The sequence below is a fragment of the Dermacentor silvarum genome, chromosome 1 (assembly GCF_013339745.2).
Source record: "Dermacentor silvarum isolate Dsil-2018 chromosome 1, BIME_Dsil_1.4, whole genome shotgun sequence".
NCBI lineage: Eukaryota > Metazoa > Arthropoda > Arachnida > Ixodida > Ixodidae > Dermacentor > Dermacentor silvarum.
This window is the reverse complement of record NC_051154.1, coordinates 291,481,133-291,625,311: the sequence shown is the minus strand read 5'-3', so window position 1 is coordinate 291,625,311 and position 144,179 is coordinate 291,481,133. Positions and strand designations below refer to the sequence as shown.

Genomic DNA, 144,179 nt, shown 5'->3' with positions numbered 1-144,179 from the left:
CCATATATCCGGAACAGCACGGCGACGGCGATTGCAAAAAATGTGCCTAGAGTGTCCCTGTAATTGCTGTAGCAATAAAACGCTGGTGCAGCGTACTTTGAGTGCAACTTTATCAACTCCTCCAAGGGGGTGCCAATCATTCTGGAGGTCCCAACTATGGCGTCTTCCATTATCCCGAGTAATTCCGGCCTTCTTCTTCTTTCTGGGGTTTTACGTGCCAAAACCAGTTCTCATTATGAGGCACGCCGTAGTGGAGGGCTCCGGAATAATTTTGACCACCTGGGGTTCTTTAACGTGAACTACAACGCAAGCACACCGACGTTTCTGCATTTCGCCTCCATCTAAACGCCGCCGCCGCGGCCGGGATTCGATCCCGCAATCTCGTGCTCAGCAGTGCAGCGCCTTAGCTTACTGAGCCACCGCGGCGGTGTATAATGCATAGCTCAATGTTAAGGAAATGCCAAAACCGTGGTATTGCTGCTTCTGCATTTTTGCAACGTCGTTCTTTTATTGATAGATTATTGTGGTTTATTGGCGCAAGGGCCAGATGTGGCCAAAGAGCGCCAAGACGATGGTAATGACTTGTTAGTGGTAAGTGAATAGTGAATTACATGAACATTAGATGTGGCATGGCTGTAAAGGGGCCTAAAAACAGTCGCTTAAAGTGCGTAAAATCTATACGTAATAAGAATATGGCAATGACTAATTATGTGTACTATGGGCATGAACAATGCATTGCGAAGGATCGAATGATACGACTTGCAAAATATTAAAGATGCAAGAATTGGCCAGAAGCACAAGTGCCTAAACAGAGCCCTTGAAACACAAGGGCCTGGAGGCATGTGCTATAAAAAACTATCACAGCAACATCCTCTGGAGAGAGGATGCGCTACGAACTTATTGGGCTAATAACATGTAGCACAACGTCTTTCAAGAAAGCGAGGACTGCGTTGGTGCTAAAAAGCAGTTCTTTACCGAGAAACATAGCGGGATAGAGATGGACACAATATCGATATGCTAGCGGAAAATGTTTCTTTCTCTTTCGGCTTCCCAACACTCCAAGAGGACGTGGAGGACGGTGAGCCTGCTCGCCACATCTACCACAGGTTGGAGGATCATTACCATTCAATAGAAAATTGTGAGTACCGTATGTGTGTCCTATTCTCAGACGACAGAATAGGACATCAGTTCGTCGTGTTTTATTTGTATAGGGCCAGAAACCTAACTGTGGCTTAATCAAGTGGAGATTATTATTTGTTTCAGCCTCCCACAGGCGCTGCCAGTGGCCCCGCAGTTTCCTTCGCAAAAAAGGCTTCAGATCTGAGGAGGGAATAGCAGCAGCAGGATTAATAGCTTGAGATGTAGTTAATGTGGCCAACTGCTCTGCTAGCACATTGCCCTCGATGCCTCTATGGCCAGGCACCCAGCATATTATTACATGTCTATGAGATCGGTAAATGTTACACAAGAGTGAGTAAAGCTCAATAAAAACAGGATTCTTATGCTTTTGTAAAGTTTTTAGCGCTTTTACAAGACTCAACGAGTCTGTGAATATTATTGCCTTTTGCAGTTTCAATTTCTCTATGTTTCACCACAGACAGTACTGCGTAGGCTTCTGCAGTGAAGATGCTTGTTAGGGGGTTCAATACGTCAGATTTAGAAAAAGAGGGGCCAACAGCGGCGTAAGATACGCCAGCACGGGACTTGGATGCATCGGTATAGAATTCCAAGCACGAGTACTTCGATTGAAGTTCGTGGAAATGCATTGCAATTTCGAGCTCGGGAGCGTGCTTTGCGACCTCTACAAAGGATAGATCACATTCTATCACCTGCCACTCCCAGGGCGGTGACAGCTTAGCTGGAGGCATTAGGCGATGTTCTAGAAGTGGGACATCCATCTCTTCGCTAAGTTCTCTTACACGCAGTGAGAAAGGCCGCCTCATAGAGGGTCGATTATAGAAAAGCGTTGCATACTCCAAATCATTAAGGGTTATAGAACAAGGATGTTCCCAATCAGAGTGCACTTTGAGAAAAGAGGTGAAGCTGATGTATGTTCTCTGGAGATGGAGTGACCACTCATTTCATTCTATGTATAAACTTTCGACGGGGCTTGTTCCGAATGCGCCAGTGGCCAGGCAGATACCTAGATGGTGAACAGGATCTAGCATATTTAGCGCGCTCGGGGCGGCAGAGTGATATACTACAGCACCATAGTCCAATCGTGACCAAATGAGGCTCTTGTGAAGATTTATTAAACACTGCCCGTCGGTGCCCCAGGATGTGTCAGATAAAATTTTCAGTAAGTTCATTGTTTTTAGGCATTTCGCCTTGAGATGTTTTATGTGGCTAATAAAAGTAAGCTTAGAGTTAAGTATGATGCCTAAAATTTGTGTTCGTTGTTCATAGGTATATACATAGGTATACTATGGTGCCGTAGTATATCACTCTTCTGCCCCAAGCACGCTAAATATGCTAGATCCTGTCCACCATATAGGTATCCGCCTGGCCACTGGCGCATTCGGAACAAACCTCGTCGAAAGTTTATACGTAGAATCAAATGAGTGTTCATACATTTTGATAGTGGGATCTGCAACGAGACCTCTCTTCCTGGTGAAAAGAACACAAGAACTTTTGTGGGGATTTACTTTGAACCCGTTTTCCTCTGCCCACTTAGACACTTTGTTCAGCCCCTGCTGTACCTGTCTCTCGCACACTGAGGTTACACGACTTGAAGCCTATCTGTACATCGTCCACATAGATGGAATAAAAAATAGCTGGTGGTAACGAAGCACGAAGCGTGTTCATTTTAACGATAAAGAGTGTGCAACTGAGCACGCCTCCTTGGGGTACACCAGTTTCCTGCACAAAAGGTCATGATAAAACATTGCCAACTCAAACACGGAATGTGTGATTCCGCGGATAACTATCAATCACATTTAACATATTACCACGTATACCAAAGTGGGAGAGGTCTCTCAGTATTGCCAACCGCCATGTGGTGTCATAGGCCTTTTCCATGTCTAAGAATACAGACAGGAAGAACTGTTTGTGAACAAAAGCTTCGCGTATCTGCGCCTCAATACGTATCAAATGGGCAGTGGTGGATCGACCCTCGCGAAAACCGCACTGGTATGGGTCAAGCAGTTTGTTTGATTTTAGGAAATGTAGTAGGCGATGGTTTATCATTTTTTTGAAGACTTTGCAGAGACAGCTTCTTAGCGCTATGGGCCGATAACTCGATGCAGACGATGGATCCTTCCCCTGCTTCAGGATAGGGATCACTATGGCCTCTTTCCAGGCAGAGGGTATCTCGCCGGAGGTCCATATGGAGGTATACAGACAAGGATCTTCTTCGTTTCAGAGGGCAGGTTCTTCAACATTTCATATAATATGCGGTCAGAGCCTGGGGCAGACTGGTCGCAACAGGCGAGTGATGCATGAAGCTCTGCTAGAGAGAAAGGTAAGATATGGCTCGTTCCCAGTGCTCTTTCGGTCTAGTTTTTGTTTTTCTATTGCTGCTTTGTATTTTGTAAATTCTGGAGAATAGTGCGATGAACTGGACACATGTTCAAAATGTGCACCCAGGTGGTTCGCTTGGTCTTTCAAGCTGTCGCCCTGTGTGTTTACCAAAGGAAGTGAATATGTTTGTCGTCCTCGCACCTTGTTAACCCTGTTCCATACTTTGGCCTCATCTGTATACAAGTGTATACCTGATAAAAACTTCTGCCAACTCTCTCTTCTGGCCTGTCGGCGCGTTCTCCTGCCTTGTGACTTTATCTTTTCAAAATTTATAAGATTCTCTGCAGTAGGAGAATCGCGTAGCAACCCCCATGCTTTGTTCTGTTTCCTACGAACGTTCCTACATTCGTTGTTACACCATTGGACACGACGTTTGCATGCCACACCACTTCGGATATGCATTTAGAAGCCGCATCAATTATAATGGTTGTAAAATACTCCACAGCAGCATCAATTCCTAACGAAGACATGTCAGCCCAGGAGATACTACTAGTAAGAGTTCGAAATTTCTCCCAATCGGCTGTATCAATCTTCCATCAAGGGGCTTGTGGTGAAGACTCATTTTCTTTGGTTGTTCTCAGTAGATTTGGGAAGTGATCGCTCCCGTAAGGATTTTTGGTAACTTTCCTTTTGAGTTCAGATAACAGAGACAGGGAAGCTATACTAAGATCAATAGAAGAAAAGGTTCTGTTTGCGAGACAGTAAAATGTAGGTTCCTTCTTGTTCAGGAGACACGCACCAGAGGAGAAAAGAAATTGCTCAACAAGACGACCTTGCGCATCGATACGAGACTCACCCCACAGACTGCTGTGTGCATTGAAATCGCCAAGAACAAGAAAAGGTTCAGGCAATTCGTCTATAAAGGACTGAAATTCATGTTTGTGTAAGTGATAATGTGGGGGTATGTAAAGTGAGCAATTGGTGATGAGTTTGTTTAGAAGAACAAGTCGAACTGCCACTGCTTCAAGGGGCATTTGTAGCTGCAAACGTTGACATGCTATGCTTTTGTGGATTACAATGGCAGCACTGCCTGATGATGCGAGAGCACCATCGCGATCTTTACGAAACGTAACATACTGTCGGAGAAAGTTTGTTTGTTTCGATTTTAAGTGCGTTTCCTGTACACACAGCACTTTTGGATTGTGTTGGTAAAGAAGTTCTTGGACATCGTCGAGGTTCCTAAGAAGGCCTCTCACGTTCCATTGTATGATTTGTGTATCCATAATGAAAGTAAATTGGTGCTGTGTGTACTAAAGAAGGAAGTATTGCTTTAGATTACGGAGCCCTTTCCAGGCCCCATAACTCGGGATTTGTCCTTTCTGAAGCGGTCGAGGGAGCCTCGCCGCTCCTTAGGCGCTTGGTGTGCCGTCAGGATGGGTGTAGTGGCCATTGCCTCTTGTGAGGCGCCGGACACGCACTCTTGCGAGCGAGAAGTTTAGCGAGAAAGTCTCGCCGCGAAGGACAAGACATTTGCGCCCACCAGCCCGGAGGTCAATGAAATTCTTGCCTTTGGGCCTGAGCTGCGCCGGCTGTTGCCAGCGTTAGCAGGGGCCGGTGAGGGTGAGGCAGCCTTGACTGCACCCACGGTGAGAGCTGCTGGCAGGCCTGCGGGCTCGCTACGTGTAGTGCAGGCTACCACCGAGGACTGTTGTGATGCCGGCAACTCTAGGGTAACCGGGCCTGTTTGCTGGTTGGGTGGAGTAGACTTAGCTCCTTCCACCCAGGGGGCAGGAGCCACAAGCGACAGCTTGCTGCGCGCGAGCTGGGCAGGTGGCAGTAGCCGCTGCGATGCTGCCCCTTGACGCGTTGCATCAGCATAAGTGGTTGTGTGGAATGGTGAGCATCTTTTGTGTGCTTCCCTGAATGATATGTTTTCATGGACTTTCAGTGTTATAATTTCTTTTTCTTTTTTCCAGCTTGGACAGGACTGGGAGTATGCTGGATGGTCACCATCGCAATTAACGCAGTGAGGTGTGGCCTCACAATTGTCTGAGACATGACCTTGTATTCCACACTTAGCACAGGTGAGTCGACCACGGCAGCTCTGCGAGCCATCGCCTGGGATTTGGGATTTATGGTCTTATGGCTATCTTTGTGTAGCCTGTTTCAATGCTTTGTGGCAAAACGCTCAGTTCAAAGGTAAGTATCAGGTGTTTCATGGGAATTTCTTTGTTGTCCCATCTCATAACAATGCGCTGCACATTTGTGACATTTTGGTCCTTCCATCCTTCCAACAGTTCGGTTTCAGATAGGTCTATGAGGTCCGCTTCAGATATTACCCCCCGTACTGTGTTCATAGACCGATGCGGTGAAACGGTAACTGGGACATCACCAAAAGTTACAAGTTTGCCGAGTCTATTGTATTGCTCTTTATCACGTAGCTCAAGGAGAAGGTCCCCGCTTGGCATTTTGGTGACCTTGTAGCCAAGGTCTAGCGTGTTCGTCAAGCTTTTTGCAACTACAAATGGGGATATGGTTCTTGCTAGTTTTTCGGTTCTTTCACTGTGGACTACTTGAAAACGTGGGAAAATGTCTTTGGGTCGGGTGAACAAGTTCAAAATCTCATCGGTGCGTCCCCTCTTCTGAGGGAGACGATCAAGAAGCCGGGGAAAAGCGGGTGTTCCCATAGCAGTTTGGTGTACTTCGGCAGCAATGGCAGCCACCCACCACAGAGTCCAACAAGGGGACGCTGCAGCACTTAACGTGTAAGGCTGCAGGTGCCAGCCGTACATTGCCGCTATAACCTTATATATAAACTCAAGAGAGGGCACCTACACAAGGTTAACCCAAGCCGCCTATGAAAAGTGAGGAAGTAACAGAAGAGAAGAGATGACAGGACAGTGAAGACAGAAAAATAGAGCAGAGAAAAATCGGAGAGGGGGACAGGAAAAGGTGACCACCGATTTCTCCTGGGTGTGTCAGTCCGGGGGTGCCGTCTATGTGAAGCAGAGGCCAAAGAGGTGTGTTGCCTCTGCCGGGGGCCTTAAGTGTCCAAACACCCAGAATTAGCTCAACCTGCAGAATCCCCCTTTCCCCAGACACGGCTAAGCCACGCACGTCTACGCGTGGAAGGGTCCAACCCCCATGTGCTCGGGTCCGTGGTGTCGCAACACACCAAACGCCTGCTGACGCAGACGCCCCTGCGGGAGTCGCTCTTTTATAACCTCAAGCAGATTTCAATTCGGCTGTATTACCAGTTGGAATCATATCAATCGTAGCATACACACATTTGCTGCCTTAGCGACAGGCGTTGTCGCTTTCTATTGGTAACATGGTGGCACACCAAATGAACTGATAGAAAAGTGGCTCTCCCAGATACATGGGACGCCATCGAAGCTTGCAAGAGCCATGGCGAGCACCGCGCATCTGCGACGCCATCTAGGCTGCCCTCTTGGTGTGTAAATATTGATTACTGTTTTAAAACCAAGCTTTATATGTCTAGGCAAAATGGTATATGGATAGGAGAAATCGCCTGTGTAAAGAAAGCTAGCATCATCAGCATTGGCTCGAGCGTCGTCGTCTTCTTCCGCAGCTAGCTCCTTGGCGCCCCTCGGGTTACGCTCGTGCTCGGCACGCGCTCGTGCCGCTCCCGCGTTCGTCGTCGTCTTCTTCCACAGCTGGCTGCGTTGCCGCTCATCATTCAAGCGTAGATGGATGGATGGAGAAAACTTTATTTCGTCAAAAAGCATGTGCGGACGATTCCGTGTTAGATGGCCATCAACCCATGGTTGACGGCGACCTGGGTGGCCCACTCCACGACGCTGGTCTGTACGACCGGGTCTGAGCTGGCCAACACGGCCTCCCACTGCTCGAGAGAAGGATCAGGCATAATATCCACCCGTGGCGACAATATGCTACATTCCCATATGATGTGGTCATAGGTTGCCAGTTCCTGGCACCATCTGCATTCCGGCTTAATCTCCTCCGGGTATATTTTGCTCAACACGTATGGATTGGGAAAAGACCTAGTCTGCAACCTTCTCCATATGCATTCCTGCGCCTTAGTCATCTTCTTGTCTGGGGGTGGGTAAATCCTCCGCTCCAGCTAATAGTGGTTTGTAATGTCGTGAAAGGACACCAGCCCATCTCTCGTGGACCTCCCTGGAACGACCAGCCCACCTGCTCGGCTGACGAAACCTCGAGCATTTATGTGAGCCGCCTCGTTCCCAGGATTCCCAGAGTGTGCTGGCACCCAGACAATTTCCACCTCCCTAGTCTCTCGTCTCGTGGCCCTATTCAGCAATTGTGCCGCCGTGACAGATATTCTGCCCCTTGCCAAATTTCGGATGGCTGTTTTTGAATCGCTGAGAATCAGGTCAGATTCAGTATTAGCTATAGCTAGCGCTATTGCCGCTTCCTCTGCAGTTTCTGAGGAGCGGGTTTTGACCGATCCAGAGGCGATCGAGCGTCCCCGTCCGTCCACCACCGCAATCACAAATGCGTCCTTGTCCTTGTACTCCGCAACGTCTACATAGACTGCCCCGTTGTACTTCCCGTACTTAGCATGTAAAGCTCTAGCTCTTGCCTTCCTGCGTTCCTCATGATGTATCGGATGCATATTCTTGGGCAAAGGCTTTATGTATAAGGTCTTGTGGAGTTCCCGCCGCACCTGAGTTTTCATGTCCCCGACAGGAGCCTTAACCCCAATACCGATCCTCTCCAATATGTCCCTGCCCGATTTAGTTTTCGAAAGCCTAGCGAGCTGCATCACCAAGTGTGCCTCCCGTAGTTCTTCCAGGGTGTTAAGCACCCCTAATCTCAGCAGCCTTTCGGTAGGCGCATTGTTAGACAGCCCAAGGGCCGCCTTATACGCCTGCCTAATCATAGCATCCACCTTGCCTTTTTCCGTCGCGTCCAACTTCATATAAGGCGTCGCATAAACTATCCTACTGAGCACAAACGCCTGTACTAGCCTACACAATTCCTTTTCCTTCACCCCTCTTTTGCGATTGGCGATTCTCCTGATTAGTCTCACGGTGGCGTTGACCGTATTTTTAAGCCTTGCCAAAGCCTCCCTATTCTTCCTGTTAGTCTGCAGATACAGACCTAGAATCCTAATCGTTTGGGCCTCAGCGACCGGCATACCCCCCACCTTCACCTCTAGCGGGGGTGGCGGAACACAGTGCCTCGCATGTAGTCCTCGTGGTTTGTTCCTAACCACAAAAAGCTCGGACTTGGGCTGAGAGCACGTGAGTCCCGCCTCCCCCGCTAGCTTTTCCACAATATCCACTGCTCGTTGCAGTGTATCCTCCAGTTGTCCGTCACTGCCCCTGGTAACCCATAGAGTAATATCGTCCGCATAGAATGTGTGTTTTAGTCCCGATATCTCTTCCAGCTTCGGCGGTATCTTAATTAAGGCGAGGTTAAACAGGAACGGCGAAAGAACTGACCCCTGCGGTGTCCCTCTGGCCCCCAACGTGAAGGAATCCGATTTCACTTCTCCGACCACAATCTCTGCAGTCCTGCCCTCCAAAAATGATCTGATGTAGCGGAAGGTTCTACCCCCTGGTCCTATGTCTGATAGGTTCCTCAATAATGCCTCATGGGCAACATTGTCAAAAGCTTTATTTAGGTCGAGCCCCAAGATAGCCTTGGTGCCCGTACCGTACCCAGGATCAATCACGTCCGTTTTCAGCTGTATCATGACGTCCTGCGTAGACAAATTGGCCCTGAAGCCAAGCATCGTTGCAGGCAGAAACTCCTTGTCCTCAGCATACCCCTGAAGCCTGTTGAGGACCACGTGCTCCATCAATTTGCCCACGCAGGATGTGAGCGAGATGGGGCGCATATTCTCAATACAGAGCTTCTTCCCTGGCTTAGGAATAAATATAATCCTAGCATGCTTCCACTGTGCCGGGATCTCCCCGGCCACCCAATACTTGTTCATCAAGTCGGTGAGCGCTCCCACCGACTTGAAATCCAGGTTTCTTAGCATTTTATTAGTAACCCCGTCCGGACCCGCGGCCGACGTAGTACGGAGCTGCCCCAGGGCAAACTCCACCTCCGCCACCGTAAAGTCCTCATCTAGTACCGAATTTTCCTCTCCCGAATAGTGCGGCAAGCAACCGCCTGCCCCACCGTTTATGTAACGATCCCGGAGTTCCTGCATAAATTCTGCAATCGTGCCTTGATATTGATGCACTAATCTAGCTATTTGTCCCCTTTGCGCCGACTTAGTTACCGCCGGATCTAAAAGGTGCCTCAACAACTGCCATGTCTTTTTGCATCCGAATTGACCATTCATCCGATCACAAATCTGTCCCCACTGCTTGCACTGCAAGTCCAACGTGTAAGTTTCGATTTCTCGTTCTAGCTTGGCCATCCTCCTACGGAGGACTCCATTATGTTTTTGTTTCCTCCACCTCCTCAAGAGACTCGCGTGCGCTTCCCACATGTGTAACAATCTAGAGTCCGCCGTATAGCCCTCCTCCTCCATCGGAACCTCTTCCGTGGTACCCTTTACATCCTGCTTGAGCGCCTCAACCCATGCTTCCAGTTTCTCGATTTCCGCAATCGCGGTGTCTGCCCTGGTTTTCCGAAATCTGTCCCAATCCGTCACTCTAGGCCCATTTACCTTGTCTTTATGCTTCGCAGCACTAAACACCGTGGACAGGATATAGTGATCACTCCCCAGTGCCTGTCCCGTGTTTACCCACTTTGCAGCCCGGATACCCTTCAGAAATGTGAGGTCTGGAGAGGTATCAATGCTCACGCTATTGCCTATCCTCGTATGATCTTGCGGGTTGTTCAAGAGCGTCCACCGCAGGTCCTGGGCCACCTGCCAAAGCCGATTGCCCTTTGGGCTGGCTCGGATGTAACCCCACTCCGGATGCGGCGCATTGAAATCCCCCACCACTATAAGCTGAGCTCTAGCCGCTAGCCGTTGGGTCTTCATTAGGAGCTGTGGCAAGCCGAATCCCTTATCTTTTGGAGAACTATAAACATTAAGTATAAAGAGACTCTTATCATCCTTTCGTTTGGGCACAATCTCTAGCAGGACGTAGTCCTCCCTGCTGCAATCTATGGTATGCTGAATTGCCGTGGTGTTGCGATGGACTAGCACGGCTGTGAATACGCTCGATACACCCCCTGGATCCATCCCTGGCGGTGTATATTGCCACCTGGTGTTTTGAGCCAGCCAACAATCATCATTGGGTGCCCAGCAAGAACGGAGAAGACGACGAAGTCGAAGATCCCGCGCCAGCTGGAGAACCGTCTTCCTTCGTGTCTGGCATTCTTCGTGTCTGGCTGCTGGTACTGTTGCTTGCGCTTGCCTTAGCGCGTGACAAACTGGTGGAGGTGCTGGGTAATCTAATCTATGCACCAAACCCCTCCGAGCAGCAGGAGCTCCAGTCCCGTACCGGTGGTTACGCCTGTACACCGCGCCAGCAGAAGGATCCGTGGACAAGCCCCTGAGTTTGGACTCCTCCCAGAGACAATGGCAGCTCCGACCACCCCAACCGGTATGGAAGGTACTACGCCGATTCATTGTACGCTACTCAATCCGCGAACACCGAATCCCTTCCACGGTGCCATGCATGAGGATGTTGAAGATTGGCTGGTGCACTATGAACGTGTTGCCGCGTTCAACAAGTGGGACGATGTAGACAAACTGAAAAACGGATATTTCAGCCTTAACGATGGCGCACGTGTTTGGTATGAGAACCGTGCAGATACCCTAACTTCATGGGAAGAATTCAAACGCCGTCTTTTTGAGACATACGCGAGCCCTGATCGCCGAGAACGAGCTGAGCGTGATCTCCAGTCCCGTATACAAATGCCGAATGAAGGTGTCGCAATGTACGTCGAGGACATGACACGTCTCTTTCGACGAGCCGACCCCAGCATGTCGGAAGAAAAGAAGGTGCGGTACCTGATGCGCGGAGTGAAAGAGCAGCTGTTCGGTGGTCTCGTACGCAGTCCTCCCAAGACTGTGTCAGAATTTCTTTCCGAGGCCGTCACCATGGAACAGACTCTTCGGCAGCGGGCAACATCATACGAACGCCAAGTGAACGCTGCCTCACCTACGGACTTCTTCGGAGCTCTCGGGGGCCACGTCGATTTCTTCCGAGAGCTCATCCGTTCCGTCATCCGCGAAGAACTCCAGAAACTGTCGGTACCTTCACAGCCGACGCTCAGCTCTTTGTCCAGCGTTGTCCGTGACGAAGTCCAGCATGCGCTAAGAGAACCACCCTTCAACACGGAAGCTCAACCGGTAAGAACTAACAGCCCCCGTATGTCATATTCGCAAGCTTTGCGGCAACCTGCACCACCTTCCTCCCCGTTTCGCACCGCGTCCCCGGCCATACTACAGCCCGACCAAGCGGCCTCGTATTACCACGACAACCGACAGGAGGCCCCAAGAAAATCAGACGTGTGGCGGGCACCTGATCGCCGTCCCCTTTGCTTTCACTGTGGCGAAGCTGGGCATGTCTACCGACAGTGCTCATATCGAGAGCTCGGACTACGCGGATTCCCAGCAAACTCGCCGCGACCTAGGTTCGGCCAGCGTCCTCCTGCAATTGAAGAATACGTTGCCCAGCAGCGCGGATCCTCATCAGCTCGACACCAGTCACGCTCCCCTTCGCCGCGGCGGTTTTCTCCGACTCGCCGTACATATTCGAGCGTGGTGCAGGGTCGGTCGCCCAGCCCGCGCCGGGAAAACTAACCACAGCGGCCTTCGGGGGCGAGGCCGCTCAGTCTGGACGTGCTCAAGGACCCCTGCTGACGCGTACGCGGATCGACGATACATCGACGACGACAGTACCTGCTGATTACGGAAGAAAAATTTCCTTGGACATTCCTGTATTGCTCGACGGTCGTGAATTGACTGCTTTAGTGGACACTGGAGCGGATTATTCAATAATCAGCGAAAACCTGGCCACCCTTCTAAAGAAAGTGACGACGCCTTGGAATCGAACGCCAGTTCGTACAGCTGGCGGGCACATTGTCACACCACTCGGCATGTGCACGGCACGAATAGAGATTCGCGGCTCTACATTTGTTGCCAGTTGGAGCATTCGTGCTCAGTGTTCTCGAGACCTAATCATCGGCATGGACTTTCTCAGGGAGCACGGAGCTATCATCGACATTCGCCAACGCCTCGTCACTTTCTCGACAAAGAGCGCCGCAGCGACGACCAACACCATCCACCCTCGAGCACCTCTTCGTGTTACCGACGACGCTGTCACGTTACCACCGCGTGCAAGTGTCGTGGTTCAAGTGGCATGTGACAGGCTCTTACACGGTGAAGCGGTCGCAGAAAGCAATCACTCGCTCCTGCTTTCTCAAGGTGTTTGCGTAGCAAGAAGCCTTATTTATCTTCATGATGGCCACTCTGACGTTCTTGTCACAAACTTCAGCTACGAACACCGCCACCTTTTCCCCGGTACTGTCATCGCCTACGCCGACCCAATCGCCGATGTCACTGAATGTTTTGTTTCCGAGGCAATTGACACTGCTGAAGCACCTTTACGCAACGTCGACATTAGTCCAACGCTTCCTGAAGACAACAAACAACCCTTGCGCGAGCTGTTACTCGAGTTTCACTCTTGCTTTGCACGGTCGTCGAAGATACGTCAAACGGCGATTACGAAACACCGTATCATCACCTATGACGACGCGCACCCCATACGGCAACAGCCTTATCGTGTCTCCCAAACCGAACGACATGCCATTCAAACGCAGGTGAAGGAAATGCTTCAAGACGGCGTAATACAGCCTTCATGCAGCCCCTGGTCATCGCCAGTCGTGCTTGTTAAAAAGAAAGATGGCACGCTTCGGTTTTGTGTTGACTACCGGAAGCTAAACAACGTCACAAAGAAAGACGTGTACCCGTTGCCTCGTGTCGACGATTCTCTGGACAGGCTGAGGCGTGCAAAGTATTTCTCCTCTATCGATCTGAAAAGTGGCTACTGGCAAATTGAAGTAGATGAGCGGGACCGCGAAAAAACTGCCTTTGTTACTCCGGACGGCCTTTACGAATTTAGAGTACTCCCTTTCGGCCTCTGTTCCGCTCCAGCCACATTCCAGCGAATGGTGGATACCGTTCTCGCTGACCTCAAATGGAAAAGCTGCCTCGTCTATCTCGATGATGTCGTTGTCTTTTCGGAATCTTTTGACGAGCACCTTCGACGCCTTCGGAATGTACTCGAAGCCATTCGATCGGCTGACCTTACCCTCAAGCCAGAGAAATGCCATTCTGGTTACGAGGAACTGAAGTTTCTCGGACACGTCGTGAGCGCGGCAGGTGTTCGGCCTGATCCCGAGAAGACTGCTGCCGTAGCTGCTTTTCCAGCTCCAACAGACAAGAAAAGTGTCAGACGATTTTTGGGCTTGTGCGCATATTATCGACGCTTCATTGAAAATTTTTCGAAGATTGCAGAGCCGCTATTTCGCCTTACGCGTGACGACGTGCCATTCCTCTGGACTGATGAACAACAGACCGCCTTTGCGGAGCTACAACGTCGATTGTCTTCTCCTCCCGTGCTTGGTCATTTCGATGAGGACGCCGACACAGAAGTACGCACTGACGCCAGCAATATCGGTCTCGGAGCTATCCTGGTGCAAAGGCAGGACGGGACTGAACGAGTTATAGCCTACGCGAGCCGCACTCTGTCACGCGCCGAGTCCAATTATTCCACCACAGAGAAGGAGTGCCTCGCGGTCATTTGGGCTACTACAAAGTTTAGGCCGTATCTCTACGGGCGGCCATTTAAAGTTGTGACTGATCATCACGCTTTATGCTGGTTGGCCAACCTTCGAGACCCTTCTGGACGATTAGCGCGTTGGAGTCTACGACTCCAGGAATTTTACATCACCATCGTATACAAGTCAGGCAGAAAACATGAAGATGCTGACACGCTATCACGAGCACCTGTTGAATCTGAGAATCCTGACGAGGAAGATGACAGCGCCTTCCTGGGAGCCCTCAGCGGGCCGGATCTGCTCGCTAAACAGCGATCGGACACTGAGTTAAGGCCCATCATCTATCACTTAGAAGGCGGCATCGCGTCCATTCCTCGCTCGATTTCGCGACGGTTGTCGTCGTTTTGCCTACGAGAGGGCATCTTATACAAAAGAAACACAGGTGCCGGCGACAAACCACATCTTCTAGTAGTGCCTCAAGCCCTTCGCGACGACATTCTATTAGCCTGCCACGACGAGCCGACATCTGGTCACTTGGGCTACTCAAGGACTCTGGACAGGGTACGAAAGCTGTACTACTGGCCTAGACTGACTGCTTGCGTCAAACGCTACGTGAAAGGATGTCGTGAATGCCAGCGCCGCAAGTCACCCCCCTTCAAGCCTGCAGGCCTTCTACAACCGATCGACCCTCCGCGTACGCCGTTTGATCAAGTTGGAATGGACCTTCTTGGCCCTTTTCCCTTGTCTTCCTCCGGCAATAAGTGGATCATTGTCGCAACTGATTACTTGACGCGTTACGCTGAGACGAAGGCACTACCACGCGGGACAGCATCTGAGGTTGCCCAGTTTTTTTATGCATCACATTGTGCTTCGGCATGGCGCACCGTCATTCATCATCACTGACCGAGGGACCGCATTTACGGCGAAGCTCCTGGACGACATCTTCAAGTTGAGTTATACGAGTCATCGAAAGGCCACTGCATACCACCCTCAGACTAACGGCTTGACAGAAAGACTAAACAAAACACTGGCAGACATGATATCTATGTACGTGGATGTGTAACACAAAACGTGGGACGAAATCCTGCCGTACGTAACGTTTGCGTACAACACTGCTACGCAGGAAACTACACGATTCACGCCGTTTCGTCTCGTTTATGGTCGAGATGTCCAAACTATGCTCGACGCCATGATTCCGTATGACGACATCGATGAGCTCGACCAGTTAGCTCCTCACGTCGAGGAGTACATTCAGCGCGCCGAGGAAGCACGTCAACTGGCCCGTGTGCACATAAGACAGCAGCAGTCTACAGATGCAATAAGGTACAATCTCCACCATCGACAAGTTACCTATGAGCCCGGCGACCAAGTTTGGGTTTGGACCCCCATTAGACGGCGAGGCCTCAGCGAGAAACTCCTGAGCAAGTACTTCGGACCGTACACAGTGCTAAGGCGTGTTAGCGACGTGAACTATGAAGTGATTCCTGACGGAGACCTGCCATCGTCCAAGCGCCGATTACCCCGTGCAGAGATTGTACATGTCGTCCGCCTCAAGCCGTATTTTACACGGTGATGTTCACATAGCGTACTGTTGAACAAACTTTTTGCTGTAGTCGCATCGTCCTCCGAAGAACTCCGAAGCGAATTGTTTTTCCCGACCACAGAACGCATTTTTTGCCTAGTGTGCATGTCCGTATCTGGGCTAGCACGTTTACATTTTTTTTGTGCGTCTTACCTCATTTGTGTACTTTTCATGTACGTCTTCTGTTTGAGCATCGAGTCGATGCTTCATTGGGAGGGGGAATAATGCCACCTGGTGTTTTGAGCCAGCCAACAATCATCATTGGGTGCCCAGCAAGAACGGAGAAGACGACGAAGTCGAAGATCCCGCGCCAGCTGGAGAACCGTCTTCCTTCGTGTCTGGCATTCTTCGTGTCTGGCTGCTGGTACTGTTGCTTGCGCTTGCCTTAGCGCGTGACAATATGCCTTAAATCCCGGTAATTTCACCGAGCCACTAGCCTCTTGTAAAGCTATAATGTCCGGTTTACTATCCAGATTTTGTATGTGCAACTGCAGGTTCCCCCGCTTGCGACGGAAGCCCCTGCAGTTCCACTGCCAAACCTCAATTTGTTGGCGAGGGGCCATGATGAGGCACTAAGTTGACTAACATCGGCGCTTGGCCGACTACGGCAGGAAGTCGTGCCTCCAATAAAGTATGGAGCTGCCGAAACATGTCCATAACCTGGGTTTGGAAAGTCCGAGATTCGTTGGTGAAGGCGTCGAAACGCTCCTCAATTTTGTCTAGTCTGGCTTCGATCTTCCTGACCCGAGCCTCCAACCTATCCTGTCTGTCCTCCAGTTTCCCTACTCTATCGACAAGAGCACTCACATCCGCCTTAAGACTAGTCACTTTAAACGCCGGCTGTGGCGTGTCCGCCGTCGACGTCTCTGCCACCCTCTTTGCATTAGTTCCCTCATCCGCCGGCGGCGGCCTCTTGACCGGCCCTCGATTCTCCACTTCCATAGCTGAGCTCTCCTGCACGCGAGAACCCGCGGCCTGCGCCACTTTTTGTGGGGCCTGCATCACCGGTGCCAGTACCCCTTGTCCTTTGCCGCCTTTAAGCGCGCGTTCCATGTCTGCCATTCTGGCTTCCATCTTTTTAATAGTATCGCCCTGCTGCTGCACCTGCCTTTTCAGCTCCCTCTCTCGAGCAGTCTCATTCGGGGCGCCCGTGTTTGGCCAGCTCACCTTTTTTGTCGTGTCGTTTGCACTGTTTGCACTCCTTTCATGACTGGAACCTTGTCCTCCTGCTTTGCCAGCCCCGGCTCCTGGCAGTGGCGGGAAGGAACCCGACCGGTCCCTGCTCTTCTTTCCGTCTCTCGCACCGCTCGATGACCGCTCCGTGGGCCTCGATCGCTGCTCCTCCTTGCCATCTTGGCTCTTGTCTTCACTGCTCTGCTGCCGACCCGGTGGCTGCTTGCGGGCTAGACGAAACTTGCAGTTCCGACTCCCCGTGTTGTGCGCCCCATGGCACACAATGCAGTCCGGTGTGCACGTCAGCGACTCTCCTTCAGGCGGTGCAGGATGGTCCTTCCCGCAACGGCGACATAGATTAGTCTGCGGACGATAGCAAACGTCCGCTCGATGTCCCACTCGTCTGCAGTTGTAGCAGGTCTCAACTAATTCTCTATACGGAATCACAGCGTACAGACAGTTCCAGTAAGTGACTTGCCAGGGAACACGTTTCCCCCCAAACGTGATCTGAATCGCCTTCGACTTGCCGAAAGGTCTTGCATCCAGAATTTCCATGCCTTCATTCTTCTTCAGGAATCCTGCCCGAATTTCTTCCACCGGGCATCCGTCGTAAGCATTGTATATGACTCCCCGCACGGAGTTCTCCATCGCCGCCACGTACGCCGAAACCGGAAGGTCGCGACCGCCCAGCTTAAGCGTTTTTACACTCGCATATGCCCCACTGCGATGTATACACGGCGTGCTCACCGTCATCGTGTTGTTCGTCTCGTTGACCCGAACCAGGTCCTCTTCCGCTGCAGTCGCACTCGTCAGCTTCGCTGCCGCTCTCATTGCAGATCCGAGTTCCCTCGGTGTCACCACACTCAAGTCCCAATTCTTGGGTCTGCACACAACCTTGAAATCCTTGGCCGGCATCTTCAGAAACGGTCGTCGTTTCTGCCGCACCGGCGCTCTCCCCCGCTTGACTTGCTCCGCTCCGAGCGCCTTGCGTCCGTCGCTGCCCGCCTGCGTCTCGCGAGGCGTACTCTCGGCGTTGTCGCCGTATAGAGACTTCTTGAATCGGTCTTGTGCCTTCAAAACCGAGGTCCATTCTCCCGCCTCGAACTCTTCGGGCGTTATAGACTCTCCCTCAACCGAGTACTCCAACATCTTCAGCCTCACACAGGCCCACAACCCCCAAGCACGGCCCCGAAGCCCGGCGTCGCCGGCGTCGGCTCGGCCTAGAGATAGCGTCGGCTCGGCCTATCTTGGAGCCGCGGGGTTGAGTGGAAAAACCGTGGTAAGACGCCTAAAAAGGGGGTAAACTTGCCGACCTTTGGTGTCCGCAGGTGCAGGGCAACTTCCTGAAGATGAGTGCACCAAAAGCAAGTCCAAAGTAGAGCACGTTCCGCCGAAAAACGGTCGCAAGGCCGGAGCCCATGCGAAGCACGTCCGCACAGCGTCTCCAACGCTTCGCTCCACCATTCAAGCGTAGAGTTTCACTTGCGTCGTCGCAAGGGGGAGGCCGCCTTTACGGGGATATGAGCCATTCATTGTCTTACAGAACAGACAGATTTAATTTTGAAGCAATTTAATTTCGAAGAATCGCAAGCAGCAATTGCGGGCGAATGCTGCTAACCATGCCACCAAGCAAATTCGAGACAACGAACGCAAGCGACAACGGCAGACTGCGGGCGCATACCTTCAGTGATGTTCTCTCCATCTCACCCGAACGTGCGTGTAACCTCATAACTGAGAAGCACTTTAATGAACCGTCGGGATTAAACCATTGGTAAACACCGGGGACGCACGTTTCAGCTTCGCTGGTCAACCATCTTCCCGGAGTGGAAGGTCGATTAATTTTTTTGATTCAATGTAAAAGACGGCAGAGCCGTGGGACAAGCACGGCTGCTGCCACTGCCGTTGATGCTGCCGCCTCCACCTGTGGCCGCTAGGGCCACGCTTCTTATTGCCTTCATCGTGGTTGCTCCCCGAGTTAAAGCTTTCTTTACGCCGAGTATTTGATTTTGTTTCGGTGCCGAGCACGAAAAAAGTCCCAGTTTCGCCCGAAAGGCAAAGCATCAATTGCGATAGCAAATTAGCAGAGAGCTATACGGAGTAAGGATATTAGTTTTATCGGCTGTATAAATTTGGACACACTCGCTTACTAACTGTATTAACAAGCATGGTGTGAGCGCGCACAACCAAACATGAATAGAGCCCACTCGATGACTGCAGACAGCCTCACCCCGTCCCTCCAGTGCTGCCTTCCCGCTTTCCCCCTTTCGCGTGCTAGATTGGGTTGCCAATTCCACTGACGCCCCGTCGCAAGATACGCAGTTGGTGCCGCAGCACAACGTCGCCCCTCCTCCCTCCCATCCCACTACAGCCTTTCGCGCAATGTGAGACGTCGCGTTTGGTCGCCTCCGTGCCTTCGCTCTCCGTGAAAGCGCACGTCCCTCGCGAGCTTTCACTTGCACATACAGCATACAGCGCCCGGCGACTATTTTATCACCCTTGGACTTTATACAGAACCTCACGGCGACGGCAGAAATCCTCTTAGAGTGTCTATATAATTGCTATCGCAATAACACGATAGCACTGGAGCGAGCTACGCGGCCATGCACATGCCGTATTCTCACGTGGCCAATACTGAAATAACAAAGGTTGCTTAATTCATTTGAGTGAGTGAAATAACTTTTATTGCAGGTCCGGCGAGGACACGAACTCATCGCACACCTGGCTAGTCCCACGTCAGGACCCGCAGGTCTAGCCAACCGGCGCGGTCGCGGGCACGCCGGACAGCCAGGATTTGCTTGTCTCGAGTGGGGCTACGTAGAAGCGAGTCCCACTCCTTGCTGAACTTAGGGTATCTCGCACTCCCAGAGCACGTGTGCTAGAGTGGACGTCTGCCCGCAGGACGGGCAGGCGTCGTCACGATATACGTCAGGGTAAACTTCGTGTAGAACAGCCAGACACGGATATGTGCCGGTCTGTAAAAGTCTAAGAGAAACGGCTTGCAGCCTATTCAATTTGGGGTGAGGGGGTGGAAAGACCTTTCTAGACATGTACAAGAATTTCATAGCCTCGTTGTGATTAGCGGGAGCATCCCTTATCAATGCGATTAGCATCCTTAGCCTTCTGTAGACACCTCGAATATATCTATCTATCTATCCTCTTATGTCAACATTCTCATCTTCCTGTCGGGGACAAGACATCATTGTCACACCATTGTCATCGTCCTATTGCCTACATGCCATCGTCGTCACGCGTTCGTCGTTATACCATCTCGATCAATTCAGAATTGTCATTGTCGTCATGCTGTCTTGATACCACTGTTGTCGTTTCATCGATGTCATTCCATCAACGTCTACGTGTCGTCGTCATACAGCCGCAATCATGCCGTCATGCTCATGGCTGACCTTGGCAAGCGAATGTCACAACAAAGTGCGCCGAAGCAACGGCAGTCTCGGAATGACCACCACAGACCCTATCTTTCTTCAGTAATATAGTTTCGCTACATTGCTTCAATACTAATCGCATTGGCTTCGACAGCCATCGCGAGACGGGTTCGGCCAGATTTGTTAATATATGGTTCCATTACGCCGTTATTAATGCAATTAGCATTCTTTGCCTACTTAACACACTTTGAGCCTTTCTATTTATCCAACTGCTTACTGCGACGTAGTGGCTTAAATTCTCTGCCAACTTGGGCCACTATGCTTGGGCTCATGGTTATGAAGCCGTCATGGTCCTTGCATCGTTGTCATTCCAGCTTCATCATCTGACTCTCGTCATGCCATCGTTGTCTTACATTTGTCATGCATTCACTGTAATACCGTCCTCGTGATGCCATCCTGGTCGTTTGATCATCATCAATCCGGCTTCGTCCTGCGATACTCCTCATGCCGTCATCCTCAAGCCATTGCCCTCATCCCGTCTTCCTCAGACTGTCGTCGTCATAGCATATTTCTCATGTTGTTGTCATGCCATCGCCGTCACTGCATCGTCGTCGTGAATTTGTTGTCGTTATGTCATCGTGATGTCATCGTGGTCGTTGCATTGTTGTCATGCCGTCGTTGTCATACCGCCTAAGTAGCTCCATCGACGTTATTCCTTCAGTGTGTGAGACAACGGTTTGGTTGCAAGTCTCTTCTTTATTGTCCGGAGCCAAAGCCCCACAACGATGGTCTCAAGTCGTGATGATGAGTATGTACATATGAGAAAATTAAGTGGAAATAGAACGAATAGTTCCAGAAGATCACCGAGGTCCGTCAACTTGGTCGCGGTGGTATTCTGTGCTGCTCATCAGACTAGGAATGTGTTCGAGAACTTCTCAACTGTTCCGAATTTGCATCAAATCTGGTGAGCCCGTTTATTCCAGCATACCTTGCTTGCTCGAAAGGCTTAGTTCACGGTGTCGACGCCAGCCTGGATACATCAGAGGTATTACACTTGTTTTTAGTTGCTGGTGCTGTTTCTGTATACCGATGCAGCCGAATTATTGAGAAGAAGAAGTCACCTACGGAATCGGTGATTGTTACATTCGCTGGAACAGCCCGTCCATCTGAAATCAAGGCATGGCCCCTAATATACAAAGTAGAGCCACCCTCTCCACGACCACTACAGTGCCTGAAACGTTGGCATTACGGGCACAGCATAAAAGGCTGCAGGTCGGTCGCTCAATGCCGACTATGTGGAAAAAATCACGACAGCACAGACTGTAAATCTCAGGAAGAAAAATGTTGTCTGTGTCATGAAGCTCACGCTGCAGACTATTCGAATTGCACTGCGAAGGAACAAGAATTAAGATTACTTGAAGTGGTGGAACGCAGGCGATGCTCACGTAGAGAAGCAGTTACTGAGGTTCAAGGAAGAGCCCAGGGCTATGCAGGTGTAACAGCTCGTCAACCTGCTGGCTTAGATATTTCTGTATCCAAGGCCATAGCAGAGGCAGTAGAGAAGGCTACAGAAAAGGCCATGGAACGTCTTGCGACAACTATTTTTGAGTCCTTGGCACAAATGCTGTCTAGTCAGCTGGCACAGTTCATTGACACAACCACTACCCATGCTCACGATCCCAAGTTTCGAATATTCTAGATGTAGCTCAAAAACAAACATCGTCACCTAATCCGGTAACTGACTCTCCTTACGCAGGACCGTCTACTCATATAGAGACGGAACCAGAACCCCTAACAGACGATTATGAAGAATTTCAGGATGTAGACATGGAACTTAAGAGTCTGAAACGCACCAGACCTCCCCCCAAAATTTATCTCAAGTCAAAACCTAAAAAATTTGTAAAAGAGAATCTTTCCAAGAAAGACTTCTTGAAAGAGAGTATTTTAGATTTTATTTTATTTTTATTTTATTATACCTCAAGGGTCTCGTTAGGGACATCTGTACATCACGTACACGTTAGGGACATCTGTACATTACATTACAGATCAGGCAGTTTCCGCTACCATTGTCTTCACTATAGGCTCTCTAAAAATCTTACAGTGGAATTGCCGTTCGATTGCTTCTGCTACTACAGATTTATCATATTGCTATGGAATGAGCCGGGCAAGGAGAAGAGGAGAAAGAGGTTAGCTGGCACAGCCTCTGGACGCCATCTTTACTTCACCATCAACCTCGTCCTTTAAATAAAGCCGGTTCAACATTAACCGTAACAGTTTTGTGGTGGAGGTGCTGGGTATTTCGACCAAGACGATGGAGCTGCTGCAGCAAGTGCCATGCCAAAGTCGATGCCTTGCTCGACTGCCTCCGACACCAGTTGAGATCCCGATGTCCCACAGCGGCGACCAACAGCCTTCTCTGGCTGCTCCAGTGTGAACAACCGGGAACTGAATGCATCAGATGGAACACCGTCCTTTCTCAGGAAAATTCAGCGAGGACGTGGAGGAATGGCTCACCCACTACAAGTGTGTGAGTAAGTACAAGGGCTAAAACTCCACGGCTTAGCTCAACACTGTCGTTCTGTTCGTCACAGACACTGCGCTAGTGTGGTTCGAGAACCATGAAGATTCCTTCACAACGTGGGACAGCTTCGTTACTGACCTCACAGGGTGCTTTGGCGATTCCACGACGAAAAGGAAGCGGGCTGAGCAGACATTGCTTCAGCGCGCTCAAGTCCCAGGTGAGACCTGTACTACGTACATAGAGGCGATCCTGAAGCTTTGCAAAACGGTCAATCCTCGAATGTCCGAAGAGGACAAAGTTGGACACCTTCTCAAAGGCATAGCCGAGGATGTTTATATTTATTTAATCGGAAAGGAGAGTCTCGCCTCGGTCACCGACCTCATCAAGCATTGCCGCACATTTGAGGCCTTGAAGCTGCGTCGTATCATGCCAAAGTTCGGCAGGTTAGCGAATGTCACAACAGTGGCAAGCATTGAAGATAACGACAACTAAAGTTTTCAATTTGACCTTGCGGCAACTATAAGGCAAATTGTCCATAAAGAACTTGAACGACACACCACAGGGGCGGATGTCGAACAGATTGGTTGCGCTTGCAACCAACCTCAAGAACGCGCATCTGCTGTGTCGGCATTGTCTGCCATGCCAGGTGTTGCAGACTGTCAAGTTGATCAACTGTGACAGCATCGACGTTCCTCTCCTGACGACATGACGCACGATCAGTGCACCCATCGAGCTACTACCACGAATCAGCATTCGGCAGATCACGTTTATTATTCGCAACATCCCACGGTTGATCCCGAGGCTTACAACGTCGGTCGCGCATTGCCTGTGTGTTACAGCTGTGGCGCCTCAGGACACATTGCTCGGAGTATGAATAGGTGTCCAGAGGAGCACTTCATTGCCAGAGGAAAAGCTGATGTCAAGGTGTGAGCTGTAGTAACGCTGCTTGCGGTGTTCCTGGCTGGCTTCGGTATTGAGGCGAGCACATCACCGACAATTGGAAAGTCGAGCCCCAAAGTGTTCAGGTATAGTTGCTGACGTGTTAGTGGGGGCCTTGAAGAAGGAGGCGTCGATGGTGAACGTTGGCGAACGACCGTAAATGAGGTAGAAAGGGGAGTACCCAGTAGTTCGTTGAGCCGCAGTGTTATGAACAAATGTCACAAATGGTAAAATTGTGTCACAATTGTTGTGGCTTTGTTCGATGTACATCAATATCATGTCCGTCAGCGTGCGATGGCATTGCTCTGTTAAACCATTTGTTTGGGGATGGTAGGCCAGATATGTTGTCTTATGAGCCGTGGCAGAAGCTCGCAATGCGTCTTCAAGCACTGTAGACAGAAAAGCCTTGCCACGATCACTCAGCAGGACGCAAGGTGCACCATGACGCAACGCAATGGCTTGCAGAAAGAAGGCAGCAACGTCTGAGGCAGAACCCGAGTGTAGAGGAGCGGTCTCTGCGTACCATGTAAGATAGTCAATAGCTGTCACGATCCATCGATGACCTGGTGGCACTATGGGACGACGGCCGGCCAGGTCTATCCCAAGGACGTCAAAAGGAGCCTCGCGACACCGTAGTGGCTGCAAAAGGCCAGCAGGGGGTGAAGTGGATCATTTCGGCGCTGACAAAGTGCGCACGAAGCGACGTACTTGGCCACAAAGGTAGACAGGCCAGGCCAGAAGAAGCGGCCCCTAATACGGCGGTTCTTTTTGGGAAAACCCAAGTGGCCAGCAGATGGGTCATCGTGAAAGGCTTCGAGGACTTGCGAACGCAGTGAATGGGGTAGAACGGGAACCCCATTGTGTCCATCGGTATTATAAACATAACAGTGCAGCACAGTCTTTTTGAGTTTAAACTGCCATAGTTGGCGACGTAATCTGGCATTAGGTGGAGTAGAAGCTACACATAGGTGTTGAATAATCCGGCTGCAGTATGGATCGTCGCATTGATATGAAGCGAATTGAGTGCAATGATTGGAAGATACCGGGTGAGTGGCGGCTAGTGATGATAACACAAGCGACAATGCGACATCGTCATCACATGACGAAGAATGAAGGGAGTCTCTCGAAGATGAAAGTGGCAGGGGGCAGCGAGAGAGAGCGTCAGCATCTTGATGTTTTTTGCCAGACTTATACGCAACATCAAAAGTGTAGTTTTGCAAACGCAGTACCCAGCGGCCACGGCGTCCAGACAAATTGTTCAGTGATGATAACCAGCATAAGGCGTGGTGGTCGGTAATTACAGTGAAGTGTCGTCCACAAAGGTATATTCGAAACTTTTGTAAGGCCTAAACTAATGCGACACATTGCTGCTCGGTCATCAGATAGTTCTGTTCCGCTGCCGTGAGTGCGCGACTGACATACGTAACACCTCTCTCTCTCGAGAAGTGCTATTACTCCGTAGAAGGACAGCACCGACTCCAAGGCCACTAGCGTCGGTGTGCAGAAAAGTAGGCGCGTTCTCAACGAAGTGACGGAGGACTGGGTTTGATGTTAATGCACGTTTGAGGGCTTGAAAAGCAAACTCATTACCATCTGTCCAAGTGCAGGCAGAGCCCGAGGTGAGCAGCTTGTGTGTATTACATTTTATTGTAATCTTGCTGTCAACATTCAACCGTGATTATGCGGCCGTTATACGATCGTCATCATTTTGTCGTCGTCAGACCATCATCGTCATGCATTCGTTACCATACCGTCGTCGTCATGCAGTCGTGGTCGTTCCATTGTCGTCCATCATTGTAGCTTTGTGATTTATGGTCGTCATACAGTCATTGTCACACCATCGTCATCTTATAGCGTTCCTGATACAGTAATTGTCAGGCCACCGCCGTCATGCATTTGTCTTAATCCTATTCTCATTTTGCGGTTGCCGTCACGTGGTAGTCGCTATACCATATACATCATTTCAGGATCATCATAATGGTCATCATGATATAGTCACCATATCGTCTTTGTCATTCCATCATCTTCATTCCATCCTCATCACAGCATCGTCGTCACGCCGTCATGTTCGTGGCCGACCGTAGCAAGCGAGTGTCATAGCAAAGTGCGCCAATACCAGAGATGGTGTACGTCACATAGTCAAAGTAACGAAAGTTTCACTATGACAACGACATATTCTAAATAAATGTGTCTTCAGCAATATAGTGTTTCGTTGCATTGCTTCAATGTGAATCGCATTATCGTCGACAGTCATTGAGAGATGGGTTCTGTGGAATTTATTGATCCGAAAGTATCAAATACCTCATTCAGCGAAAAAATCGTATATCGTCTGGACAAGCCTAAATTCTCATCGGCTGGGATACCACGTCACGAGAGTGCCTCGACGGAGCAGAGCGGGCAAAAGGGAACAGCTGCAGCAGCGAGAGAGCACCAAGTGTTTTGTGATTTGATACAGCATTGCCCCGCGACGCCATGTCACCCTCCCTCTCAGAAGTCTGGATTATCCACCCGTTCCTTGCGCCCACCTCACGCCTGCGTTCTAGCTGCACCTGAGTAATCGTTATAAAATAATTAATGTATAAACACAGAATAAATTTAAAGGAAGAACGTTCACTGTAGTGAACCTACTGCCCAATGTTCAGAATCCGAGTGTCTTACCCACTAGGCTTAACCCGCACCTCTTTGGTAGCAGGCCTGTGCACTTCGCTTGATGACGTCATGCTATTTGGGCCGAAATGTCCATTGCCAAGCCCAACGTGATGAAAGCGGTGACGTCAAAATCACCGCGGTTTACTTGGGAGCGTCCCCATTATATTCTAGGGCAGCCGGGCAAGGTGGCATGATGTCACGGATCGAAGTTCATCGGCCTTGTGCTATCTATGAGGTGTTGGCGAAGAGTCTCAATGCGCTCGCTTTCCCGCGAGGAGCTCATAACTCGAAGGACCGCCCAGCGGTGTTCAAGTGTACATTAATGCTTTCACATTCACAACTGATAAGCAGTACTTCGGTGTCCTCGAATTTTTTTCTTTCCGCCGTTGTGGTTCAGAGGATGAGGTGCACTGCTTAATTGAGCACGTGGTCGACTATCCAATTTTCCTTAGCCAGTTCAATCGTAAAGTGAAAGGTTTAATAAGACTAGGATGTTTAAACAAATGCTCGTGCACCGTACTTTGAGTGCACCTTTATTAACCCTCCATGGGGAGTCCCAATCATTGCTGAAGCCCCAAACTACGATGGCTCCTATTGCCCGTGGGTTGCTTTAGGAAGTCAAATCCCGAGTAATTCCGTGTATAGTGCATGAAATTTTGAGTGACAAAGTATTGCCAGTGAGAGCACTTCTCTTCCGCCTATCAAAACAAAGCACCACATAAAACCTGCTTGTATAATTTCGGCTTATAAGTCAATATCGCATAAGAGCATGTAATATTCAGCGGCTACCTTGATTTCCGTTAATGTTTCATGTTTTGGCTACTCCAGTCTTTAGCCACCGCGTAGGGATCACTGGGTATGCACCCATTATTTGCCAATCCTCCGGAATGGTTATGTGCAACGGTGACCCAAGGAACATTGAATCCCTACGTGTATTCCAATATATATGTGTCATATAGATCTCGTTTCATACTCCTCTCATAGCACTTATTTTCTCGACAAGCATCATACATGGCGTTCATCCTTGTGATGATGCTGCGTTAACATTTCCCGCTGCACATCCGCGTGATTAGGTGTGTACATTTTGTCACAGCTTGTGAATGGTGTAGTGCATATACATCAGACTTGTACACGTTCAAGAAAATTTACCGATTTCAATTACAATTACTCCTTTCAAAGACATTATTGATTACAATTGCTAATTACTGCTATCCCACGAAGGCAACCAAGCAATTACTAAAATACAATCAATTATTTCAGCTTTACTTTCCACCCTACTTTTATTAACATTGCACAAATAGAGTAAATAAAAGGAGCTGGCCTGGCTCTTTCAGTGTATCCTGCAGCCCCTCACATGTTATCTTCACTATAAGTATTATTTTTCAAAATTTTATTCGGTTATCTTCCCTCATTTTTTTGTGAACACATCTGCCAGCAACACTGAAAACTCGCTCAATGTGCGCACTGGAGAGAAGGGGTGTGTAGTAATGTACGAACACTTCCCTCGCACAATTTGGGTTATTCAGTGCCACGATGTCCGTGTCTGCATTCTCTATGAAGTGCAACACTTCATTTTTGATGGGATTAGGGGAAGTAATTCGTGACAGGGCTTGTAAAAAACTTAAAAATCGTATTGAGTGATCCCCTGCACTAACGTCCGAACTGGTCATCACCAACGAGATATTTCAATCTGTCGACCAACATATGGTGGATTCCGTACCGGCACCTTTCATTCGTTAGCCATTTAGACTTAAAGGACTAATTTTACCGGACGCCAGGAAACGTGCACATTCTTTGAAGAGGTGTCCTAATCTGTAATGCAATTTAATATAATGCTCCATATTATTCAGCCCTAGAAATACTGTTCCTGTCTTACAATCACAAAATCAAGTGTATTTGAGCCACGTAATATGAAACACATAGAAACTTACGAGTTTACCTACCAGAGTGTTCGTTCTGTATCAGAGAAGTCATAGACTGCATTATGCGAAGAATAATTCAGAAGCAGCTCTTATGCCCTCTGAAGGCCACCTACAGACCTTTGCATCGGGCGAGGAGAAAAGGGTGCGCTCCAGCCTTTGCTGAGCTTTGGTGGACACAAATTTCAAAGGGAAGTAGGGTCCAGAATTACCTAAGTAACAAATAATAGTTAATTTTTTTAAAATTTCACGATTGTTGTAAACCTTTGTATTAGGTACTTGAAGACAATCATATTCCCCCCAATACAATTCCATCTTTTTCAAGGGAAGCTTGTATACGCTAGCCTGCGCCGACAATGTAACGCTAAAACTACTATAGCTCAGACTCGCATTGGATATGCAGGTATGAGCCAGGGACAAGAAATAAATACAGAAGGAAGGAGGGAAAGAAAAAAGGAAGGAAAGAAAGAAAGGAAGAAAGAAAGAGCTGGTGTGGGAAAAGCTGCGCCGTTGCCGGATCAAGTGACGTGCGCTGCAAATCAGGGTCGTTTGGTGTGTTGCGGGGAGGGAAAGGGAAGGAAGGGGGTTCGTGCATGCTCCGGCGGGCTTCCCTCGCCTCAGATCAGTTTCGGCGCTTAGATGGAAAGGCCCACATGGTGTTTCGCCGAGGAGTAGGCTGCGTTTGAGCAACGGCGCCGCGAACTCGCTCGGGAAAGGGCTCGTCGTCGACGTGCCGATTCTAGCGTGAGGGCTTCCAAAGCCCAAGCGAAACCCCAAGTTGAGGACTCCAAGTTGCAGAAGCGCGATGTTGAGGCTAAACGTCAGCGAAGAGCCACCTACCTTGAGTTTAGGCCAAATGAAGTAGAACGCCTGCGACAGCGTCGTCTTGCCACAAGCTTCGCTTGCCCCTATTTGCTCAACAGGGGAAGGGCTCTGAATTTTTGGTAGTTTCGGAGTGCTTGTTTAATGAGCTATTCATAATTAAGTTTGACACTAATTTTGCATTCACAGGTGGCATCACAGCGTAGCATATTAGTCGAGTAACTGTGTGGTGCTGATAAGAGCTACGCTCATGCTGTCGGCTGCCAAGGCAGGGCTGGCTTGTCCCTTGCCCATGCAATCATCTTTGTCAGATGGGGTGTTTGTGCTTGTGCCGAGATTCTTGCCTCTGAATACGAAAAGGACGTACTGAGCGTAAAATTTAATAATTACACAGACGCTCCAGAAGTATCTTACAGAATGGAGGTGTCCTTGAAGACGATCGTCTACAAGTACATAATAGAACTGTATACTGTAATCGCTAAAAAAAAGTTGATTAGCATATTGTTGTTAGTTATGCACTTACTGACTACTTATTTGCGAGGATTTCACCCGCAAAAGCACATAAACCACTTGTGTAAGCAGAATTTTCGTAGTTAACAAAGCATTATGAATACAAATACTGATAATATTACTTTGAAAGGGCAACTCCGGAGCTTTTTTTAGCCCCCCATTATATGATATTCTCATTTTCAAATGGTATGGACAGTCCTACCACTCGTAGGGTGGTTTAATTTACTTGGAAGCACATCAATAATTTTGAATAACCAGTACACGAGGTACTGAAATCTAAACGGATAGCTGCCTCGTGGAAGGTCTACGATGAGTCGATGACATCAGATCCTACACTGCTGTAATGTAGACACGCAGAACGTGTGCTAAACATGCTGTACACATGGTGCTAATCCCAAAAAGCAAAGCTGACGATGTCTTTTGACGATACGGGGTGCTGGCTCTTTCCAGCTAGAGAATGGCGATTTGAGCGGCGAATTCAGCAGCGATATCAGCGCTGAAGGATCGCCATTTACTTTTGACCCGCCGCCGCCATGCGAGGTAGTGGATGAGCCCCAAGCTCAACCCATTGTGCTGCTGCTAGACGAAGAGAAGCAACGGTCATCATGTCTGTCAAAGCGACGATTGTCGGCCGCCGTCTAGCAGAAAAAGGAGCCAGTTTCGTCGTTTCAGGGTGAAGCGGTGGTGTAGGCTCTGATGTCATAAACACAGAGTGGCCAGTAAAAACTCACATTCGTGGGCATGAGTCGGGAAGACGCTGCCAATCTTGATAAGTCTTTTTCCGGAAAACTAAATGACTCGCAGTTATGTCGTTTGGCACAGATAATCAGAGCGCTAAAGTGAATGCATATTCAAATTTTTATTAAGGTCAGTGGACATCGAAAAATCACCGAAGTGGCCCTTTAAGGCCCTGTATATCTTGATTTAGCCCTGAAGATCAGGCTTGTCACGATAAGGCAAGTCGCGCCCACGAATGAAGGCAAAGTGCGGTCGTTATTCGTATAACTTGGGACAAGGCATGCAATGCGCTGCAGACTTGGCGCAGCGTAGAAATTAGCATCAGCTATGGCTGGAATGTCGCGTCTCTCATTTCCGCTTTCTCTGAAACCTTCATTATTATTTTATTGAAGAATGTACATTTGACTGACACAACTGTTTCTGCTGCGAGCGTGACCAACAGCTACAGGTGATTAGCCTATTAACTAGATCCAGGTTTATTGATGTAACAGCTGCTGCAGTACAGTGGCTATTAGAAATACTGTTACGTTCCACCAAAACATGTATGCACAGTGTTTTTCCTCCTATAAAATCGCCTCACATAGCGCTGTAACTGGGAATAACCATTTTAGAATAGGCGCTTCACAGAGCTGTGGAGGTGCGGGAATTAAAGGCCTATGGATGGTCAGTAGTGTACATTTGACGCCTTCACTTTTAGAAGCAAGGGCCTACCACAGTCCAGTCCTAAATACATGTGAATCTTCGGGATTTTCTTGAACAAGTGTTTGCCGCTTTTGAAATAGTAGTTTTCTGGTGAGTGCACCTGGAGATGAGAAAGGGAAAGAAATAGCACGTCTCTCATCGATGTGTAAGTGCAATGTAGTGGTAGTGGTCCTATAGGATATAGCCATGGTCGCTCAACGTTCGACCCGTGTGGAAGGTGGTCAGAGCTTCTCTTTGGCGAATGCGGGATTCTCGTGCCCCTTGTCGAGCCAGTGTCGTTCGATGTGCGGCACTTGGATCATGGGTTCCGGAGGTGGTGGGCGCCTTGCGGCCAGCCGCTCGGACACAAGAGCCTCGAGGTGCATGAAGGGTTGCTCCAACAATAGCGAGAGCATGGCCGCAGCCACCAGACTGAGCACGAAGTGATGCAGCAGCACGTAGGCCTGCGCGGTACCGGATGTACGTGTCTGTTAACGGCAACAGTGCATTTGTATAAAAAATATTTGTGCTTATCCACAATGATTTTCACTCGTGATAATTGGTTGTCACTGGCTTGTGACCTTTGTTAACATGTTGGCTACATTGGGATTCATTAGTGCTTGTGGCGGTCTGCTTTCGAGTATACGAAGTGCTATTTGAAGATCAGCCCAAGGTGGATACTCACAGGACAGTACGCTAGAGTACTTCGTGAGAAAAGGCAATAGCCAATTGGCTGTAACAAACATTCTACTGTCGATACATGGCCAGCAAATGATTACATGTTCTTAGTAAGAATAAGAAAGCTTATTGCTTTGATTTCGGCCCAACAAGATGCGTGTTCAGTAAGCAGTTCATATATAAGTGAAAGCGGTTCGGTGCCGGTTGACTACAGTGCTGTTAAATTGAGACAGCAAAAATGAACCCCACGTCCTGAACATTCAGCAAATGAAATTAAATGTGGCTGCAGTCTGAAGAACACGAGAACAAGGTGAGAGCCGGAGCCAAAGTTTCGACAAGGGGACTTGTCTTCTTCAAGGCGACATATGCTCTCCTCGGCACATATAAATATAGGTAGGGTTCTTCTAAAGGGGAGAAAAGGTAAGGTGGATGGGTGAGGTAATGAGCGAGAGTGTGTTAGCGGCGAGGGTGTAGAATTGAAAAATAATATAATGCACTACTGATAGTTGGTGGAGGAATTTGAGGCAGCAGCCTGTGTTAGCAGGTTGACGTGTCCCATGGCAGGTTCCTCTTTTCATGGAAGGGGTCTGGACGACGAGGGGGGGGGGGGGCGAGGGGGGTTGTGTCTGCTCTGCTGGAGGTCAGTGAACTATCATGTCTGATGGGGAGAATGAAACTAGAGGCAGAAAAATAGTGTTCAGGGGCAAAAAAATAGCAAAACGGGGGGGGGGCGTAGATATATAGATAAAAGAATGAAAGGATTGAGTGAAAGCAAAGGGAGGTTGGAATATTACGGACAATCGAATAATGAAAAAAATGAAAGACTAAGCAACTCATTGAACAATAACCAAGTGCTGTTGCTTATGCTTTTCAATTTAGCATAGCAAATAGATTCTAAAGCTCCCTTTGAAACATTCATGCCTTCCATCATTCATTCTTAAATCACCATCTGTCAAACATCCCAACCACCCTACCATCATTTGTTCAAGATACTACCCGCTTCCTTCGAATTATCGACTCAATTAACGCTAACCAAATTCTCTCCAACCATGCTATTCTAGTAACTTTAGATGTGACTGCTCTTTATACAAACATACCCATGCGGGAAGGAATTGAAGCCGTGTCGAAGCCCCTCACAATCAATCCTTAAGTGCACGCTCCTGAAGTTTACCTGTCACTTCTAGAGTTCTTACAGTCAACTATTTCGAATTCGATTCTATTCACTACCTACAAATTCTAGAGTTCTTACAGTCAACTATTTCGAATTCGATTCTATTCACTACCTACAAACTTTTGGCACAAGCATGGGAACACCGTTCGCTCCCACGTATGCCAACATTTTCATGGGACAGCTTGAAGCAAACCTGATAAAATCATACCCTTTAAAACCCCACACCTACCTGCATTACATTGACGACATATTCATAATATGGGAACACGGCACAAACGCACTAACCGACCTACCATATTTACTCGAATCTAGGCCGACTCCGATTCTAAGCCGACCCCCCAAAAGTTCAAAGTCAGAAAAAAAAACTTACCTCGAATGTAGGCCGAACGAAAAAAGCGAGGACAGCATTCGCAAAATGAAACAGCATTTATTAAATTTGAACACGCCGAGCTCATTCTATGTCACCATCGCTGCTAGCCTCGTCGCTATCTTGCTTACTGCTGACATCTTCAAACAGTGCGCTATATTCAGTACCATCCAGCGCATTTGAGATGCTGCATTTTTGGAAGAAGCGCACGTTGCGGCGCACACAAAAACCATCTCCCGTGGCCCCCTCCAACGACAGACCGATGCCGAAGTTCCGCCCGGCTTGAACGTTTGACGATGCCTCTACGGCTAGCACAACTACCGTATTTACTCGATTCTCACGCTTCCTCGACTGTAACGCGCACCCGTTTTCCGTGAGGAAAAAAAAAGTCCTTTACCAGTACCGCGCACCTCATGCTTTCAAACAGAAATACAACTTTCTGTCATTTGGAAAAGTAGATTTCCTCCCGATGCACTGAAGTTGCGATGAATAAAAAAAAGTCGCAGTTTCGCCCGAAAGGCGATGCATCGAATGCGATAGCAAATTAGTAGACTGCTATTAACAAGCACGGTGTCACGCGCGCACAAGCAAACATGAACACATCTCGCTCGTTGACCGCGGAAACGAACTGTCAGAACGCTGGAGACGAAGCGCGCCTTCGTGCTAGCATGCCTCTCGCTTCAACGCGGCGAAAACACGGCGCGAGGCGGACTCATTACCCGTCGCAGATTGCGTTCAAGATAGGGCCAAGGCGATCGTATCGCCGGAGTGGATCGTCGCAGATTACGTCCTGCTTCGGTCCATTGAAACCGTTCCGCATTGCTTTGCTGGCGAAAATCCTCTCCTCCTGTTTGCGCCAGTCCCGCTCGCAAGTTTCGGATTCTCCGAACGCCCGTGATGCGGCCCGATTTCTGTCCGTTTCCGCACAGATGATCACTTTCCTTTTAAATGCGGCATCATGATGAACTCCGTACTTCATGCTGATAGAGCAGACGCTGAGAACGTGAATACAGACGGTAGACTATTGCCTAAGCACGTGTACTGCAGCACACGGAGGAAGCTTCCGCATGCTACGGTAGCTAGGCTCGACGCGCGTGCGAGGCGCCCATTTTGAGATGCCGACGCAGATTTAGGGTCGTGTTGAAAGTGCGCGTTAAATTCGAGTAAATACAGTATTCGTTTAGAAAGCGGCACTATAGTGGCATCGCCCATTTGGTGCCATTAGGATAACGCCACACCGCGCGCCGATGCTGCACCATACCGATACTACCGATACGACGCAGGGCAAAATGGCGACGTCGCTCGTGTACTTCAGTTGGCTACTGGCGCGGCTAGTAGCGGCTGAGATACTGACTTTTCTAGATGGCGCTAACTATGCACCATATTTATCAGTTTCAGTTAAAAACTAGCGCGTTTTTTTAAATCCTCGAATCTAAGCCGACCCTAGAGTTTCGTATGTGATTATTTGAAAAAAACTATCGGCCTAGATTCGAATAAATACGGTAATTAGCCATTTCAACCGCTTTCACCCGAGTATTAAGTTTACTGCTCACCACTCTCCTAGACAGATCAACTTCCTCGACATGACGGTTTACATAGAAAATGAAAAACTGAGAACAACACTTTATACCGGAAGCCTACAAATAGCCAGCAGTATTTAGACTACACCAGTCATCACCCGCGACATTGCAAGCGAGAAATTTTTGTCGGGCAAGCGAAACGAATAAGAAGAATCTGTAGCGACGACAATGATTGTATCCACCACCTAAATGACTTTAAAGTAACGCTAGCGAAACAAAATCGTCCACAAATTCCTCTCTATCAGGCTTATGACGTCGCGTCAAGATTAGAGAGGCAGTCGGCATTAGCTAAGAAACAACCTACACCAGAATCTGATAGACCACCAGCCTTTATAACAAAATATTCTTAACGCCCTCCCAAACATAAACAACATCCTACGAAAGTACCACCCAATATTATCAAGTAACGAGCGTCTGAGAAAAGCGTTCCAGGATGTACCAAGGGTTACCTATCGCCGCAACAGAAACTTTAAAGACATGTTAGTGCATGCAAAAGTCAGCTAACATAATCTCCCCGTTATAAAAGCATGTTCTCGCCCTAGGTGCAAAACCTGCAAGCACCTTCAAAGTGGCCTTAAAATTAGACGTACCGCAAATGGCTACACAAACGAAGTGAAAACTAACTTTACTTGCACTAGATCCGATGTAATTTATATGCTTGAGTGTTCCTTCTGTAAGAAGCAATATATCGGTGAAACGGGACAATCAATGAACATCAGGCTAAACGGACATCGTGCGGACACAGCTAAAAAGCTTGCCAAAGCCATCGCCGAGCATTTCAACCAATCAGGTCATAACTTTGATGAACTTAAACTCTACATACTAGTCAAATTTACTAGACTGAAAATATAGAGTATCGTACCTCATTCATAAGTTCAAGACATTGCAACCAATAGGCATGAATGTTTCAAAGAGAGCTTTAGAATCTATTCGCTATGCTAAATTGAAAAGCATAGGCAACAGAACTTAGTTATTGTTCATTGAGTTGCTTAGTCTTTCTTTTTTTTCGTTATTCGATTGTCCATAATATTCCTACCCTTTGCTTTCACTCATTCCTTTCGTTCTTTTATCTATATATCTACGCCCCCCGTTTTGAATTTTTTTTGCCCCTGAACACCATTTTTCTGCCTCTACTTTTATTCTCCCCATCAGACATGATAGTTCACTGACCTCCAGCACAGCAGACACCACCCCCCTCATCGTCCAGACTTCTTCCATGAAAAGAGGAACCTGTCATGACACATCAACCTGCTAACACAGGTAGCTGCCTCAAACTCCTCCACCGACTATCAGTAGTGCATTATATTTCTTTTCAATTCTATACCCTTGCCGCTAACACACTCTCGCTCATTACTTCACCCATCCACCTTACCTTCTCTTCCCTTTAGAAGAACCCTACCTATATATACTGTGCTGAAGAGAGCATATGTCGCCTTGAAGAAGACAAGTCCACTTGTCCAAACGTTGGCTCCTGCTCTCACCTTGTTCTCGTGTTACTCATCATCTTGAATCGCCATCTCCCACATTCCCCTTGTTTTTCCTGTAGTCTGAAGAGAACTTCAGTGGCATGTCATAGCTTCTACTCGTCGCAAAAATATTTAAACCTATTTTCATGTCGCGTATTATGCTCGACTTAGTAAGTTCATGTCGACAACTGATGCCCTTATTTTTCCCCCTATCGAATCTGGTAGCAGATTTTTGTAAAATTATGGGCGGTGAAATTCAAAGAAATTCTAGAGATACATTGGGATGCGAAGGTGATCATTCGGGAATTCATCTTTAGGGAAAGCTGCAACTCAACTTTCGAACAGAAGCACTAAGGAAGGGCATATTGGCCGTAACATTATGAACGTAATGTTCAACTTTTATTGAATATGTCCATCAGAAAGAAATCAACATGACTTTTATGCGATTCTCGCAATGTAAGTCACAATAAGCGTTTTTCTAAATGGAAGAAAGTGAAGGAGCAATGTTATGTATATAGCTCCAGGAGACTCTTAGAAAAGCAGCAGGGGAGAAATGTCCTGATGTTCGGAGAGGAGAGCACCGGGCGCTCCATTACGACAACATAGCTGTGAAGCCGTTATTCCTAATAAAAGCGCTTATGGTCGAGAAAAATCTTTTCCACTTGTTCGTCAACATCTTGAACCTCACTGGAATGAAAGTTTCATAAGCCTTTTTAGCCTTTTTAGTCTTATAAGATAAGTCTCTCTCATCATTCAGAAGTGCATCACTTCAGCATCCACAAGCTTTTGCTCTCATGGCCAGCGTTGTTAGGCTCCGCTTAGAAGCAACTTCTTTTGTAAATAACATGTGCCCCTCTCAATGATGAAATTCTTGTCAGAATTATTGCTGGCTGCCCTATCGCAATGAGTGCCAGTATATGTCGCACCTAGTGTGCACCGATCTAAAAGTTACACAACTTTGACGGCGTTCCGAAATCACGAGTCATGAATACCTGGTCTTTCACGACCAAAAAAAAATATGAATCATGCATTTGTCAACATATACCAAATGATACTATGAGTGCATTTATTATATTCCACTGAAGCTTTACCACTGCTGAGCCTCTCAGACATGACAGTATTTCACTGTTCTGATAACAATGGATTGAATGGAGACACCCCCTCTAAACGGCGTCGCTCCATTTCCTAAAGTCGGAGTTGTTAAGGGAGACTTCAAATCAAAATAAGACATTCGGTTCTGCGCGTGACCAGCTGAAGCATAAACCACAAGCAGAAGGAACCTATTTTTGAAATAATTATGCTACACACTCTGTTTTTCGCTTAATACTGCAATGCAAAATGCCGTGTACGTCATGGAATGTATCCCGTGATCAGTACCGGTCCCTGATTAACGAATCCTTCTTTACGAGAGAGTTGTTCCTGAAAATAAGACTAATAGTGAGAGGAAATGGAATGAACGCAATTAAGCCCGGCCAATGATTAACAGCTCTTCCAAATGAACGATGCGTGCATCAGGGCATACACATGTGAACTAGTGTATGTGTGTCTGTGTGTGCATATGGTAAACCAAGCGGCGCGTTGCGAAGCGCGCGACAATGAATGAGCGGGCCTACTTCCGTCATTTCACCCTCAGTGCATGTTCTGAGATTCATTTCTATTGAATTTCATAATGATGTCTTGTTCTATATGTGCTCGTAAATTGATGAAAGGGCCGTAATGGAACGTGACTATCACACTAAGGGCTGCTTAGGAAAAAAAATTATGGGGTTTTACGTGCCAAAACCATGATCTGGTTATGAGGCACGCCGTAGCGGGGGACTCTGGAATAATTTAGACCATCTCGGGTTCTTTAATGTGCACCTAAATCTAAGTACACGGGTGGTTTTGCATTTCGCCCCCATCGAAATGCAGCCACTGTGGCCAAGATTTGATTCCGCGACCTCATGCTTAGCAGCCCAATGCCATAGCCACTAAGCAACCACGGCAGGTGCTGCTTAGGAAAACACAAAAGTGTAAAAGTGGAACAGAAAACAACAAGGGTCCTCGGATAAATATACTTTCAAAGTAGCACCATTGTTCCATATAAGCACCAAAACTGCACACTCCCGCGTTTGCAAGCAGTTAATGTGCGTTCACTCACCATGGCGTCATAGGAGAGGTAGTAGGCGTGCTCCCGTACTCCGTTTGAGTAGGCGATGACAAGCGGGCTGACCATGTAGAGCGAATAGAGGAGACGGCTCAGTGGCTGCCAGCACTTGAGCGACAGCAGGTCATTCAGCCAGCCTGCATCGCCAACGAACGGTGGTCGCATAGTGCATGTGATGTGGAAAAAAAACTGCGTGCGATGGTCAGGTGCACCCTCATTGGCTTGCCACCATTAGTGTCCCACTGATTGTTGACAGTCATGTACAAGAATACGCAGGCATACTGACGCACTCGGGGGCAAGGAAACATAAAAGTCTTTAATTCCTCCTCCCCACAAGCCTCCGCAAATGGAGCAGAAACTAAGGTGCTGTCAGGTAACATTCGCTAAAAACAAATTTATATAACAGTCAGACAGCTTGTAAACAATTGCACCTCCCCTCTCCTCCCCCGTCCTTAAGGAAAAAAATCAACAAGAAAATACTGTGAAGGCGACGGTGAGTAATGGTGCGTATATCATCATCATCAGCAGTCTATATTTATGTCCACTGCAGGACGAAGGCCTCTCCCTGTGATCTCTAATTACCCCTGCCTTGCGCTAGCTGATTCCAACTTGCGCCTGCAGATTTCTTAACTTCACCCCACCTAGTTTTCTTCTGTCCTCGACTGCGCTTCCCTTCTCTTGGTATTCATTCTGTAACTCTAATGGTGCACCAGTTATCCATCCTATGCATTACATGGCCTGCCCAGCTCCATTTTTTCCACCTAATGTCAACTAGAATATTGGTTATCCCTGTTTGCTCTCCGATCCACACTGCTCTCTTCCTGTCTCTTAACATTCGAACTAACATTTTGTGTTCCATCGCTCTTTGTGCTATATGCTGATTCTCTATGCATCTAACTTCTTTGTCATGAAGTGTGACCGGCGATGAGCTCATACTGCTTGTAAAAAATGTACAAAAAGTATTTTTAAAATTTTTTAATTTCAAAATACCTTACAGGCCCTATGAGGAGCATTGGGTAAGGGGGGCATCACTGCAAGACAGTTTTACACATGAATTCCAAAACTCGAGGACCACGAAAATGAGCAGAAATCATCGTCGCAAAACAGGATTACAAATGAAGAAGACGCGTTAGCATACAAAACATCAGCCAAATGTTATCACGCATATTGCTCGCGCACATATCGAACATCATGTAAAAATGTGTATTTCAAAGTATGAAAGAAAAACAAACAATAAAAACAATACGTAGATAAAAAGAAATAGCAGTCAAGGTAGTGTACAAAATACCAGATAAATTTTACCAAGCACATTGTTCACGTATATAATCAAACATTGCGTAAGAAAAGTTTACTTTAAAGCATGAATAGCAAACAATAGTCAGCGTGACGTTACATACAAATAGAGAGCATGGCATACAGAATGACACAATTTTAGGACAGAAACTGCAAGTTCAGGAGTTGCCTAAATTTATCTCTGTCCGTTTGCATGACAGCGCTGTCAGGGAAGGAATTCCACAAGCGAATGGCTCGTGGCAAAGCCGACAAATTAAATGCATCAGTGTTTCCGTAGATGCGAGTGAAACTTAAATCATTATTCAGTCGTCGTGATACGTAACTTGCACATTCCAGCAGCAAAGACGATGACTTCAATTGATGAACATATTTATGGAACAAGGACAGCAATGCCACGTCACGACGACTACTTAGTGCAGGAAGCGAAAAGTCAAGTTTGATTCGAGTTATGCTTGACTGCCTATTGTAATTGCGGGTAATGAAACGACTAGCTCGGTTTTGGATGGCTTCTAACATGCCGATTAGGTACTCGTGATGAGGAGACCAAAACGGGGATGCAAACTCGAGCTGTGGACGGACGAACGTCAGGAAGGCTAATTTGCGGATGTCAGATGGAGAATTTCGTAGGTTGCGACGAATGTACCCTAGTGTTTTTGAACCATTAGCGCATATGTTTGTTATATGAGAGGCCCAGGAAAGATATGGTGGGAGATGAATGCCTAGATATTTGTACAGTAAAGCTTCGGATACTAGATCTGCATTTATATAATAAGAAAAGCTTAAGTTAAAGTGTCTGCGTGTGAAAGTCATTACCTTGCATTTAGATGAGTTAAGTGTCATTTGCCAGGCATTGCACCAGTCGTTAATGTGTTAAAGGTCGCCTTGAAGCATAAGGTGCTCCTCAAAGCTGGTAATTGGTGGGTATATTATACAGTCATCGGCGAAAATGCACGTGCAGGAAAAGATTTTATTAGGCAGGTCGTTGATATATATTAGAAAAAGCAATGGTCCTAATACACTGCCCTGTGGTACACCGGAATTCACATAGGTGAGGGGTGAAGCAAAATTGTTCACAACTGTAAATTGCTGTATGCTGTAATTTGTTGGGAATGAAGGGACTGACCGGCATCCAAGGCACTGGCCTACTTTCGTCAAGAATGTGAAATTTATTGCATGCCTTTATCTTAAATTGCTAGTGTACGTGCAGTGTCAATTCAATCAAGAATGTTCACTTTCTTAAGGCGTGCATTTCGTATGTCAGAACTCACCAAGAATTTAACAAATTGTCACATAAGGTAACTTGATGGAACCATTTAACTGTGAATTGGGTCAAATTATTAGAATCCATCGATTTGTCAATGACTTAGCTAAGTAAAAGTACACTTCTTACTTTCTTTCAATTAGAGCTACAAAACTCGACACAAGGTCCCATTACAAGGTCCCATGCGCGTGGAGCTAAATATCTCGAGAGGGAGCAGCATTCTCCCTTTTAATCGCTGGGGCTTCGGAGCAATGAAAGTCGAAGAGGTGCCCCGCTATGCAGCCCCACGACTGGTCCTGTTATGCACAGATTGATGTCGAAGAGGAGAACTCAAAGACATTACGAAGAAAAGCACGCGCGTTTGTCAGAAGACATTGTATATGTTAGTTTTGACTAAGCGGGGAGCGACAATACCGTTGGACACGCAGTTAAGTTGGTCGCAGCGCAATTCGCTGCGGTTCAGCCACGTCATGCTTGTCCGCAGAATTTGGTCCATCGCGTGACTACAGGGCGGAGGGGGGTGGGGGTAATATTCTGGAAATGTCCACCTAAGAGACATGTACAGGTTGGCTGCTTCTGCAGGGATCATTGCCTGGTTGGCTACCCTACGCTGGAAGAAGAGAATAGAAGGTGAAGGGGAGAGAGAAAAAGGATGCGGCGAATTCGCGCACGCACCCGGAGGGCACCAGTCACTAAATCAAAGGAGTTCAAAGGAACAAAATACTTTATACTTTAGTTTTCGTGCATTGTCAAACGGGAACCCGCAGCGGAATATTAGCCAATTCCATAGCCTCTGAGATCTACAGCTCGGATTGAAGAGTGCCGCTAAGCGGAGTGTGCAGAAGAATATTCGCCAATAGCACGACATCAGTTTACAATGCCACGTTATAGGGTCCTTCGATGCGCACGTGCCAGAATTCCGGCGCATACCTGAAGCGTATGCACACAGTTATGCCTGAATGGGGGTATAATTATTAGTGCACAGTACGCCTAAGTTTAAAACCGAAGTACCCGAATGAGGAACCAGGGCCGTCGAAATCCCTGATGCATGGCATGCTGCACTGGTCGAGGTGTATGTCTTTGGAGGGATTTTCCCCTTGACTCATACACATATCTGACGCGCCAGAGGAGAATTTAAAGTTTTGCTGTGTCGCCGATATAACCCGAATCGTCACCCAGTGCATTAATTTGCCCGCCCACAGAGGCACAAAGCGGCAACAGGTGATGAGCACTAGACAGTATAACAAAGCGTACGGATGTTGACGTACCACCGTAGCCGTGGGCACAGGCGACGACCACCCAGCAGATGGAAGCACCCCAGAGTACTCGCGAAAAGGCCCCGTACGTGGCCGACGCCTCGGTGAAAGGCAACTCCAGGCCACGGTTCCACTTGAACGGCGCGTGGATGAGCGCTAACAGAGTGCCCAGGCAGCACAGCCAGCCAAGACACACCAGCCCCTGCATGTGGCGGGACGCGCTCTTTCTGGTCGGTGCCGTTGCACTCACTCTGGTGGATGACGTACGGGTCCAGTTTATCAGACCTCTATCATGCCATGATACGCTACGGAATGCGTGGATTGTTCAAAGCGAATCTCGGCAATATTTAAGTATAAGGGAGCTTTTACGTAGGTGGAACCAACTGCACATTACTTCTATAGGTACATACATATCCGAGCCGCAGGGGGATATGCATTTGCAAATCTTTTCGCTCTTAAAATCTGTTTCTCATCAGCCAGCCACCTTAGATAGTAAAATACTAATCTTTACTATTCTCTGGCACTACCTTTGATGGAACCCGTATTAAAAACATTGTTATTGCTGTATAGCTGTTCATTAGAACGTACGCCAGCCAATTGTGACGAACATATTGTCACAAATGCGGCCGGCTAGTCGTAAACAGCCCTTACGAGCGAAAGGCTTTCGGGATTGAGCCTCACCACTTTTTATTCCGTCCACTTGTTTGTGTACTCGAAATGATCAGGACCTTATTTGCTGTTTTTCACAGATGTCCCCTAAATAGTTACTGAGTGCGTTGATAAACAGCCGATCGGTGCAAGGGAGTCTAATGAGCTAACATTTACGTTGCAAGCCACGAAACTGTGCAGCCAGTGGAATTGAAAATAAATGCCGCTCAACAACTAGAGGTCATATGCGGCTTACCTTCACGAGTGGCTTTTGGGTTCTAACGCGAGAACGAACGCAAGTGAGTTCGGGGAAGTGTGAGCAGGCGCCGACGGGGCCCTATAGCGCATACATGAATACAACTGGTGAGTCATTGCTGACTAATTATGTTGAAGTATGGTCCTCAGTTCTGATATGAAACATCTAAATCAAAGATTTAACGCAATGTGTTACGCAAAATGTTGGACATTTGTTGATTACTTATCCATCTAATAGAAAATGCATGCATGCACCCAAACACAGCTAGTGATTTATTCCCATAGGTGCCTGACAGAAGTAAGGTTAATACGTTGGGCTAGTTGGTTTCGGTTAAGACGCATGTTTACTAGCGTAAAAAACTGACACAGGTTAATATTTTATATACGCATAGGCGATATTGTTACGCTTAAAGATTTGGGATATATTAGCCGGAGAGCCCAGTGTATTTTACGCTTAATGATACGCCAAACGTTGAATGAATTGTTGTTGATGATGACATGAGCTTGCACTTTGAAGCTCAAATATACCTATGTGCGCACCTGAAGGAGGCCATTGAAACTATGGTCTCTATGTTTTTGTGTGCGCACATGCATGTTTTGCTGTAAATTAAGCATTGGGCGATGTCCATTTAGTTCTCTTCGGCTAACGCATCAACTGCACTGCCGCCTTAGCAAGCGAGCATAAATGTTCACTGCAATGGCTCGTACCGAATGGCGACTCAAACTATACATGTAAATGATCGGTCACCTTGTTGATGGTAATCTTCTTTCGGTGGGAGAGAAGTTCGCCCGCCAGCGTTCCGAAGAAAAAGGCACCGACTCTTGTGTAAGGCCGCACGTAGATCATTTCCGCATAGGTGTCCCGTGTTCTAGAAGTTTTCAGGGAAATGAATCAATCAATTAATCAATGTTTAAATGCCTTAGAGTAGCCACTACACATAATAAAACTGAAAAAAGGACATAGTACATGTATGTGGAGGCTCATAATCTTTAATTTTACTGCTGCAGAACGGATGAAGGACCTTACCCGGGCTTGTACTCGCGGAACAACCAGGTCGGTCCTAGGTCATGAAGCAGTGTGAAGAGGAAGGTCAGTGCGATGGATGCCACAATGCCGCTAATGGCCAGCACACGACCCACCACTGGCCGACTGCGAACGTTCGCAACCACGCGTATATTACAATGGTGTAGTGGCTCAGAATACTTCGACAAACATCTCAAAGGCACTTATCATTACCGATATATTAAACTCATCTAGTAGTGCGTACACGCATAGTCAACAGCAAGCGTAGGGCCGGTTTGTGCCCTTCACGATACTCCAAAGCCTGCACTTCCCACGAAGGCACCCATGCAATTTCAATTCAATTGGCGAGGATGGATACTGAAAGATAACTTAAGTTGCTTGCTTCCAAAACTGCCCAAGCCTTCTTGAGTTTCAATAAGGTAGAAAGTTGGGCCGGTTGGTGTAGAATAGTTCAGAATTTGTATGACCGGCATTTAGAAAGCACAAGGAAAAAGGCACACACATTGCGCTAGAGTACTGGTGTTCTCCGAGCATCTCCAAGCGTACCCTGGACCTTTTGCTACAGTTTCAGGTGCCAACTAGTGCCTTCCATGGCAATACAACGTTACCGACCGCCTACGGCTTGAAGCGGCATTTACGAAAGCTTATCTTTGCAATGTTGGGAATGTCCCATAGACTAATCTGGTACTTCTTGTAGATCCCAAGAAACCATTGAACAGCGGTCAATATGATATGCAGTGCACTTCTGTACAGACACACTAAACCGACTGGACTCCAGAACATTTTCTGAGACTAAAATTCTTGGACTGTGGCCACATCTGTCACTTGCGCCGAAAGCTATTTGTGCACTATACTGCAGTTTTTTGGAATGACGCCAACCTGAATCGCCGTGTTCAGTCTTCCTGTGCATCCTGCTGCATGCAAGCAGCGTTGAATCTGTGAGTAGCGTTGACTTTCTTACCCGTGGCTGCTGCCGCCGCTGCTGTCTTGCCGAATAGCTCTCACAAACATCACTCACATAACAAATAGGCTTACAGGTATACTTTGTAGCCAGATCTGTGCTATCCCTGCAGATGTGCCGGTTGCCACCTACATTCTCCGCTTTGGAATCGATGATGCAATGCGCAGACGCACAGGGCCGAATGGTCATGTTTAGAGAAATTTTCATCCACTACCGCCAGAGAGCATTTACGCTACCCCCGAGTACACAAAACACTGAAAAAATCGCAATCCACCACTTGGCGACTACTTCAGACGTGAACTTTCCAAAAGGCCTCTTGCCGAGTAAAGCAGGCTGGTCCTAAACGTAGTCCAGTCGAAAACTGGGCAGATACCAGAGATGGCATGATCAAAAGCAGGTCGATCCCAGGTGCAGTGTCTCGTTGATCATGTGGGTCGGCTAATGGGCGTTTCTACGCCTTGCTGATTTGCCGGACAGGCACGTTATCGCTATACCATAAAACATGTTGCAGAAGATGAACAGCTTTGTGGCATTTGATTAAATGCTCCACGAAAGCTTTACAACACAGATTCCACAATTTGCATTCGATCTGCATAATGTTTTTTTAACGGATGACGATATAACGTCAGTCAGTGCGATAATGTTAGTATTAAAGCCGGTACTATTGCTCCACGTCTAAATTTTGTATATTTTACTATAAATAGATTTCCGCATCATTTATTCAGTACTGGCGGACTCGTTTTGTTTCTTGCATAAGGAACTGTTTTAGGACAGCTTGAAAGTTGTTCTGTTAGAAATCGGTGACTCTACCAAGTTCACGGCTTTTAATTTGGACTTTTCAGTGATAAAACTAATACCGGTGTCACACGTACACTTCGGATCACGATCGGGCCCGATCCGGATCGGATTTCTTGATCGCGTACAACAATGGCCGCTGCTAAACGGTCCAATAATCCGGATCGAGTGATTATCATCTGCTGATAGTCGCAACTCTTAGAACTGCATAATGCCATGGCTACAAATTCACATTGTTATAAAACAGTTAAATTTGGATAATATTTTAATTTGGCAACTTACTATTGCTGATAAAAAGGTTTTTAAGTGTTTTTTGATTGACCTGCCTTCACTTTTTGTTCTTCGCACTTTCAGAATACTGCGCTAGAGGGCGCAGACGTCTGCGTGCGATCGCAATCAAGAGGCCTGATCGCGATTCTCGGATCGCGATCACCCTGATCTGGATCCCGCAAGATCGTGATCACAAATAAATGTGTAGCAACACCCGATCCAGATCAAGCTCAATCCGGATCGGCCCCGATCAGATCAGAAGTGTACGTGTGACACCAGAATACAGCTGACTACGCTAGCAAAAAGAAAATGGAGCAAAATTTGCATTAGCCAGTACTAACACGTTGCCATAGCCCACAAGGCGAAGCATGAAATTTTAAAGTGAAATTTAGTTGTCGCAAAAGACTAGTGACCCATAAAATTCCAACTTAGCTGCGTATCAAATGCCAAGTGAGAAATGCAGCAATGGGTGTATAGTAGCTGTATCACCTCGCAGTTGTCCATCATCTGTTTCCTTAATAAAGACTCATGGAGTGACTTACTGGTAGAATACGGGCACGAGAAGTGCTCCGGCCATAGTGAACTGCATCATGAGCGCGAACAACCAGGTGTGCTCCAGGCACTGCACAGCAGGCAAGGTTTGCTGGTTAAGACAGGTAATGTGGCAAAAGTAGAGCAAAAGATAAATATTTGCACGTTGGGCAGTCGCTACCATGCAGTTGGCAATATTGTCAGTTCCAGCTGTGAAATTCAATACATACTATGCTAAATGTAGAGGCGCCGCTCACTAATTCAATCAAGTAAACGAAGTGGCCGAGACGGTATGCAGTGACATCAGCTGCCAAAACACGTGCTTTCTTTTCTCTATTCTGCAAATCACCATGGCTGTGGAGATGCGCGAGTTCTTTCCGGCACGCTTTGTTTATTTATTTTGGTTTGAACTGGAATCCAACGCGATCTCTCTGTCAAATAAAGACAAACATGAATCGGTCGGGGCCACAACATCACTAGAAGCCTGGAGTGGTTTTTTGGGGGCAGAGGGAAACACCAAACACTTCCCAATTCTTGATAATTCTGCTGTAGTTTAAAGTCTTGACACCACTTCAGGGACACGAATTCAGAAATCTTTTAATTCGTAAGCGCTATTGGCCACTGGCCGACTGCCTTCCCCAATAAAATGTGCATGACAATTAGCAGGCATCTGTTCTTAAGAAATTTAAACGTAAGAAGCATAATAGCCAATCATAAAGCACAATAGCCCTGGTGCTCTTTGGCCAAATCTGGCCCTTGCGCCAATAAACACCAATAATCATCATCATAAGTATATTTGTGTGAATACTGGCCCTGCTAATTACGGGGTACATTACAACTAAAATCAATTGCTGCGTTACTTATTGGTCCTCTTGGTCTCTAATCTGTCCCTAACAAAAAATTTAAAAAAAGGTCGCTGAGCCAAGATGCATAATGAAGCGGCGGAAGAGCCACGCTAGTAATGGCAGGTGCGATGATCTTACTGCCCTACTTGGTTACTGCCCTACTTGGTTGTTGAAAAGTGAACTGTTCTGCAGATGATCAAGACCTGCTGCTTCCTGGGGAAGAAGTTGTTGATGTGCAACACGTTGAGCCACCAGCTGCTGCGGCACTGGCCCACCATACGTCCAGATTCGTACTCCCACGTCGGACCCTGGCCCAGTTGGGGAAACACCGGGGCCAGTAGCACTGTGGTTAACACCATCAGGGGCGCCAACCTGTGCATGTATGGAATGGCGGGATTGTGCATACGTTCATGTGGACCAGTATGCACGTCACCTTGCGTCTGTGGATACAAACAAACAAGCAAACAACCAAGCTAACAAGAAAGCAAACACCCAAGCAAACAAATATGCAAGCAAACAAAGAAACAAGCAAATAAGAAAACAACCAAACAACCAAGCAAGGATGCAGATAAGAAAAGAGAAACAGGGAAAGTTGAAAAAAAAACGTCACCTTAAATAACTCATTCTTGTTAGATGACATTACACGCCGTGCATGCAAATTGATGGCTGACAATCATTTTCTTTTTTTGGTGTGAGAGCAACTGTTTATTCCATATTTAACTCTATTTGATGGAGTTATTTTAGACCGTAACTGTTTGCGTTCAGCCTGCTTATGCCCAAGCAGTTTGAACGAGACTGCATTGGGAAATGCGGGAAAAGTCGAATTGGAGTTAAATAGGGAATAAACAGTTACAACCGCAAAAATAAGGTGGCAGCACCTAATTTCTTTTTAGAATGTAAATGAAGTAGGAAGATACTGAGTTAAGGGAACAGGGTGAGCCCTATCCCTCCGATGTATTTTAACCTATGTATGTAACCATTTGTCTCGGGATCTGCTAGGCTTAAAGGATTTATATTGGTATCATTGTATTCAACTATCTGTGTTCTCATTACTGAACTAGAATTATTGTTGTATATTGTTTAGTACTTCTTGCTTTTGTTTTAAGTGGACCCTCCCAATTTTCAAGCCAATATGGACAATAAAAAGCTTGTCAGATAAAATTGCCTGCATTAATTTTCATAATTATATTTCAGTAGACTCACCCTTGTGCTCTCTCAGTAGTGGGAAAAAAGAGTGCTTATAGCTTTTGTGGTTCCAGAGAAAAAGGGTCAAACGTCGGAAAAATTTATGTTTTCAGATAATTGGCCTTGAAGTGATACCGGCAGCGTCTACGGTTTTGGCTAAAAATGGAAAGCTAGGCAGCTTTTTGCTGTGCCAGACGAGCAATAACCATTCCGGTAAAGCTAGAGAGAGCCTGCGTTTTAGTTTGATATTTTTTTCAACAAAAGGGAGGTACAGATCACGTGTATGTGTTAAAGCGGGTGGGGCCGGACACCACCGAGGTTTTGGAAAACGCCATTTCTAGGGTAAATAAATCACGCACGCATAAATGACACAGCCAGCATTGTTCAGGAAAGACTGATGATTACAAATCACTAACAAATAAACAATTGTTTTTTTTGAGAAATTTTACCCTACCCTGTTCCCTTGACTCCCATCGACAATGGAGGAGACGACGCAATAGAGCTGCGAAAATTTCTTTGCACGTTTCCTTTCACTTCTAAAGGCAAATTAATCAGCTTTGACATAGCACACAATAGCGAATATACAATACATTGTCCAAGAGCACATATCAAGGTGCAGGAAACACACAAGAAGCGTACAGGAGAAAGAAACCAGCCTCAGAAAAGCGTGCAACGCTCTTAAGAGGGGAACGGTGGTAAAAAGAAACAATAACAAGAAAATAATTAACACAGAGAGTAAAGGATGTGCACAAAGAACCATATTCAGTTCTTTCACATCTCGCAGGAAATATCCAAGACTCCAAATTACAGTGGGATTATAACAGTAAAAATCAGCACAAGCAACAGCCAAACAAAAGAACAAGGCAGTTAAAGTTACCTACATATATAGATGTGATCCCCGTCGCAAAATATTTTGACTTTATGAATAATCTACAGAGGCTTTTGTGAAATGTGCAGACTTCACTGGGCTGGAAAAACTTTAATTAGGTCCTGCACAGGATAACAAAGATTTCTACAATCTCCATGCCATTTTATTTTAGGTGAACAGTTGTGCTGGTGTTTTTTTTTCGGTGCAGTGACCCTCAGTCACACTATGCGTCTTGCACATGAAACGCACACTGAGGCTTTACACTTGCTTGAACTTTCAATCAAACAAGTTGTGCTTGAACTTGCAGGGAAGGAGTTTCGATGCTCTTGACATGAGGACGATGAGGGCTAATGGGATTTTCAGCCGCAGGTTTTCCTTACCGCGAGAAACCATAAACTCTGCTTTACTCGCTAGACTGATGATTCTCAGTAAGTGGAAGGTGTTCAAGAAAGACAGGCTTTAACTTTCTTGGAGGTATCAATCTACAAGAAAACTTCGCAGTGATTAGCCTAAGGAGCTAAGCAGGCATTTCTCCTCTGCATTTAAAGCAGCAGGAGTCACTAGCACAGTGGAATTCAGGGGAATATATGGCTTGCAAATTCAGGGGAACAGTGATCATGTAACTTGAGACACCGCTGCACAATGTAATGCATTTATTTTTATTTTGTTATTTTCAGTACTGCCACACTCAGTTGATAGCATAGCAGGTGGGTATTACCAAGGGATAATATTGTTTTAAAGAAAAAAGAATCGACATTTAGAGAACATGCGCACTGTACACACACGTAAACACACACACATACACACACAAAAAAAAACGAAGCCCATCCCCCAGGTAAAGCAATAAATGTGTTCAAGCAGTTTTTTCACACAGAGAACATCAACATCATGATAAACTTTAACAGTGCATCAAGCGCATTGTGCATAACAGAGAAAACAAAAAAAGTTTTGTCAAGTAAAAAAAGGTCACAAAATTTCATCATGTTTTGGCATTACGCAGCACGAATCTCTCATATCTCTAAGCATCTGACTGTTGGTGTTTTGCAATGAGTGAGAAAACACCAAAAGCATCAAAAAGTTTTGTGTTGCAGTGCTGCCATTCAGCGCTGTAATGACGCACACTATTTTGCACGTACCGCTTAATAGCCACTATTTGACGCATGGGCAGTATGTGATTAACGGCCTTTTCGTAGATATATGTCCTGCCCTCAAATTCGCATAGCCATCAAAAATGCACAAAACATTGAACGTCTACACAAGCTTGTTTCATAATAGCGATCAGTAGCTGCATATTATTTTGGTGGTCGATACGGTGGCAAAAAAAAGCAATCCGTTTCTCCTTTGACTGCACTGTCACTTCCACAACGAGCTAGAAATTACAAAAAAAAGAAAAAAAAGCGAGTAATCTCCAGTGCATCGCTCATTGCATATGCAAATGTATAGCATGATACCCGACAAAGAAAGAAATATTTGCGCATACCTGATTACTCGATGAAGCAGGTACTTGAGCACATAGCGTTTGGCCCGCACAGCTTTCTCCTCTTGAAGTCGGCGGTTGCACACGTAGACCATCATGAGACCCCTGCGTGCGATAGTGAGTGCTTACGCGTTATGTTATGCGACCAGGCCAGGCAGCACATCAGTGCACCTGACTCGTGCGTGTGCAGCACTGGTTCGCCGGTGCTTACACCTGCACTTGAGGAACCTCTCCCCCTTGAGACGGAACTACGCAAGCCATGTGTTTTAATAGATTCTAACGTGTCATTATTATGATAAACTGTTCCACAAACTTGAAGTGTAACTTTGTGTGCCAAGCACGGTGCAAGCAATAAGTGCAAACTTAACATGATCCGGGATAATGCATGCATTCTATTCTGACATTCATTTTCGTGCTACTTCAGTGGTCCGAGTGCAACTATCAACGGGGTTCGTTTGTCGTGAACAGTGTACGTGAAATGTGAATCTTCTCTTTCAGTCAAATAATATAAAGCTTATCAAGGTTCGTATGAGTAGTACGCACTTGTAATAGTTGATTGTAATAAGGACAAACTAGAAGAATGAAAGGAAGGGTCCCGGGCATCGTACAGTGCGATAAAGGACACAAAGAAAAGTATGGATGACAGGTCTTCATATACAAAGAATATGCCAGTTCCCATGAAGCATTCAGTGTGCTCAGTTGGTCAACAAGTGTTCATTAGGGAGAAGCCGGTGCCAGTAAAGGTGCCAACCTCTCCTTTAGTTACGTAAATAAAAAAGGGCACACTAAAAGCAACAATAAATTCCTTTACACTGGTAATGTATTCTTTGAAAAGTGTCTTCATTCATTTGGAAGGTAAAATTCTTATTACCAGTGAAAATGAAGTCACATCAAGTCTTTTGAAGTGTTTTCTCCTATTTGGCAGTGATGGGACAGGATAAGTTACCAAAACCTCCTAGATTATGTTGCTGGCTCTTTGAAAATGCAGTTTTGTCCTTCAATAAACCCGAGTAGGCTTCTATTAAAATATGACGTCACAACAAGCTGATATGGATATTTGATGGTGGCGTCACAAAAGTTCATTCGTTGTCAGGTGCAGCTCAAGGTTGATTGGAGGTGATAATTGAGCAATTTGATATGCAAATGAACAATTTTCTGGCATGTAACAGGAATTGATGTGTTTCCAGAAGGGTAATCAAACATTCTAGACCGACATAAAATGCTTGTCTCCAATGTTCCATTAATACCTAGTGCTGCACCAACAGCCATTAACACAGGCGCTAAATTTTCAGCACGCTTTCACCAGTGAAAAGATCAAGCCGGCAAACAATGGTTGACATTGTGCCCAGGTCGACGGGCATGGAACTACTGGTAGCAGGTATGGCAGGTGAAAACATCCACTGCACGACTCTTATTTCAAGTGCATTTCTTACAGCAGGCAGATGATGGTGTCTCCGGCAGGAGTGAAGTTGACGATAAACTGTATGGTGATGTCCTTGATCTTGTCCTTCAGCATTGTCAAGTTCTCTGAAACAAAACCACGACACACGGAAGTGTACAAGCGTTTTACTTCACCATAGAAGCTGCACATTTTTATATTACGATTTTTTACATGCTGTTTGTCATCCTAGCAACTATTCTTGCTAGCCCTACTTATCTGCTGCTGTTCAATGTCGACAGAAGTAGCTTGGTGTCCCTCGAAATGGCGCGCTGCACAGGTGTGGAGTAAAGGTACATTTGTGTGGGCGATCCTAATAAATAAAGCATATGCTGCAGGACTAGGCTGCCTATGTGCTTTTTAGCTTCACACTGAAAGCAGGAATTATTGTAAGTTCTGTAACAAGTTTAACTATAGCTTTTACGCTTCTCGTCTTGTCGACCGCCGTCACTTTTAAAGTGTTCAGTATCCCTATTTTACGATTCCTTGTAGCATAAGGCACACACATAAAAAGAATTATAAGTACCTCGAAATTGAAAGACTATTGCTAAAGCTCTGAAGTCCAACTTGCGTCAGTTTGCGATTTGGGTGAGAACGATATTGCCGCAATGCTCGCAGCCTCATGACATTGCGCTGATAAAGTTCTACAATGGTGACTTGCCGGTTAAACGGCAACTGCGGCGTCTTTTTAACCACATTAGGATATTGTCATTTTCAAATGGCATGGACAGTCATACCATCAGTAAGGTGGTTTAGTTTGATTAGAAATTCATCAATAACTTTAAATAACCAGTAAATGAGGTACTGAAATTGAAACAGTTGTTTCATGTGACGTGTACGGTAAGTCGATGATGTCGGATCCTACACTACCGTATACATCGTTAAAAGAATTTCTTCAGTTTATGGTAAAAGTTTAAGGTAAAACGTTGCCGGACACTTTTCTGTAGATTCCGTAAAACGGACAGTCTGTAAAAAAAATTTCATAGAACGGAAAACGGTTAGTTGAGTAGAATGTAAAACGGTGAGTTCCGTAGTTGTAATCACGGAATTGTCTCTATTTTCCAAATTAAAAAAAACGGTCAGCTCCGTAGAACGGAAATTTTGTAAATTGAGCCCCGTACTTTCCTAATTGAAAACGGACAGACCGTGGTGAGGAAAGGTGTGCACATAAAACACACAAAAAGGAATACAGAAACACCTTTTTTTCCATTCTTCTTGAGTCCATGTTTTCTATGCTTGCACTTCTGTACCATGAATCCATACGAACTTGTTCAGCTTTATCTTGCTTCGTATCAACAGGTGCAAAATTTCTGTTTTGTAAATGATAATGCTGGTGTATATCTCCAGCCAATGAGAAAATTGTGTCATTGAATTAAGTTATACCAAGTTATACATTACAACACGGCTAACTCACATCAGGTATAGCTTGCAACGGGGCATAAATCAATGCACATAGGGGGACATACACCACACTGAACGTGATGTGATTGCACATTTCCTCCTTGTGTCATTTTCTTCTACACTGCTTCATCTTCGTGTCAGTGTTGCCATGTTGCACTTGAGTTCTGTACATGACGTGTACAAAGCATACATACAAATTTGTGCCCAAAAAGCAACAAGCCACCTGAATCTGAACGAAACTGCATGTTTATTGTGCTTTACTGAAAAAAAGAACTTGCATGAGAAGACACTAGAAATGAGCTGACTAGAGCAAGGATTGGTTGAGAATCGGAATGACTGGTTGCTTGGAGATGCCTCCTGCTTTGCCTGAAAAGGAAAAAAAAACACCAATCAATTAGGACTCTCTAATATTACCACCATCACCATTTTTACTCAGATACATCAACAATAAATGATTTCCAATTCACAAATGTAATTAGCAGTGCTCTGGTCAAAACAAATGGTTCATACTCAGCCTTGTTGGTATATGTTTCCAGTCTTATAACATGAAAAGCTTCAGATGAAACCTACCCAAGTCAATTGATGGCTCGCTTGGAACAGGCAAAGATGTCACGTGCACATTGACATTCAGAGATTACATTTTGTGCATGTAGGTAGAGCTACTCCAACCACATACTCCGGACCATAGCTTTAAACTTTCATTGCTCCAACAGACATTGCATATTCCACTTTTTCTCAAAACAATGAAGCACTCTTGAAACAAGCTCAAACCACTCGTGTTGTACAATCCTGATGCTAAACAAGCAAGCCAGAGGTACTGTCCAGATGACAAGGTGATAAATCAGTAACAATATGAAGAAAGAACGCCCCTTTCAGATTTGGTTTGTTGTGTCATGAAAGAAGTATCAATGTGCAATATACTTTTTATTTAAAGGGACAAAAAGAGAAACCGGAAGTTCAGCTTTAATTGTACATTATCCTATCGCGATCACATACATACCATTCTTACTCTGAACAGAGGTTTTATAAGCGAGAAAATGGCGAAAAACTGAAGGATAGGTGCTGATGCCCCTTCGAATTTCCCGCACTACACGTCCGTGACGTCAGAGATCAGAAACGCAGCCCGACCACGATTGGTCGAGAGCGATTTATCGCTGTTAAGAAAACGCAAAATGAAATATGAAGGAAATCAAGCCTCCCATTCCATATGAAAAGGGTTTATTATGAATAAACTGAGAAACGACTGCATGGGTATAGCTGCTGTTGCACGTGGGCCCAAGCACGAGAGCTTCGTCCTCTTCTTTTCATGCTTGTTCCAACAAACTGCCCCGCGCACAGAAGTTCACAAAAATTTTGATTCCAGTGGGTACAGGTGTTGAACGACTCATTCAACGGTAGATCCGCCCGGTAGTCTCAAGGTACAGGTTTTTGTCTTGCCATCCCTTCCTTTATGGAGCTCCTCTATTCGAACAATGCTCCATAGTTGCCGGGGCTGGTTGGACTCTTGTAGAAGGACGAAGTCACCTTTCTTAATTGTGTCGAACGGTGTTGTTGACTTGGAGCTTGACATTGTTTTTAACTCCAAGAGGTATTCTTTGGACCAACGTTCCCAGAAAGTTCGAGTTTTTTCTCGTTGTTCCCACATAGGTAATATATGGCGACCATCGGCTGTGATCTCGCCGTGTGTTAGGTCAGGAAGTGCAGATATTCGCTTTCCAATGAAAAAGTGAGCCGGGGAGAGGGGTTCCAGATCACGATAGTCGCTATAAACATAAGTGATTGGCCAGGAATCAATCACAGCTTCTACTTCAGTTAAAGTTGTTTGTAGCTGTTTCTCCATAAGATGTCCCTTGCCGATGCACTTCTTCAACGTCAGCTTGACCGACCTGATAAGTCTCTCGTAAAAACCGCCCCACCACGGTGCATGATCGGCAATAAATTTCCATTTGATGTGATGGTTCGCGATGAAGTTACAAACTTCTTCGTTTCTCAATGACTGCCACAATCTCGAAAGCTCTCTCTTGCTCTTCTTGAATGCTAAGGCGTTGTTGGAATATAAACAGAAGGAAGTCCCCGCCACGACACAAAGCATCGGAAAGCGTTGAGAAAGCTTGCGGCGGTCATGTCTTCCACTAGTTCGAGGTGAACAGCTCTAATCACGGCGCACGTGAACAGGCAAATATACACTTTGGCGTAGTCATTTGGATGTTTAACGTAGAGGGGACCGGCGAAATCTAGTACTGTTACTTGAAAGGGTTCCGAAGTGGTTACTCTTTCAGGTGGTAACGGTGCAGTCACTTCAGAGAAAGCTTTGACGTTGTAGTGTTGGCACACGATGCATCCTCTGATGACCTTCACTAGCTGCCGTCCTCGTAATATCCAAAATCTTTCCCTTATTTGTACAAGTGTATCCCGAACTCCTGCATGAAGAAGTTGCCAATGGTGCTGCATGACGAGGAGCTCACAGTAATAGTGGTCCTTTGGTAAGACGATTGGATGTTTTTCATCGTATGACTTCTTACTGTATTGTAGGCGTCCTGCGACTCGAAGAACTCCATTATCGAGGAAGCATGTCACGTCCCGCAGTATAGAATCCTTTATATTATGAGCTCCTTTGGAGACGCCGTCAATTTCAGGAGAAAAGGCTCAGCTTTGAACCTTCTCTATCCTGTATAGTTCGCCGGCTTGTACTTCTGCATTCAGGGCTCCCCGGGACACACTTTTCCGCTTCAACTTTGAGGTAAATCGCAGTATCCAAGCTGTAACACGGTGTAGTCGAGTAAGAGAGCTGTAGTTGTGAATGTCCATAATAGGTGGTTCGGTTTGCATGGCGACTTACAAGCATGGTACCAGATAAGTATGCTCCTCCTAGACACTCGGTGGAAGATCGGTTGAGTTCGGTCTACGGTGTGGTGGCCATTCATTCTCTTCACAAGTAAGCCAATGGGGTCCTGTCCACCAGGCTGAGTTTGTTGTCAATTCACGGGCCGAAACTCCTCTTGTCAAAAAATCAGCAGGATTTGCTTTCCAGGGCAGTGTCTCCACAATGTCATGTCCGTTTTACTCTGAATCTCCGTTACTCTATGGCGAATGAAGTCTTTCCATCTGTTAGGATCGCCGGTAAGCCAGTACAGTGGTATCATTGAGTCAGTCCAAAACTGCACTGGTGTAATGTCCTCGGATAGCTCTTGACGCACGTACTCGGTACATTCGTACTGAGACGAGACAGGCTCGTAGTTCGAGTCTGGCAAGGCTTGTCTCTTTCATTGGGGCCACCCTGGACTTGCACAAGACTATCGTTGAGCTTTTGTCGTTCGTACTGCCTGCTGTGAAAATGTAGCAAACGGCACCGTAGGCTGATTTAGTGGCGTCAGCGAAAAAATGGAGTGCCTAGTTGTCGCCAAGCCCATGTACGCCCTGTCGTTAGTACCGACGAATTTCAATGTCACAGAGCTGTGGAAGTTCATTGCACCAACTCTTCCATTCGTGTAGAGCGTCCAGTGGCAAAGGTTCTTCCCAGTCAATGCCTTTTCTCCAAAGGTTTTGATAACATATCTTCATCCTTATTGTAAAAGAAGTCAGCATACCGAGAGGGTCGTATAGGCGAGAGGTCGTTTGTAGCATGAACCGCTTGGTATCAGTTCTTTGTTGAACAAACTCTATAGCGTTTCCTGGACTAAACGACAGTACGTCGGCGTCAGGATGCCATACCAATCCCAGGACTTTCAGTACTCCCGTCAGTTGTCCGAGAGGTAACGCCGGAGGTGGCATCGATTGTGTGTCAAGAACACGTGGGTCGTTCGAAGCCCACTTGTGTAGCTTCATAGAGGCACTTACGAATACCTCAGTGGCTTCTGACCGCAGCTTGGATGCGTCTTCAACGGATTCCGCTCCTGTTAAAATGTCATCAACGTACAGTCGACGTCCGATTTCCCGGACGCCCGAAATTCCGGACATGCCTGATTTCCCGGACTCATCTGTGGCACCGTCAAGTTCCCCATAGTCAATGTATTAAAAAGTCCGAAATTCCGGACGGTTATAGCCTTCGCCATCCGATTTCCCGGACTTTTTACTGTTAACCGCCGACGCAAAGTCACCACCGATGCCGCCATTTTGGTTGTTTTCATATCCTTGAACCCACCATACTCGCATCGCAGGTGTGGCCAGCAGCACTGCCGCACCGCACCGCGGCTGCCGTAACCTCGAAACCGCACGTGTCAATCCGTTTCCAGCCATAGCTTAGCCAAGCCAAACCTCACTGTGTTCGTTCACGTGTTGTTTTGTCAGCTCTGCCAGCTCTGCGGTCGTGTCTGCGGTTGATCGTTTGCTGCTGCGCGCTATCTTCAGTGATCACGTTTCCCGACCTTCAGCATCCACCGAGTTCCTAGCTGTTTCGTGCTGCGCTTTTCGTCGAGCGGATTCGCCGTTTACAGCGATGGCACCGACTGCTCCTTCGTCTTCGTCCGCGCCTTCGAAGCGCACAAAGCCCCCTCGTAGGCTCACGATGGAGAAGAAAGCCGCCATCATTGAACAAGTCCAAAGCGGTCGGTCGCAGGCAGAGGTGGGGAGGGAGTTCGGAATTTCAAAGCAAACTGTTTCGGACTTCATCAAAAACAAGGCGAAGATCTTGGAAGTGGCTGCCAAATCAACCGCGGCTGGAAAGAAGAATGCAAGTCAGGGTGTTTACCCGCAGCTCGAGGAAGCGCTCCTCGTGTGACTCAGTGCCATGATCGCCAAGAAAATCCCGGTGTCAGGCGACATCCTGAAGCAGAAGGCGGAGGTTTTCGCGCTTGAGATGAACGTGAAGGACTTCAAGTGCAGCGATGGATGGCTTCGCAATTTCAAGAGCCGCAATACTTGAAGTTCAAGAAGATGTGCGGAGAAAGCGGCGCCGTCGACGATTCCGTTGTTGCCGAATATCGCGATGGAAAGCTGTAGTCGTTGCTTCAGCAGTTTCCACCTAATGATATTTTCAACTGCGACGAAACTGGACTGTTTTACAAGCTGCAGCCAGAGAAAACGCTTGCATTTGCTAGTGACCCCTGCCACGGCAGCAAGCACAGCAAGGAGCGGCTCACTGTCCTCGTTGGCAGCAACATGTCAGGCAGCGAGAAGCTTCCGTTACTAGTAATAGGCAAGTCGAAGCATCCAAGATGTTTCAAGGGGGCAGTAACTCTGCCTGTTCTCTATGAAGCTAACAAGAAGGCGTGGGTAACGCAGCAGCTATTCGAAGCGTACGTGCGCAAGCTGGACAGAAGGTTCGAGCAGCAAAATCGAAGAGTGCTGCTGTTTGTGGATAACTGCGCTGCGTATGGCCACATCAAGCACCTAAAGGCTGTACAGATTGAATTTCTGCCGCCTAACACCACAGCAATCCTGCAGCCGATGGACCAAGGCGCGATTCGTAACTTGAAGCATCATTACAAATCACGCGTGCTCAGCCGCATGGTGCTCTGCTCCGACAGCGGGAAAAGCTACGCTGTTGACCTCAGGTCTGCTGTCGGCATGCTAGCGGAATCGTGGAAGGCGGTTGCGCAAGAGACTCTGCAGAACTGTTTTCGCCACGCGGGCTTCACACTCGACGCCGAGATGGCCGTCTCGCCCCAAGTGGGCAGCGTGTGTGACGAACTGCCATCCGCGGACGTTGCCTTCGACGATCTGCGCGCTACCGGCGTGTCGATTCCAGCCGGGATAACCTTTGAAGGCTTCGCCAACGCTGACAAAGACCTCGAGCTATGTGCGGAGTTGACCGATGACGAAATCATTCGTCAAGTTACGGAGGATTCCGACGACTCCGACATCGAGAACGAAGAGCCAGCTCCTACACAGCCAACGAGCTCGGAGTTGATGCGAGCACTGATGACACTGTCATCGGTGTACAACGGTAACATGACGTTGACTGAAATTGAGGCAGACATGATCGCGGGCAAGCGGACCGTGCAAAAGAAAATAAGCGACTTCTTTGCGCCCAAGTGCTGACCTACGAGATAGCGCCGGCCACGTCGTATTTTTTTTATAAACGGCTCTTTTCAGAGCCACCTAAACGATGCATTGGCTGAATAGAAATGGGAATCTTGTACTCCGGCCGTGACCCTCTCCATCAGCGAAAAATACCTACCAAAAAGGTGCGTTTTCACGTGCATTCGTTTTTCTGGGCTGCCCGATTTTCCGGACGTTTTCGCGGTCCCTTGAGGATCCGGGAAATCGGACGTCGACTGTATATGGAACCCCACAGCCTTTTTGTAGTTTCGGGGTAAGCAGACGGTGCTTGATCCAGATGATCACGGATGGTCGCCGCCAAAAGAAAGGGACTACAGGTCGTGCCGAATGGTACTCTGGTCATATGGCAGATGCCAACGTCAGACACCGGTTAATCTGGCTTGGGTGCTTTCCCCAACCACAGGTAGTGCAAAGCGTCTCGGTCTGTGCTGGTGATGCTTATTTGCAGAAACGCTTTTTCGATGTCTGCTACTAAAGCAATGCGATGCTTGCTAAAGCGAAGTAGCAGTCCTATGAGATTGGCATTTAGGTTTGGTCCGGAGTACAGGCTGTCGTTGAGTGAGAGCTCTCCTTTTTCATGTGAAGAAACATAGAAGACCACCGTTACTCTTGTAGTATGGTCCTCGCGGATTACTGCATGGTGTGGCATATAATACAATGGGTTTTCTGTATTATCGTCAGTGACCTTCTCGGCTACACCATTGTTAGTGTATTTACGTATGGCAGTATTATATTCTTGCAGAAGCTGAGGGCATCGGTGTAGCTTTCGAAGAAGCTGATTTAAACGCATCTGTGCATTTTTTAAATTGTTGTGGTTGAGAATTGTCAGTTTCCATGGAAGTGAAACTACGTAGCAACGATTCTCCATCTTGGTTGTGCTTTTGAAGAAGTCCAAAACTTGGTCGGCATCCTGTGTCTTGTTAAGTCCCTCGGGTTTAATCGCCATAATTTCTAGGTCCCAGTAATTATCTGTGGCGATCTTAAATTCTTCCACTGCCGCTTTCAGTACTATTGTCTCGTTGCAGTGTGTCACGGTAGTACAAGAGGCTACTGGTCCATGCAGAGTCCAGCCTAAGGATGTCTCGACAGCTTTAAGTCCGTTCTCCAAATTCCGTACGCTGCCTGTGACAAATGACCAGTAATAGTCACTGCCGATTAAAACATATCAACAGCTTTTGGGCTTTCAGCTTGATCGTTATCAGTGAAGTAATAACCTTGGTGCTCGAGCTTCTCAGTAAATTCTCCACTCGGTCGCGGAATGGATTGGTCGCAGATCTTGGTCGTGACGAGCGCTTCGATCAACAGTGTCTTGCAACTATGCACTGAACTCAGAGTGATAGACACTCGTCGGAAAGTCTTCTCGTCATGATGCCCTCCAAAATGTCCTACTGTAAGACACTCGCGATCGAGAACTTTATAATTAAGTTTCTCGGCCAATTGCTCGGTCACAAAAGTGCGCTGGCTGCCTCCATCCAATAAAACGCGAACCAGCATTTTACTATCCTGGCCGGCTGCCCAAGCAACAGCTGTTTGGAGGTATATGAGCTGTTTGGACGTGCCAGTTCCAGTCATCTCCAGTTGTACCTGTTTAGGGAATGTCTGGGGTCTGGCGGTTGATTTCATCAACCTTGGGTCACACATTGTTTCCGCATGACGCCGATTGCACTTTCCACATTTTACCTTTCTTATGAAATTTTAGCTACGTTATGCTCCAGGGTACAACGGAAGCAGCGACGTGCACCTAGAAGGCGTTTTTTCTTTTCCTCGAGAGGAATTGCCGAGTCGCACTGCTCTGTACAATGGGTCGTTGATTCACAGAAAAAGCAGTCCTTTTTTGACGAATGGGTTTAGTGGATGAGGTCAAAGACTCTGTGGTTGAGCGTTGATAGCACAGCTGTTTCGTTAAGGATAAAGGTCGCGATGTGGATGTCACGGTAGTGCGAAATTGTTTATATTTGCTCTTCAATGCGTCCTCTTGTACAGAAACATGCAGGACTGTTCGTTCGCGAGACTCTATTTCTGTTTGAATAAAAAGCAGCAAAGACTTAATGCTCGCCTTCTGTTGCTGGGTATGCTGTGCTTGTTCGCCAGTGCTTCCAGCTCCTCCCCTTTCCTCGGAACTCTGGCGTGCGATGGTCTTGTTGAAATAGAGGACAATATCGTGAGGAAGCGATTTCAGGAGAATGGGGTAGAGCATTGAAGAATAATTATCTTCCGATATCCCGAGAGTCTTGAGGGCACGTGTCTGGGACTGCACAGTGTCGTAGAGGCTTTGAAGGCCACGAAGGTCATTGGGGGATCGAACGGGTTGCAAGTCCATGAGTCGCTGCATGTGGTCCTGAATAATCAAGTCGTCCTTAGCAAAGCGCCGCTTTAGAATGTCCAGGGCATCACTGTAGCAGCTCGCAGTTGCTGGAAGTCCCGCGATCGCCAATGCCGCATCGTCAATCAAGACTGAGCATAGATAGGTGAACTTGTCGACGTCGGTGAGGCCACCGTTGTTGTGGATCACTTGGTTGAACTGTTCCCAAAAAGGCGGCCACATTGATGATCGACCACTGAACTTTATAAGTTCGATCTTCGGAAGATGAACACCGGGTTGCAGCGTGCGTTGAACGGGTTCGTTTGACGTCGACGTTTCCGTACGATTGAGTGATTCATGAATCTGACGTATACGGTATTTGAACTTCACGGACATCGCTGTGGCTCAATCATTATAGTCGACAACCCGATCAAACTCTGCTTCAGCTTCCGTGTTAGAGAGCAGTGGTACGATGTCGGAGTCAGTTGCCCTCAAGTCGGTGTGAAGATGATTGAGGCATTCGCTAAGGATGCAAAGCTGCTCTTCCGTAACACTGTCTTGGCTAAGCGTAGATTCGACGTTAATAAGCCGCGTTAGCTGCGATCTCTCGGCTTTGCGCTTGAGCGCTTCCATGGTTGGACTCCGCGATGAGCAGCCAAAGGTCGGTACGATGCAGGAAGGCGATTACCTTGGTACCATCGATGTGGTTCGCTGTTCCGATGAGTTTCGGCACCACTTGAAGGAAATCAAGCCTCCCGTTTCATATGAAAAGGGTTTATTATGAATAAACCGAGAAACGACTCCGTGGGTATAGCTACTGTTGCGTGTGGGCCCAAGCGCAAGAGCTTCGTCCTCTTCTTTTCGTGCTTGTTCCAACAAAGTACACCTTAAATGTACATAAACAGAATTTGCCAACTTTATCAAACAGCATTTGCCAAATGAGGACGTACAAGTTTAGTGTAAAATTAAATAATAAGAAGAAATCGCGTGGCGCTACATGCGGTCGTGATAGTTTCGTAGCTTCGTTTTTGCTCCATGCATCATCGCGCGGGCCTGTTCCGCTCTACAGTGTTGCAGTGTTTGGTTGCGTTTGCATTGCTCGAAAAACGTTGACTTCGCAGGAAACAGCCAAAAAATACCTCGTGTGTGTAGTGTTGAGGGCTGTATAAACGGCGCAAGGTGCTTGCTCGGGCAGCGTTGACCTGACTGTGTCCTTTCATGTGGTGCCATGCAATGAGCCCCGGCGTTCGCAATGGCTCAGTGCTCTGCTGATGATAAAATGGCAAAAGAGCCAGAGAAACTGATAGTGTGCTCTCTGCATTTCTTGCCCTCGGGTTATGTATATAATCCTGCGCTCGGAAAGTATCTTGGCGTGCCCCAGAGGCCAGTCCTTTCTCGAGCAGCTGTCCCATCAATGTCGCCTTCATCAAATCCCCTACTGATGCCCCTGCAGCAGCAAACTGGTGGCTCGGTGAGTGCTGAATGTCATTAAAAAAGACACGAAAAAACCACACCGAGTACGCGTGCAACTTTCTACGCTTGTTCTGTCGGGAACATCGTCAACTGGTGGACCAGCCGTCTCGCCTTCCGTCAACGAAAGTAAGGCTTCGCTTTCCGTCGGCACGGCCGGCTGCTCACCGCCATCGTACCCTGAAACACCTACCGTGCGAGCATTGAGGATCATTTCGTGCTCCGTTTCACTGAAGTCGCTCAAATGCAGTCCTGCTTCCCTGGCAAGCTCTTCGTTGCAAGGTTCAGCATCAGCAACGGTATCCATCGCGGCCACTGAACACCTAAGCAAAAGTCGCAGCGAATGCAAACGCAGCGGCCATGCAGCCTATAATGTAGCGAGCGCCTCAGCCCTTTACGCAAGCGGCGACGCATCATGGCACACTCTGATTCGCTGAGAGCAATGAAATTTGTGACGACACTGCTTCAGTGCCGAATCTGGGGTGAGAGAAATTGAGATATTTGGTTTTTGTTTACGAATTCCTCCACTAATAACTCATATTTTTGTACCCAACGAAAACTATGCATTCCTGAAGGTCCCTCTTTTATTCCAGCTGAACTTTCTGTTTCTCTTCAGTGTCCCTTTGGGCAATGAAATTGAAAGTTATGGTCATCAGTGCGTCAACATATCATCTCCATCTTCCTAAAAAGTTATAATTATGTGCTGTGTTCACCCAAAAATTTGCTATTTTGTCAGTCCATGCTTTTCGAAGCAACCTGTAGCATTTTCGTGACATAAAGGAAAGGAACCTGCAACAAGTACACATGGACCCCATCTGTGGCAGCTGCAGGCAGTACCGTTTATTCTATCCCATTCCTTGAGTTGCAATCCCACAACCGAACAAATAATGCAACATGTTGTTCCAGACAGTTACTTTCGTGATGTGCTTCATTTGGGAATTTTTTAAGAATCCCGCCTCTCAATAAATTTTATATAGAGCTCAAACGAAAGCAATGCCCAAACATGAGCCCTTCTCATGTATTTTGAGAGTCAACGAGGGCAGAGCTATTTTCCCCAAATGTCTACGACTTTCATGGAAACAGGATGGCCAATTTCTGTGCTGTTAATAGATGCAGAGAAAAACACTGAACTTCGGTCAATAAGTGCAACGTTATGTTTTCAAAGTTTTACTTCTTCATATCGTAGCAGGGATACTCGGTGGTAATTAGAATTCATGGTATTGGCCAGCAGTTTGTGCCAAAATATTCTTAGAGCCATAGTCACAGCACTTTTTCTTTGGAATTAACGAAAATGCGCATTCGGAAGAATCCAGTGAAAATGCTTACAATTGAACAGGTGCTTCTATATTTTATTTTCAAAGACAATTCTTTTCTCGCGAAACTAGCATTGATTTCGATGAGGGTAGCTACAGGGGCTTGTTTGTATGGCATCTTTTATTTTGTTGTAGCGAAAGGCTGAGCAACAGGTACAACAGAAAGGCGCATTTGACAAGCACACAGTGCTAACTTTCAACAACAGATCTATTTCCAGTTCTCGTCAGTATATATACCCTCAAAATGTCATACAACGCGTGTAAAGGCTCGGTAAACATGAAATAAAGAGAACCTGGAACCACACGCATGCAGTTCTTTAGCCACACGGATCGACACACGTGTACACATTTAACGCGAACAAAGATAATCAAGCTCTTTCGAGGATAATGAAATTGAAGGCTTAATGACGCATGCGCCACCAAATGTTGAAATGTTTCTAGCGTCTATTGCACGTCATCTCGAACCTGCTTCTACTCATAACTGTTTTTTTAATCTAGGTTTTCACTTGCATCTTTGGCAATGAAGGGTAAGAAAACCGTCAGCAGCCAGGGTACTTACTTTGTTATTGTGTTCTCATAGCCTGTCATTTATACATCTACCAGTTAGACCAATGTAGGATCGTCCACACTCGAGAGGAATGCGGTATATAACACGCAATATAATCAATGAATTTGTTTTTATGTTCCTTCTCGCATGCAGTATCCGCAATTCTTTCTGGCCTTGTCTTCCTACACAGGCTCACCAATTTATTAGGATCCGAAAAAATAATGTTGATGTCACACCTTCCAGCAATTTTCTTTAATCTGTGGGAGAAACTATGTATGTAGGGGATGACAGCAACCTTTCTTTTCTTTATGTCGGTGCTTGTACCATCCACTTGCTCGGAACCTTAAAGAAGATTAAAGAAGATTGCTGGAAGGAGTAACATCAATGTTGTTTTTTCGGCGCCTAATAAATTCATGAGCCTGTGTAGGAAGACAAGGCCAGAAAGAATTGCGGATACTGCATGCGAGAAGGATCATAAAAACAAATTCATCGATTATATTGCGTGTTGTATACTGCATTCCTCTCGAGTGTGGAAGATCCTACATTGTTCAAACTGGTATATGTATAAATGACAGGCTACGAGAACACAATAACAAAGTAAATACCCTGGCTGCTGATGGTTTTCTTGCCCTTCATTGCCAAAGATGCAAGTGCAAACCTAGATTAAAAAAACAGTTATCATGAGTAGAAGCAGGTGCGAGATGACGTGCTTAACAAAAGATGCTAGAAACATATCAACACTTGGTGACGCATACGTCAGTAAGCCTTCAATGTCATTATCCTGAAAATAGCTTGATTATCTTTGTTCGCGTTAAACGTGTACACGTGTGTCACTCTGCGTGGCTAAAAAACTCCATGCGTGTGGTTCAGGGTTCTCTCTAGTTCATGTTTACCAAGCCTTTACACGTGTTGTATGACGTTTTGAGGGTATATATAGTGACGAGAACTGGAAACGATTCTGTTGTTGAACGTTAACACTCCGTGTGCATCAAATGTGCCTTTCTGTTGTCCCTGTCATTCAGCTTGCGCTACAACCAAATAGAAGATACCACTGATTTCATTGTCGTCAGGCTCGAGCACCAAATAAAATTTGTTCATTAAAATTAAATGTGGTCACCAGGCATGTCTAGTTGAATTTATCTGAACGTGCCCTATTGTCGGTGGTGCAGATGTTGCCAGTTTAAATGCCTGCAAGAAGGCACTATTTATATTTTCTAGGGTAAGGCAACAGAGTATGTTACCTAAGGCTAGTCACATGAGTCCTGGATCTGTAGAAAAAAATTGAGAATAATAATTGGCCGGAACACTTATGTAACAAACTGCTGAGTCAAGAACAACAGCTTATTATTCTCGAAATGTACCATCATTGCGTTTTGCTTACACTAACCTAAGAGGCTGAAACCTGGAACGATAATAATCAACCTTGAGAATGACAAAAATTTATAGGCATGACACTTAAATCGAAGACGGCAAAGAACTAGGCACCATGATCAAATGAGGAAATCTGCAGGCATAGGATGGCGCCAGTTAACGCAAGCTAGACATAATCGTAGATTGCTGGGAAGGCCTTCATCCCACAGTGGACACAATGTGTGTGAAAGAGCATTGATGCTTTGTCTTCTCTTCCTGTTCTACATAATGTCTTCATACTGATCAGCTCAAGCTGCATTGTAAAGAGAACTAAATTGATATATTTCTTGAAGTCCTTGCGTTATGTCCTATTCATTCATGTTTTCTTTAGCACCTACAATGAGTGACATGAATTTTGCCATGAGCGGCCTGATGAACAGTAGCCTCTTGACCAAACATTGGCTCTAGAGACGGCTGTCATTTGACACCTGTTGATCTGTTCTTAGAAGCGAGAATTTTGCAACCTTTCAATGAACTATGCACTATGATGATGAACTTGGTTCGGAAAACTTCAAAAGTGTACCTGACCTTTGACTCACTTTTGCATGTAAGTAAAAATTATTAGCTTGTCGCTGTGAACAGTTGTCTCCGACTGCTGTACACTTGTGAAATAGGGTAAAGAGTATTTGAAGGTTAGTGCATTAAGGCAGGAGAGCAGCACTTGCTGGATGCTCATCATTTAATTTGCAGAAAAATGCAGCAGTGTGCATCAATGGTATCACTAATCACCTTGAAAATCTTGTTAGTTATTCATTTGCGAACACCTGTTATCAAACAGCCAGCTGACTAAAGGTCTGAACACATTATACACAATTATAGCATATACTACTATACAAAAGAAAACCTGTAATAGAACCTACCAAATACAGTATTAGTGTAGTGGCAGATCAAATGGCTCCTCAGCAATGCTTGTGTCCTTCCTGGGTGAAGGAAAGAAATGTTAAGCTTACACTGACAGCCCCAAACCACACAAACGTAACAGCCACAGAACATGGGGAGTTGTAACTAGATACAGTCAACCTGCTTAACCATCTCATAGACATTCAATGATGGAACGTACTTTCATGGAGCCTCTAATCTATGAAATTCATGCTGTAATACAAACATGCTAGTAGACAGAATCAAAATTGCATGTATGAAAATTCTCAGGAAAACTATATTTCCTAGCTACCACAGTTCATTCCTTGTGAAGTGCAACAATTAAGTGACTGTCTAAGCTACAATCAGAAGGTGAGAAATTCGGGATCCTTTCTGCTAAATAACTAACCATACCTCTACCTGTACTCAGCAATACAAAGGTGAATCGCAAGCACTATACTGATAAAGAACTGCTGCCAAGTGAGTGCAATAAATGATTTCGAATTTATCTTCATATAAGACTAGGCACGTTTTCTTTATATTACACAAAAGACTAGTCAGAAAAATATTGCATTTAATCAACATTATGATTTGCAAAACAGTAGATGTAAGAGGTTAAGGTGGGAGACCCTCAGGTGGTATGTTGTGATGTTTCGAGAAATTGTTTCAAGGAGCATCTCTCCTTAACCCTTTCACATGCCAATTAGTTGTGTTGATTGAAAACTTAGTTTCACAGCATTTCTTACATCTTCAGATTCATAAAATGCTTACAGATGCACACTAGATTAACAGTTTTCAGTTCTTTAGTCAGTTTGTCAAGTTTACAGAATGTGAACTCCATGCAAAAACTCACTGCAAGTACATCAGACTTGCAAACCAATTATTTCATGTCTACCAGGCTTGGAAAGCACCTATCCAACTACTCAAAAATTATGACTGGTGCAACACACTGTGAAAAACAATGAAAGTGACATACATACAATGACATACACCAAGCAAAGCACCCAACCAATGTTTGCAAATGAATAACTAATAACCTTCATACTTGGTTTACCAAAACAATTTGGCTGTGTAATTCAAACTTGCAGCACTATTTCAATCAGAAGCGTTTCAAGATGTACAGGACACATTTTAAATATCCTTACTTTAATCAATGCTATTGCTGTTGATGCACTATCTTGGTGTACACAATTGTGTACATAATATTAATCATATTCATGTAATCTTTACTGAAATTCAAGGCATAATACTCATATTTGTTTACAGTTTTGTGATGAGGCAACATGACAGATGCGGGAGTTAAAAAGCATCTTTATGAAATGCTGTAGAAAGCAAGTCGAAAGCAAGTTTCTACAACCTTTCACAATACCGAGCTATTTCCTATTTGTAACATTTCCTTATAACATGATGCACTGTTTTCACAGACATAGCTTGAATCGCTGTATCTCAAGTTTTGGAAGCAACATAATAATTGCTATAGCAAGCACATTTGAAGCCCTACCCAGACTGCAGAGCAACTTTCTTTAACACCAACACGTGTAATGAATTGTGTCATCCATATGGCACAGTTTCTGATTATATTCCAAAGCTTGAATCTCATAACTGCAAGTTATACAAGAGTGTACCAATGCAATTACTTGGGGACAGCACGAAAAGACGGGAGAAGGCTTGACAACACGAGCGCAGGTGAAGAATTTTGTTTACAGACAAACATATATATACTAGGCTTGTGTTTCCTGCGTAGTTGCAGCTGCAGGATAGCGGGATGTAGTAAACAACCGCACAGTTGAACTGCTGTTCTGCCTCTAGCTACACTTCGCGTCAAGGCTCAGTCCGAGTCAATTTTCACACAGTGTACCCCGATTGCTCGAAGTAAAAAATAAAAGGAAAGTTCCAGCTCTCCCAATAGTCTATTTGAGACTATGACTCACCTTCTGAATATGATATAACAGTGGCCACCCCACTGCAAGCAAATGTTACATGGGTTCAGAAGCTCTCCTCCACTTGGTGATGCCTCGACTTCTTGAGGACACTTTTTGGTGTTCCTGTGACAAGCTTCACAGCCAAAGAGTGTGCTGACGCGGAAGGCAGAATACCCTCCTTCAAACATTTGGCATAGCTCCAGCACACATAACACTAACCAAAGAAAACCCTGTGGTCCAGAAATGGAAGATCACTGTCTAGTGGTAGTTTTTCCCCATACATGAACTTATCTAGCACTGCAGAGAAGACAGAAAAAAATCACTCTACTCATTTAGTAGCCTAACGTAACCTAATATAGAGGGGAAAGTTGCGAATGAAGCAGAATAACTTTACTACACTGGTGCCCACAGTAGCTAGTGTTTTATGGATAGCTGACAGTGTTTTTCTCTGTGAGAAGTTGCCAAGCAAGACTACTCAAGGGGTTGAGCCATTTTTTAATGTCTCCTCCACAATGCCAGGTATGTTCATGGAAGTAGAACTACTGGAAGGCAAGCTCCGATATCTGGCTTGAAGGTTTTCTGTGGTGAGCCTCGTGCTGAAGCTACGCCCCACACTCAAAAGTGTCTTGGCCTTTCCTATTAGCGCACTTGAACACTGATGCGTGTTGTTTCTACAGGAATAGAAGAGAGCACTCTTAGCATCTGATACCATCACGAAGTGGAAGGGAGCTTCCAGACCCAAGTACGGTTGCTTTTAACAGTGTGTTCTCACCGCCTTTTGGCATGCGTTGCCAAGAAGCATATAACGGAGCTGAACATAGGTGGCCGTCTCCGGTTGGAGAACTTCAAGGAAGCCAAGGCCTACCATTGCTATACAATATGTACACAAAGAAAGCTGTCAATTCAAGCAAATTGCTGGGGAGAGTTGGAACTACCTTTTTATTTTCAGGCCCAAACAAACTGGGCACGTACGAAAATGTCAACCGGACCAGGCCAAGACGTGAAGTTTGCATCAAGAATAAGCTGGAGATCATAGGAAGTGCACTTGGTGCTGTTTTTACAACATCCTACTGCCCTGCAGCAGCAATTATGTAGGACAAAAAGGATGAATCAAGGACTATCTTGGGAAACACGCGCAGACCCTCGACACAGGATGGGGGAGCAACATAGCTGTTGATGCTGCTTTGTGCAGTTGTACATCAAGTTTTGAGCAATGAAGAATCATGACACAGGCTCAAAACATACAAAACTCGCAGAATAGCCACCACATAAGCTAGTGTGTCATCACTTAATCTTCTCGACAAATTGAGGTATTAAGATGAACTGCAGGAGCATTCTGAACTGGGCTGGTTGGTGCATGTTCAGGAGGGAACTGAATGGTGCTACAGACAGGATAAAGGAAACACGTTGCTGTGCCGTCACCTTCACTTCGTTCTGGCAGTAGTGCTGTTCATTCCCTTCTAAATATTCATATATTTTGGTCACCTGACCACGTGACACACCTGCGTGCTCAGGCTATATTTTACCTTGTTATGTTACCTTCGGATGTCGCATGCAAATCCATCAGGGCATCTTCACCTATTATAGTTAGCTGAACAGTGGATAACAGTGAGCTTAACCGTGGCTACACTTAGTTACCATGAAGCCCATGCATGACAGTGTTAGAGGTCAGTATGCAGTTGCTTTTGCATACTCATAAAGGCAACACTAGACAAAGAATTATTTTATTGGTGCATGTTTTATCTGTTGCCTCAAATCCTAAATTCCGGCACTATTAGCGTTTTTTGAGCACCACTCAAATGTGCAACCTAGACAAGTATGAAACAATACCACTTTCAAGTCGACGTCCTCATGCTCAACAAATTGGTTGCCACAGGAAAAACAAAACGTCATTTATCTTTTGGCTGCATCTGCAACAATTATTCTACTTGCATAGGCATTGTCATTCCAGCAACATTTGCAGTCAATGTCCATTAGGACTGCATATGCAAGACCAAGGGCGCTATAACGTAAAATGATTCCAAACTGTTTTAGTTCTAACTTCTGCAATCAGCCTCAACGATTGGTCAAAATATTTTCGAGCCACTCCCAACTTCGCCTGTCTTGTCACGCGACGTCACGAAAACCACGATATCTCCCCATCTGATATAACGTGTACACACTGATTATGCTTGATTAAAATAATCATTCCTGATTCGATGCCTTTTCACCATTAGCCCTCTTCTATTGGTCCAATGTTTTCGGGCTACGCCAACTTTGCCTGTCTGTCACGCGACCTCCCAAAACCGCAAAAACTCACCGCGTCAAAGTGACGTGTACACGAAAAAATGCATTAATAAGCCGAACAAAACTGAAAATTTTTCTGAATAGCCACAGACTGCCTCGTTCCGAAAGGAATAGAAGATGGCTACCCGCCGATCGCTACTCGCACCTGCGGGTGAGCATGTATTAATTTGCGCATGATAAACCTTTTTGGTGTGGCAGTAAAACGTTATGGGCCCTTTCGGCATGCATACGACATCGCTCTGCCAACTTTTCCTTGCTGAGGATCCCGTTTACCGGCATTCTTGTCCTTCCGTTGCAAGCCGCCGCGATTTTCGACTAGCCACCGCAAGCTAAGTATGGTGAAGCGGACCAATCTGAGAAGCCAGCACCACCCTCTTTGTGCGGTTATCTATTTTCATTGTGCTGGCTCGGCCCCATCGAAACCCTCACCTCTTGTCAGCCAATTAGATAAAAAAAAACGCTGAGTGTAGACAATGGTATTTGTTTTGAAAGTGAACAAAGGACCTCATATAAACGAGGAGAGTGTTTGATTGGGTTGTTCAGACAACGCTGCGAGTCACCGCCCGATGCTTGCGTCGGTCGTTGCGTAAATTTGACATCAGGAGTTTGGACATCAAAACAGTTTGGAATCAGTTTACGTTATAGCGCCCCAATATACGATAGAATGGCACAGCTTACCAGAACAAATAGCACTACGCAACAGACTGCTTTTGCCACTGGTATTGCAAGCAGGCCCCCATGGCTGAGAAACTGCATGCAAGGCAGCACACAGACCTCCTTCACTGGTGCAACAGCTGCAAATGAAATACTGATATCTAGAGGCCGGATCTTTCGGCATTAAAAAGCGCATTTTAGGCGCCAAAAATAGGCAGGCAAATCAACGTTTTAGGCCTCCAACGTCACAAATACAGGCACAATAAATTTTTACATAAATGCAAATAATTTCAAACGAAGACGTGTGCGGCCTATATCTACGATAAGAAAACAAGAAATGTTATTGCCTACGATGGCACAAAGGCACCAACGGTTGAACATAGCCGTGCAATTGTCCCATAGAACTGCTGAACTATTGACGATTAATTGGCTTAATTTAATAAGCACACTGCTCATATTCATGTTCAATGGCCACTGTACTCGAGCGTCGCATATAGTGTAACAGGCATGAAAAAGAATACTTGAAAGCTGGGAATACTGATTAAAAAAAGCGATACTTTATGTCTGCCTGACGCAATTAAATTGAGACACAACAAAAACAGACAAATAACAAATGCAAGAGAGACTCCGATTTATTAAGAAATTAGCATGCTCTTACATGAGGACTGTTAAGTACAACTCTTGGCAATTTTCTCATATACAATGACATTATCCAAATTGCACAGGCAAGACGTCCCAACACTGCCAAATACCCTTCCGCCCATTTGAAGTGCACATGTTTGAAGAAATCTGTTTGGAGAGCACGCAGAATAGTCTAAGAATCACTGTGAAGATTGTGGAAACAATAGCAAACTACCACCATCTCCAGATTTTTGGATTCAAAATTGTGCCTCTTGTCACTGAGAATTATCTCGTATGCTAAGAATGAACGCCCGACGGTGGTGAACACCTTTAAAAGTAAATTTCAAACAAAACAAAAGCAGCATGCACATCATATTTTTTTTCTTCTTTTGCTATTCACTCTTCTTTCTCCTGACGGCTCTCCGCGGTTTCGCATTCGCCAACCGCTCGCGCAATGTCAGCGCGGCGGCGTATGCTGGCCGGCACGTCCCATTTCAATGCTGCTAGCAGTTTTTTTCCAGGAGTTGGTTGAACTAAAGGACTAGTTTGAACCCAATAGAGTTCCGAACAGTCAATGTTGCCCGGTAACATGAATAACGGTCTCTAACTGCACTCGAAAGCGAAACTTGAGGCTAAATAGTGTTCATACAGGCACCGATATTGAAAATAGGCATTTATAGGCATTTAGGCATAAACGCCAAAATAGGCATTTATAGGCACTATAAAAGCACTTCTTAGCCTCTAATTCATGCTCATATATCAAAGTGGGGCGATAGGAGTGCAAGGAACAAAAAAGGCATTTGCCTAAAATCCGGTCTCTACTGATATCAGTTACTTTCCGACCGGTCATCCAAAACAAAGCACAAACATTTTTATATACAATTACACTCTTGCATATGAGCTCGTCACTGAGTTACTATTATTGCCGTGAGACAGCTCACAGTATTTTATAAAGTGCTGATGGCCTCATTTAACTTATTTGCAAAAAAAAACTTTATGAAGCACCTTCTATTCGAAAAATGGGCTGACAAAATATTTTGCCCTGCATAACTTACAACACTAGCACGCATTCTAGAATAATTATTGCAGTAATGCGTGTAAGCTGAAATTTAGTCTACGCAACTGGAGACCGTAAGTGTGAACTTTCAGTCAACATGAGTGTTGACATATATATATATATTTAATACTTGTTAGGAATATATACAACTTTGGAATCTCAATAATGCACGCTTGGCCACCGCTGTTCTATGTCAAGGTTACGTTAAAGATTACTTTTCGCATGCATTTGCTTTACAATTACGGCCGAATATGGGCAGAATTTAGGTGGCAATCCTCCTTCCCAGAATACGTGAAATGCTTACGTACTGCGCCAGAACGTTAATCGTCAGCCTGGTAGTAGCTGGCAAAAAATAAAAAAAAACGAATACAGATTGCCAGGTAGAAAATAATCCGTTTCCTTTGCAACGACCCTTAACAGGTATCACGCGGACACTTTCAATTGCGATCGTGCACGATTGCTCGGGCTCTTTCACAAACGAAAGGGCACTGTGTGACAGCCGTGTTACCTAACACTGCAGATAGCACAAGGTTACGGCAGTAAGCACGCTACACCGTCATTTCATTGTAATGAAGGGGCATGCTCATCGAACCTGCTCTATGAGGTCTTCATACATGAGCAATCTTCCAATCCCGGGTGTGAACACTGCGATTATGCACGCCCAGCCAGGGCACTGCGTCCGAAGCTTAACGAAAAATAATAATGGCTAAACATTTCACTGTGATGCAATGCGTCCCCGAATATTGGTAACATAGCGTTGCACCACGTCGGGAGAGATTGCTAAAGGGTACAACGACTTCACTTAACTTTGGAACGCCGAGCACACAGCACAACACAGTACTAACTGGAATGCTAACGTCAGTAAACTGGCGGCCACATACAGACGACAAAGGAGCTGCTAGAGGCGTCAACGCAGCTTATATTGCCTACGCGTCTCAGTTGTAATGAGTATGCATTCAACACAATAAATGCAACACCTCTTTTATCACGGACTCGCAATGTCGCTTTGTCAATCCTCATAGCCACGGAATCTTGTTAAAGAGTGTGCTCACACAACACAATTGAGCCCATCACCGGCCATCGCGGAGCATTTCCCATGCGCGACGTGCACCAAGAACGAAAAAAGGACACTTAAATCACTTACTTGTTTGACAATCCAGCGCCGATTCCTTCCCATTCCGCCATTTGCAGCCACTCGTACCGTTGTTTGTGCCGGAGAAATGCAACCCAGCATGTAGGCGCGATCAAGAGTGGTAAGCAGCGCCACCGCTCAAACCTATCCTGCTTCTTTTTGTGCATGAAGGAAGGAAACAAAACTTCCTTCCTCCATGTTTTTGTGTGTTTACAATGGGTAGAGTGTACTCTACTACGGGGCTCTTGCTTTGTCCAGGGGGCGTTACGAAAATGGTGCTAATAAAACCGCTATATATAAAAAGTAGCGACACTCTCCTCCTCCGCCTTCCCTCCTCCTCGTTTCTCCTCTCTTTCGCGCTCTTTTTTCGACCGTTGCGCCGCCTACACCGCTCGAAACACGTGCACTTGTTTATCTTTCACCGCTGATCAGATTCGACGATCGCCGACTGTGTTCGTCGCTATCGTCGTGCTCCTCGCCAGTCGGTAGACGCTTCTCGGGCGAAAATGGCGATGGAGCGCGATCGTAAACAAACGCAGCCAGCGGCCGGGGCCTCGACGGTCCACGTGATGCCATTAGGCCAATACCGACGCGGCGTCGGCCTCAGACAGGGTGTGCGAGGAGGCGGCGGCATTCTTCAAAGCGTGACGCTACTTTTATATATAGGGGTTTTAGGTGCTAATAGGGTGCCTCGATGCCAGCCAAGGAGGTTATAAAAAAATGTCACAGTTTCGCCCTAAGGGCGAAGCAATGAATGCGATAGCAACACAGCAATGTCATACGAAGTAAGGTGAGCGGCTTTGGTAGCAATATGAATTGTAGTAAACATGAGCTGATTAAGTAAGCAGGTGTGCTGCGGCGTAAGTAGACCGACATGAAGAGAGACTCGATGACCACGAGAAGGCGCGTGTGAAACGGTGGTGTTGATCAGAAGCGCTGCCCGTGGGCAGCGCGTGCGAAGGGACACACCTGTAGCGCTGCACTGCCGATCCGGGCAGCATTGCATGTGTAGCGTGCGTTGGAAAATGTGGCCCTACTATTACTAACTGTGGTGTGAGCGCGCACAAACAAACATGAATAGATCACACTGAATGACTGCAGACAACGACTGTCAAAACGCTGGCAGCAAGCGCATATACGCCGCAACGGGGAAGGTACGTGCGGTCTATCGCTTCAACGGAAACGGAGCGGCGAATGTAAAGGTCAGAGCCGTGTGGAGACAAGAGACGGTGCGAGCGAGCGACGAGCGCGGTTGTTGGCAGAGTAGAAATGCGCCCCCCCCCCCCCCCCCCCTACGCTCCCTCCGGCGCTCGCTTCTCGCTTCCTTGCTTGCGCGTGGAAGATTGAGTGCGTTCGCTCTCCGTGACAGCGTGCGTCCCCGCACGCTTTTGCTCGGGCATACGGCGCGCGGCGAAGATTTTATCTATACGGAACCTCACGGCGACGACGACGGCGACGGCGACGCCGACGGCAGAAATCCGGTGGAAGTGTCCATATAATTGCTATCGCAATAAAAACTTCTGGAATGGAGATCCCCTATGCGCGCCTATGCGAGCGGCTGAAGCCTGGGAAACTGGTTAGCGGCTATCTTGCTCCGGGCAAGAACGAGCGCTGCTTGCGCGCTGGTAGCGTAACCAGTGCGATTTCGTGGTGGCGTTTTATCATGAAAGCGGGAGAATTACTATGATTTATTTAGCGCAGATGTTTTTTTTAATGCGACAGCCTTTTATGCATACCTCATGGTGGGGTGTCCGTCTCAAAGCCGTTTCAAAACCGTGTTGTTGACACGAAATGATCCTCTTAGGATAAGAGGCGATTGCGCGCGCAATACCAATACTAAGTATACAATAATAATTAAGCATGTGAACTGCAGTAACAATGAATATAGATAGATGAATGAAGTGTGTTGAGACTGTAATAATGTTGAATTAGGAGTAAATAATCGTGGATTAAAGGGGTTTAGCTGGGTGATAGGAGTGTAACGAAAGGTAATGATGGGAAGAACACGCGGTGCTGGGCTAATTGATGATGATGAGAAAGCCACATTTAACATTCTAAAAGTGATTACGCAATTGAACTGAGGCGATAATGCGTGCACAGAGAGGTGAATTAGGCGAATTTAGAGTGACTTTTTGCTGAAAAAATTGTGACGAAATAAAGTGACGAAGACTCCGTAAAAGAAGTGGAAAGCGGCCGTCGTATCATTGAATTAGCGACGCTAGGGCTTTCATGTCGCCTAGTTCTATGATCAGGAATCCCCAGTAATCTTTGTCATGTCAGGCTCAGGACAAATGCACAAGGCAGTTTGTTAATGCAAGAATACGTGGGCTGAAGCTGTAACGCGTTTCATGCGCATGAGCTTGCCAGATTACCGAAGACACACGAAGTACAAGGTGAAATCAGTAAAGTGGTAAATAAATGTTTATTATGTCCTGGCTATTTTGATAAAAATAAGCATAAAACAACATGGTGGAAAAAATGAATAAAATATTGCATAACTACCTGGTGCATCACAGTGTATACTGTAGGAAAACAATACCAAACGGGCATACATAAAATGCAAACACATCAAAACAAACATATTTTTGGCTGCGCAAAAACAAAAAAAAACTGCACCAGTGCCCAAAATTAAAGGCATGTTGATAATGTCACTTCTTAAGGCGCACGGTTCAGTAACTACGAATAATGGCTTTTAAATATTGTAAATATCGTGAGTCCGCAATAGACGAATTTGTATGCACTCTGATTTGCATAGAACTTTACACGACGGCATGCAACAGCAACTTCATCTCAGAAAACAGTAATATTCGCGATCCAGCCTAAGTTAAATTACGCCGAGATAGGATACCTATGGCTGCACAAGAACTGTTGTTGCTCCAGGCACATATCGTATTGTTACACACACGATATGTGACTGGCAATACTCTTTATTTACCAGTTACGTCAGTTATTTTCTTGTTTTGATGCGAAACAGTTGCGTGCCACGCTTATAAACAGTCAACTTGTGAGACGCACAGTGGCGCACCGACGGGGGGTGATTCGGGGGTTGTAACCCCCCCCCCCCCCCTGAGGCCGACTTAACCCCCCTCTTTTGTTTAACCCCTTTTCTTTCCTTACGCATTTGAGTACTGCAACTAAGATGTAAGACGCGCAATCGTCTGCACACTCGCAAAAAGCGCTTTTTTTGACAATTTCCCCAGAAGAAAGTGAAATTAGCGCTGTTTAGATGGTATTGGCAAACTGTCAACCCCCCCCCCCCCCCCCCCTGGCAGAGATCCTGGGTGCGCTACTGGAGACGCAGCTACGACGTCCGCCAGCTCTGAGAGCTGTATCATTTTATATAACTAAGTAGTAAATAATTCCTCTCGACATGCGGAATCTCATATGCAAGCGCATCAGAAATATATACGAACAGCAAGCATTTATTACCAACTCGCTTTTTTATGCCGATGTGCGGAGAACACTAGACAAATGGTTGGAATGCTGCCCTGTCGCAGCCTTGTCGTTTGATCAAACCTGTCAAAACAACCCTCTTCAAAGTGCACTGAGCAAAGAACATCCGAATCTTTAGGCGCCCAGCCATCTCTGCGAACAGCGGGCTGCCATGCGTCACGCAGCGCTTTCTCTTTCGGGAACCTGTCGCACAAACATATGCAGAAAAAAGCTTGTTTCGGCCTATATTCACCAATTAAAAGGTAGATTTCATGTACAACAGCGCTCCTCGACGGAGATAGTGCACAGCAATGGTCGAGCGATTGAAGGCTTTTTCGTGCTACATACACGTGAAACGTTACTCCTGACTTTTGCTTCGCACGATTCGTGCGACGCAGGCGTTCACCATCCCGTTCAGCAGAGCTTGGATGTTCCCTTACAAACGTAAAACTACCGCTCCGCAGACCAGTTTTTTTGTAACTTCCTTGATGCCAGCGCCGCCGTTCAGGGTGGAGACAACCCCGCTGGCGCCACCATATTGAATTCCACGAGCGCAGACTCAGCTACGCTCGCGTTCATAAATAGTGCTCCTCGCGGCGCGCTTATAAGTTCTTTGCCTTGATGAGGATTTTTTTATCGGTATCGCATCTGCACATCTTTATAACCAATAGCCGTTAACTCGTTGAAGGTCGAAGACGTAAATGTATGGAGCCGGGAACATGCCCCAAGTTGCCTAATTCAATCACGTTTAATATGCCGTGTGTATGTTTGAAATACGCACAATTTTTTTGCGCTTCGATGCTTGGTATATAAGGTTTGCGACCCCCTGTGTGTGGAATTTTTTCTTTTTCGCTGTTGTATTTTGGCTTACACGTGATCACGCCTCCTTTACCGTAGCCAGCCACTCGCGCACGGCGGTTAGTTTCCCTTGCGTTGCGCGTGCTCTTCGCGTTCGTTGCAATTATTTGACGATATCTACGCGCAATTTTGTTTTTTTTTGTCCACAAAACTGTGTGCTGACAGGATTAAGCTGATGTAAAAATAACTGCGATGTGAAAATAAGGTTTAGTTAGTGCTGTAGAGAAAAATGTAACGTAACTTGTCTGTGTCAATCTTGCGTGGTACACACAAAAAACGAAACGACGCACAAAATACATTTACTTAGTAATGTCTAGTACAGTCAATCAAGAAAGAGATATGTACATGAAAAATTATATGCACTGTGTGGCGCCTGAAGGTTATGTTGAAAGACGAGATAAAAAAATTCGCAAGGTAGGCTCGACACACACAATTAGGGATAGGGAGAGTTTTTTTTAATTTATTCATTACATGGGGGGATTTCAAGTGAGTACATCAACCTTATTACACACAATATAAATAGAAAACAAGAATACAAACAAGAAAACGCAACCGCGGGTAATATTAATCAAGATATCCAGCCAGAATACATCAGCTACCATCGAATACGTCGTATCAGCCAAACACATCGATGGCGAGTGCAGAACATTTTATAAATAGCCATTAGAACCTGATAACTACATTGAAAAAATAAACAGCACTGCATACATACCGCGTACAAAAACCGTAAATAAAACTAAGACAGTCAAATACAGATTGGTAATGTTTTTCACTTCGAAAATATAGTCCATGATGATGTAGGGCTGTTGACTTTAACAGACGGCGCCCATCCTGTGGATTTCCCTCGTACTGGTCCTCTTCAAAGTGTTTCTAAGTACAAGTAAAACAACAAAAGTTATTATTGGTATGAAAAGTTGCCTTGTAAATAAAGTGAACCCATTACAGTGCTAAAAAATACATTTTCGCGGAAGTAATGTTGTATTATTTCGCTTCACACGTTTCGAAGAAATGCACAGGCTACAACAGACTATGCGAGAAAGCGCCGAAACATTTTGGTCCCATGATGCCCCTTAACTCTACAAACCTGGGCATACCATGCACAGGCATTTAAAGACCGTCACAGTACCCACTACGATCGGGAATGAGCACGAATGACCATCGGCTTACGAGCACCACCCTACAAATATATTTGTCTAAAAAATCAGCTATATAACGTAACAACCTGAGATCCGCAAGATATGTGCTGAGAAATCAGAGAAAATCACAATGCTTCGCTTGCCACGTACACAACAGCCGCTCTCCCCAGAAGAAGCACTGCGTTCTTTAGTCCCAAATAACCAGTAGCAAAAAAAAAGAAACTGTGAAAAAAAAGAAACAAGAGACACAAGATGTGTGCTTCCCATGCAAAAGTAAAATAGGTGGTTTACATGACGATTTGTAGCTAATGTAAGACTATTTCGCGGCGAATCATTTTCGTCAGTCCTTAAAATAAGGGTACTACTCGCATAGACTGCGCCGATCAAAACGGCGAAAGCCTATGCGACGCGCGCTCGCAAACCATAGGCTACGCAGACAGCATCGGTGCAGTGCTTAGTTCGTGAGCGAACGTAGGTACGTGAGCGAGGATCAGAGAATACTTTCTTATTTAAATGAAAAACACGGTGCGATAGTCTAAACTTTCTTGACACTTACCTCGCAAATGTAGGAGTTATCCGTTGCCTTCCAGTGATACCGCTTTACTTGGGCTTCCCATCTCTTCCTTCGTTCTGGGTCCCGGGGGAAGCGTAAACAACGAAGCCCTTTACGCGTCGATCCGGTGCACTTGGGAACACAACAGCCCGTCATGTCGACTCGATGCACTTGACAAGCTTGTCATTCATGCGGCTGAACACTGTCCAGCAAGTAGAAGCGTCAGCGAAGCATCCGCGCGCACTGTGTATCGAACTAAGCACCGGCACCAAGCAATCGCAACCGCTCGCTGTGATTCAAGATGTCGTCGCAGCGAGAAAGCGGCGGCGCGGGGGCGGTCAAAGGATGGCACCACCCTGAACGACGGCGCTGCCACCGAGGCACCCTAGGTGCTAATAGGGCGCCTCGATGCCAACGCCGCTTAACAGGGTGGGGACAGCCTTTGAACCGCCGCGCGCCGCCGCTCTGGCTTTTCGGCGCCATGTTGGTTCTTTCGCGCCGGCTGTCGAGCTGAACGGACGCGCGCTCCATTTGCTTTCTTTGTGGCGTTTTAGTGCGAGAGCTCGTGTTTTGTGTAGTCCCTTGTGATGTTCGTGCTTGTTGACGAAACAAGACGGGCTGTTTGTCGCTCTGTGCACTGCATCGACCGCAAAAGAGCCGTGGGTATTTTGTTACCCCCGCGACGTTGAACAAGAAAAGGGCAGCGCAAGTAAAACGTGACAGACGGACACAACGAAGATATGCGAGTGAGGATCATGATTTTGTTAAGGATAATGTCCCTTTGTAATCTTTTTCATTCTCGCAGAGAAGTTGGTTGTATATGTTGGCGTGCCTTTTCTAGTGATTATATATATATAAGGCTGCAGTATGGTGTGATCGCCGTGTTTGACTTGTTGCAACGGCGTAGATTTATTCTAGACGTTTGTGAATTGACTTTTTCTTGTAGCTAGAAGTATTGGGGCACTTGTAAACTCGTTTCCTGGATACGCGATCGATGACAGTACCTACCTGGTCGATTTTTATTAGTAAATATTAAACAAGCACAAAGCATCACTCAGTCGGAAGAGAGTGATGAGAGAAGTGACTTCATTCTCGACTTAGAGGAAGTTTCTTCTCTTGGGGAAGATGTGCTCGCCCACTTGGCAGGCTTTTTGTTAAAGGGACTGACAACCGATATTTATGGACCCAGTTTTTTATGGCGCAACGTAAAGCTCACCCTCGGTAGTGTTTACACCCCCATGCAGCGGTTACTTCCAAAAGTGCGTGGATATTTTGTAAGCAGAATTTTTCGATCTGAGCAGCCTCTAAAAAAATAAGCGTCCCTCCTCCAGCAACGCTGAGAAGTGATAGTGATGCCGATAGCCCGCCTCGCAAATTGTGAAAGCCGCCCATCGTCCTGCTTTCACTGGAGGAAGCGCAACTGTGTTTAACCACCTATATTGTCAATTTCGAGCCACATTTAAAGATAAATAGACCTCTACAATAAGTTTGCGTTGCTGTACAGACCTTTCTTATAGCTGCACCGCGTTTTTTTTTGGCAAGTACACCCCCAAGTCATGGCTGGCTGGCCCCTGTCATCGTTGCTCAGTCGGTAGACGAGCCAAGCCAATCATCGAAGGCGAAGGCATCGCCACTTTTCTACTCACTACAAACGAAGGCTTATGCACATTGTAAGTTGGAAAAAAGTTTTAATAGAAAGAATGATACTGCATTTCAATAATAATAAAAAGACCAAGAACAGCATAAACTGGTAGAAAGTCATGTGGTAGACCTCTTAAATAGGTTCATGTTTTTGCCACATGGGGCGCCAAAGCTCATTTTTCACGACTTTTAGTGAAGAATTTAAAATATAAATCCACGTTTAATGAGAAAAGCAGGGCCCGTTCTACCCAATATGATAGACGATCTTTCCATCCGCGGGGTTATCTCAATTCATGTTCTGAGCGGTTATCCGTCCCTTTAAAGCCGATTATCCACACTGTGGAACACTGCTCTGTGTGTATGTACGTACATGCTAGCGGCTGAAGAACCTGGACAGGAACACCACCTTGCTCAACTAAAGGATTATGTCCAAGGCGGCAAATTTTAGTTTATGCAAACAGACGAATTCTGGTTCTTGTTTTTAATGTGAGGTTGTTCTTAAGTATTTTGCCCTGAAGGAAATTGATTGAAAGCCCCCAAGGAAATTATTGGAAATAATGTAACCTTGCCAGAAAACCCATGTTATCAGCACAAAGATGTGATGGGAAAACGAGCGATTTGTGTCCACACATCTCCGCATGTATCTGCGATGGCTTGACACTCCTGAAAAGGTACATGAGTGTTATGCTAGCAAGACTGTAGCAGGTACGAGCGTGCAGTAGGGCCGACCACATTTTAGCCATATAACCTCACTGATAGCTTATAAAGTGGATTAATTAGTGCTTACTTTTGTAAATAAATTGTGTTTGTTGAAAACTGTTCTCAATGCATTTTTCTTCTTCAGCGGTCACATGAACTGCTGCAGGCCTAGTCACGCGACGTCTCCAAATTTTTCTCCCAGTTTCATAAATATGACGGGAAAACCTTAAGAAGCAATATTACTAGTAAAAGAGTTGAAACTTAACATCTCATCAAGTGTGCAATTCTAGTAATATTTGTGGGTCGTTTACCAGTGAAATGAGTAAATAAAAAAGGGGTAACCTCACAAACAAATCGTGCTACCTTCAGGTTGCGATACACGCGAAAAGTGTCGGACAACCTCTTTTGAAACGAGCACTCCATGCAAGCAAACTGTTTATCAGATGGTAAAGCAGAAAATCTGCATTTAAATCGCGTCGGTACCGCCCTTAGCACGCCCGCCGCCCTTTCTCTCTGCCCAATGGTTAATCTGCAGCCGCCACACGCCCAGCGCCTCCGTATTGAAAAGAACCAAGATGGCGCCGAAAAGCGTGGGTGTTCCCACCCTGAATACGGCGCTGGGCATCGAGGCACCCTAGGTGCTAATGAAAACAGTGAACAGACAGTGTTGATTCAGGGCCAGGAAATACCTCGGGTGAAAGAATACAAATACCTTGGTATATGGATAAACGAAAGCGATAGATATCTGGAGACACAGGAGAAAACAATAACAGCAAAAGGGAAGAGAAATGCGGCCATAATGAAACACAGAGCGCTATGGGGACACAATAGGTACGAGGTGCTCCGGGGTATGTGGAAAGGTGTCATGGTTCCAGGGCTTGCATTTGGAAATGCGGTTGTTTGCTTGAGGTCAGGGGTACAATCAGGACTCGATGGCAACCAAAGGTCAGTAGGACGCCTCACGTTGGGCGCCCACGGGAAGAAAACTGTGCAGGGTGTTATGGGCTGGACAAATTTTGAAACGAGGGAGGCTCACAGTAAAATTGATTTTGAAGAACGACTAAGGAAAATGGAAGAAAGTAGATGGGGTGCAAGAGTGTTCAGGTATTTGCACAGGCAAAACATTGACTCAAAGTGAAGAAAAAGAACTAGGAAGCTTACCAGCAAATATGCGACCGGTATGGCCAGCAACACGGCAACAAAGAACGTCAAACGCAACGTTAGAGAGGCTGAGACAAGGTTATGGGTGGCGGCAATGGAAAACAAACCTGCTATGACTAACTACCTCAAAGGAAATCAGGAAAGAAACAATTTATGAAAACTCAAAGGGAAGCTCCTCACTTTTCGAAGCGAGATCAGGACAATCAGGATGCCTTAGAACGCGCAGTTATAAAGCGAAGTACACCAAGGTCGAAGCCGCATGTGCTTACTTTGGCTGTGGCTAGAGAAATGATGCAACATGTTTTACTGGAATGTGAAGAAATCTACCCAGCTGCAAGTCTAGGCTCCTCTGACTTCCTTGAAGTCCTTGGGTTCCGGGATAGCACGAGCAAGGTAAACATGACAGGTGTAGAGATTAGGAAGAGGCGGTTGGAGGTTTGGTGGCAGAAAAGTAGGGAGACCACAAACACCAGGATACGTACAGAAACAGAATTCCCAGTAATGGTTCAAAAAGGTTGATGCCTGGCATTCTTTGTATTTGTGTGTTTCACAAAAATAAAGGTAGGACATTAGGCAAATTATTAAGAGCTTGGTGGCGCAACCCACCACCCCGTTTCATAGGGGACGCTCATAGCATCCATCCAACCATCCATCTATAAAGAGCGCCCTCTGTCCTGAACTGGGTAGTACCAATCGGTCGTCTGCTTGGGAAAGCACGTTTACAATATGGACCCGCCACTTTCGGTTGTGTTTACCCCGGCCTGCAGCGAATATCGGGCGCCGAAGATTTTGTTCACTGGTGGCACGCTGCATAAAGGCAAGAAATTATGCAACGCCGAATACGTGTACGCCGTTCAAGAAATAAGCGGCGAAGTTTTAGCGCGGTGTCAATCGCAAGTGAAGCGAGTTCCGTACGAAGTTGAACCACAGAACACCCATGGTTGAACCAGGTTGAACTTCAGAGCCTCTGGGTAGAGTTAGTGCCCCTCCATACGCGTTTTCGCCGACCAGGTTAAGTACCGCCAACCTACCCTCCTCCTCCACGCTTCTCCCTCGCTCACCCCCTCAGTTTCCGGCGTCAAGCGGAACTTACGTAGTCCCAGCTTCCGTTTTTAACGGAAGCGACGTCACTACTGCGTGGGGGTGCGAGTACGGTAGCAACCGTAGTGCGAGGCGGCGAGCGTGCAACAAGCGAAAATTCAGGAACCGAAAATCCTGTAAGTTGAAATACCGGAAACGGAAACCCCGGAAGCGGAAACTGCGGAAGCGGAACTGGTTTGAGCGACGAATCAGGGAACAGCGGCGCATATGAAAGGTTGGCGCTACTACAGTGTACTAGAAGTAGTACACTGTAGCGCTACTTAGCAAAAGCGGCGGTGGCGCGTGGATCGAGGGGTTTTAGGTAGAGTGACGTAGAATATGGGAGAGTGTCCAAATCACCGGCTCCGCCGAGTGCCTTTTTCTGTGAACGGCCGCGGCGCGCCGCTGCTGCTCCGCACCCGTGGGCTTTTCGCGCTCGCGAAGGCGCGAGACTAAATACCGACCGCAACATCGCCCAAGGTTAGCGGTATATAAAACATCATGCTGGCAACTCTGGGCCGCTCCCTAAAACTAGCTTTTTTATGTACCCAGAATGGAGGCCGAAATTCCCTAGTCAAGTCGACCACTTGAAGAGGCGAAGTGAAACTCGCTGTGCATATTTTTTCGCTGCTGCCCATATGATTAATGATGGACCTGCCTATGCGCATTGTTCTGTTTATAATAATTTCTGTGTTTGTTTGTTTGTTTTAGCCAGGATTGCGTTATCTCGCGAGCGCTCACATGAATTCACGGGGAGATTGTTAGGACTGTCAACAACTTCATCTTCGTCGATGCCTTATGTCTTGTGTGGCATATGCGATCATTTGGATGAATCGTCTTGGTGGCGACGATTGTTGACCCTTTTTGTGTATGTAAGTGGTCGATTGTGCGCGATAAGGAATCGGTTATTCGCATTAACCTGTGTGTGTGTTTATTTGACAAGAAATTTAGGTCGCTCCGCGGTAAAGGTGCAGGCTCTGTGTGTGTTCTCAAATTGCGCAATCTGTTCGTTCACATCTGTGCGCCCACTAACCTCATGATTCCAAAAAGTCACGTTAGAAACACGATCTTCCGTTTTTTTTTTTGGAACCAGTGAGCTGTTGCCGGTTAGAGCTACGGGAAGTCCGCGTGGCAGGTCGAAAAAGTAAATCGACTATTGCAATGCACCTGTAGATCGTCAGCGCGTTTGTCAACGCAGGTGATAGGCTGACTTTATTTGAACTTGTGAATCGATAAGTCGCGCAGTGTGTGCTGCTATGAGATGCAGAATATGCAAAGGCACAAACGGAACCGAGATCGAGTTTTCTCAGATGTGCAAAATTTTTACAATAATCGTTCATGTCATCCTGCTAGCTGAAACCATGCAGTGCTGATGGCATGCTGATTGCAAAATAAACTGCACCGCCATAAGTTTAGCAACTGCCTTGCAGAATAGATAGCATTACATTTGCTAAATGTGTTGAGCATCGACAAGATCGAACGACCTACAGAACGCTGATTTGCGCACGGCAAGGTATGTCAAGGACGGTTGTGCTGGGCCAGGGAAGCTAAGAAACCGCCACAAGAAACAGCTGGGAGGGCAGGTAGGGAAATGGCCTCGAAGTTCACGAACAGAAACAAACATAGGAATGCTAGGCGCCGCCACGCCGTTAAACATCAGGTGAATGTTGAAGAGTGCGACAGTGACTAACGTAACAGAAAATGATTTTAAGAATGGGGTGGGGGGGGGGGGGGGGCGGATGCATAAGAGGCGTTAAGAACGAGTCGAGAGAGCGTCTCGTCACGGCCCGATCGCTCAACACCAGACGGCCATGACCATGTCGCCTATAGCTGGCCTCAGCTATATAGGCGACTGGTCGTAGCACTTACCCCGTCATAACACGTGCTAACTTAGATTTCTCATGAATAAATGAAACATAGTTTCATTTCTCTTCTGAATAAGCAGCAAGTGTAAACCTTGCGCCCACGTTCATCTCCTGCGTGCACACACGTTGAAATCTGGCGCACGCACGTACGAGAAGGGGGAGGCGATAAGAAGGCGAGCGCAGCACGCAGTCGCGTGACTTCACTAGGAAACATCTCCGCCTCGCAAATCTAGGGAACCGCACAAGACGAGATCTGGCAACACTGGTGTGTTCTGGTGGGGATTTAGTCGCTCCCCTCGCGAAGCGCGCGGCAAGCGAGGGTCGTCTGCTACGCGCTGTATGTTTTGCTTTCATTTTACACGCAGAACACTTAAACTCTATTTAACTTCAACAGTGTGGTGCTGCATGGAGCTTACCCATCTTTGTGCGTTTCTTTGTGCTTCGGCAGCAAGATAATGCAAAAACTAACGTATCAAAATCATCAGCGCGGCCTAGCTCCGGCGCTAGAGTTCGGGAACGGTATTACGGTAACTGTGCGTGCGTAGAAACGCGCTAAATGAGTCCGCGCAAGGAGAGAACAAAAAAAAAAGAAACGTTATTCGCATGGGTACGCGGGCAATAGCACCATGCTTTCAAGGATAAGGGTAACGAAAAAAGTAAATTACTCGCGCCGTCAAGTGAAATACTTACGTGCGTGCAGTGACCGCTTTGCTCACCATTACGCGCTTTTCGCTCACGGTCAGTAGTGTTTTACAGCTATATGCATATGTATTTCTTCGAATATTTCTTAGCCACGACAATATTTTCTTATGAACAGAGCAGAGTGAGAAGGTGTAAAGGAGGCAAGAGAAATAGCTAAGACGGCCTTAACGCCGCAATATTGTTGGCTTATTTCGCTTCAGAGATTGCATACACGAACAATTCTTGCTGTACGCTATCTCTTCAATACAAACTTCGCGCATGATGTACCTTAAGGTTCACCGTGAGCGAAGCTTTTTTCAAATTCGAACATTCGAAAGAAAAGCCATTTGATCCAGCCAATATAGCTAAACAAATATATTTTTTTCTACATTGAAATGAATAGATAGCTACTACTGGCCAAGCCATTTACTAATTTGTTATGTAATATTTATTACTGCAATAGCCTTGTCTTAATAATCCGTGAATCCTCCCTGAAATTACAGACATGTAACTTCTCATTACATCATAGTTATTTCGTAAGTGTGATTTTTACGTAAACTAACAAGCATTCATGGCGCTTGACGATGTTTCTGCTTGCATTATATTGAGTGGAAAATCATCTTGAAAATTACTGTCTTTGATGCACTACAAATATCGCTATTTATTCTACATATCCCTAAAATAGTTACCTTCAATAACAGCAAAAAATGAAAAGTTTATGGTCTGGTGATTTGTTGCCTCTTTCATTCTCTAACTACAAGTACGTAGTTATTGATCAGTAAGTATATTTGTTGTGTATGAACCAGCGAGCATACGCAATAAATATTCCTAAAGTTACTTTCATGTTAAACTTCGCCTAGCGTTTGCGCTATTGCAACACAAGAAGGCGAAAGACGAGTTGCACATACGTAATCCATCATGTTCGTTTTCTGACGTTCGCTCCTAATTATGAAATGAGGCGTACGTACACAATGTTGCACTGTTAGAGTTTCATTTATTTTGGTTGGTCTTGTTTTTTGCCGCGTATATTTCTCGTGTACCCTTTGCCTACACGCCGTGGTAGCTTAGTGGCTTTGGTAGGTTGGACTGCTAAGCTCGAGGACGCGGGTTCGATTCCCGGCCACGGCGGCTTACATTTCGATGGAAGCGAAATGCATAAAACACCCGTGTACATAGGTGCACGTTAAAGAACCCCAGGTGGTCGAAATTAACCGAGCCCTCCACTGCGGCGTCTTTCATAGCGATATTGTGATTTTTGGGTGTAAAACCCCAGACATTACCATTACTATTATTACCCTTTACCTGTGCTCTCAGTTCTTCATGATATATGGGTATGTTCGACACGTTGAGATCGAGATTGGCATTCAACATGTTTTTATCGTCACACCCACAGCATCAGAGGGATCTCTGGCCGTCGTCATATGACCACACGTCCTATTGTTATCGTTAATCGTGACGTGAGTGAAAGTATGTCAAGTTAAATTTGTGCCTTTCCACACTATACTTTGGTTTATATACCAAGTGAACGAGCCGCGAGAGTTACGCTGTTTGTAATTATTTTTGGTACCGCGGCATCGGCCAACAGACACATTCCACTTCCCAAGAGCCCAGTTAAGGATTTCGCCTTAATAAAGAAACAACAGAGCGCGCGATGCAGTCTAGTAAAGCAAATCGAATGCATGAAATAAAAGAAAGGAAACGATAGGGTGTAAAAGCGTTAGCATGAGCTAGCCATATCTGCTACGTTCTCTTGGTTATTATTGTGGTCTCCAGCTCATTTTCTTCTGCAGCACGTTCACGTTGCTCATTCCATGCATAACTAAATGAAGTAGGCGCGCGGAATGTGTTACTCAAACAGCCGCGTAAGCGCGGAAAAGGCGAGCTAGAAGGAAATAGACAAAATACCCGTATTCAAAGCCGGCAAACGCGTTCTCTGTGCGGTGAGTCACTGCGGTTTTACCTTGCGGTGACGTGGTACTTAATATATCCCAAATTATCGCGATGTTGGCTAATAGCAACAAAAATATCAGGCTCTTATAGGCTTTTACACCACGAACAAAGAAGCGGATCCAGAAGTATTTGGATGATATATACCAAGTCTACGTAGGACTGTATCAAGACTGAAAAGAGCCTCAGCCATCATTCCACCAGCACGGATATTGGCAGAGTCATCCAGGTACCTCAGCAAAAGAAATTCTTCGTGTTCAGATGCGCCTGCAACCTCTGAACAAGCATGGACGATGCTGGCCAAAAGAGTTCCATCAGTTTGCCCTTCCTTAATCAGCTTCCTAGCCTTGTCAAATTTAATTTGTGCCAAGTATAAATTTTTTCTATGAATGCAAGCTTTTTCATTCCAAATTCTTGCTAGATATCATTCTTCTTCCTTATCCAAACATAAAGGTGAACTGATTCTTTGCTCATACTTAAGGCCCGTCATTGTCTATTAGCATAACATCTTTGTAGGAGTATTCTCTACTGTACGTTGCCATGTTAAATTCCTCTCCTGAAATATAGCAGATCGGCATCGGCATGTGTCTTGCATTAACCTTTGCAGCGTGTGCTATGTAGCATTTCAATTTTCTTAATGTTACTGGCCTTCACTGCTTGCAGAGCAGAGTGGCTTTCTTGAATGCAAGCTTTCTCATTCCAATATATAATTCTTGGTCTCGTTCAGGACTGCTCTTCTTGTTCATAAGCCTGGGTTTTTGCGCAAGCTACACTGAAGTGGTTGATTGCAGAATCTGGTTGCAGAAACTTGGTCGTGGTCGCTATGTTACGTTTTTCGGATTTGGGGGGCCTGGTAAGTTGCATTGGGAAGCAGTCGCTCGAGGTAAGCACCTGCTCCTGCAGCCCGTACAGAGACATAGACTCCCAATTTACACGAACAGTGATTGGTGCTCCCCATTCCGTCCTTTCCTGCTGCATTCGTGTGCAAATTTTGCTTGTGGCCTTCGTTGGCCGTGATTTGGCGTTAAGAGAGAGCAGCACAGGCACGGCGGATCCAGGGGGGATGTCCGGATGTCCTGACCCCCCCGCCCTCAGATTTCTTTATCGCCTCCTCGCTGACAGGGGGATGGCCCTGTCGCAGAAAAATATGGCCACCAGCATTCTTCAAAAGTATTTTTCGTGAGTACCACTAATATCAGCCATGTAGAAGTAAAGCTAGGTCGCTCACAAGCTTAGTTGTATTCCGTCGGGGTGTGGTGTCGCGAAGTTGCCGTAGTTATTTTTTCTCATGAACACCTTGGACCTCCTGGCGCCGGCGGTGCCTTACTCGTCCCGTCGGTGGCGTCGAATGAACGAGGGGACGTCCCTTTTGCAAAGCACGCGGATGTCCGCGCGAGCGCCTTCGCGCCTGATCAACTTAGTTGCCCCTTGGGGTGTCATCGGTTGCCTCATTGGCTGTCATCGGTTCCGCGACCAACCTGCTTAATGAAAGAGATCACTTGCTGAAGTGTTCATATACAGGGTTTGTCCGAAAAGTAATGTCAGTGATTATATTGTGAAGCGACTATACGTCGCAGCGTGCTAAGACCAGCTGGGATTGGTGAAGGGGGAAGTTAACTTACGCACGCCTGGTCGCTCAGTCGTCTGCGACCATCTGGAGAGTAAGGACAAGGTTTTTCGTCAACTGATTTTCATTTACCATGCAAGCCGTAATGCAGCGCTCGTTGGAACAAATGATTGCCATCGAATTTTGTGTGAAACTCGGCAAGTCTGCAGTGGAAACTTTTCCTGTGATAAAGACAGCTTTTGGTGATAAGTGTTTGTCAGAATGTCAAGTTTACCGGGGGCACAAGGTCTTTTTAGAAGGTTGTGAAGAGGTCAGCGATGAAGCCCGCGCTGTACCGCCATCAACGACCATCACCGACGAAAATGTGACGCGCGCGAGAGATCTTTTGTACTCAGACCCTCGTTTGAGTGTCCGTTTAGTGGCACAGACAGTAAACATTCCAAAAAGTACCGTTCACGAGATTTTGACGAATAATTTTCAGATGCGAAAAGTGTGCGCGAAGATCTTGCGCAAAATGTTAATGGACGACCAACAATCGAACCGAGTTGAAACGTGCCAGGAGGTTTGGGACTTGTGCGAAAGTGACCCTCACGTTTTGGGCAATGTCATCACAGGTGACAAGACTTGGGTGTTTGAATACAACCCTGAAACAAAAAGGCAAAGTGCCAAGTGGCGCAGCTCGGCGTACCCTCGCCCCAATAAGGCCAGAATTAGCAAGTCAAAGGTCAAGACCGTGCTGATTGTGTTCTTTGACATCAGTGGCCTTGTCCACCATGAGTTTGTACCCCATGGCACAACCGTGAACGCCAAATTCTACGTGAAAGTGCTCAAGCGACTCAAACGAAGGATTCATCGCACCCGGCCTGATATCGGGGGCGATTGGAAACTTCACCATGACACCGCACCATGCAGCCTGCACCGCCTTCCTCGTGACCCGCTTCCTGGCCGATTGAAAGATGCCAACGGTTCCCCAGCCGCCCTACAGTCCTGACATGGCTCTCCCAGGCTTCTTCTTCTTTCTGCGCTTGAAAATTCCCATGAAAGGACATCATTTCGCGACAGTTGGCAAAGTCGAAGAGGCTTGCACCAAGGCTCTAAAGGACATTCCTAAGGAGGCCTACCGTGACGCCTTCGATGGTTGGAAATCTCGCTAAAGCAATGTAACGACACAGGAGGAGCCTATTTTGAAACATTTTATTGTGTTGTACCGATCTGATCAATAATTTCTTTTTAATCGACTCACTGACATTACTTTTTGGACAAACCCTTTATAAATAATAACAACTAACAGCTAAACTAAGAACTACGGATAGGCAACCTTTTTTAACTGTAGCCCTCATTGTGATCACAGTTACACGTTGACAATATCCAGTACGAGCACAGCACCGTTCGTACGCTACAAATTTTTCATTGTAACTTCGCAGTTTTATTGCCGTACATTAAGCATAGTAGGGTCAAAGCCGCTGGAACCGTTTACCTGAGTGGGCGTTCTCGCGGAGCGGGGCGCAGTCTCGAGCAGCGGCTGCGAAGTGGGGGAGCGTGACGTCTGCGGCCAACGCCAGCTTGCGGGCCAAGGATGGCGTCGCGTGGTTAGAGAAACGGGAGCAGATGCGCGCCTTGTGTAAAAGGATGACGTCGTGTGGGAAACAAAGCATGAAGACGCTGGCTCGCGCTCTCGGCTACTACACCACATCGTTCTTCTTGTAGGTGGCGTCGTGAGTCTACATACGCGGTGATTCGCATATCGTAAACAACCATGCAGCGTACTGGTTGCCGCGTTGGAGCTCCAAAGCAAACGAAGGTGTCTCAGCCGAGCACAAAGAATCTCCTTAAGGAAAACAAGGTGTCCCAACAGAACTCCAAAGACGGACACGTGCTTACGCATTTATAACGAACCTGCAACAGATCATCCCAAATTTTATTTTAAGAAACAATACAGGCTAGATATACCGGGTGTTCAAAATTAAGCATTATGGTTTTCTTAAAATTAGGCACTGGGAGGCACGGAAGACCACCTGCGCAAATAAGTTATGTGGCCAGGGGGACACAAAGTGAGATGATAATTATCGCTGACAGCAGCCGAATTGACTAAAATTGAATAATTAACTTTTTATTGACTGCCGTAAGAAACACGACTGCCTCCAAGTTTTCAATACAGACATACCCACTTACTGCAGTCGACAAAAAATAATTGTTCAATTTTAGTTAATTGGGCTGCTCACAGCGATTATTATCATCTCACTTTTATTTGTATTTTGTATTCGTTTTTGTATTTCGCCTCCATCGAAATGTGGCCGCCGCGGCCGGGATTCGATCCCGCGATCTCGTGCTCAGCAGCGCAACGCCTGAGCTGACTGAGCCACCACGGTGGGCTACAGGTGTTGCTCTAGACGTATAAAACGTGGGTTTATCGTGAGCACAAACGGGGAATTTCGGCAAATAAGAAAGGCTACTATCGTCATCATCATCGTTGAAAGAAGCTGACCCTCCCCAGAAAAAACCTGAATCCGCCCCTGGAGCAGCATACATGTTTATATGGTCCGAAGTGTATCAAGTTGATAGCCACATGGGTGGAAAGGCCCACAGAAGTGGCTGCTGAAGGTGGTGCCCAAGAAACCAACTTGTTCATATTGAGAAAAAGTGGGGCACCAAGTGTGAGCCACATATTAGCAGCCCCCGAAAGCAAAGAAACGTGCAGGCTGGAAAGGAGCGCTAAAATGCGGCATGGGTAGTCGATGCAAGGTCGATCCACATAGGTCGCGAAGCTTCGGGCGAAAAGCGGTTCAGAACCAATTTTCACCGATATCACCAAGGGTGGTTATGGGAGCAGCGATTGAAGTGCGACTATGTTTGGAGGGAATAAACACTGGGAAAGATAAATAGCGTTTTTAAATTAAAGTGAGACGCAGTTATATTAATTCAACGAAAATAAAATTCCTAATTCATTTTATATACGCATGGGGAGAAAAGATACAACTGTATTTTACTAGATCATTATCACTGAATACCTTTTTTCAGGGCCCACCGTGAGAGCGCCCATCGATAGCAATGGGCGTTGACGCCGCTATCACTTGCAATGCCATGCAACTCTTGGAGTGCGTGGAAAGGCGCGCTCGTAAAGTTCACCTGTTACAATGCGCCCCCCTCACATGCTGTGTTGTTTTGCATGTCGACGTTTGTCTGAATTTGGTGACGCGGGTAGTTTTAATGTTTCTTAACCTGTGCAGTCAAAAGTAGTGAGTTGCTACCATCACATACGTGTTTACTTTAGTTGTTTTCGTGCAACAGCGCTGGCCGACGGGATTGGCGTCCGACGAAAGGACGAGCACTCTACGCAATCTACGCCCAAAGCGTTCGTCGGCCTCCAAAGAAAGTATGTTCCGTGCAGCGATGCGATTTCGACACCCGTCCGGCTGATCTTTTCCGGCATCGCTTTTCGCGCTGAAAACTCGGAACGCCCATGAAGTTGAATGGCGGGGCAATTGAATATACAGCTCTAATGGCAGGCCTCCAAAAACAAATTTCGCGCCTATGAGAACAAAATGACGTCACTTCTTTTTTTGACGGATATGACGTCAAATTATTTTTTCTTCCGCCGCAAGTGTTCCCTCCTCACACAGATGGCGCTAAGCCCCATGAACCGCCGGTAAGCAGCCATGTTTTGAACGTATGGGCTTCTATGGAAGCTTCGCTACCAGATGTATTTACCTTGTGTTGGCTGCGGCAGCAGATGCCTTCGTCAGCCGAATGCTTCGCAATGCAACGATGACTATCGGTGCAAACAGGTGGAATATGCTGCCCAATCGGTTTGCGTTTCTTGTTGTCGCTTGTTACCAGACCACCATGTCCAACGAAGGCAAGCACAAGCACTGTGCCTGTTGCTGGACTGCTGAATGCGCCTACGTGGCCCGTGTACGTCATTCCTTACTGTTACCATGTGGATCTTAGCCAATGTATAGTGTATTGTCTGAACCTTATGCGGTGATTGAATGCGTAATCTCATTTTGCTGTTATCTCACTTGTTTATGGTCGCTGTATTACGTTGCTTGGATGTGGCGGCCTGGTCATTTGCATTGGGAAGCAGTCTCTCGAGATAAGCACCTGCTCCTGCAGTCCGCGCAGCGACATAAACTCCCAATTTACACGCACCGTGATTGGTGCTCCCCGTTCCGTCATTTCCTGCTGCAGTCGTGGGCAAATTGTGCTTGTGGGCTTCCTGAGCTGCGATTTGGGATACGTGCTTACACGATCGGAAGTGTATGAAGTTGATAGCCACCTGAGTGGAAAGGCTCGCAAAAGTGGGTGCCGAAGGTGATGCCCACGAAACAGACTTGTGCATATTGAAAGAAAATGGGGCACCGAGTGTCAGTGACATATTAGCGGCCCCGATAGACAAAAATAAACGTGCAGGTTGGAAAGGAAGTAATGCTAAAACGCACGGTAGTCCATGTTGATGTGTTGGGTGCGGCAGCAGATGCCTGCGTCACCCGATTGCTTCGGTATGCAAGTTGCTAATCTTCAACGGTGACTGTCGGTACAAACAGGTGGGACACATTCTACTTGCGCTGCTGGTTGTCGCACGTTACCGGACCACCATGTGCGATGACGAAAGTGAACAGTTTACGAGCTCGCGTTTACTGTTTCAGCGTATCTCAACATGCAAGTTTTATTGCTGCTCTTGTACGAGAAGGTGCACTGCTCGTCTTCGACCAATAAAGTCGTACGTCCTGTTCACTCACTTGCGGCTTGTTTGTATGGGCGTCAGTTGAAGCTCTTTGGTCTCCAGGCAATTAGAACGCACAAGCTAAGCGGCAAGGCACTGAGGCATGCCGCAACGCCAGCCGGGCGAGTACAGCGTACGCGACCGGTAAAAAGCGGCCATATTGAATTTTGCACTAAAAAAATAAGATTTCCGCTTCCTGTTTGAGCAGCGCCATCTGTCAGGTACCCCAGTAAGCTACATGCGCTGCCGCTTCTTATTTTCGTAACACTGCGGAAGGTACAGTTTCCCTTCTCTATAGTTGGTCTTTATTCTATGAAGCACGTTTACAATAAGGACCCGCCACTTTCGGTTGTGTTGTACCACGGCCTGCAGCGAGTATCAGGCACCAAAGATTATTTCAGGGGTGGCAAGCTACGTAAATGCAAGAAGTTATGCAACGCCGAATACTTGTACGCCGTTCAAGAAATAAGCGGCGAAGTATAAGTGCGGTGTCAATCGCAAGTGAAGCGAGTCGCGTACGAAGAGTAACTTCAGGTAAGGTTTGCACGCTGCTAGATTCAGGCTCACAAACGGGAGGAAAAGTGCTTGCTATAAATGAATTCACAGCAGCGATAAGCAGACATCATGTGTACGGAACTTTTCGAGCGCACGACGGTACGCGCCGTGACGGCAGCGGTCTTTCAGCATGCCGCGAAACGGCGGGCCTCCTGCAATCTTTGTTGACTGCATGCCGCTAGACAAGTAGCTATGCCTGCGCTGTAGTACTGGCCAACTGTCCCTTTAGCAACTGATAAATAACTGATGCAATGCATATGAGCACGCAGTAACGTACTACGTGAGAATCGCGCTGCAGCGCGAGCTCGGGCGCTGCTCGCTTGATGTAGCTTTTAATGACAGCGCTTGAACATCGGTGTGCTGTAATCAATAATGCCTTGCTGGCGCTGCCTCAACGTGCTGGCTTGAGGTCAAGGATGAGCACATTTAACTCTCAAACCTGTGCTGCTCGTAGTGGGGTAATGAAGTTATCCAGCGCACCCGGTCGACGCTCCGCTTCGTGAGGCCTTGAAAGAAAACGGTAGAATCTGATATTGGGGATTCAGGCCTTCTTGCTCATGGCAGCTCACGACGCAGCGGTAACGACGGTGACGCTTTTTCGAGGCTGAGCTAGGTCTCTCCGGGTCGGCGTCATCGATTCCTTAATTCTGCTTCCAGCATTACGGCCCACGGAGAGTCCGTTTTCGTTAAATTAGGCTGCGGCCAGCTCGCAGCGAGGTCTCTGAGAAGTGACGAGCCTTTTCGCACTCGCAACAGGGCAGAAAAAAGTGCGAATCGACGTAAAAAGGCCGTTTCACATGGCGCGATTTTCACACAGCGACACAGCGAATTCCGTCGCTCAGCGACCGCTGCGACGTCGCGGGCTCTCCGCGACGGGATTCCAACATGTTGGAATTTCCGTCGCTGAGTCGCAACGATCGGCGCGATGTGGGCGGAGCAACGTGACGTAACAGCAAGCGCCGTCGAAATTGGCGCTTTCCTGTTTTAACGCGTGTTGGAATCTCAGCGGAGCAATGTCGCGCACCAGTTTCAATGTTTTAACAGAGCGTACGTACCCACCAGCGCCTGTGGCTCAGGAGCTTCGTCAACAATTTTTGTTTTCTCCAGCTCGCACAATTCATTTAAAAGGAGAAGCTGCATGCTATCCAGTCGGGAGCTGACGCCGCCTTCAACATACGGCACGTGCCCTCATGATCGTCGCCGTTGTCAACGTCTTCATTGCTATAAATTGTGCCAGGCACTTGCATACATAATAGTAGCTTCTTTTGGAGAAGCAAATACTCCTCCAGGAGAAGAGTTGTGGCTTCCATCGTACCGCAACAACACAACTAGAGTGTACAAAACAAGACCACCCCACCACGCCGCACGCTTATGCGGTTTGTGCAGCATTTTCACTTGCCGCAGCTGCGGACTAAGCGATCGAAAAGTCTCAACGCGTTTAAGGGCTGAAAAATTGTGTACTATTCTATTTTCAAAAAAATAATATGAAATTGTAATATTTGACTAGTTTCCATGTTGTTTTTATTTAGCGATGCAGGCATGGATACTTTGTGAGCAGGGAGCAACCTTGGGCGTCGCTGCGACTGAAATCGCGCGGTCAAAGACGCATGTGAAAGCTGCCAGTGAAAATCGCTCTGCGACGTGCGCGACAGAACGATTTTTTTTTTTCGGCCCCAATCGCGCCATGTGAAACGGCCTAAACTCGGGCTAGAAACGTGCTTCGCCACAGCCAGGGCTTGGTACTACCCAGATAACTTTTATCGTCGCCACCAGGCACTGCTACTATACCGCAAATTCTAGCGCAAGACGCCCATACTCGCCTGCGAATAATGTTCAAACAGCGTTATCTATGGTGACATTATGTAACTGGCGGTGAGAGTAGACAGTGGCTTTTCTTTATATTCTTTGCGTGTTAATTTTTGACTCGTAACATGCTTAGTTGCCCTCCACATGAAATTACGGACAGCTCTCCGTATTTCAAAAACAGGGCTCACGTCCGTCTTTTTTACGTTGGATCCCGCCCTTTTTCATAAAACCGAACGGTCTACGTAAATGTTACGTAGATTTTTGCTGTAAAATTACGGATTTTTTTTACAGTGATATATATATATATATAATGTAAACACGCAGAACGTGTGCTAAACACCCTGCAGTGTACACATGGTGCTAACACCAAAAAAGCGAAGCTGACAATGTCTTCTGGCCACACAGGGTGCTTTTCCAGCTCTTTCGAACTATTGACGCTTTTCGCGGAGCGGTTTGTTCTATGGAGAAACGAGATTGTGCTTACTGCGGCGCGCCATACGTCTCCTCAGCGACAGCGCACGAATACGAAGCCATTACCGCTTCTATACCTTGCTACTGTGCGATCAGCCGTCGGAAATGCAAATGAGCTTTCGCTAACGCACTGTGCTCCATTCATGCTGGTTTAAATCATTTGGATTGAAGGCGCGTGCAGTAGTTGGCTGCAGAAATTGTGACTGGCGTATTAAGGAATGTAATGAATATGTGGCCAAGTTCGCGGACCGCTGCTGCAACAGTCCGTACGTGTTTCCGGCACTTCGAGATTTATGTGCGGCTTTTCTCGAGGATATTGAAATTTGCTCATCCGTCAGCGTTGTATCGCTAACCTTCAAAGAGAGGGCTTCAGCCTCGGTACGTCGGCCAGAGTGAGTACCGCTCGTTAAACAATGATAAAGGGAGTATAGCGCCGCTTCGTGTCATAGTAGGTTTCGCGCAGAGTATATCTACACCCATCTACCCCAAACGGCAGGGAAATTACGCCCACTTTTTCGCCAATGTGTCAAGAATAAGTGAATGGGCACACACTTGAATATATGTGCACTTTAGACGCACAATAAATGACGGACTACATAGATGGCGCATGAATAGTCGAAGCTGAATATTTCGTGATGATCCACGAGAGTAAGCGAGTTACTAGCGATAATATATCTTTGCTACAAGGTATTACAATGTACAAAACAGCTACGTTTCAAGCCTTATGCGCAACAAGAACAAACCCAACGAAACTGAGCACAACCGTAAGCGATTCGGCAGAAAATAATCAGATAGTGACCGCACAGAGGAACTTTACTGAGCCAGAAATATGCCAAACCGCTGCTTCAAAATATTTGCCAAATAAAGAACAAAGCGCAAAGCATACTAATCCTGATTCATTTCATGAGCGGGATGTTTGGAATTAATATTCTGCCCCGCTTTTAGAGCAAGCACCGTATACGCTGCTCGCGCCGTTTGGACATAGCTTAATCAGCTCTGAACGCGCTTTTGCATGTTCTCTGCAGCTGTGGGCCAAGTTTCGTGTCGTCCACCCAGTCGCCGCCTACAATATCTCCCGAAACAGACGTTTGCTAAGCCGCACAGGCGTCATACAGATCCATTGTGAACACGGAGGCAACGGAGGCAGTTGAGGCAAGCAATAGACGCGTCACCACGTGATCAAACATGGCAGCGCCCATGCGATCGCCGCGAAAAGGGTCAATAGTCAGCGGCAACTTCAGTGACGAATTCGGCGGCGATATGAACGCAGAAGGATCGCTGTTTGCTTTTGACCCGCTGCAGAGTGAGGCAGCGGAGGTGCCCTACATAACCTTAACGCATTGTGCCAGGGCAAGACGAAGAGAAGCCCCCGTTATCACGTCTGTCAAAACGGTGATTTGCGGCCGTCGTCTCGTATAAAAAGGAGCCAGTTTGGTCGTTTCTGGGTGAGGTTGCGATGTAGATGTCACAAACACAGGGTGACCAGTAAAAAGTCACACTTTCGTGGGCATGAGTCGGGAACACGCAACCAATCTTTAAAATTAATTTTCAGGAAAGCTAAATGACGTACATTCATGCCGTTTGGCACAGATAATGAGAATACAAAAGAGAATTACGCAAGTTCAAAAAATTTATTAAGGTCATTGGACATAAAAAAAAACGCCGGAGTTGCCCTTTAAGCCTGGAGTGAGCTAAGCCCGGACTAAGCTTCGCCTCTATAATATGACGGCCACTCCATCAAAGTGCGGAATATCAGCGCTTATTTCGCGAGAAAAGATGACTTATTAGCGGTGAACACAACTGCAATAAACCCGAAGCTAGTGGTCTTTAATACCTCTCACACGGAAATCGCAATCTGACGCGAATCGATATTGAGAGCTTTAGCAATGGGTGGTCAATTTCGAGATGATGGTGTTTTTTTCTGTTTTCTTTCTAATGTCTGGTCATTAGTATTACGCGAGAGAGACTAGTGCTACTGAACATACGTGCATTTTGATCGAGCGGCCGTTATAGTAGCTTTCATTATTTTTTCAGACACAAAGCCAGAAATGCGTCTATTTGAAGGACTCGCATGACGTGCATAAACTTTCTTCGCCGTGCTAACACACGAGGCGGAAAGAGTCTACTCACTGGTGAGCATCATGGAGTGCAGCAGCAGAAAGTGGCCCATGAGGAACCAGACGACGCTGAGGGCGCGCAGGCCGACCACGCTGGCCATCTCGGCGCGCTCGTCGTCCGTGCTGAGCAGGCGCCGCACGTTTCTCGGCGCCGAGAAGCACCGGAACAGGTCGCCCACACAACTGTTCTGCGTCACTGTTTGAAAACACGCGCGGCTGTGGACCACTAAAAGCAGCAGTGTGTTTTAAGCAGAGGAATACTATCCTCTTCATTTCTGAAAGAGTCGTGAGTGTTCACTCACTCACTCACTCACTCACTCACTCACTCACTCACTCACTCACTCACTCACTCACTCACTCACTCACTCACTCACTCACTCACTCACTCACTCACTCACTGAATGAATGAATGAATGAATGAATGAATGAATGAATGAATGAATGAATGAAGTGATTGCTTGATCAGTCAATTATCTTTACGCGAAGGGCGGCACGCGCTGAGAACTTACGAACCAGGGGCCGAATTCACAAAGCTTTCCGTTCTTAAGTGCTATTTGTCATTGTCCGGCTTCATTCGCTTATTACAGAATTAACTAAATAATTAATTATTTTACTTGCAGAACTGTCATTAATTTGAGCGCACAGCAGGTGGGAAATATGAATAATTCCAAAGGAAAAATCGTGCGTAAAAAATGGACCTAATGAAAACATGCCCACTGTACGCACATATGTACACACGCACAAGAAAAACGAAGCACATCTGCCGGAGTATCATTAGAAGCCAACAAACAGTGACACCAAGGACAACATAGGGGAAATTACTTGCACTAACTAATTGAATTAAAGAAATGATAAATTAATGAAAATGAAAATGGATGAAAAAACTGGCCGCAGGTGGGGAACCAGCCCACGTCTTCGCATTACGCGTGCGATGCTCTCACCATTGAGCTACCGCGGAGCCGTTTTCCCATCCATTTTCTGGGGTATTTATGTCTTACAACTAGAATTAATCCTGGGAGTGCTAGCCAGCGCCACCACTCACAAACCTAGGTGGCGTATGTGGACCATCCTTTCTGCCGCAGGCGTCAGGAGTACCTAATTTTTTGGGGTGAAGGCAACTGGTCAATAAACCCACATATGTTACCTGAAGGCATGATTGTTGCCTTCAGGTAGCATATTTAATGCCCTCGTTATGTAATGAAGGGAAAGAAAGGGAACCGAGGGGCCCAATTTTTATCAATCATATCATTAGAAGTCAACAAACAGTGACACCAAGGACAACATAGGGGAAATTACTTGCACAAGTAATTCCTTTCTTCTCATCTACCGGAGTAGGAATATAGCAATAAACGTGCTCTAAGCAGTTTATAAGCAGTCTTTCATGCAAGGAACATCAACATCGTAAACCAAACTTAACAGTGTACAATCATGCGCATTGTGCACGCACCAGAAAACACGGGAGTCAATAATGTGACTATCATTAGGAGAGAGAAATAATCTTTCATTTTTTGAAACGGTAATCCGAGTCAGGACCCGGTTCACCCTAGGTGGGAGGATTCCTTACTCCAGGAACCCTCTGGCTTGGGCTGCCTCCTTGGCCCGGGCGATAAGACTGCGCTGGTCGTCCAGGTCGTCAGAGGAAAGCTTCGCCTCCCACGTTTCAGTGGTGGTATTGAAGTGCGCCGAGTTGGGGTGCTCTTCTTTAGCCTCTGTGGGGCGCGACTATCATTACGATTGCCTTTAATTTTCCATTGCTAACAAGTATAGCGTGAGAGCGTTTTTGCGAATGCGGGCCTGGGATTGTCGCACATGATTCTTTTCCTCCCTTAAACGTTGTTACCCTTTATTAAATTAGACCAATCTCGCTAAATAGGCCACCGGCAATTTCCCTCAAAAGTAAAAAACAAACACTGGTGACAAAATACTACAAATAAATAAATATAATAAATATTGTATTTATTTATAAATATATAAATATAATAATATAAATAATTAATAGATAAATAAATAAACGGCCGCGACTCCGCGTGGTTCGCGGCAGGTGACGTCTAAGCGCGTAAGCGTTATAGTGCTGCGTTAATGCACATCCTTGATATCAGTGGCGGCCTCAGAGCAATTAGTTAAGAATCAACCTGTTTGTTGACTACGTGGCGGCAGGAAACAATTTCGAAATTGCAGCATTTCCCAGAGATAAAAAGACAAGGTGACTCATAGGGTATCAGGCAGCCCCGTAGCTGTTTATATGATGTTGAAAATAAATTAAATTCTGGGGTTTAACGTGTCAAAACCACGATGTTATTATGAGGCACGCTGTAGTGGAAGAGACTCCGGATTAATTTCGACCACCTGGGGCTCTTTAATGTGCTCCCAATGCGCGGTACACGGGCGTTTTTGCATTGCGCCCACATCGCAATGCGGTCGCCGTTACCGGGATTCGCACCTTCGGGCTCAGCAGTGCAATGCCACTACACCATCGCGGTGGGTTTAAATGAGATGTGCGCTTTAGTTGGGGAATTCAGAAAAAAAAGGCAATTTGTTTCGGGTGGTCATCAGAATTCGGAGCGAGAGGCTGGACACATACTTTTATGGCTGCTATTAATGAGAAGCAGAGCAACCGAGGGGCCCGATTTTTGTAGGTCGCAACCATGTGAAGCAACAGACAATGAAGGTAAATTATTTGTAGTTTTTAATTGAAATATTGACATGATAAGTTAGAGCAAAATGAAAGTGGAGAAAGAAAAAAAAAACAGGTTGGCTGCCGGCGGGATCTGAACCCACAACCTCCGCATTACGCGTTCGTTGAACTATACCAATTTGGCTGCGGCGACGGCTGTTTTCACGTCTACATTGTTGGGTACCGTATGTGTACAAGATATAACCATGGGAGTGTTAGCCAGCGCGACTCCAGACCATGGTCTGGAGGAGTGCCACTAAATGTACGCACGCACGCATACACACTGACGCGCGGACCCAGCTGAGAGGAATCATCAAGGCGGCAAGGATTTGAAAATGCACTGAAAGCTTCTATGTGAAAAATAATTAAATTAATTGCCGGGTTTCGCATTTTAGCAGACAAGATTTTGTAGCCTTGCTAGTGACTAAACTAAGTCTTCTCACTATATGCAACATTTCATCTCTACACAGGCCCCTACTATCCTGCTTGTGAGGTTTTTTTCTGAATACATTTATGTACGTAACTTCCAGTGATGTTCCTCGAGAGATGTTTTTAATTTTTTTGTCAAGTACTTACTTTTTTTTTTCAATTTTACGTGGCATATTTAAAGAGGCTCTCCAAACATGCTCTGGTCACTACCGGCAAATATTCAAACAGGTACCTCTATCCCCATGCATGTGCGTTTTCATTCTTTTTTTTTAACGTGATACTCCCTTCAGTTCGGTCAGCATAGGGGGTCGCTATCTAAAACCGTATGCAACGAAAGCGTGTAATACTATAATCGCTACCCACCGTGGTTGCTTAGTGGCTCACTGGCTATGGTGTTGGGCTCCTGAGCATAAGGTTGCGGGATCCAATCCCGGCCACGGCGGCCGGATTTCGATGGGGGCGAAATGCGAAAACACCCGCGTACTTAGATTTAGGCGTACGTTAAAGAAGCCTAGGGGGTCCAAATTATTCCGAAGACCCCCACCACGGCGTGCCTCATAACCAGGTTTTGGCACGTAAAACCCCATAAATAATTTTTTTACTATAATCGCTCACACCTTTTCAACCGTACTACCCACGCACCTTACTCTGGTATCCTTCCGAAGATGAAACAAGCCATTACTTGATTCCTCATGGATCGCGTACGCAGAAGACGCCGTTGTCGCGCCACGCATGGCGCAATCGGCGCTCAATTTAGCCTCTCGCACGGCGTTCATGCACGGCGCTCCGGCAGTGCAGTTGTCGATCCGAGAGGGAGTGGTCGCGTTCGAGAGAGCTCACTCAGCCATAGTAGGTATAATGCATCAAACACAAACCCGGCTCATCAAGAGTTATAAGAATTACCAGTGTGAATTTTTTTTTTTGCAGAAATTTGACGGTTGCTCGACTATGGCGCTCCCGAGTTTGACACGTATACAGGGTACGGAAACGGCGCGACAAGACTCGGGCAGTGTCACAAAGGGATGTCATTTCGCGCCAACCACCGCTGACGACGGTGGGCCCACTATACGAATAGAGATCGAGCACGGTAGCAATATTAGTCCGTATTACCCCCATTTGCTGCGTCATAAGTTATATACATGTAAGCTTTATAATGCGTCAATAAATGCCACTTGTGTATTTTGTTACGTCATTTCTGTACCCTAGTGCTCACACACCTTATAACAGCACGCACAAGACGTTTCACCTAAGCAACTGAGGCGGCGTCCGCCACACAGCCTACCCGGTAATTTTTGAAAATTATCTATGCACACACTAAAGAAAGGACCGACAGAAGAGGAACGTGGGAGATCGTGTATGAGCTATTTAATTAGCAGATAATGCAGCAACGTAAAATAAATAGGCGAGCCCTTGCAACACGGCTGTTGAATAAAAGTACCTGAACAGTTTAGACAACATTAAGAGAGAAAGGGAGAATTCGTTATCACTTACAAGACTTAAGCCAGGCTGTACAGCGTATATGAAAGTTCGAGAATTTCGTCCGGGGCATTCGTACCAACGGCTACTGGAACACCGTCCTTCCCGATCGTCGGCCCACAAATCAGTGAAAGAACTTTTGTGCTGCGCGAATGGATTTGGGTTCGCGGCACTGTCCGCGCGCGTGCACACATTCACCGCTGCTTTCCTCTCTCTCTCTCTCTCTCTCTCTCTCTCACATAAATTTTTTAACTCCCTGTTCTTAATGCTTAAAGTATAGTGTAGGGCTGGTAATCACTCACTGCTAATTAAAACGCGTTGCTGCCAGCACAAGTTGACATTATAAAGCACTGATTTCTGTCTTTCATCTTTTTTTTTTTTGCGTTGGACATAAATGACGGTATGGCGAAGTTACCATGACTGCTGTTCCGAGTCGGTTTCAAGTTGTCCAAAAGAGAAAGCAGCGATCCAATGACCACGAAGAACAGGATGATTCCAAGCGCCACCCTGAAGAGGGATAAAGACAGCGTATGTCTGGCATGTATACTATATGCTGACAACACTCCAAAAGCTTTCGGGTGCTTTATGTCACGCATGTACTTTGACATTTGTGCCTTAATGTTTACAGATAGGTTCATTAAAAGACTTGCTGGCATGCCATTTTCGAATGTTTATTCTTTGCTTTAAGTGAACGTATTGGACCAAGAAAACTCAGAAAACGTAATACCAAGCCTCAGAGTGACCCAATATAATTTATTATAATAGCTTTACTGCGAACCAGGGGCCAAATTCACAAAGCTTCTCGTTAGTAAGGGCTCTTCGCCATTGGCTGGTGGCCTTCCCTTATATCTAGCATCAGGATGGGCTGGCATTTGCCCTTATCACTGATTCTAGCATAAGAGCATTTTGAGAATATGGGCCCCAGTTTTGGTTTAGTTTACTAGGAGGTGTATGTGTCATGACATCGTGATACAGAAGGTGGTCACGTGGGAGGAGAACATCGTGGCGTTTCGGCACTGGCTTCAACTCCCTCTGTGGTCGGTTAGGCAGCTACTCATTGGTTCGCACGAAAATTTCATGTCAGTCTCCCTTTAGGAAGGAAAAAAAATAGAACTGAACTAGCTTAATCATACAGTCGACCCGAGCTACAGACGACAAATTGAGAATGGAGCTACCGAGCTAATAACTTCACGAAGAGACTATAGTGGTACCAAGAGGTTTCTTATACCAGAAGCTGATTTAGATATAAACACGACCGTGGCCTTGTAGAAGCATATGCTGTCTAAACTGTGGCAGACTTGCGTTTACAAAGTGCCGTTTTTATGAAAAACACCGTTGATGTAGCCTACCAGTCTAACTCAGCTCAATATTCAGCTCAATAACTCTTGGTTAGTATTTCTTGAGGTTTTTGTCATAGCAAACGTCGTAATACGTATGCTCTTTGCATTTTTATCTTCTATTATTCGCACTGGACCTCACAGAAATAAAATTGACAAGGCTTGAAAGACCTCGGCGTTTTTACACGGGCACTTCACATCAGGGCAATGAAAAATGTATGGCTATCTGATTTCTGAACCAAACTAGGTGACCGCAGAAACTGAGGCTGGCAAGATGAGCTGCAAGAAGAACGAAACTAATAAAAACAAAAGGTGTTTAAGTAGCACGTGGTTGGCGGGTAGTCCAAGTCCTCGCGAATAACATCGTCACACTGTTTCTTTCGCTTTTCGAAATCGCTCCACCTGATCCTGACGCTTTCTCTAGCAGTGTTACCTAAATGGGTTCGTTGAACCCTTTGCTTTGATGTAGCACTTTCTCAGGACGGTTTCATGGTGTGTTGTTGTGAAGCACAGTAAAACCAGATGCATCCCTCTGGCTTAGAAATCATAAATCAAAATTGACAAAGTAAGGTTTTTCTAGACCCTACACTAGTCGTCGCCAAGAGACAAGGCTACGTTTTGGTATAGAGAAAGATGCATAGAAGTGTTCTGACGTTTTTGTGCGTTTTTGAATTTGAATGAGCGATTCAATCATCTCTATATATTGACTCCAGCTTCCGTGAGCAAACGAGAACCGAAAGGGTCAGCATTTTTCGTGCGTTTCATGTCTGCGTCTTCAAAAGCGTTTCGCAGTAGTTCTCATCGAGGCTTCTGCTAGTACATATCTATGTAACTTATGCAATGGCGCGAAATCATTTTCCACTGTTGCGTCTACTAAAATTAAGCGTTTTACGCGTTCGCGCATTTCTGTACGTCAACGAGTGTTATAGTCGTTTGAAGGTGCGAGTTACCCCTAGCCAATAGCATATGCTGCCTGAAGCCATGTCAACCCAAGCCAGTGACACGGCGAGCCGCTTCTGTGTTACCCTAAGCTAAATTTTGTGAGCACACCTTAGTCTGGTTATCGCAGGACGACCTTTCGGCGTTTCTAAGCGGCCTGAGGACGTCTACAGCACCGATACTTTTCGAGAGAGCAGCGGTGCCTCGTACAGCGCTGCTTTTGCCACCCTGATCACACGAAAGCGAAAGTTGGTATCCGTGCATGGAGTAAACGAGAGGCCAAAAAAAAAAAGAGAAGCTCTAAATGAGTTCCTAAACAAGAAATCTTCGTAATCATTCGTAATTTATTAAAGAATTGTTCATAGCTTCTTGGTACTTTAAGCTGGGTTCCAACTTCCCTTGCATGAATCCCCCTCCCTCTCGCGGCTTTCTCAGAAGTCATTTCTTTCAACCTCTCTATATGGCTTTCATAGATTATGAAAGACATTTGATTCAGTAGAGATACCACCAGTCATAGAGGCATTGCGTAACCAAGGAGTACAGGAGGCATACGTGAATATCTTCGCAAATATCTACAATGATTCCACAGCGACCTTGGTTCTCCACAAGAAAAGTAGAAAGTTACCTATCAAGAAAAGGGGTCAGGCAAGGAGACAATCTCTTCGATACTATTCACTGCATGCTAAGAAGTATTCAAGCTCTTGGACTGGGAAGGCTTAGGAGTGAGGATCAACGGCGAATATCTTAGCAATCTTCGGTTTGCAGATGACATTTTCCTATGACATTGTCCAATGGGTACGAATTTATTGCAACAAATGATTGAGGACCTTAACCGAGGAAGTGTAAGAGTGGGATTGAAGATTTATATGCAAAAGACAAAGATATGTTTCAATAGCCTGGCAAGGGGACAAGAATTCAGGATCGTCAGTCAGCCTCCAGAGTTTGTAAAAGAGTACGTTTATCTAGGTCATTTAATCACAGGGGACCCTGATCATGAGATGGAAATTTTCAGAAGAATAAAATTGGGTTAGAGTGCATACGGGAGGCATTACCAAATCCTGACTGGGAGCTTACCACTGTAGTTGAAAAGAAAAGTGTACAACCATTGTATTCTACCGGTGCTAACATATCAGGCAGAAACTTGGAGGTCAACAAAGAAGCTCGAGAACAAGTTAAGGACCGCACAAAGAGCGAGGGAACGAAAAATGTTAGGCCTCACGTTAAGATACAGGAAGAAAACGGTGTGGATCAGAGAGCAAACGGGGATAGCCGACATTCTAGTTGACAATAAGAGAAAAAAAATGAAGCTTGGTAGGCCATGTAGTGCGTAGGATGTATTACCAGTGGACCGTTAGAGTTACAGAATAGATACCGAGGGAAGGGTAGCGCAGTCGAGGACGGCAGAAAAATAGGTGGGCTGATGAAGTTAAGAAATTTGCAGGCGCAAGTTGGAATCAGCTAGCCCAAGACAGGGGTAATTGGAAACCGCAGTGAGAGGCCTTCGTCCTGCAGTAGACATAAATATAGGCGGATGATCATGATGATGAACAATAATACTGAAAACTTCTCTGGGGCGCTGGAACGGTGCGCTCTTGGCCTTCATCAAGTTCCCTGGAGGCAATTATTGGCGCTTATGTGGGCCGAGGTAGCGTTCAGAAACCCGGTGCCTGTATAAAAGTTTCCCCCTCTTTAAGTGCCTCTGCCGGCCCCCTTTTAAGGTTGACAATAAATAAAAATAAATATCGAAACGCCGTATCAGTTTGAGGCCACATCAAACCCATTGTCACCACTCTTCGTCATGACGTTCATTCGTGAACTGAGAGAACTGCACGCGTTCGCACGTACAACAAGCAAGCGCGATTACCTCTGCATACCCCGGTGGAGCTTCTAACGTTAACGTGTCTAAAGAACCTTGTGCTACGGCTTTGTTTTCATCGCAGGTGTCTATGCATGCACGTTCTCTTCTTTCGCTGGCAGAAGCAGTCCTGTGCCTCTAAGAAGGGGAGGGGGGTTGCTTCCTCGCGTGGCCATGCATGCACTTCGTATCTTTGGTTCGCGCTCGAGCAGTGCTCAACAACCACTGCTGCGCTTTCGCAGAATTATCTGCATGACTACAGATTTGGGAACGTGAAGCGCACGGCCATTCAGGCTCATCACGCTTCTCTCTTTACGTGTGATCACGTTACCAGAAATGTCATTACGTTACTGACAAACGTGCTCTAGCAGGCTTTTCAAGAGGGGCGTGTTGATTTCATCCGTGCTGTGCCGCATGTCAGCCAGGAGCGCGAGTGAAGAATGCAAGCACCGCTATTTCTCGAACTTTCTGAGGCCATACCGTCGTTCACGCATTACTGGCATATTTCTCAGACACTGACGCCCGACAACTCAAGCGCACAAGAAAAAAGAAACAAAAAACGCATGCCAACAGCGAGAGCATGCCGTGCATAAGCTATAGAGTTTCAACACAGAGACACGTAGCGGGATTAGATAAAACGAGCCAGCTACCCTTGACTCCTACGTATGCATAGAAGCTTGTTGATTAAGCTTTTACATACATACTTTTTTAGACCGTTTTTTTTTAACCTCTGCACCAACTTCTACTGAAAATGGAAATTATCTGCATTGTCATTTTAAGGTAAATTAACTGTTTGCATTAAGTCAGTGATTGTATTTAACGTCCCCAAAGTGCACAGTGGGTTATAAAGGATGACGTAGTGGACGGCTCTGAATAAATTTTGGTTACCTAGCGTTGTTTAACGTGGACTCGAAGGATGGTACACGAGCGTTTTTTGCATTGTGCCGGCCTTCGGGTACGGATGCCGCGGCTGAGAATCGAACCAGCGACCTCGTCCTCAGTAGCGTAATGCCATAGCCACCGAGCCACCGTGGCGAGTAACTGTTTTCAATTATAACAGCTTCGGCAAAACATGACCACCTTGTTTCATTAATAAAAGAGGGGATCAAGGGGGGTGGGTGAGGTTGGAACTGGCTAATACTTGTTTGCACGTCGTTGTTTCAAGGTTAAAGTCTTGCTGCTCTGGAGCGTCGGCTTATGCTCGCCGTTTTATTATATGCCCTCCTATCTCTCCATATTTGATCCATAACGGCACTTTAATAAGCGTTGCAGCTTGCGCTAAACCTCTAGATGTAGGACGGTGTCTCGATACGAGTAAAACATATTGTTACGACGCGCGACAAACGGTGTTTATTGAACAGGCCTCAAGGCGAGCCTCCGACTTGCAAGAAGAGTTCTCTTCTTCGTCTTCTCCGCTAACACTCCTCCTCTTCTACTAATGCGGCTACATTTACTGTAATATTCCTCCCCTCCTAGACGAAGCCCGCCGGGCAAGTCAGCTAAGTTCTCGGTGTGAAGGGCTTGAGACGAGCGACATGTACAACCTCAGTCTTGGCGGAGCACCGTCCAGTTGCGGTGAGACGCGCCAGTCGATAATTCACTTGACTGAGTTGGTCAACAATAACGTACGGGCCAGTATAGTTGGCAAGAAGTTTCTGACACAGGCCACGTTTGCGCACCGGACACCATAGCCAGACTAGATCCCCTGGAGAATAGGTGACATCCCGATGGTGCCTGTCATACCGTGCTTTTGACCGCTCTTGCGAAGCCAGAGTACGTATGCGGGCCAAGCGTCGAGCTTCTTCAGCGAGACACAGAGTCTCGGCGATGGTGAGATCGTCGTGGGTGGAGAAAGAAAATATGGTGTCCAGTGTGTGACGCGGCGGACGAGCGTAGAGTAGGAAAAACGGGCTGTAGCCAGTAGTCTCGTGCTTTGCTGTGTTAAAAGCGTATGTAATGAATGGCAAAATGTCGTCCCAGTTTTTATGGTCCGATGCGACGTACATGGACAACATGTTCACCAGTGTGCGGTTGGTACGCTCGGTCAGCCCATTTGTTTGCGGGTGATACGGTGTCGAGTGGCGAAAGCTGGAAGCGCATAATCGAAGAAGCTCTTCCACGACATCTGCAGTAAACTGGCGGCCGCGGTCACTGATGATTACTCAAGGAGGGCCGTGACGGAGAATGATCGAATGCAGGAGGAAAAAGGAAACTTGGCTGGCGGTGGCAGATGGCAAAGCAGCCGTCTCGCAGTACCGGGTCAGATGGTCGGCACATACGATGATCCAACGGTTCCCTTTCGATGAGCGGGGAAAGGGACCCATGAGATCAATTCCAACTTGCTCGAAAGGAGAGCTCGGAGGCGTCAGTGGTTGTAGGAGGCCGGCTGGCGTCGTAGTTAGGTGTTTGTGGGCCTGACACTGAGCGCAACTGGCCACATACATTTCAGTCGACCGACGCATTCGGGGCCAGTAAAACCGTTCTTGGGCACGATGAAATGTACGCGCTGCTCCGAGTTGTCCGGAGGTAGGATCGTCGTGCATAACCTGCAGAATAGAGGAGCGTAGCTTCTTCGGAACTACAAGAAGGAAGCGGGCACCAGTAGTTGCGAAATTCCTCTTGTAGAGGAGGCCATCACGAACACAATATCCTCGGCTTGTTGTGGAGTCATGCGCGTTAAAAAGTGGCTCTAAGCTGAAGTCTTCTCGCTGCTCCTTCTCGAAGGTCTCTTTATCAGGGAATGCAGGTGCCAAAGAAGCAATCAAATGATCAAAGTTATCGGCATCACAAAGAGTGGTGTTTAGCGGCATTCGCGAAAGGCAGTCAGCATCAGCGTGTCGGCGACCACTCTTATATGAAACTGTGAAGTTGTACTCCTGAAGGCGTAGAGCCTAGCGCGCGAGTCGACCAGAGGGATCACGAAGATTGACAAGCCAACACAACGAATGATGATCTGTGACGATTGTGAATGGGCGTCCATACACGTACGAGCGAAAACGTTGCACAGAAAAAATGACCGCTAGGCATTCCTGCTCCGTAACGGTGTAATTGCGTTCAGGCTTACTTAACGTACGACTCGCATAAGCAATGACACGCTCGTTCCGGCCGCATCGCTGAACGAGGACTCCCCCGACCCCCACGCCACTCGCATCGGTGTGGATCTCTGTTGGTGCAGCTGGGTCGAAATGCCGAAGGATGGGACCCGTCGTCAGTAAGAACTTCAGTTGACGAAAAGATGCGTCGCACTCGTGAGTCCACTCAAAAACGGCGTCCTTATGCAGAAGACAAGTCAGAGGATAGGCGACATCGGCAAAAGCAGGTATAAATCGGCGGAAATAAGAGCAGAGGCCTAGGAAACTACGAAGCTCTTTAACAGACCGAGGAGGCTTAAACGCTTCAACAGCTGCTGTCTTTTGTGGATCAGGCCTGATACCATCCTTGTCTACAAGATGGCCAAGCATCAATGTCTGCCGCTCACCGAAGTGAAATTTCTTAGAATTGAGTACTAGGCTGGCGTTTTCGATGTAGTCTAAGACGACTTCCAGGCGCCTGTTGTGCTCTTCAAAAGTGATTCCAAAGATGACAACGTCATCTGGGTAACACATGCAAATATGACATTTGAGGCCTCGAAGAATGGTGTCCATAAATCTTTCGAAAGTCGCGGGTGCATTGCAAAGCCCAAACGGCATGACGTTGAACTCAAAAAGGCCATCCGGGGTTATAAAGGCCGTTTTTTCTTTATCCGCCCGGTGCATTGGGATTTGCCAGTAACCCGATCGCAAATCTACAGAAGAAAAGTAGGATGCTGAATGAAGGCAATCCAATGCGTCATCAATCCTTGGAAGAGGGTAAATGTCTTTCTTGGTAATGGAATTGAGACGGCAGTAGTCCACACAAAATCTCCAAGTATCGTCTTTCTTTTTCACCAATATAACTGGAGCAGCCCACGGACTAGATGAATCCTGAATTACTCCTTTCTGTAGCATTTCGTGAACTTGTTCGTCGATAACCTGGCGCTCTGACGGTGACACTCTATAGGGTTTCTGTCGAACAGGCTGCGCCGACCCCGTGTTAATTCTGTGCTTGGTTCGAGACGCAGGAATGGACGGCGCGTTATCGCCCTGGGCGAAATAGAAGATGCTTAAGTGTTTAGTCAGGACGTTCACTAATGTACGGCGCTCGTCCATGCTGATCGACTTGCTGATCATTGGCAGAATCTTCGAGTCTTCCGAGCAGATGTCAACTCGTGTATGTGGAGCATCTGTGAGCACGGCGACTGGCGTCGATCTGTGCTCTTTGAAGGAAGCAAGCTTCATGCCAGCAGGTACCACTGCGTTTTCGCCTGAAGGGTTGACAACCCTTGCGTTGGCTTGCTTGCACAATTTCAAGATCTCTTCGATGTAGGCAGTGCAAGTCTCCCCTGGTAGCTGTGCTCTCTGTGCCAGGGTATGCTCTGCGCGTTTCTTTTTTGCGTCCGAGTCGCCAAAGCATTCCTTTAGGTCATGAACGAAACGTTCCCACGTTGTTAATAATTCTTCGTGGTTCTCAAACCACATCAGGGCAGTGTCAGTGAGAGCGAAGACAACGTTGGTTAGTTGGTCGATGGTGTTCCAGCCGTTGGACTTGCTTACCCGTTGGTAATGTCTGAGCCATTCTTCTACATCTTCACCTGCTCTCCCGGCGAAAACCCGACGTTCTCGGTAGTAGCGCCACGTACCAGCAGGCATTGATCCCGGAGCGGCAGGTATCGGTCCCCGAGCGTCTCCTTCGTTGGTCATGTTAACAGGCACAGGGGGTAGTCCGGCGAGGCGACGACTCCGGCGAAGAATAAATGGCTCCGGGTCCGTTGTTACTTGAAGTACCCCGCACCTTCCACCAAAAACTGTTACGACGCGCGAAAAACGGTGTTTATTGAACAGGCCTCAGGGCGAGCCTCCGACGAGCAAGAAGAGTTCTCTTCTTCGTTTTCTCCGCTAACACTCCTCCTCTTCTACTAATGCGGCTACATTGACTGTAATAATATGCTGATATTATGCGCGATTCCTCGGTCGATCCTATCGAATATACGACTGAAAATTAGAAGGAACATCTAGTTAGTGTTCCAGCGCTGATTCCAGTTACAATTACACAAGACGGCCTGTAGACTGGGCCCTTGATTATATTTCGTTTCTAATCGATAACAGTGTTTACCATTTCTCCCCATTTAGGTTACACCGCCAGTCCTCTATAATAATAAAGACTTGTTCATTCATCCACGCAATAAAATGTATTGAAGCAAGGTATGACGGCAAGTGCGGAGCAGCGCAATAAAGGAAGTGCAGAAAGCTGCAATATGGGTATTGGTTAAGAGGGGAAAACTTGGGGCACATTGCTAATATTGCACACGATTCGCGTCAACTGCCGACTGACCGATGCTTCCGATAACGTAACTGTAACGCTGCAGAAGCCGGTGACGAAGGACGAACGTAATCGACAAGAGTAGGACGGTCGCATTTTGAATTTTGAACCCCTTTCGAGCACGTATTTTGAGACATTCGTGCTCCTGAAAAAAAATTCAAGGGTGATTTATATAAGTCAGTAGCCGGCTGGTACCATGGCACCTCTCTCAGGGCCCATGAGCTCCTGAAGATGCAGAAGCTTAACTCGCGTTTCCTAACGTTACTTAAAGGTCGTGTACTTACAATGCTGCGAAGAAGGATGGTGTCCAGTCTATCGCTTCCACTTGCTCACGGGTCATGCACGCGGTAACTTGCACCGATATGGAGACGTTGGTGAAGCTTTTCACAATTGGCGTAACTGAAGGAACAAAGAAATATGTTCATGGGCGAGCTCGTTGACACTTGATGAAGCCAATATAGCGCAAATGAAGCTAAAAGAGAGAACAGCGTGGTGTACGGTCTTATGGACGTGGCAAATAAATGTTCGTGAAAAATAAATGTGTGCTCACAACTGCGTCGTGCGTAAGTTACAATACACTCATCGCGAAACTTAGCAGGCGACGTTTGGACGTCCCTTGCAGTAACGAACTTAGATAATTAGTTAGTACTCAGGACTGACAAGCAAAAGTATCTCTTATTCTGTACGGTCCTCTAATGCTAATGATAAGCAGTGGCAAAGGAGCGTCGGACTGTTGAATGCTTCTGGACGCGTGGCAGTTGGCAAGATCATCTGGCCCTCAACACGTTAGTTATTACGTGCGCGTTACCGCATATTGCTGTTGCGCAGATGATTACTTAAGATTGATCAGTGCTTAGTTGCAAATGTATTCTTTATCACATGAGCACTTAATGGCGTAACTCCTGAAGGTATGCAGCTTTTCGATTGGGTGCAATAATGGTGTATTAAAGAATACCAATACGCTCTCCTAGACATGCGGGACATACGCCTTGAATGCATGGAAATACTTACTACTTCAGGTACTGCCGCTGAGACCACAAAGGCACATTGACTCAGCAAAGAGCATTTTCACGCCTTTAATAAACCAAGAAATGCAGACCAAGACGCAAAGCGGATGGCACCCGCCGGGAAGTTCACACGTCGGGAACAAGAAACGTATATGCGGCTACCGGGTGCAGCTAAACAGCAACATAAATCCCTCAGCGTACGCTTTTAGAAGGAAAACAGTGTCGTTGACTTTTGCCTGGTGATGTGCGCGCGTCGCTAGAGAGTTCTATCACTATAATTGGTGTGTAGGCATGTTAAAAGTATTACGCAGACATAATTTTTCTTACTGAAAGTGAAGATTGATTGTATGTCCTTTTCCGAGCACGATGATGGGACGCACATTCCAAAGAATCCGGGGAAGTCTTCCACAACGTTCTCAATTTCCCCCAAGAGGTAGCGCTGCGAAGTATAAGGCGATGTGTTATAGAATAGAAATAAATATACCGTTGTTATTACTTAAACCTTGTTTTTACGTTCCAACGTCTTACGAAGTTCTTAAGCGTTCCTGCATTTTCAGGTTCCGCCAATGCAGCGTTGCACGGCTTAAAGATTTCATATTACACAATACTTTATACTACATATACATAGCTTTTACATAATACCTTTATTGACTCGTCAAACTGGTTATTCCCGTGCGCTTCCTCGGACGCAATATTTTACCAAGACTAAGCTGTTTGAATTCTCTTCACTTTGAAGGATCACAGCCGATTGGAAAAAAATTATGTAAAAGTTATTTAAAACCATATCGCGGACGTGTTTGCCATATTGCTGCCATATTGAATGTATGAATGAATGACCGATGACCGTGGATTGCCAGGCAGAAACTTCGCCAAAATGCAGCGCGCGCCATCAAATTCCACAGTCTGCACCGGCGCAGAGAAGTTGCACCAGAACGCACGTAAGCTGTGGACTCTCCGCCGGGGCTGTCATTGACGCGCAAGCTGCACAAACATTGCGCAAGGGCTTGTTCTACAGGATGTGAGCGATCGGTACACACTGTACATCGCACTCACGCCTCGGCGCTTTCTATAGTGGGGCTAAACAAATCGTTGCCGTGGAAAGGGGAAACCAAGTAAGTGGCAAACCAAGGAAATAAAGCAAGTTATGTAGAACATAAGGCTGGCTTCTAGGGATCACAGAGAAGCCAAGAAGTAGAAATTACTCGAACAATTAAGTATACTGCTTAGATCAAACAAGTACTGAGAAAAGAAAAGGGGGGCGAGTGAACTAGTACAAGGAAAATATAAATGTACAAATGAACAATAGGTTGCAGTACGTATATATCACGTATTAGGTACAAAAGCAACTAAATGTTCGAACACGCATGCTCTAATTGGGCACGAAAATAATGAAGATGGGAAATACACTGGCGCGCGCCAGCACTTCCAAGCCCACGACAACGTGCTTCTCATCTAAACATTGAAATCCCACTAAGAACATTGGGAATGTAGTTATAGTGGAAGCCATACTTTTTACACAGCTGCAACCATAAACTAATCGTCAAAGTGGTGCAATAAATTAAAAGTGGTAAAGTGACGCTATTACCAAAAAATTATCAGGGGTTCCTTATGGTACAACTGAGACGACTTGAAGGCGAAAGCCCGAGTGCCGCTAACTCAATGACACGACGACCACTTTTTTGTTAAGTCGTCTTCACTATGAAACCTCAATTTGCAGTAATTTTTGCAAGTCACCCTTCTTATGATTCAGCAAACTCAAACCGTGACTCAGCACATTTTTTTGCTGAGTCACGCTCACTTGGACCCTCCCATCTCCCATATATTTTTTGAAAGTCGCTCCCCCACTCCATAACCCCTTGATTCACTCTTAGTTCACACTTGATTCACCCTATCACTGCTTGATTCACCTTCATTCGCTCTATCCCCCCCCATCTTGGTTTTACTTCCATCACACTTGGTTAGCTCTATTATTCAAAATTTCGAATTTTCATCACTCTTAATTCACCCTATCACCACTTGATTCACCTTCATTCACTCTTAATTCATTCTCATTTACTTTTCATTATCTTAGCTGACTCTATCTCATCATTACCTTTCGTTTGACGGTTATCGCCCAACTAAATCCATTTAATTCACCATCAATTCACTCTTAATTCACCATCAATTCATTTTTAATTCACCTTTTTGTATGCCCATTTTTATCATTATCATTACCATCATAACCATACTTACACCCATTACTATCATTAATTCTCGGTTCCTTAATTGAATGACCATCATTATTTATTGATATTTGTATTTATCATGTAATTACCTATCGATAGACATATAATGTTATGGGGTTTGTAAGTATACGTTAGAGTTATCAATTTTTTGTACATATTTTTCCGATTTTTGGAACCGCTTTGTCAAGGTCACCTCAAAACCGGACGTATAAGGCTTTCGTGTCAAAAGCGCTAAAATAGTACATCAAAAGCGATAAAATAGTACAATATCAAAACACTAACAGTCAGACTGCGTCAAGAGTTGTTTTTGGTAATTCGATCATTTTTTCTTTTCTGAGAATAGCATTTCTGCTTGTAGGAGGAGGAGGAGGAGGAATAAACTTTATTTGCGTAGCAGATTTGTGAGACCTAGGCCTCTCTACCTAGATGACGGCCTCGAGCCCTTGGGCTCTGACGGCATCTTCGGCCTGTTGGATTGCCTTAAGTTGGTCTTCCGGTGCAGAGCTGAGCAGCGCGGTCTCCCACTGCTCTCTGGTCTTGTGCGTTTTATTCTGTGTGGATGTCCCAAGACAAGCCCAAACCATATGTTGTAAGTCCGCCTTTTCTTGACAGAATCTGCATCGATCGGTGTAAAGCTCTGGATAGTGATGGTGGTAGGCCACCGGGTTTGGATATGTTTCTGTTTGCAACAAGCGCTATGCTGTCGCTTGCCGTCTACTTAGCGAGGAGTGTGCCGGGGGGATACGGGCCCTGCCCAATTTATAGTGTTTGGTTATCTCGGTAAAGCTGGTCATCCGGTCTTTCTCCGTTCCCAGTATTTGCGTGTCACCTGCTCGGTCCGTGAGTTCTCGAGCCAGGTTGTGCGCTATTTCGTTCCCGGGAAGGGAGGAGTGTGCGGGTGCCCATATAATGTAAACATCGCGATCTTCACGAAAGTTGGCTAAAATTCTTAGCGCTTCCGGCGAGATTCTTCATTTGGAATAGTTCTTGACCGCCGTCTTGGAGTCGCTGACTGTGATGTTGGCCTTCGTGGAGGCTATTGTCAGTGCTAAGGCAGCTTCCTCCGCCACCTCAGCCCTTCCTGTTTTTACAGTGCCACTAACTCTGGAGTCACCCTCTAGACTGGTAGCAACTATCGACATACTCTGTCTATTTGTGTATTCCGCCGCGTCCACATAGACCACGTCCCTAGCACTACTGAATCTTTTGTGGAGAGCTCTCGCTCTTGCGATACTTCTATCTTCGTGAAATTCCGGGTGCATGTTTCTGGGGATTGGGGGGTATTGAGAGATGTTCCCTTATTTTCCTTGGCATGTCTCCCCGCAGTCCGTGCTGTGTTTAGGAGGATATTACGATGTCGTCTAAGATGTGTCTGCCCGTCAAACTCTGCGTAAGTCTTTCATACTGCGCCACTCTCTGGGCCTCAATAAGTTTGTCTAATGTGTTGTGCACACCGAGTGCTAGCAAACTCTCGTTTGACGTACTTGCTGGAAGTCCCAAGGCTTGCTTATACGCCGTTCTAACGATACATTCTGGCTTTCTCCGCAGCGTAGAGCTTAAGGTAAGGGACCACATATACAATACGACTGATTACGAATGTTTCCATTAATCGAATAAGATTGCGCTCTTTCATGCCATAGTTCCTGTTGGATATCCGCTTTATTAGTCTAATTGTTTGATGAACACTATTATCCAGTAGTCTAATGGTTTCTCCAGTATGACCGTTTTCGGATATGCGGAGTCCCAGTATTCTTAGGCTCTCCACTATCGGTATCCTGGTGCCTTCTACTCTGACCACAACGTCCGGCCTTTCCTTAATGCTTTTTCGACCTCTGCATGTGGGTCTATAGAGCAGAAGTTCTGATTTTTGAGAGGAACATCGCAGTCCCTGGTCTCTGATGTAGTCTTCGACCGTGTTTACTGCTGTTTGGAGGATCTCTTCCACATGCCCATCGCTTCCAGCCGCCACCCAGAGGGTAATGTCGTCCGCGTATAGGCTGTGTCCGAGTCCTATTTTTTCGAGTCTCGCAGGAAGACCAATCATTGCCACGCTGAATAAAAAGGGGGATAGGATCGACCCCTGCGCAGTACCCTTATAACCTAGTTTGATCTCCTCCGATTTGGTTCACCAATTGTAATCTTTGCCGTACGATCCGTCAAGAAGTCCTTCATGTACGCGTATGTTTTACGTCCTACATCCAGCTCTTGGAGATTTTGCAGTACTGCCTTGTGCGTGACAGTGTCAAAGGCCTTTGTTAGATCAAGGCCTAGTATCGCCTTGGTATCTAGAGTTTTCGCGTCCGCATCTATAATGTGATGTTTCAGTTGGAGCACAATATCCCGCGTCGATAACTCTGGTCGAAATCCAACCATGCTAGGTGGGTAAAGTCCCCCATCATCCATGTATCTCGCGAGGCGTATGAGAACCACATGTTCCATGAGTTTACCGACGCAGGATGTTAGGGATATGGGCCTTAAGTTTGTCAGGTGTAATTTCTTTCCAGGTTTCGGTATAAAGATGATTTGGGCTGCTTTCCATTGACTTGGAATGTCACCTGGCTCCCAACACTTATTCATGTAGTCTGTGAGAGCTCGGATGGATTCATCGTCGAGGTTTCTGAGCATTTTGTTGTTTATCCCATCAGGCCCTGGTGCAAATTTCGGGTTCACTCTGGTAAGTTCATATCTGACTTCTGCCTCCGTAATGGGGGCCTCGAGATCAGGGTTCTCATTGCCGCTGTAATCCGGGAGTCGTTCTCTGTTCGCATCTCCAACGTACATCTTTTGGAGCTCTCGAAAGAGCTCTTCTTCTGTACCTGCGTAGCTGTGTATAACCTTCTGTACATTGTGTCTTTGTACAGTTTTTGCACTCTCGGCATCCAAGAGGCAGCGGAGAATGTTCCAGGTCTTGGGCATACCCATTTGCCTATCCATCGAATTGCACGTGGCTTCCCAATTTTGTTGCGTTAACGTATTCGCATAAACTTAAATTTCCTTGTCGTATTCCGCAATTCCCTTCCTTAATTTCCGATTATGTTTTTGCTTTTTCCATCTTTTCCGCATACTACCTTTCGCTTCCCACATATGCAATAACCTGCTATCCATCTTCTCAATCCCTGCCTCTTTTGGAACAGTTTTGGTAGCTCGTTTAACACTTTGTTGTAGTTTCTCTGCCCATTTCTCGATGTCCGTTATATTCTCTTCCGCATCTTCCTTTCGGATTTTGCGGAAAGAGTCCCATTCTACAAGTTTCAGTTCTCTACCCCTCTTTTTCGTTGGGCCTGCTTGTACCGTTGTGACGACGATGTAATGGTCACTACCTAAGCTTTCCTGCATGTTTTCCTATCGAGAATCTACTGCGTTTTTTGTAAACGTGAGATCTGGTGTCGTGTCGTTGCCTACACTGTTTCCTATTCTGGTGGGTGCTTGAGGATCAGTTATGAGCGTTAGTCTTTCCTGCTGAGCGTCTGCCCATAGGCTTCGGCCCTTAATGTTCCCTAAGCTGTATCCCCAAGCAGCGTGTGGCGCGTTAAAATCGCCGACTACGACTAGCACCTGTTTGTCGGCTACGCTCAACGCTTTGCGGAAGAGTGGACCGAATTTCGGCTTGTGCCGCGGTGGACTGTATATGTTCAGAATAAATAGACTTCTTGCTTCTTTGCCGGGGGGAATTATTTCAATAAGGACGTGGTCTATGCCTCGCATTCCGGTATCGTGCTCGACAGCCACGAGGTTTCTCTGTACCTGCGTCGTGACGGTTGCCTTCTCTCCGGAAGCACAGTAAGATATATATCCCGATAATTTTGCCATCCCCCCGGTCTCCTGCAGGGCGATGCCACCTGGCGGCTCCTTGCTTGTTATGAACTGCTGCAGGTTTCCTCGCTTGCGACGATACCCGCAGCAGTTCCATTACCAAATCGCGTATTGGATACGCGGCGCCATGTTGATTTATCTGATCTTCCCCGGTGGCCTTGCTATTTTCCACCGCAGTCGGTCTGCTATACGGTTTGCTTTTAACGGGTCCCGCGCCTGTCGGCCGAATATCCTTTGGTATGCTTTCTAGTGCCGCTACTCTATTCTCTAATCCATCGAATTGTTGTTTTTTCTCTACATACATGTTTGTAATTTGTTGCTGTATCCCATCGAACATTTCTTTAAACGTTCCCATAACCCTAACCTTGCGTCTTCCTTTTGTGTGGTGGTGCTTCCCCGTTCGCTTGTGCGGGAACTGGTGTTGGAGCTCGACTAGGCGTCGGCGTCCTACTGGCGGAAGGTGTGTTGCTATTCTTTTTTTGTTGATGTAGCTTCGTGTTTCCTGCCGTAAGCTGCTTGATCTCTTCTTTAAGCGTTGCATTCTATCAAGTAATCTATTCAACATCTCTCTAATCTCTTTCATTTCGTGTTCTAGGGCAGACCCCTTAGCTTTAGGAGATTGAGTAGCAGTGCCGGAGACCACGCTTGCCCAGCTCACCTGTGCTTTGCTCCCGTCTCCCCCTCGAGAAGTGCTCGAACCGGACCTCGGCCTCGACCTTGATCTGGTCGGGGATCTGGTCCTGGACCTGGACCTGGAGCGTCCGCGGCCGGCTTCCCCGGACAGTCTCGGGAACGAACCGGACCGGTCTCTCCCAGGGTCATGCTCGTAGTTTTTCCTGCTTGTTTCTTCCTTGTCGGTTGATGGATGCTTGCTCGATATCGTCTTATGGTTATTGTTGTTGTTGCTCCCTCTGGCTTCTTTGTTGTTGTGGTAGTAGTACTCTTCCTCTTCGGCATATTCTTCTTCCCTCCTCCATCGCTCCCAGCGACGTCTCCTGACCAGGTACGGTATCTTGTATCTTGCGTCGCACTTCTTGTCAACCGTGAGGTGGTCTCTGCCGCAGAGTTGGCACTCCGCTTGGCAGTTGTGGTCGCGTTGTGGATTCTTGCACCCGCACTCTCGGCAAATCTGTCTTCAGGGTTGGGGCACACGTCAGCCCTGTGCCCTGTTCTTCCACATCCATAGCATATGTCAATCTACTTTTTATACAAGGAGCACCGAATAAGCATCGCTCCATATCTCACATAGCTTGGGACGTGAAAGCCTTCAAATAAAACGATCACGTTCTCTGTGTTACCCATTCTCTTGGCGTGCAAGACCCCAGGATTGCGCGGCGTGACCAGACTGGTCACTATGTCTTCCGGACTCTCCTCTTTGGATATTCCTCTGATGAGACCCTTAGATGTGTTATCAGGAGCTGCTCTGTAAGCACTTGCTTCAAATTATTGTTCTCCAAAACGGAGTTTATTGATAGCTCCATATTTCCTGGCCCGGTCCTCGGATGGCGTGCTGAGCCCCACTATGTTTTGCTTGCTGTTTATACATATGCTGTCTTCCTCCGCTGTCTCTCGACCGACCTCGGCAGCGTTGCACAGGCAGCAGTAAATACGATCCAGCTTGTAGTCCTAGAGGTTAAGTCCGTCACGTGGACGCACTATCGCTCTGTAATCTTCTTTCGGTAGGCTAGGCATCCTACTTGCTCTGGTGATTTGTCGCACGTTGCGTTCGATCTTCCATTTGTGTCTTGCTGCTTCCTCCGACGAAGGTTCTTCCATGGTAGGAAAAATAATTGTAGGAGGAAAAATAATTATTTTGATTTACAAGAAAATAAATTATCTTTTTTTTGGCAAAAGACATTAAGTGCCAGTTTTCCCAACTTGTCAGTTGAGCTTTCCACAGAATGCCATGACCTATGCAGTGCGCCCGCGTTTGTTCAAAAACTCGACCTAGATGAACAAGCCCGTGCCCGGCCAGGGCCCGCGGCTTAAAGCCGGGGCCCGACTCGGGCCCACCAAAAATCGCGTTACCTGGCTTGGCACGGGCTGTCCGGTTGTGCCGGACCCCTGCAGTGCTCCAATTTGTGGCTGCTGCAAATCCCTAGCGACAATCTGGTGTGCTCTTTTGGCCGTGGGCGAAACTTCTCACAGCCAAGCAGAAGGTTGGTCGATGCTCTCCTCCTCTTCCGCACATAGCCGGCACTGAGCGTTAACGATTTGCGCCGTGGAGTCAAATAGGCGTCGATACTCAAGCGTGGGCGGCGCCCCTGCCCGAGCCTCAAACAGTAGCCCGCTACCGCAGCTGCCATCATACCACCGTTTTACACCGATCACACTGTTATGGATGCGGTATACACGAAGAGTGGACTTATCCACCACCGCATTACACCACCTTATTGTCTCTTCCTCGCGCACTTGTGTTTCGACTGTCTGTGCCCATCTGTGCGCCTTGTCCTCACGCACAGGTTATGCGAAAAAAAAAACTTCCGGCGCACTGTGCATACACGTGCACTCCACTGCGTCCTCGTGCCGGTTATGTTAATGTACCTCGACACACGCCTGGCCCACTTGGCATCTTTCATGAGTCGTAGTAAGCCTTCGTAAGTCAACTTAATTCAGTGCTTCACGAGTTTCGTAAGTAGGTATCGTTCTGACTGGTGTTGCAGAAGTCGCGGGGCGCGGTAGCGCGGAACCACGGAGTAAGATAAGACAGGAGCGCCGACTCCGCCGCCGCGCAACGCATTCGCTCGGGACAAAACGTGCAACGCAAATCGTAGCGCCGTCTGTCGAGGCGCGTGGAAAACAGTCAACAGCTTGCTTCCATGTGCGCATGCGCTGAGTGGCGGAGACCGGCGGAGACCGGCGGCGACGGCGGCGACGGCGGCGCAGAACGGGCAGCGCGGCACCCGCTGAGCGTGTCGTCTGCTACAAACGTGGACCGTCGGCCGTCTCAATTTGATAGCAATCAAACACAAAAAATATATGCGCACAAATAATAAAGCGCAAGTACTACAGTCGTCAGGGCGTGCGCGGAGCAGACGTCAAAACGGATAGGCAAGCAGGCGCCGTGAGAGAGTCCCCGCGCCTTTGCTCCTCTCCGCTGCAGAGTATTTATTAATTCGTAGCACCGTCTGGCGAACACGCTGTGCAGCAGGAGCCGGCGTTGCAGAATGTGTCCCTTCCAGACGAGCGGAGTCGGCGCTCCTGTCTTATCTTACTCCGTGCGCGGAACTCAGCGTCGCAAGTTCGCGGCTGGGTGTAATAACATTTATTTAATTGTTGTTTATAAGTTTTAACAATGGGTCATTATTTAGTATACTTTGACGGCGCCTCCAGGACACCAAAGGGGCAACGGAGACACCAAAGCTGGAACCGGGACCTATTCCAGATGTGATCCACCCGCTGTCCCTTGCGTGCACTGAAGATTCTGCGCTGCCCCCTTTATGTAATCTCGGAGGCTCTCCTGAGGCCTTCGTGTGCAGGTTACATGTGCCCTCCCGTAGCAGTACTTGTAAAGAATCCAATCCATGGTCGCGACGAAGAGGGCGCCCCGCCATTTCTGCAACATCAACCAGAACCTTGCCTGTACACGGACGTGCTCACATCTCCCTGTACGGCCTCAATGGCTACTCGCCCACGACAGCCCAGAGCAAGTAGGCCGACTTCACGTTATCCTCGCTCTAGCCACTGCCTGGTGTTTGCTGTCAGACAGAACACCGCGTCTGCGAACGTGACGCCTGGGACATGAACACACTTCCATATGTCGCGAACGAGCATGAAACGGTTACGTCCCCACAGGCTCTTCCGGCATAGCACGTTTGCTGCTCTAAGTGATGTCCGTCTAATATTCTCCTCGTGTTTCTCTAGCACATCATTGGATGTGTTCAACGCTACTCAGAGGTACCGATATTCATTTGTCTGATGTATTCTCCTCAGGGTGGTGCCACATCTCCACAAGCGTCTGTACCTGAAAGCACCATCACAGCAGATTTCCTGGCGTTAAGCTCAAGTCTGAGTTTCATTATGTGGTCTGCAGATAATTTGTCAAGGTGCTCGAGGTCCGCAGGGCTGTACGCCATCAGGACAGTGTTGTCTGCATACATAACCCATGTTTCCTGTTAGCAACTTCCTCGTTTCTTGTATGCCTCCGTACGTGTGTGGCAGACAGAAACCGAGTTCAGTCCCCAATAGAATACGCTCTAGTCCGGAAGCATACAACACGTAAAGCATTGGCGACATTGGGGAGCCCTGTTTGAGACCACGCTTCTCCGATACTGGTTGAGATTGGGCATCGTTAAAGCGGACTACCACAGCATTTCCTACATACAGTCGGCGCAAAAACAAGCACACACAAAAATTTGGAATTCCGACATCTGCCATGCGTTGAAACAGTGGGGCGTGTGGTAGTCGGTCGCACGCTTTGGCGACGTCAAGAACATAACAGTGAAGATTTCTGGATTCTCTGCGCGCTATTCCAATGGCCTGTGTCAACACAGATTGTCTTCGAGGCGCCGATAGCTGCGGAAGCCATTCTGCCGCTCTGTAAGGATGTTGTTGTGCTCTGCCCATGCGCTTATCAGTGTCTTCACAATCTGTGCAAAGACTTGGTGCAGAACACTTGTTCGAAAGGTCAGCGTCAGCGACTATTGACTCGCAATAGTCCTGCATCTCCCGCCTTTCTTCACCTCTAAACTGATCCTCCCGCACATCCAGTTTACAGGTATCGGATCCCCCTGACACAATGCGCGAGAAGTTATTGGCGACGTGATTTCGCGCGTGGTCTTCGAGGCATTTAACAATAGCCCTTGGCATCTTATCAAGTCCTTTAGCCGTGTATGCCTCAGTGGTGCCATCTATCAGCCGTCGGCATGCTGGCTTGGGAGAACGCTCCCTGTTGTATACCTATGCCAGTTAAACGCACGGTTGCAGTTTCTGGTCGTTGTTTTCGTGCTCGCGGTGGGCTACTTAGCATGACGTGGCGTATTTTACGTTGGAAGCAGTTGTGTGAGACGTACTGAAGTGATTTAAATTGGCATGGCCGGAGTTTATGCTGCCGGTGAGGTGGACGGAGCACCCAGCGCGTGTTTGAGCCTACAATCAGCCTCGAGGATAAGTTGTGTATTTCTAAAAGTTAATTTGATGAATGTGCCCTTACTGCATTATTCTCCCTGTAATTTTAAGCTGTGATTTAGCAGCAATGAGTAGTTAAGAAACATACGCGACGATCGTAACAGCGTGTATACCGTTTTGCTACAGGATAAGTTCTGCTAGGGCGCCGAGTTAAGCAACAACGTACGATTGTACGTTGTTTCTTAACTTATCTATTAGCGACACCAGCACTCTCTCACGTCGTTGCTAAAGGACGAAGCTAACTGTTGGAGCATTGTTCTTCCGCACAGTTTTGGCAGGCAGTATTCCTGAAGCACACTCACGTCTTCTCCGAGTACGCCGTCGATAAGGTCGATCATGCTTGGAGACGCGCGTCCTTCTTCGAGCGCGCTGAGCATCTCCCGGAGTCCTATCCGGTAGCGGATCTTGCAGAAGCTGCCTTGAACGTGGTCGACGTGCCAGGGCCTCTGGAAGGCGTCCTTACCGCTCATGTTGAGGAAGGCGCGCGCCTTCAAGCACTCCGTCTGCGAGCCGATGCTGGAGAAGGCGCCCTCCAGGATTCCCGGCTCGGGCTTGGCTGTCGCATCCACCACTGCGCGAAACACATTGCCCTCTGTGCGTTATTCCACAAGCAGTTGTCTGCACACTCTTACGGGTTTTACATTTCGCTACAATCAATCAATCAATCAATCAATCAATCAATCAACAAACAAACAAACAAACAAAGAAACAAACAAAAAATGCTTTTTATAGTGCCCAAGAAAAGCTACGGAGCCTTCGCACGTGTGCACTTAAAAAAAGTCGCAGTTTCGCCCGAAAGGCGAAGCATGGATTGCGATAGCAAATTAGTAGACAGCAATACGAAGTGAGTATATTAGATTCATCGGCCGCACAAACTTGCAAACGTTCGCTCACTAACAAAAGTAATAAACACCGTGTCACGTGCTCACAGGTAAATATTAACACATCTCACTCGATGACCGCGGAAACTCGCTATCAAAACGCGACAGTCAGGAAGCGCGGCAGCCGCAGCGAGCGAATTGACCTACTGGCTGTCTCTCGCTTCAGCGCGAACTAAACGTCGAAAGCACAGCGCATACGAAGCTACCGCCACTGGGTGGAAGTTGTCCGCATCGCAGATTTTTTTGAAGACGAGGAATGCGCAGGCGCACACTTTGACCATGTCGCAGATCGCTGTCAAGATACGGCGCCCGTGCGGCCGCACCGTAAGCAGCAGCCGCCAGAGTAGAAGCCCCCCCAGCCGCTTTCCTTTGCCTCCTCCCCGTGCCTCGCGCACGACAGAAGACGTCGCTCCCGCGAGCGCGTGAGATTGAGCCGCGATCGTACGCTGACCCTCGCAAGCTTTCACTCGCACATACAGCGCACGGCGCGCGGCGACGATGTTATAGTTTTTGGACTTTACACGAACATCACGGCGACAGTGGCTATGACGGCGACGGCCTAAATACGTTTGGAGTGTCCATATAATTGCTATAGCAATAAAAGTAAAACGCGAGACAAAATGTACAAGTGTGGAAATGGGGTAGACAAAACAGTGTGACGTAGAGAAACAAATATGGAAACAGAAAAAGAAGAGGAAGGAAGGAAGGAAAGAGTGGAGAAGGAAAGGCAGGGAGGTTAACCAGTTAAGCACAACCGGTTTGCTACCCTACACATGGGAGCGGGGTGAGGGGGAATGAAAGATGGGGAGGAGAGAGAGAGCACATAACGTACACAGCACACACATCGTCAGTCACCGTCCGTCACTCTTGCGTGGTACGTGACATCACTGTCATAGCCGCTTGTACAAGCCCGTTTCCTTTAAAAACCTAAGCAGTCCCTTCGTCGCTTTCAGCTGCGATGTCTTCTGTCGACGACACGCGAGAATGGTTTCAATTGACAGTGGTCGATTGTCCAGGTGTGCTAGAACGGACGCCAGGGACTGTTTCGGAACATTATATTCAGGACAGTCGCATAGAATATGTTCTAACGTCTCCTCGCAAAGACAGGCATTGCAAAAAGCATTGTCGGCCATTCCAATGAGGAATGAATAAGATTTCGTGAATGCCACCCCTAGCCATAAGCGATAAAGCATAGTGGCCTCTTTTCGGCGGAGTCCAGTTGGCATACAGAGATGCATCAAAGAGGGCAGGTGGTAGTGACGATTGCTCCGGTTGGTCTGGCTGCTTGGTGTGCACCATAGAGAGAGCGTGATCTCCTGTGCAAGCACTCGAAGTCTGCTGGCTGCGTCGGACCGTGAGAGCGGTATGGCCTCTTCCTGAGTGTCGTCAAAAGCTGCCCGAGCGGCATTATCGGCGTTTTCATTCCCTATGACGCCGCAGTGACTTGGAAGCTACTGAAACGTCACGTGGTGTCCTTTCTCCTGTGATGTATGGAGTAAGTATCTAATATCGAATACGAGCTGTTCGTATGGCCCGCGACGCAGAGCTGATAGCACAGGTTGTAGGGCTGCCTTTGAGTCACTGAAGATTGACCATTGTCGAGGTGACTCCCGATTGACGAAACGAAGTGCAGCACGAAGAGCAGCTAGTTCCGCAGATGTCGATGTCGTTGGGTGGTCAGTCCTGAAGCTAATGATAATAGCTCTTGCTGGGACAACCACAGCACCGGACGAACACTGGAGGTTTGTGGAACCATCAGTATAAATATGTACACTGTCCGCATACCTCTCGTGTAGAAGAAGCAGAGACAGTTGTTTCAGCACAGGTGACGACAGCTCAGATTTTTTCTTGATTCCTGGTACACTGAGATGTACTGTGGGGCTAATAAGACACCAAGGGGGTATCGATCGTTTAGATGCAGCGGTGAAGCCCGAGGGAAGTTTGTCGTTGTACTTGACTGATAGCTTTAGAGAACGATGCTTGGCGCCGGTCCGAAGGTAAAGGTGGTGATAGGGGGCACGTGCGAAATGTCTGATGTGCGTTCTCAGGGCTTCCACCGTAAAGTGAGTTTGCATCGGATGGTCCCGAGAAATCGCAATAGTTGCCTCTGTTGACGTGCATCTGGGTAAACCAAGGCAAACTCTGAGTGCTTGAGCTTGTTCTGCCTGCAGAACACGAATATTTGTCTTGCAAGTGTTGTTCCGTACAGGCAGACTATATCTTAAAAACCCGAGAAAGAGAGCTCTGTAGAGTTTCAGCATTGCGTCTACTGACATCCCCCACGTCTTTCCTGTCAAGTATTTAAACAACTGGGAAGTTGCTGTCAGGCGCCGTTTCATGTAGGCCACGTGTGGGCTCCAACAGAGGTCTCGGTCAATGATTACGCCAAGAAACCTGTGGGTTCTGACATAGGAAATGGTCCGCCGATTGATTGAGATGACATAAGGCGTCATTGGTTTGCGAGTAAATGCCACTAGTGCGCATTTTTCTGGTGATATGCTGAGACCTTGTTTACACAAGTAGCTCGCTGTCAAAGTTGCTGCTCTTTGAAGCCGCGCACGTATCTGAGGACGTGTGACTGCCGAAGTCCAGACACAGATGTCGTCTGCGTATATTGAAATCTTGATGGTACTTGGTAAGTATTCAGCAAGTCCAAGAAGAGCGAGGTTGAATAGCGTCGGGCTGAGAGCACCGCCTTGAGGAACGCCTCTGCTCGTATAGCGTCGCGTAAGAAAACGAAGAGGTGTCGTCAAAGGGTATACAGGGTGATCAAAGTTCAGTTGACATGTTTCTTCCCCCTTTTTTTAGGCGCTGAGACGCACGTGAGGTCCACCTCTACAGTAGGGTTATGTGGCGAGGGGGACACAGGGTGATGTGATAATTATCGCTGTTAGCAGTGCAATTAACAAAATTAATAATTAACTTCTGACTGGCCACAGTAAGCAGGCACGTTTGTATTGAAAAGTTAGAGGCAGTCGTGTTTCTACAGAGTTCCACTTGGCAGAATTCTTCTAACGTATCCGCGCTTTGAGATATCGAACTGCGAGGTTTAATTGCTGTTCGCACGATTACGCATGCAAGACAGTGACGACCGCGCGAGCCCGCCGGGCCGCAAGGCTCCAGGGGGAGGGTTGGGAGGGGGGAGGCCGCGTACTGCACCGCGCGCTCCCGCCCGTGCGGCTGTATCTTTAAAGCCATCTTCGGCGAGGGCAGAGTCCTTCCTCCGTGCGTAGTTCGCGTTGATGCGAGCGGCGCGACGAAGGTCAATTCGCTCTCCGCTGCTGCCGCGTTTACTCACTACAGTGAGTAAGCGTGGCACTACTCACTCACTACGCACGTACTCACTACGTGACGTTTTGACAGCGCGTTTACGCGGTCATCGAGTGAGATGCGTTCTTGTTTGCTCTTGCGCGCGTGACAACATGCTTGTTAATTTAGTTAGTATACCTATATTTACACGTTTATACGGGCGATAAAACTACTATCCTTACTTCGTATAGCTGTCCACTACAGTTTGCTATCGCAATCGATGCTTCGCCTTTCGGGCGAAACGGCGACTTTTTTATATCTACCCTGGGCCATGATGCACCCCGTTGCACATGGTGTGTTTTCCGCGTATAACTTAATACTATAGTTCCGGAAGTATTGAAGAGTAGTTTATTGTTTCTGCACCTGTTCGAAGTGAAAAAAAAGTTTTTTTTTAGAAGTCAATGCAGTCGTGAACAGTGTTGAGGGTCTTAAATAGCTTGAAATCGTTCAGCACATAAAACGAATTAAGAGTGTTGAATTGCTGACGAAATATTATTTATGAACAGTAGGAAGAGAAAAGGGCCAAGAACGGATCCTCAAGGAACTCCGCAAGGGACCTCATAGCTAACACAGCTCTGTCCATTAATGCCAACGAAGCACATTCTACTGCTTAGGTGATCAGATATCAGTGAAGTGACCGAAGGAGGTATGTAAATTTGTGTGAATTTTGTAATGAGGAGCTCATGGCAAACTACATCAAATGCTTTACTTAGGTCAAAATAACGCCCGCCTAATTGGCTCCTACTGTGTACCACACTGCAAGCAAAGGTCATAAAAGTTACCAAGTTCGTTGTTTTAAAGCGCGCCGATGCACAGCCATGCTGTTAATCTATTAAAATGTTCTTAGCACTAACAGAAATCACGGAATGCACTATACATTGAAACGCTTTTGACGCAGCGCAGATGATTTAGACCGGTAGCTAGCAACTGCACTTCTAGCGCCTGATTTGAAAATTGAAATATTTGAAAAAACGAATAATAATAATAATAATAATAATAATAATAATAATAATAATAATAATAATAATAATAATAATATTTTTTGATTTAGTGATGATTTTGAACCACATAACGTAAAACTATTCCGATCTGTTTTTATTCGAATCTCCTGACGTCAAATTCACGTAATCGTCGACTCAAGCATCGGGCGGCGACCCACAGCGTTGTTTGAACAGGCCAATCAAACGCTCTCCTCGTTCATAGAAGGTCACTTTTGTGTGCTTTCAAAGCGAATGCCATTCCTTACCTGGACAGGTTTGTCTTTTCTAATAGGCTGACAAGCGGCGATGAGCACGCGGAAGTGGAGAAAATATTCGGTGGGGCCGGGCTAGCGCAGTGAAAGTAGATAACCGCATTAGAAGGTTAGTGCCGGCGTCGGCGATTGGCCCCCTTCTCCTTGCTTAGCTTTCGGTGGCTGGTAGAAAAGTGCAGTGGCGGGCAACGGAATGGTGAAAATACCGTTAAAACGGATCCTCAACGAAGGAGAGTTGGCAAAGCGAAAGGGCTCGGTAACGTTATGCTGCCAAGCAAGCATTTTTTATTATACACAATTATATCCATTCTTCCCAGCAACTCCGAGTAGCCAGTGCCAGAGCGATCGGCGGGCAGCCATCTTCAATTCATTTCGGAACGAAGCAGCCTCTGGCTGATCAAAAGAATAATCAGTTTTGTTCGGCATAATAATGTATCGGTAATGTGTTCACGTCCTTTTGACGCCGTGAGTTCTCGCGTTTTTGTGACGTCTTTGCAGCCCGCAAACTTTTGACCAATAGAGGAGGGCTGATGAGAGAAAAGCAGAGAATCGAAAATAATTATTTTTCTTTTCTTCGGGATCATCATGCATAATCAGTTTGATCCCGTCATATCAGATGAGCAGTTCTCTCGGCATTCCTGACGTTGCCGACGGACAAGCCAAGTGGAGGTGGACCGAAAAATTTTTACCCATCGTGAATAGCTGATTGCATGAATGGAATAGAATAGCTTGGAATAGCTTTACGTTGCAGCACCCCTCGTGTGCAACGAGATCAAGGGGGTGTTCTGTAAGCGTACACCTAGTCGATTGCCCATTTCGGCCGCCGCTGATTGGCTGAAGCGCTATCAGCGAGAAGGAGACTGGCCGGGCTCCTATGTCCTTCGCACTGGTACCCCAACAAGTGAATGAGCACTTCAGCAGCAGCCGAAATTGACAGTCCACTAGTCGGACTCTTGCAGAATGCCCCCCCCCCCCCCCCCAGCTATAGGCAGGATATTGAGCCATTGAGCCTTTCTATTGCTCTCTTGCTCTACCGACACACACACACACACACACACACACACACACACACACACACACACACACATACACGACATAGGCATGCAGTGAAATAGGGAACCCGTTCGAGTTTCCTATTTATCCTTCCATATGAACTCACGGGGGTCCATGTGTACGTGAACTAAAAACTAATGCTGACTGCACACCAGGCAGATGTTCCAAATTTTGATTACACCTCCGCCAATAAATAACGAAGAACAATTCTTTCTACCGACTTTTCGGTTTAGTTTCAGCATTGTGGCTCGGCTTCTTTAGCTTTTCACTTTGTCTGCTTACTTAGTCACACTGAGGGCGGCGTGAGGAGGCATTGAAATGCGGAGAAATGTGGACGCATTATGCTCCGTAAGCCGCGAGGTTGTGATCAGCCTACAGCCGGTACGCCGAATGTTCTGTTTTCATACTCACAACTCACGCTTTAAAATTGAGCGTTCGATCAGTGATTTGCATCTTACGGTAGCGGTCGCGCTACACCACAGTCATGTAAGAAGGCTTTGCTAATAGCAGCTGGTAGTTTAGTTCATCGGGTAGTTAAGGCAATCGTGGTTCCCATTCCGAGCTCTATGGTGCAGTGTAAATTTTCTACCCCCCGCTGTCAGACATCCCATTCTCTCGCTTGTGTTTGTGTTGTATCTGCGACAGCGTTGCACCCGGTATCCCTGAAGTCTTTACTCGATCGGCCGTCATTGAGGAGAACTCCATTGAGGGACATGGTAATTTTTCGCGATGTATATTTTGATCCTTTTCATTTTTCCACAGGTTCATTTATATTCATAATTTACGCGTAAATGTGCAGGTAAGTTGTAGCCTGCTGGAGCTTGACCACTAAGATCGAGCGTATGTATACATGAGAACATACAGGCCTGAAAAAACAAGGCACGTTCGAAAACTTTTGTCTGCTGTTTAGACCACAGATTTAGACTTGCAATTTCGGTTCTTGGATGAAGATCTAGCCGTAGCAGAAAACAAAACTTACTTCCAAATTGAGTAATGCTTTCATTTACTGTGTGGTTCGTCACATTTGCGGGCATATTTTTCGAAGATGCAAATGCATTAAGAGGGAGCAGAAATTGATATCCTCCCACCCTTCCCCAATTGCCATTTTTTCATGTCCCTCAGCCCTGTGGTCCCTTCTTTCGGTGACACTGTTTTATCAAGGCTGATGCAGGAGCCGAACCAGTGATCGGTCGCTGTGAGTCGATGGCAAGTACGAATCTACCATATACCAACTTATGCGTAGCAGAAATGGTTCACTTGTATTGCAAGCTCCCAGGTACCATACGCTGACTGGAATGCTTAACTGTCGCTGCAGTCTTCATTCAGGTGTGTACCATGGCCAGCAGAGGTGAAGAAACTCATAGCTACGATTATTTATCGTCACCGTATCAAATTTAATGTTACCTGTTGACGTGCTGTATGAGAAGCTGCGTGAGTTTCGGCTGTCGGGATGACAGAAAATATACAAGAACCAGGACTACTGCCGACCTCCGAGACTCTCGGCGAACACAAAAGCCAATTAAAGAGTAGATGGCGAAGCTTGGACGGTAACGCTGGAGGTCGTGTTGCTCGAAACTGGACCCCAGAAAAACTATATCTAGGATTTGGCTTATCATTCATGTGCTGCCATCCTCACCCACAAAGAAATACTCGTTTCGAGCCTCGGCCATTATTTAGCTACGGAAAGGCATAGAGACCGCAAAAGATTTCTGTACACACCTCGCTAGTTATCCAGTTCCAATTCTGGTTCCTCAGCAACGCAATGCACCACAAACTACGGACCATCCTGTTGTTCTTACATTCACACTAAAGCAGCGATGTCTGCTTCTGCACTATCTAGTGCACCAGGACTAGATGGAATTACATACTTTGCGCAGCGTCACCTCTGCCCTCAGGCAACGGAATCCCTCCTGGCTGTATTTAACATCTATTGGACGTTGGAAAACTAGAGAGAGGATGATTTTGACATGCTTAGAGTGTTTTTTGGAGAGCAGTGGTCTATATTCAGAGCAGATGATTCCATTCTCAAAAGGACGTTCTTAAATCGACAGCGCAAACTGACTGGGAGCTTACCACTGTCGTTGAAAAGAACAGCGTACGATCATTGCATTATACCGGTGTTAAAATAAGGGGCAGAAATTTTAAGGTTCACAAAAAAAAAAACTAGAGAACAAGTTAAGGACCGCGCAAAGAGTGATGTAATGAAAAATATTAGGCCTAACGTTAAGAGACAGGAAGAGAGAAGTGTGAATCAGAGAGCAAACGGGTCTAGCCGATATTCTAGTTGACATTAAGAGGAAAAAATGGAGCTGTGCAGGCCATGTAATGCGTAGGATGGATAACCAGTGGACCATTAGAGTTACAGAATGGATACCAAGAGAAGGGAAGCGCAGTCGAGGACGGCAGAAAACTAGGTGAGGTGATTAAGTTAGGAAATCTGCAGGCGCAAGTTGGAATCAGCTAGCGCAAGACAGGGGTAATTGGAGATTGCAGCTTGAGGCCGTCGTCTTGCAGTGGACATAAATATAGGATGATGATGATGATGATGATACAGGACAATACACTATGAAAATTGTACATGGGGATAATTCTGACTGTTGCGTCTGCTGTACGCTTGAGACTCTTCAAAATGTGCTTTGTGTGTGCCCACAGTATGCGACTGCACGGAACGGGCTTATTGCGACAGTGTCCTCTCTAGACTCCCGGCCTCTTTCAAAGGAAACTCTTCTAGGAGCCAGGGAAAATGCAGAGTATGGGCTACGAACAGTAAATGCAGTGTTAGATTTTCTTAGTTAAACCGGTAGGGATAGGCGGATTTGAAGTAGTGGATGAGATATCTGTCATTGATTGTTATGAGCTGTATAATTATAGTTATGATGCACTTAGATTGCTGCGATATGTACACTCTTTTATTTAGGTTTGAGTATTCATATAGCATTCTGTGTACAGTGTATGTGTATATGTGCACCGTTCACTGTTCAGATGGCGCTACGACATTTCATGTTTCGCCCCAGTATTGCCGACGCCGGCCGCTAGAGAGGCGATGAAAATGATACGCCATTCCGAACAACGGCTTCCTTATCGTCGCTCGTTTGAGAAGTATGCCCTGCGCTTTGACGATATCAAGCTCACAATTGTTCCCGCTGCTCATATCGATTGCGAACGCGTGCTATCATATGCAGAGCATGCGCACTTTGATATTTAGCGTTTTATTTCAGTTTTGCTGGTTTTGACACTGGCCGGCCCAAAGCTTCACTTGTAGTGGCGCATAGATCGAGCGCAAACTGCAATGCATGGTGCCTATATCGAGTGCCCCACGTAACTTGAGCCGAATTTTAAAAATATGCAACTGACACGTTACTGGACATAACCAAGGTAACGCTGTTTGCCGTCGCTTGACGATACTGAGACTATTTTTTTGCATTCAGCCTATTTCCCAAATCGGCCTTAATTAATTAACCAAGTTCTAAAACACTTTAATTAGATGAAAAATGTCAATTAGAAAATTGTAGAGCAACATGAAAAAAAAAAGAAAACGTGGGCAGCTTGCACTAGTTGTGCAAGGCTGGAGTAAACAGCGGAGCTGGTGATGGACCTAGCTTTTTTTCCAGGATTTACTGGCTTGACTAAGTTTTGCTAGGAAATGCAAATGCTGCTAGGCACGGTATTCCGAATCGGCTCGCCGCCGATGCACAAATTCTCGCTTGGCCGCACGACGCGCTTCAAGATGGGTGGCTTCTTCTTCGGGTGTCCGGATCTTCTTTGGTCGTCCCATGTCAAGGGTACATTTACTCGCCACAGAGTCAACGAGAGTCCTGCCGCCGTCGCGGCGGCTCCAAGCTTTATCTCCGCGGTTACGTCACGGCCAAGCTGCGCCTCCACACTTGCCGGGGCGTGGCTGGTCGAAACCTGCCGAGCCGATGCCAGAGGCGCCTGCTGCATTCACGGACACCGCGCGCGTTCGGCACGCGCGCGGGGACATGGGGAAACGCGGGCGGCATCGGCAGCAGCTCTGCGCGTTGTCTCGTTGGTGCTGCTACAATTTCTTTCTCTGTCTCACTCGCTCTCATTTTCTTTTTCGCTCTCCCGAGCATGGCGCGCGCCACGCGCATGCTCTCCTTCCCTCTCCTTAACGTCCCATGCCAAGGCAACATGTTCAGGGCACGAAGAGGAGGCGAAGCACACGCCACTCCGTGAGGTGGTTGCTAGGCAACCCAGGTGATTTATCGCTCAGCGATGTTTTGCGGCTCGCGGCACAAGTTATGACCGGCATAAACAGCTCTGCTGATAAAATTTCTGATACAGCTTTCTGTTCCTCAATACATGCTACATTAAAGTGTTTTTCCAAGCGTGAAAACAGCCAGAAAATACGCGAAAAATTGCCGTGCGACTGGCCGCTCCATGCAGTCTGCGTGCATTCGGGGGCTTCTTTTATGCTGAGAAAAACACTCTTGTGCAGCACATATTAAGCAACAGAAAACTGTATCGAGAATTTTAGAGCGAACGCTCTACTACGCCATACATCGCAAGGTCATTCATCACGCCGCAATGATCTTGAGCTGCCGCAGCGCGAGTCGCCAGAGCGCTAGTGTGGCAGGCGTGACGTCGCGCCACGTAATCCGTTGCGGAAATCCGTCACAGCTGCGCTCGCTCGGTGCCTCACCGCTCTGGTAACCCGCCGTGGTTGCTCAGTGGCTATGGTGTTGGGCTGCTGAGCACGAGGTCGCGGGATCGAATCCCGGCCGCGGCGGGATGGGGGCGAAATGCGAAAACACCCGTGTGATTAGATTTAGGTGCACGTTAAAGAACCCATGGTGGTCAAAATTTCCGGAGTCCCCTACTACAGCGTGCCTCATAATCAGATTGTGGTTTTGGCACGTAAAACCCCATAATTAAATTTTTTAATTTTAACCGCTCCGGTACCATGTGACTAGGCGAAGGTTTAACGAACGTTACCAGAACCCACTCAGTTTCACAGCTCCGCTGAAAACATGGGCTCAGTGGCGGTCGCGAGAAGTAACGGCGCTGCGATCGAGTCGCGCTACCGGCAGCGCTTCCGCTTGCGCGCCTTCTTTGCTGCGGCGGCGTCCCGTGTGGTTATGGTGCTGCGAATTTGTTTCGTCCTGCAGAAGTTCGTTCGGACGTTTGAGTGCTCGCGCTGGTCTGCGGAGGTGTGAAGCCTGGCTTGTGTCGAGCATGCGATATGCTTACGTATTTTGCACCGGGTTGAACAAGCGGCTACAAGTCGTCAGCTGAGCGCTACTTCTAATGTGTAAACATTCTGTGGCAAGTAGCGCAGGTCCGTCGAACGAAAAGTGAAATGTCTTGTATCAGCTCAAAAATGCGTAATTTGCGAACTTAAAATGTTTAATCATTATAGTATAAATGTAGATGATTAGTATCTTTATAAGAGATAAGGAACAATTAAAATTGATCAGAGGGTATACCCATAAGGACACATAGGGCTCCGTAGGAAATGCATGGGGAAGCTTATAGTAGAGGTGAAAGTAAGGGTGGCACCCCCCAAATGTAATTTGGGAGTGCGCCAACTCCAAATTTGGGCTGGGGCCAACTTAAATTTGGGGGCGGGCCAGCGCGCAATACGACTGTAACTTTCTCCAAGGAAATGCATAGCTTATACAGGGTGCCACGCACCAAGATTTAAAAATATGCAAATGTTACATAGCTGGACAGAACCAAGGTAATGTTGTTTGCCGTCGCTTGGAGATACTCAGATTATTTTTTGCATTCCGCCTAAGTACACAATTAGTCTTAAATAATTAAATAACTTCTCAAATATTATTAGATTAAAAGTGTAAATCAGGAAAGTGTAGAGCAGCATGAAAAACTCCCGATACAGCTTTCTGTTGCTCAATACGTGCTATATAAAAGTGTTTTTCCGAACATGAATGAAGCCCGCGAATATACGCAAAGTGCCTCGAGCGGCCAGTCGCGCGGCAGTTTTGCGCGTATTCGCGGGCGTCTTCAACAGGATTAAGTTAAGCTGCAAGGTCCTTCCTTCTTAGTTAAGAAAAAAACCTTACTACACGACTTATCTGCTGCTATCGGCAGACCAAAAGTAGACAAATGCGTCTGGAGAGACCGATTGCTCTGAGTGCAAGTGCGTGAGTGGCATACAACACTTCATCTGGTCTTGCACGCGCCGCTGTTCTGAAAGGAAGATGCTTTTGCACAGCATGATTCCGAAAGGACCGTGGATAGTGCGTAAGGAAGTATCGCGCATTCTACGCACACTTCTGTGAGAGACTAGACTGATTGACTCATCGCGACATGTTTAATGAGCGAATAGACGCTCAGGCGGAGCAACTGCCAAACCAACCAAACCTGTAGGAAAGACATCACCACCAGCAAACGCGGCTGCGAATGCAACCACAAAAACAAGTTTGTAGATTGAGCTGAGGGTGGGGTTTAGCATTCCCCTGTCATGTATCTGGCAGTTACGATGAGCAAACATGTCGTTGGCTAAATCGCTGGTTGCGAGAGCATTGTTACAATGTCGAAAATATTTGCTGTATAATTTGCTTGCGATTCATTGTAATTGGTGTGGCTTTCAACTGTTGTTTTTTCATATTTGCCGAATTGTTGGGCGAAGGAAGAATCAGCATACCAAGAAATTATTGAAGGGTGAGCGATATAAAAACTTGGTAACATGTGTGTAAGCATGCCTTCTCGTGGAACTCGCTTTTTTTTGGAGTGCCAGCGCTTTTTAAGTAGATTTTTTTTTTAGGGGGGGGGGGGGGGGAGGGGACCGCGGTCCAGCTGCGGACCGTCAACTGGGCTTTGGAGGTCACCGAAAGTCAAGAGCTTACGGTCATCTCACGCCGCCTAGCAGAAGAAACCCAGTAATTTATATAACTCTTAATCTGACGAAAATAAAGTTTGCCCTCCTCCTCCTCTGGGGGGGGGGGGGGAGAGTTACATGTCAAAACCAGGAAATCAGGGTACGATTATGAGGCACGCTGTAGTGGGCTTACTCATGATTAATTTTGACCACCTGAGGGTCTTTAACAAGCGCCCAATGTACGGTGCACGGGCGTTTTTGCATTTCGCCTCCATGTAAATGCGGCCGCCATGGCCGGGATTTGATATCGCGCCCTCGTGCTTAGTAGCCCAACGCCAACGCCACGACGCCACCACGGCCGGTTTTGAAGATATGATAGCACGGCAATTCTTTCTGGTTTTCTTGTACTGTGTACTGAGATGTTCCGATTATACTGATGTGCGTTTGTATAATACACGCGCGTAGTAACGTAGTCATAAGAATGAAATGTTGGAAGAAGCGGATTTGTGGGGGTGTGGTGAGCTTCTTTCTTTCTGTGTCCAGTCCTTGCTTCTTTGTTCTTCCTTATTGGTGTACGTGTAACTTCAACCAAGCAATAAAACGTACGTCTTGGGCAGATTGTGACCAAAGCGTATTGTTCGTTGTCATTCTGAGTTACTCTGGAGAATATTAGAAGTGCTCTTGTTATTTGAATATGTTCAATTACAAAAATATTTATTTCTCATTTCAGGGCACAAGTTATATTTATAATATTGTAATAGGCGTTGCTCAGAAACATTCAATTAAGTTTTTTTTTGTAGGACAATAACTGATTTATACCTTCATAATGACGGTGGTGACGACAATGCCTGACTTAGACAGGACGTGTTGGCCGAACGTAGTTTGCGGTAAGATGGTAACTTCGCGAACTGCAGGATAATATGCGGCTTAATTCGTTGTCAGTATTCTATGTCGCGCACTTCGGCAGGTTAAGGCACGAGTTGGCGTTTGCATACACCGAAGTGAGCAAATGGAAACTAAGCCTCCGCCCTCTTACAAGAATCACAGGAGTAAAAATGAACAATAAGAAGCACTGTCAGGACTTACCATAAAGCGCCCAAAGTTTGCCGTCGAACAAATCCCTTATCAGTCGCTTGAGGCTTTTGGCGCATTGGGGAGATGCACCGGTCACCCAGAGTAACCCCATTAACATCTCCATCGTATCTCTAATCTTATTGAGGATGAGTTTAGGGTCGAAGGAACCGAAGTCGAATTTCATGGACGACGCCATACCCAGCAGCGTCGCTAGCCAAATCCACCTCAGGAAGGGTGCCATAACCTGCGTGTCGTCGCTGCCGAGACAGATTACCCTATGCTACAAAGCTGCTTGACGAGAAGACATGAATGGAAATATTCGAAGTGCTAGGAATTTTCGCCTTCCAAGCAGTCGTTTGGTGGTCTCAGTGAGGATGTCGATATCCGGTAAGCGAATCAAAATAGGTGGTCGCCAAGTGCGTAAGACAGGGTTTTGGTTGGGACCTTCGCTAGCGAATTAGAACGAGAGCTACTTCATTGCCGTGCTGCGTATGAAAATGAAACGAAATGGACTAGAGCTGCGACCAGCAGCAACGGTAGCTGCGCGGCTGAATCAACGCCGTACACTTTCCTCGAGCGAGTTGCCGCGCACGTGTGTGCACAGCGCCTTGATCATCGAGGTGCCGTGCGCCTGGATCGCTTGCTGCGTTATGCCGTGATTGATTTGAGCATGGAACCTTGGCCCAGTTTTGAAACGGCAGTTGATGCTATCAGATGCAGCAGGTGCGATATCCCGCGCACAGGTACACCCGCGCGCCAACTTCTGCAAAGAATAGCCGTAGCCATCGCGAACTCGATGACACGCCAAATTTTACATATTATTGAGTAAATGATAAACCTAATACGTCCAAAAGCATTGCAGGGGACGCATAGGCATCACAATAAGCATTCCTATAGCAAGAGCTGTACGCAATGGAATAAAATATGTGAAGGTATACAAGACAGGGCAGGCTAGTTAGTATCTGGGCGAATGTGCCTAAATACCGTTGTTCTGGCGATGTCAACTTTGCAGCACGACATAGACCAAAGGGCAGTATGCAAATAATCTTACCGCTTATAGAAGCGGAGAGAATTTTTTTGCTGACATAAAACTGAATCAGCATAATTGCGCAGGATGTATTTTGTGCAACGGGTGTAGCCATTACATTGTACAAGCATTGTCGATGCGCTATATTTTCCCCATTGTGTGATCTCGTGAATAAGATGCGCCTCTGATGCTTCGTCTACACTTTGTATTACTGCTCCTGCATGTTCTCTGCGTGCCTTCGATGTACTAAAACGAAACACTACTTTTGATTCTCCGCTTCTGATTGTGGTGGGAGAGAGAATTTATCACTCAGCATTATGCAGTGTAATAGTTTAAGTGAGGCGTTATAGCTTATGCAAGGTCTTCTAATTTAAGCAAAGTGTTCAAACCAAGCTTTCGAAAACGAATGAAAGAGAACGACACTGCTGCAGTGTAGACGGATAAGATCAATAGCTCGTTGTTCGAGGTCATCTTCAGCTACTCAGAATATTTTTGTAGTGGGCCAGGTTGGTTGGCGTCAGTAATGAAAAAAAAAATAGAGGAGCCATTCCACTCTGTGAAGGTGGATGACCAGCGAATCTGTGGCACATCTCTCAGGGTTAGACAAGGGTAGATGTATTTATTTACATCATTTGGTAATAG

The 144,179-nt window shown here is 46.7% G+C and overlaps 1 protein-coding gene across 1 annotated transcript; it reads right to left on the bottom strand.

Annotated features, from left to right (window-relative positions):
- Nucleotides 1-30,514: 30,514 nt before the first annotated feature.
- LOC119437216 (O-acyltransferase like protein) lies at nucleotides 30,515-128,704 on the bottom strand. The gene is made up of 14 exons (XM_037704264.2): nucleotides 128,442-128,704; nucleotides 117,302-117,413; nucleotides 116,252-116,366; nucleotides 106,855-106,946; nucleotides 101,874-102,056; nucleotides 52,591-52,684; nucleotides 51,161-51,262; nucleotides 47,831-47,999; nucleotides 46,794-46,873; nucleotides 44,229-44,351; nucleotides 43,950-44,070; nucleotides 42,311-42,500; nucleotides 38,483-38,625; nucleotides 30,515-31,544 (listed from the first exon to the last, which is right to left on the bottom strand). The coding sequence occupies exons 1-14, from the start codon at nucleotides 128,607-128,609 to the stop codon at nucleotides 31,323-31,325; spliced, it is 1,914 nt and encodes a 637-aa protein (XP_037560192.2). The 5' UTR covers nucleotides 128,610-128,704; the 3' UTR covers nucleotides 30,515-31,322.
- Between the last annotated feature and the right edge of the window lie 15,475 nt (nucleotides 128,705-144,179).

What these genes read in the sequence shown, in the direction of transcription:
- LOC119437216 (XM_037704264.2), bottom strand. Translation starts at nt 128,609, where the DNA reads ATGAGCGGTAAGGACGCCTTCCAGAGGCCCTGGCACGTCGACCACGTT. An exon ending in TTCCGCGAGTACAAGCCCGG is followed by an intron (nt 44,071 to 44,228) that starts GTAAGGTCCTTC and finishes GAAAACTTCTAG; the next exon opens with AACACGGGACACCTATGCGG. An exon ending in ACCTCTCCTATGACGCCATG is followed by an intron (nt 31,545 to 38,482) that starts GTGAGTGAACGC and finishes GGTACCGCGCAG; the next exon opens with GCCTACGTGCTGCTGCATCA.